Genomic DNA, 144,179 nt, shown 5'->3' with positions numbered 1-144,179 from the left:
TTGTGTAATTAAGTATGCAAATCGGATGATAATGCAATATTATGATAACATGGACTTGATCTGATGATGGAGACAGGAGGTGGCCATGGGAACTTTATCGCAATAAACCCTAACTAATTGTGTTTGGGTATATTAGAATTGTCTCGATGAATCTAATACAATAATAATTAGCTGTGGAAAGAAAAATACATTCAGCGATAAAAGCCGATTATACCAAACATTGATTTTTTTGCCATAACTTATTCCCCATTTCAAAATTTTATACTGATAGAGCAATGTCCATTATAGGGGACCCATTATTGGATCCACGTCCATTACCGGGGGCCCATTACTGGAGCTTTGGTGTCCATGACTGGAGAAAAAAAGCATAGTTTTAATTTGTTAATTATGTGGAAACTCATTGCAGTATCTTTGATACAACACGCCTAAAACATGAAAGGCGGATAGGACTTTCATCTTTTAACACGCTAAGCGGAAGACCATTTACATGTACAAGGGAAATATCATAAATACTCCAAATTTCCTCTTAAATGTCCCATGACTGGTGCTGTTACTATACCCTAAAACATAAATTACAAAATAATATACAATTATATTCTGCGTTGAATTATCTCAACGGTAATTTTTAAGATACGGTCGCCATCAGATATATCGGAGCGGCCATTGGTGTTCACAATATCTGAACGCGCACTCTATCGCCTAGCCTTGACAATAGAGGCTTTTTCAGATATTTGTGAGCGCCTTTGCCTCTCCGATATATCTTATGGCGACTGTACCTACCCGAAAATGCCGCAAGCTTTCGACACACGAGATCTCAAAATCAACACCTAACGAATATTGCGTACCTTAATACCTACTGGCTGTCATGGTCAGTACGGTTACCATCAGTTTGTCACTGACATAAACGCCGTCGAGAACGTAATTTACTTTCTATACATCTCGCTCGCACTCGCATATTAGTGCAAACGGGACGTATAGAAAGTAAATTACGTTCTCGACGGCGTTTATGTCAGTGACAAACTGATGGTAACCGTACAGGTCTCTAGATCTAGGCTATACTTATTGTTTAAAGTTTTACTAGGCTACTATTACAACAGGAACCCTAACTAGTGCCTTGTATTACGTAGTACGTACTTGTAATATGTTTAATTAAATAATGAATGCCTGCGTGCCTGCATGGCGGTTGAAAACTCGCAAGTGGGACGAGGCCGAGGGAAATTCAACGAATCTGCATCACAATCAACTCATTTCCATTGGATATAATTATAGTCCATTGGATAAAAATGTGCACTGTGAATTTTGAAATTCCTAATACGATTTTTCAATGCGTCCAAAAGTACCTACCTAAGATTACATTTTTTTCCCTCCAAAAACTCTTATACCTAATTAAAAAATCGAACAAAGGGGCATATGTATTGTTAATATATGTACATCAAACTGTGTAGGTAATACATAGTACATTACAATACAAGTGCGATAAGTAGAAAATTCACAACGAGTGTCGATAAATTGAAACACGACCGAAGGGAGGGAGTTTTACAGAACATATGGCCCTTAAAATTTTTGACATAGGCACGTATTGACCTTAATCCCGCCCTAGGGAGGTAAAGTACCACCATATGTACTGTAAAACTATTTTTCATAAAATGCCAATATCCAGAGACGAAAATGGAGACTAAGTTTCAATGGAGAAGCGGTCGTGCACGTTCCTCTACTTTCCTTTCCGCTTTATCTAAAAAGAAAACCATATTATCGAACTGGCTCAAGAAATTTCATGAGAATCGGTTGAGACATTCTCCCTACAGAGTACAACCGGACACACATACAAAAATAGTACAATCGGATCAGGACTTAAGCCTTGCCTTTAGCTGAAACTGAGACGTTCGTGAGCCGAAGGCGAAGCCACGAACGCTTTCGGCTTTTCACTCGGTCAATAAGAATTGTATACCTATAATAGTTCGTAACGCTGACGGCCCTACTCAAGTTCTCAGTATAAAAACAACAAAACTAATTTTAACCCTTAATTAAAATTACAGTCAGTTATTTCCACATTGTTTTTGGACAGCTCGTGATTGCCTGTGATTATAACATGATAGAATGATAAAAATCCAGTTTCGCGTGTCGAAAATGACCAACCGTCGCGTCACCGATCACGATCAACGGAAAAAGTGTCCATTTCGAAATTTAAATTCAAAATTCGAACCCTTCCAGGAATAATTACAACAATTCCTATTTATCGTTCAAAATCGGTATTATTAAGTCCGTTGCAACACACCAAATCTACTTGAGCTCTGTTACTTGCGTCTTTAGACTAGTCTCGTTAACTAAGGGAGCTCAAGTTATGTTGGATAGTATTATAGCGTGTAGAGATCGCGCGATAGGGACATATTATAAATTGGCCTGTCTGTCTGTCTGTCTGTCACTCCGCACGCGAGGCAAAAAGTTTGTAAGTGGCGGAAAAACCTGATGCGAGTGGGTTGGGGTAGAAAAAATGTTTCTAGATTTTTTTAGGTCTTGTTGAATAATTAATGATTATTTAAAACATCCGTGGGTGAGCGTAGGTGTTCTAGACTTGGAATAAAACTTGACCTTACCTACCTACTTTATTTCTAAAGTTAAAAATATCTTCTAACGGCTTAAGGCAGCCATACTCTAAGTGTGTTCCGCGACACCCCTGCAGGGGTTTCGTAAGAATGCATTAGTCGCCTCGAAAAATGTTACTATGCAAAAAACACACTTCTATAAACTATTGTTTTATTGTAGGGTTCCATCAAGTATTTCCCTTTTCCAAAAGGGTTCCGTCAAAAAAAAAGATTGAGAACCGCTGGCTTAAGGAATAGAGTTAGACCAAAAAAAGTCTGCAGCGATTTTGATGGCCAGCGGCCCACGCCGTGCAAGTGTTATTTATATTACGTCATATTTTCATAGAAGTTGGATGTTTTTAAAAATAACACTTGTATTGCGTGGGCTATCAAAATCGTTGCAGACTTTTTTTGGTCTAACGCTAGTATACCTTTACATTTTAAGGTAGTCAAAAATAAATTCTTTTTTTCTGTCAAAAGCAGGACATTTAATTTTTTTTCTTTTTTTTTTTTTACTAGCCTATTTGAGTGTCCCACTGCTGGGCAAAGGCCTCTCCCCTAATTTCCACGACTCCCGATTTGGTGCTTCCTCCGGCCAGTTGTTCAGGAAGCTGTCCAGGTCATCCCGCCATCTCCGTTTGGGCCTGCTGCGTCCACGTCCCTCTACCGGCATCCACTTGGTGGCTAAGCTAGCCCACCTCTCCGGATGCATGCGGTAGACGTGACCGGCCCAGTCCCATTTGAGCCTAGCGGTTTTTTCGCCTACGTCAGCAATGCGGGTTTTAGAGCGCAGCGTGGTGTTTCTTATGCGATTCATTTTCTTATTCTTATAAAATGTACCAATTTCCATTGCTCTGGAGTGTTGTTCCATTTTGTTTTTAAGTGCATAATGTGACATACGTAACTAAATAAATAATCGCTCACATGCACACGATGCAAACACGCAATTTCCCCCTTTTATGCCATTTTCCAAAACCACCTGGTTGCCCCTCAACTTGTATATCCGGCAGGAGAAGGGTTAAAAATAACTAAAACGAGTTTTTACGTCAGAAATATTTTAATATGACCGAAATAATGAAACCGAAACTTAGGTCGGACACCACTAAGTAGTAAAGTAGGTAAGGTGTATTCGGGATTCGGGTAATACCGAATGTCGGATAATTCCGAAATTCAGATGAAAATCACCCTTAATTCCATCATAATAAAAATCTCTTTTCGGAATTATCCGACAGTTTTCGACATTCGGAATTACCCGAGTAAACCTTATCCAATTTTTGCCTTCAGTTTCAATTACTTACCCTGTAAACATAATATACCGGGTGTGGCCTGTAACACGAGCAAATAATTAAAACATAGATTGTACTCCTCAAACGGTGCCGGTGACACTTTTGTTCTTTTTTTATATTTCTATTTATTTATTTTTCGTCATAAGTTAGGGTTTTTATAATATGAATATAAAAGTAAAATATAAAAACACTTACAAAACGATAAAAAATACATATAAACACATTATAAAAAACCTAACCTAGGGTGCCGCCAGCAGCGGGGCAAGGCCCAAGCTACCGGTGGTCAGGGCTGCAGAGAGAGGAACCGGCGGACTATCCGCGCCGTGTCCAAGATCACCGCCTTCTGCATCTGACCCTTGATCCAACCACCTAGCGAGAGTCTCTCAAGATGTTGGTCGAGACTCTTCGCTATTAGACCGTTCACTGAAACGACTATCGGGACAATGATCGTCGAATCAACATCCCACATGGCGGTTATCTCGTGAGCCAAGTCTAGGTACTTACTGGACTTGTCCTTCTCGGCCTTCACGAGATTCTCATCATGGGGGATGGTGATGTCAACGAGCACGGCCCGACGTTGCGATCGATCTATTATCACAATGTCAGGCTTATTGGCTACAATAGTCCTGTCTGTGATGATAGATCGATCCCAATAGAGCGTGGCATGACCATTCTCGAGAACAGGCGCAGGTAAGTACTTGTAGTACGGTACTTCGCGGTCCACAAGGCCATATAGAAGAGCAAGTTGCTGGTGAATAATTCTGGCTACGAGATTATGTCTGTGCAAGTACTCGCCGTTAGCAAGATGAGAACAACCGGAAATGATATGCCTGAGTGACTCTCCGGGACGGCGGCATGCCCGACAAATGTCGACCGTACCGTCCTTCAGGATATATTTCCGATAGTTGTTCGTCATCATCACTTCGTCCGCAATTGCACAGGCAAAACCCTCGGTTTCTCCGAAGAGGTCCCCGAATCGTAACCAGTTCACCGACGCGAGCAGGTCCACATCGGGTCCCGTGAGGGCCTTGTAGAACCGCCCGTGTAGCACCTTACTCTCCCATGCCGCCCTGCGATCCGCAGTACTTAGTACCACAGGTTTGCGCCAGTTCTCGTTTGCCAAGGAGAGCGGCGTGAGGTTCCTGTCTACTGCCACCACATCACGATGCATCCCACACTCGTTGTTAAGGAAATAATTCCTGAGATTGTACACCTCGCGGTTGTGGAGATCCTTGGCGTTTAGGAAGCCTCGGCCTCCACACTTCCGTGGGATGTACAATCTCATAACTGACGAGCGTGGGTGTAGCATGCGATGTGTGGTGAGCAGTGATCGGACCCTCCGATCCAGGGCGTCCAGCTCGGTCTGAGTCCACCTGAGTATGCCAAAGGAGTATGTGAGTAGGGGCATTACCCAGGCGTTGAAGGCGCGCACTTTGTTGCCTCCTGACAAAAGACTGTTAAGGACTTTTGTGAGCCGACTGAAAAAGCGCTCCTTCACCGACCGCCTAATACCCTCGTCCTCAATACCCAACGACTGTGACATACCAAGGTATTTATAGGTTTCTGATTCAGAGATAGATCTGAAAGACATTGTCTCAGAAAGTTGTAAATTTGTTGAATTTACAACCCTCCCCCGCTGTACATGCATAACCGCACATTTATCGACACCAAACTCCATGTGGATGGCACTACTGAAGACTTCGGTGGTTTTCAGTAGCTCCAACAAGTCTTGGCTATTTGGTGCAAATAATTTGAGGTCATCCATGTACAGAAGGTGAGAAATGACTTCACCCTCTCTCCGAAGCCGGCAACCTAGTCCCAAATCCTTCAGCAGGGTGCTGAGGGGATTCAAAGCTAGGCAGAACCACAGGGGACTCAGACTGTCGCCCTGAAAGATTCCTCGCTCAATCCTTATAAACTCCTGCGGGCCAGGGTGGTCATCCCGGCCTCCTGGTTGACGAAGGACTGTGGTCCACTGTCTCATACACGCGCTTAGGAAGGCTCTCAAAGCTGCATCAACTTTATACAGCTCTAAGACCCTCCCCAACCATGAATGAGGCACCGAATCATAGGCCTTCTTGTAGTCAATCCAAGCGGCCGAGAGGGCACCCCTGTTCCGCCGGATTTGTTGGCAAATGGTCATGTCTATGAGGAGGAGCTCTTTAGTACCACGGGACCCAACCCTACATCCATTTTGAGCGGAAGCCAGAATGTTGTTTGCGACAATGTGCGCGTTGATTTTTGCTCTCAAAATGGATGTAAGGAGCTTGTAGAGTGTAGGCAAGCATGTGATGGGTCTGTAGTTCTTCGCTTCCGTGGTACTACCGGACTTATAGAGCAGGAAGGTGACACCAGTTGTTAAGGAAGGTGGGAGAGAACCAAGCTCGAGGGCTTGTTGAAATTGTGCTGCCAAGCGCGAGTGCGAGCATCGGAACCACTTTAGCCAGAAGTTGTGCAATCCATCCGGCCCAGGACTTTTCCAGTTCTGAGCCGTGCGGATGGCACAACTGACGTCATCGGTGCTGATGGTGACTGCCCCCATAGGTTCGATGGACTCGCACTCACGCTCGACAACACTCATCCAACTCCCCTCGGTGTGTCCGACAGGCACCGACCAGATGCTACGCCAGAAGTTGGTCATGGCAGTAGCATCCGGCGGCTGCGTGTCGGGCGTACGAAGGTTGGCTTCCTCCCACCTTCGGTACACCTTCCTTTGGTCACTTTGAAAAAGGCGATTCTGCTGAAATCGATCCACACGCTCTCTGTAGCGGCGAATACGGTTTGCCCATGCATAGACTTTCTGCTTTAGAAAGTCGATGCGCTCTGTGACATTGGCCATGTAGTCGCGGGGCCTGATATCCGTCCCCGCGAACGCCTGGTTCACAAAGCGCATTACTCGGGGGCGATTGTTGCCCCCCCTGAAGCAGATCAGCTTTGCGATGAGAGTCCTAAACGAGCTGATACGTCGCTCGATCCGCGCTTGCCATGCAGGGACACCTCCGGCGGTCCTAGGTGCACGTTCAGCGTCCGGAAACTTGACGCGAGCAACACGGCACGCCGCGATGGCTCCGCAGTACATGATCGAGTGCGTATCATCTAAATCTTTACTAGTCCGTAAATATGGCTCTAGTAAAGCGTTTAGGGCTCCCATTAGCGCTAGATTGCGTCTATTCATAGGCAGACGTGGTAATCGTGGCCTAGAGTTGGTTGTGGCGCGATACTGCGTAATCGCCTCTTCCAAAGTCCTCCTCAGTTGCTCATTAGCAGTCGTACTCACATTCTGACTCGCGAAGTCCCCCTCGTCGGTACAAAAATCAACCCGTGGCGCCTCCGGTGCCAGGTCGGGTACGGGCACCGGATCCGGCGACGTGGCGGGTAGACCTCGCACCAAGGTGGAGTCCGCGCGAGCAGAGAGAGCCTCCTGGCGAAGTCGATCAAGTGTCGCGTCATCCAAGCGCTTTAGCCGCTGAATGACGCGCACCTGATCCGATAATCGCTGCTCCGACACGGTGATGGTGGGTTCAAGAGTCTGAAACAGAGGCAGTATTCTCGAACGATAGGCGGACAGCTGTGTTCCCCCCTCTGTAGCCCCATAATAGGCGCGCATGACATTCTCGTTCATGTCTCGAGTCCATCTCATGCGTCGCACTATACCACCGGTAGCGGGAGCCGTGGGCGGGGCAGGGTGTCCCGCAGGCCCCAAGCGTGCCGGCAGCGGTGGCCGCCCTCGTCGCGCAGGTGGTCGTGGCGGCGGCGGCGGCGGCGGCCCGCTCTCGTCACTGGACCCGTCTGTGTCAGGCGCCGTTGCGAACTCGTCGCCTGACGACGATGTGGACGAGGAAGTGGACGAGGCGGGCGGGGGTGGTGGGCGTGCGCTTGTTGTTACCGCTTTAGCTCGACTTCTTGTTATCATTTCTATAATTGCCTAGTTTTGCCGGTGGTGTATGACAGATGTCAACACGGTAGTAACGACTGCAACCCATGGTCGCGGTATTTATACTCAATTATGTCAATTGTCCGCATGATTTACAAATAACTCGGTTCACACATGGGTATATTATCAGTCTTTTAGGGCAAAAACCACATGTAAAAATATATTTTTTGAAAAGAAATGTAAAAGGACGTCTGTCAGTGTCAGCGGTTTCTTTTTTTTTTTTTTTTTTTTTTTTTATATTATTATTATGTATGGGATTACTCATGGCCACAGACTAGCCGAGGCGTAGACGTGGCCTACGATGGAGCGAGCTCGCCCAGAAGGTGCCTGTTCACTCTTGATTTGAAGGTTGCCGGGTTATAAGAACACGGAAATATAGAGGCCGGCAAGGTGTTCAACAACGTTTAAAAATTATGAAGTATTCAGAGTCCCTATTTTTCATACAAAATAAATATTATCTTCAATGGACGCCATCGCCACGTCATACATATATTGTGATTGACGTTGCTTGTCACGCCTTAAACATAACAAAATTCGCAATACATTGCGTCTTAGAATATGTATTAAAAATCAAACCACAACTTATTTTTAAAAGTTGCTGAACAAATGTTGGTCAGTATGAGGAGTACAGCCTACAGTTTAATTTTTTGCTCGTATTACAGGCCACAGACTGTATAAGGTGCAGGGGGACAATTTCGACTGCAGGGGGACAATTTCAACTACTTAATCGAAATGTCTTCCATTCTTTACATTATACATGTTATTTTGGTAATCTTTGTAATTTTATGTTTAATTTAATCTAGATTTATTACAGTAATTTTAATGTCATTTATTGTTATATATGAGTGTGTTGTTTGTTATAATTTTATGTACAGTCAACAACAGAGCTATGAATACAGGCAAAGTGTCAAAAATATGTATACAGTACTTTATTGCCTGTACATTAAGGTCGTTATGATCTTAGATGAACGAAATAATTTGATTTGATTATTAACTAGAGTGCAATATATGTATGTCCAGATAGCGAAAAAGATGTGTTGTGTGTGTTGTGTGTGACTCTAGTTAATAATGTAAGACGTGGAAGGTGTTTCGGTTAGTTGAAATTTTCCCGCAGTCGAACTTGCCCCCCTGCACCTTACCCGTATTATATTTATAGGTACTATTGTAAGATACCGACGTTAGAATAATAAAGCTGTATAGGTACATTAGTACCCTTTTGTTCCTATTCGTGTGTAATGCAAATACCTCGAGGCCAGGGTGAATACTTAACCAACCCCCGTGTATACATATATTGTATGCATACTAATACCTACATCGTAAACATGTAATTCAAAGTGACCTCAGCCTCTGGATGGTCTGAAATACCATGCTAGAACAGTCCGGGTCCGGGCCGAGGTGACCGACACTTCGTTTTGAAAGCATCACTTGGTCCCCGATCACTCGTCATAGAAAACGAAGTGTCGGTCGCCTCGCGGCCCGGACCCAGACCGTTTTAGCGTGAGTCACTGTAAGCGGTTTAACCGTTAACTTAGTGTCAAATTGTACTGGTAGCCATGTTAACTCCAGGTTTAACCGGTTATTCGGGTAACCCCGGGTTAGTGGAACGGTGCAAGTGGCCCCAGCGTTTCTCAGCACAGGGCCTACCGCGAACCACGTTCGAAGTCTTGCCTCTCTGTCGCACTTGTAAATTCGTACGTAAGTGTGACAAGGAGGCAACACGTCTTACGCCTACGTCATCTCAGTTGTCCTATATACTCAATCAGTCTGACACTTGACTAGCAATGATAAATGTTCAGTGGTTGTGGTTTCAGCTACGAGGTTGTGCGTTCGAATCCCAGCTTGTACAGTCGACTTCTAATATATGTTTAAGAGTCTCACGAAAAGAGCATAATACTCCCATCTTAAAGGCCGGCAAAGAACTTGCAACCCCTCTGGTGTTGCGGGTGTCCAAGGGCAACGGTAATTGCTTACCATCAGGCGATTCGTCTGCTCGTTTGCCTCCTACTCGTATATCATAAAAAAAGTCATATTTTCGTACGAATTTGATGTTTAGGTACTGTGCCACTCTGAATGTCGTTTATTAGGTACCAAGCGCATATAGTTAGCTTGGGTTGCCTCTAAGCGCCACTTGCACCATTGCACTAACCCGGGGTTATCCTGTTAAACCTGAAGTTACCATGGTTACCAGTACAATTTGACACTCGGTTAACGGTTTAACCGGTTAACCCCGGGTTAATGGAATGGTGCAAGTGGGCCTAAGAGGGCCAAAAATTTTTTATGAGCGTTAAGTTTATGCGTCTTTCCTGTGGACTTCATAAAATAAAACTTTAAAGCCTAATTTTCGTACTTTATCCTTATAGGCGTAGGTAGGTACACTATAGGTAGGTACCTTCTTCTTAAAATGGTATAATGTGATGAATTTCTTGTGTCTGAGAAAAATGTATTCAGTCCAAAAAGGAGGTTTTCCCAGAATTCTTCACAATGTAACTAGGAAAGCTAAGACAACTTGGCCGTCGAAATGGCGAAAGCGCGAAAACGTTTAAAAAAAACAAAAACAATAACGGCCAGCACGGCGATATGCAAAAATTTAACGCGGAATAAAAAATAAAAACGGGGAATAAATAAAATAATAAAAAAATATAAATCCAGTCTTTTTGTTTCCTCCTCGGATGGGCTCTTGATGTAAAAAAGCGCCCGCTTCTAGACGGCGCGGGTCTCGCGGAGAAGGTCGGATTTGAAATTTTTGAGACATTTTTTTACTTGGCCGTGCCAAAGGTCATCATCATCATCATCTCAGCCATAAGACGTCCACTGCTGAACACAGGACCCCCTTGGACCTCCATTCGTACCGGTTGGAAGCGACCCGCATCCAACGACTTCCGGCGGCCTTAACAAGGTCGTCTGTCCATCTTGTGGGTGGACGTCCTACGCTGCGCTTGCTAGTCCGTGGTCTCCACTCGAGCACTTTTCGACCCCATCGGCCATCTTCTCTGCGTGCAATATGGCCTGCCCATTGCCACTTCAGCTTGCTAATCCGGTGGGCTATGTCGGTGACTTTAGTTCGTCCACGGATCTCCTCATTTCTGATTCGATCACGCAGAGAAACTCCGAGCATAGCCCTCTCCATAGCTCGTTGAGCGACTTTGAGTTTTGAGATGAGGCCGATAGTGAAAGACCACGTTTCGGAGCCGTAAGTCATCACTGGTAACACACATTGATTAAAGACTTTCGTCTTGAGGCACTGAGGTATGTCGGACGAAAAGACATTACGTAGTTTCCCGAACGCTGCCCAACCGAGTTGGATTCGGCGGTTGACCTCTTTCTCGAAGTTGGACCTACCTAATTGGACTACTTGTCCTAGGTAGATGTACGAGTCAACAACTTCGAGTACCGAGTTCCCAACAGAGACTGGGATGGGCTTGACATTGGCATTTCACATAAGTTTCGTCTTGTCCATGATCATTTTCAAGCCCACCCGTTGTGAAACTCGGTTGAGGTCATCGAGCATCATGCTGAGTTCCTCCATCGACTTTGCCATGACTACGATATCGTCGGCAAACCGAAGGTGAGTGATGTATTCGCCGTTGATGTTGATGCCAAGTCCTTGCCATTCCAGGAGCTTGAAGGCGTCTTCCATTACGGCAGTAAACAGTTTCGGAGAGATAACGTCTCCCTGCCTTACGCCTCTTTGCAATGGAATCGCGGAACCGACATGGTGGCGTTACTATACAAACACTTCAACACTTCGATGTACCGATAGTCCATATGGCATCGCTGAAGAGACTCAAGCACCGCCCATGTTTCCACCGAATCGAAGGCTTTCTCATAGTCCACAAACGCTAAGCATAATGGCAAGTTATACTCTTCGGTCTTCTGTATAACTTGCCGCAGCGTATGGATGTGGTCTATGGTACTATAGCCTTTTCGGAAACCGGCTTGTGCGGAAGTCATCAAGTCTGTGTTCGAGACGGTTCGGGATGACCCTTGAAAATAGCTTATAGACATGGCTCAGAAGCGTGATGGGTCTGTAGTTCTTCAATAGGTTGTTATCACCTTTTTTGAAAAACAGCACCACCTCGCCTCTATTCCGTGTTTCAGGCGTTTTGCCCTCGGACAAGACGGAATTAAAGAGCTTCTGGAGGACTTTAAGTACCGGTGTTCCACCCGCTCTCACAGAAGCTCTGAAGTGATTCCGTCTTTGCCCGGCGCCTTGTTGTTCTTAAGCTGCTTCAGGGCCATCCTAATCTCGTACAGACTGATGTCCGGGATATCTTCGGTATAATGTCGGGACAGCTTGGCTCTTGGATCTTCTACCAAGCTGTCAAAGGGCTTTGCGATCGAAGTGTATAACTGTCCATAGAACCTCTCGATCTCGCCTAAAACCTCTGCTTTGCTCGACGCTATGCTGCCATCTTCCCGTTTCAGCTTTGTCAGCTGGCTTTGCAAAATAGACTTGTCCTTTGCGAACACTTTGGAGCCTTGGTTTCGCTCAATAGTCTCTTTAATACGGTTACTATTAAAGAGACGCAGATCATGTCGCAAGGACTTAGATATACGTCTATTGAGCTGCCTATATGACTTCGCGTCATCGGGAGACTGCAGCTGTAGCGAGCGTCGTTCAGCCATGAGGTTTAAGGTTTGCTCGGTCAATTTCTGAGGTCTATCTTTACGGCGGGGTCTATAAAACTTAGACCCTACTGTGTGGACAGTTTCCACTAGCCCGTCGTTGATTTCGTCCACTGAAGCCAAGTTCTCTAGGCAAGCAAAGCGGTTAGAGAGCTCGAGTTGAAAGCTTTCGGGGTTTTGAACATGGGCTCGAGTAGGTCGGAGCGTAGACTTCATCAGGCTGGACCTTTCAAGTTTAATATTGATATTTAGTGAGCCTCTTACGATTCGGTGATCACTACCGGTCTTTACCCTGTTGATCACAGAGATATCACTGAATATCCGTTTCTTGTCGGTCATGATGAAGTCTATCTCGTTTCTCGTGGAACCGTCAGGACTCATTCAGGTCCATTTCCTTTGAGGCGGCTTCTGGAAGAAAGAGTTCATCATGAAGAGTTCCTCTCTCTCCAGAAAGTCGGCCAGTCTCTGACCCCTAGGGTTCCGTTGCCCATACCCAAATTGCCCCACTCTCAACTCATCACCGCTTCTATTGCCCAACTTTGCGTTGAAGTCCCCCATAACAACAGTAAAGTAGGTTTTAGAAGTATGTATGGCCCTACTTACGTCCTCATACATAGCCTCTACTTCATCATCGGAGTGTGACGAGGTCGGTGCGTATACCTGAATGACCTTCAGCGAATATCTTTTGGATATTCTAAGTATTAGGTATACCACCCTGCTCGACACACTGTCGATGGTTATTATGTTGTTTACGAGGGACTTGTGAACGAGAAACCCGACACCACCTTGGGACTGTTGGTCGCCCTCCCGGTGGTAGAGCAAGTTACCAGACTTCAGGGTTGTCGTGTCCTCCCCCTCTCTACGGACTTCGCATAACCCTACAATGTCCCAGTGTAACCTTCTCAGTTCCTCTTCCAGCTCGCAGATCTTTTCGTCAGTCCTCATAGTGCGTATTTAATGTTGTGTGTTACCAAGGCCAGTCGTCGTCGGGGCGGGTAGCCGGATCTTTGCCGGAGATTCTTAGCACCCCTGACCCCGCTAATGCCCTGACCGCTACCATAGTCAGAGCATCGGGGGTCGCCGGAACCTCGGGGCCGTGGTTTTATTGTGCTCTGCATGATGGGGGGTGAATGCCATAATCGCCACGCTTGGCAGGCGGGTTGGCGATCGCAGTCGAGTACACCGAATTTGAGGGACGCTGCTGCCCGTCCACCGGTGGTCTTGGACGTAATTTAAGGACATACCCGGGTCCAAAGGTACATTGATACAATTTCGTGCTTCGAATTAGATAAGTAAACGAAATGGCGCTGTACAGGTCCATATATTTTGCGGTAACTCTGATTGTCAAAAGTTGACGTTTGACAATTCAGTGACCACAAAACATATGGCGCTGTACTACATACTAAATTTACATAATAATAATAATAATAAAGCTCTTTATTTCCAAACATTTAAGTAGGTACAGTTTATTTCCTAGGTAGTTAGTACTATTTACATACAGTATATTTAATTTTTAGTATTTAGTTTTAGTTAGTGTAGAATTTAATTATATTAAGTATTAGAGTAAGGTTAGGTAAATCTATGTTAGGTTTGTTTGGACGCCCAGTTTTGGGCAAAGGCCTCCTCCATATCACGCCATTTGTGTCGGTCTCTAGCTATTCTTTGCCATGTTTTGCCTGCCAGTTTTACTATGTCGTCTTTCCAACGTGTCTTCTGTTTGCCGCTATGTCTTGTACTTTTCTTCCTGTCATCTTTTGGATACCATTGTATGATGCGTTCGCTCCAGCGTCCGTCGTTTGCTCTAGCAATGTGGCCTGCCCATCTCCATTTAAGCTTACATACTGTATGAACTATATCCGTAATTTTCGTTATTTTTCTTATTTCTGAGCTTCTTATGCGATCTATTAATTTTACGCCCATCATCATTGATCTTTCTGCTGCTCGCTGGAAAGTTCTCAGTTTATGTATAGTTTTTGCTGTTAGAGGCCAACATTGACATCCGTACGTTACTGTCGGCAGAATCGTATTATCCATTATTTTTTTCTTAAGATGTATTGGTATTTTACTTTTAAATACATCTTTTTTTGACCAATATCTTTTCCATCCCATGGATATTCTTCTTTCGATTTATTTTTCTGTAGAGTCTTGGAATGTAATAAGCCGGCCAAGATATAAATAAATAAATAAATAAATAAATATTAGGGGACATCTTACACAGATCAAACCTAGCCCCAAACTAAGCAAAGCTTGTACTATGGGTACTAGGCGACGATATACATACTTGTATAGATAAATACATACTTATATACATAGAAAACAACCATGACTCAGGAACAAATATTAGTGTTCATCACACAAATAAATGCCCTTACTGGGATTCGAACCCAGGACCATCGGCTTAGCAGACAGGGTCACTGTCCACTAGACCAGACCGGTCGTCAATATATATATATATATATATTCTTTTGCATAAGATATTTCTTTTCCTTGTATTGTCGTGATATTTTGTTCTCCATTTGTCATTAACTTTGTTTTTTCGACATTCATGGTAAGCCCGGCTCTACGGCTCTCCAAATCCAATGTTTGTAGCATGGCTGTTAGTCCTTCGTGGCTTTCCGACATGAGAACGATGTCGTCCGCGAATCGTAGGTGTGCGAGCTTCTCTCCGTTTATATTTATACCATGATCTGTCCAGTCTAATCGTCTAAATATCGACTCTAGCAAGGCAGTAAATAGTTTGGGCGACAGCGGATCGCCTTGTTTTAAATTTACATACTTACCACCCGTGGGGAATAAAAAAAATGTGAGACTGTGACAAGGACACTACTACTCCAACTGAAACATACATAAGACTATCCCGTTCGGTCATTTCCCCCCGCCCCTCATGCCAGATCCAGTTATATACTAGATTCATGAAGTATTATGATTATAAAATAAGCACATTTTGGCCGAAAGTAAATTAATTTTAACATCACTCCTTCCGTGTCCACTCCTCCACTAATATTCAGCGTAATATTTTTAGACATATGACAAACAAAATATAAATAAATACATAGGATTACGCAAGTTCGGCCTTCTGCGGACGGGGCGCCATATTTCAAAGTGGGCAAAAGTACATTCGCGCTATAGCTAGGTAGGCGCGCGGCGGGACGACGCGGGCTTAAGGCCGGAGCATACCGCAAGCGATATACAGCGCGTATGCCCAAAAGCATTAACTTTAATTTTTTTTTGAAGTGAAAACTTCTTTAGCGGCGCTGTGCACTTTTTGGGGTGGGGAAAAAATGATAAACTGGAGACAGCGTAAGGCGTCTCTCCTCTCTTTCTACCGCACGGCGAAAATGTATGCCTGAGCCTGCTGTTTCATGTAGGCGGCGCAGGGCGCTTGCGTGACCTATGTTATGTGTGACGGACAATGTCATTGTTTTTTGATTTAAATGCCATCTAGTGAGTTTCCCTCAAACTGGTATTAATACTCACAGTGATGTGCTTAGGGGTTTCAAGTAATGCGACGCTACAAGTGCTACAACGCTAGATGGCGTTAACCTCAATTATACATAATGCTGCAGACATTTTGCACTATATGGCCCTGTTATTAATATTTTGAGTTACAATGTCGTTGAGTTTTCACTTCTGCCGGCACTCCCGGAGTGCAACCCGTTGTTTTTTTTATTAGCCTGTTGTAGTGTCCCAGTGCTGGGCAAGGGCCTCTCCCCCTGATTTCCACAACTCCCGTTGTAGTGCCTTCTCCGGCCAGCCACTGATGAAGGCGTCTAAGTCGTCCCGCCATCTCCGTCTGGGCCTGCCACGTCCGCGCTTCTTTTGCGGCATCCACTTGGTGGCTATACTAGCCCACCTATCCGGATGCAAGCGGCAGACGTGACCCGCCCAGTCCCACTTCAGTCTGGCGGTCTTCTCCCCCACGTCAGCTATGCGTGTTTTGGAGCGCAATGTGGTGTTTCGGATGCGATCCGTCCTTGTGACACCTAGAATACTGCGCTCCATTGCTCGCTGGCAAACCTTCAATTTGGACTTCTGACTCTCAGTGAGCGACCATGTTTGGGCACCGTAACTTTCATATCTTTTACTGAAAAAAAATTACTTTTATTTGTCCTTACAGAATAATTCAGCACGCAATTGACGCAATGTATCACTATTTTGTTTTTATTCAAAACTTCGCACTTACTGACGTGACGTCAGAAACGGTTTTGTATTAAAAATACGACGCTGTATAACCGCATGAAGTTACTTGTGATTTTCGTTACATAACGGCATTAACTGTAGTAGGTACTAGGTACCTATCTCAGTCCTTTTTTAGCCTAACTTAGTGTCCCACTGATGCTAGGCGATGGCCTCCCCTCGTTTTCTCCACTCGATCCTGTCGTTGGTATTTTCCTACCATATCGGGTAGAATGCGCCCATGTCGTCCCGTGATCTCCTTCTAACCCTTTCCTTCCTTCTTTCCTTCTTTTCCTTTGTTTTCTCCTTTTTCCCCCTTTTTTTTCCTTTTAGGGTTCCGTACCCAAAAGGTAAAACGGGACCCTATTACTAAGACTTCGCTGTCTGTCCGTCCGTCCGTCCGTCTGTCTGTCACCAGGCTGTATCTCACGAACCGTTATAGACTAGAACTAGTGATGACTGTCTAGCAGTTGAAATTTTCACAGATGATGTATTTCTGTTGCCGCTATAACAACAAATACTAAAAACAGAATAAAATAAAGATTTAAATGGAGCTCCCATACAACAAACGTGATTTTTGACCAAAGTTAAGCAACGTCGGGAGTGGTCAGTACTTGGATGGGTGACCGTTTTTTTTTGCATTTTTTTCCGTTTTTTTTTTCATTATGGTACGGAACCCTTCGTGCGCGAGTCCGACTCGCACTTGCCCGGTTTTTATTTTTTTTGGTTTGCCTGCACCTCCATCTTTGGTATTCCGTGTTTTCCATGGTACCTAAACCTCGGTTTGTCGGTTCGTACCTAGTACATAGTTGAATTTAAAACTTAATATGGTAATAAATGACCATGTCAATGAGTTTTTGAAACCACGAGTGCAATGTCGAGTTTTAAACGTTGAAAGTTTCCAATTTTCATTTGATACGCTATTCAGTCTCGGAACAGATATTACGTAACGTAACGTCTCTGACTATGATTAGAAATACCTACGTACAGTGATATTACAGTATCTTGGACATCTATAAGAGCAATAATGTCATAGCATCTAAATGCTTCAAGCATATATTTTGTAATCCTTTATATTCATAAAATATCCTCCAACTCCCACTGGAACACAATTCTTCCATCGTAGAGGAGCGCAGCCAACCGTCGCGCAAGACAAGGACGGCGAATAAGACGAAGGGTTGCTGCGAGACCAGCCAAGTATCGCATTTATAGCCCGTCCTCTCCCACCGACCGAACTCGCTACTTCATGGGCGCGCGCAACCATAAAGCAGCGCATTTAAAATACACGCCAGAGAGATAAGGAATTTATTTAAGAGGAACTGTTTTTACTATAAAAATTAAACTTTCTAATTATGTTTTAATATCAAAAAATGCGCAATTTTTTTCTCAGTTCATACATGTTTGTTTTATTTCTGTACGTTGAATAGTTTTGGAGTTATTTAGCTTCAAAGTTTTCACTAGAGATAGAATTATTGGTTGCCTCTAATTCCATACTTTATGGGAACTTCGTAACAATAGCAGCAAGGGGGGAGCGGCGCGCGCATCAAGAACTGGAATCAGCTGTACTAGGAGTTGGAGATAATAATTGTGGTACTTTATAGACGCGTTGCCTAGAGAGGATATGCCAAGATAACAGTAACTTTCGTACGGCCCTGTATATGCGTTATACAGTAGGTATTCTTTTTCCGACGGCCCTAGGCATCTAAGACGAATTAAAAAAAAATGTTAAAAAGCATAGAACGCGGCTAATTTCGAAAATGGAACGGTGATGTAAAAGGTAATTCTGGATTCAACTGTAATGTTTACAATGTTTTTCGGTTTTCTTATGTGTTGTATGGCATCCTTTTATTTGGTGGTAAAAGGCCTTGGCTTGTAAGAAAAATAAATGTTGTAAAAGAACGCTGTTTTATAAAATGACATGGTGAAAAAAATACTTCTTTTTTAAATGCTTTAGTCCTGTTGTGTTTTAAGTGTTTTAATCTACCATCCAGCACAACAGCATATGTAGGGTAATTGCGTCAGTTTACCGTCAGGTTTCCGTCCACTTCACGGATTAGCAAATAATACATTTCATTTATAATTTGCTACTTGCTTTTATAATTTTTATATATGTAGATAGATAAATTGTTTAGATATTAAGGATTGCAATTAGTCCAAATTTGTGCAGCAATGAAGGTTTATATTCAAATTTCGTCAAGTGGAAGAAAACTAGAGCCGGACGAAAACTAGCGCAATGACCCCTACAACACAACACTACCTAAGCAGGTGAAGTATTCACAATGTTCTACACACGTATTTTACGTTATCTGGTCAGATAGATAATACATGTATGTACCTAATTTATATAATGAAACCGCTACAAAATTAGCAAACAAGCATAGGAAAGTGGAAATGTTGAATTCTATAAACCCCAAGATCCAAGACATCAAATCTCAACATTTTTAGTGTTAACTTTAACATAACCATTGGATTCCTAAGAACAGTGCCCTGTTTATCAAAAGCTTGTAACTTGTAATACAAGTGGAAGTCCCTTTCTAACAAAAGCTGTCAAAAAGGGACTTCCACTTGTATTACACGTTACAAGCTTCAATAAATAGAGCACAGGTATAAATTGTAGTTACCTACTTTTTACGATCAAAATAAGTTTTTGGCAAAGATTTCAGTTTTGGTACAAGCTTCTATCGCTGATTGTACTTTTCTTTACATAGGCAACTAATACTCATCGAGGCTTTTCTGAAAGTACCTACTCTAGGTTCTAGGTTGCGTTGTTTTATCACAGAGTACCTATAGCCAACTCCTGTCTCCATCATCAGATCAGCTCGATTGTATCATAATATTGCATTGTCACCCGACTTACATATGCATGCAAATTTTCAGCTTCATCGGAAACCGGGAAGTGGGTCAAATTTAACTTGCAAGATTTGACCCGTACAAACATAGTTACATACAGACTCGGTTGACACTTGACAGTCTTGACACCAAGAAATAAGTTTTTGGCAAAAAATTAATTTTTGGTACAAGATTTTATCGCTGACTACTTTTCTTACGACAGACAACTTAATACTCATTGAGACAATTCTAAAAACCCCTAACACAATTAGGTTGCGTTGTTTCATCACAGTGTTCCTATGGCCACCTCCTGTCTCCATCATCAGATCAGCTCGATGGTACCATAATATTGCATTGTCATCCGATTTATACATGTATGCAAAATTTCAGCTCAATCGAAAACCGGGAAGTGGGTCTTTAACTTGCAAGATTTGACCCGTACAAACATAGTTATACACACAGACTCGGTTGACACCTGACAGTCTTGACACCAAGAAAAATACATGCTTTTTGTTAATTTTGGTATGTTAAGTAGGTAGTTTGAGTACCGTAAAATGGGGTGAGTAGGGATTGCGTGGAGAGTTGGGTTATGAATGGGGAGAGAAGGGATGCCAGGGGGTGAGATGGTTTTTAAAGGCTACTGCTACCTAAATAATGTATTCGTATTACAAATGGAGCTATAGTGATATTCATAAGAAAAAAAATCGATCCAACAATGTTCCAAAATCACCTTTGTATGAAATCCCATCTCACCCCAACTACGAGGTACTACGGGGTGAGGAGGGATTTTGTGTTTATCGGTAAAGTTATGAAATGGAACTACCCAAAATCATAAAAAAACTAAAATACAAACGTCCGGAACATTTATTATACAGTTAACCATTCAGTTTACATATGTAAAAATAAAATGTTATCGAGGTTTGAATGTTAGTTTTCTCCCTCCTCACCCCATTTTACGGTACCTAACCTACCTAAAAATGTCAAATAATGCCTTGTAAAAATACTACTACTATGGGACTAAAGTTGTTTTTTTGTGGTGGTCATATTATTTATATATTTTATATTTCTATTTAGTTGAAACGTCTCTTTTACCACCCACATTTCTCGGTAATGCCACATCACTTTTACCTATTTGACGCGAAATTTCACTTGCGTCTCTATTAACGGCATGCGATTCTTAGAAAAAACCTTACGCCCGCGACATTGCGTCATTCAATTTTAAACTTTGTTTCCTTTATACAAGGTGGCTTTTTAGATTTATTAGACAAAATTATTCTTGAACGAAGTATACCTGCGTCGTAACAGTTGCTACCTTCTTCAACTTGATCGATGAATCGAATATAAAATATCACTTATCAGTTTTTTTTTAAATCATTTAGGTACTTAATTTTGTACCTTACTTCTAAAAGCATACAGTGTTATTTTCAAGCACTTAAAGTTTGGACAGTATCTTTTAAAAATAAACCGTATATTTTGGGACTTACGATATAAATTCAAATGAAAATAAATAACTTTTGTCCGAAAAAATATGTTTATGGTGAAGGACATCAATACTACGTAAAATACGCAGTATTTTTTCAATTCGCCGAATTTATTAATAACGTAAACTTTTGAATTCACTCATAAATATTTGACATCGACATCAATGAAGGTTCGAAGGCGTATTTCTCAATGAATCTTTGTATTGTTGTGTAGGTACATAAGTATGTAGTCTGATTGACTGAGATTGTTGTTTGACTAGGTATCTATACTGCCCTTGGACGACGTTGTACACTTTAAAATAGTTTTAGTGACATTAGGTACAAAACATTGTTAAAATTTTTGTGATGTACTTACCCGTTTTTACTTCACTTCACTTAAAGAAGGCGGGTAGAGGAGAAGGACCGATGCTCTCCCTTTCTGACTGTGTCTGAGCGAAGTTCTTGACCTATAGAGTCTGGCCAATGAAAGTTGAACCTGAAAAAACGCGGCAATTTCACAATATCTGTAGCAGTCGTCTCTTTTATTACAAGGATTGCATCATTTTATAAACTGTTTATAATAATAAATAAATATTATAGTGACATTCTAACACCAATTGACTAAGTCCCACGGTAAGCTCAAGTTGTAGGCTTGTGTTGTGGGTACTGAGACAACGATATATGTAATATACAAATACTTAAATACATAGGAAACATCCAAGACTCAGGAACAAATAACTGTGCTCACCACATAAATAAATACCCTTACCGGGATTTGAACCCAGGACCTTCGGCTTCACCACAGCTTCACAGGCAGGGTCACTAGTGTCACTACCCACTAGGCCAGTCCGGTCGTCAAATTTAGTACGCGTGTCGTTTTATGATTTCTAGAATATGAAATTATGCAATCCTCGTAATCAAAGAGCCGACTAAGGGATTACCGCGTTTTTGCAGGTTCAACTTTCATTAAAAAAAAGTCCTTGCTCGGTACGCTATTGCCCAATAGATGACACCCTGCTTAACTTTATTCAATGACTTAAGATTAAGACCTTATTTAAGTATAAATAATACAAGTGGCGTAGCGTAAACCAATCTAGCCATGGGCGACAACCACATCTGCGAGGCCCTTTTCAATGTGTTTTCACAAGTTTAAAAAAAAGGTTGGCTTTACGAGGGCCCCCTAAGTGCGAGGCCGTGGGCGAAGGCCCCACGCCTAGCTACGCCACATAAAATACATGGTACAGGTACTGGGGCAGTGACGAGCAGTCGGACGTACCGTATTCCACCTAATAGTTTAGGTGACAGGTAAGTGCCCTTTACTCTTTCTTCTTCTTTCTTAGCTACGCACGAGTCAGCTCTGACTGCTCTGAGGCCCTACCGGGGCTACCGGGAAACACGGAAATAGAAATTTCGTTATCTGCCTCTCTATCTTTCGAATACCTATGCAAGAGTGATAAAGAGGCAGATAACAAAATTTCGATTTTCGTGTTTCGCGGTACGCCCTCTGACGTCGGTCGTGCGTATAAATAGTTACATTAGTTACACGAAAGCGAAAGTCATCTGAACTTCCAACCTTAAGGGAAACTTAGCCTTGTTCGATCTTAGTCCCTTAGTAGCTGGTTTGTTAGTGCACGACACCTTGCATTTTGTGACTATGCGCTGAAACTTGGCACAGTTGCTCCAAGTGAAGCGCCGCAGCGTCGAACTTCCTCCTCACTAAATGAGTGGTGGCTCTCGACGGCTCCCGGTCTGTGTCTGCTCAAGACCAGCTAACAATCAACTGTGCCAATTTTCAGCGCATAGTTTCTGTCGCCCGTCATCTCATCATTCACTTGTTTTCGTTCCATATATATCATCTCTCACACGGTCCAACCAACTTTTCCTCGGTTTTACTTTCCTATATTAACCAGGCGATGCGATAGTAAGCTTCCATAATATACTAAAATAAGCATATAATTTACATGTCTATCAACCCTATGTGTTGTGTAGTATATGCTGTTAGTGTGTGTATGTATATATAAAGTATATATGTATATGTGTGTCGCGCGTGCGTGGCGCTACGGAGCGTTACTTAATGAAACTATCTTGATACTTGTACTTTAAATTATTAATGTTTTTAGAGGTAGAAGGGTGATGTTGTGATGTGGTAAGACTTAAGCAGGCCACTGACGAGCCTTCCAAATGGATGCCGTTACAATGGATTCATCCAAATGGGCGGCATCCTAATATTAAACATTGTACGCTTTTGACATTCACGGACCGATTTTGGAGTGCAGCCACGCCATTTGGACTGTTGGAAGGCTCGTCAGCGGCCACCTTAAGGCCCAGTTGCACCAACCACATTTAACAGACTGATTAACATCAAACAGTTAGTGAAGTATGAAATTTCCCATACAAATAAATTTTGTGAACGCTTTAACGGTGACAGACGGTTTGGTGCAACCGGCCCTAAGTTCTCTTTGGGGCAATTAGCCAGGGTATGATGAACTTAACCACGTGATGAAATAAACGTCACTTCTTAATATTGAAAGAGATGGATAATATTATTGTCACGGAATAAAATCAATATTATAACTGAAAGGAACAAACAGAAAGTTAAACTGTGTTGTTGTTGAACATGTTTCGGAGAGCCAAGCAAAAATTCGATAACAGGAAGTTTGTACGACTCGTGTGTGCGTCCGTCTATAACAGAAAATTTGCTCTAAAATGATCGAAAATCAGTTCTGGGCCGATTGAGTTGAAATTTGGTACTTACACATATTTTTGAATAGCAAGTATCAAGATGACTATAGTAGGTGCCGGTCAACTCTTCACCATTTTACTAGCCTGCACACGTAGCTATAGCACATAGTATACATACAACGCTATATCAGATGCATTTGCGTACCTACTTACCCATATGAGTGATGCATTGCGCCATAGAGGTGGGAGTTGTGTTTGTTCCCGAATGTCGCAGGCCTCGCAGAATGACTCACGCTAGACCGGTCCGGGTCCACACCAAAAAGCCTACCGCGAACTTTTGAAAATCGAAATGTTCTTATAGTTTGTCAAAGGACTCAATTTCAATTTTAAGGATTTCAATCATAGACAGAGAGAATCATACTATTGTTGTCTTACACTAGTTAGTAGCACCCAAAAGCATTGAATATCTGCCTATGTACCAATTAAACGAAAAATTTCACGACAAGCACCTTTGCTTACCCGGCTATCTCGTGACGAGAGATATTGGAAGTTGGAACCATTCGTTCCTAGTAGTGTCCGACCGAAACTGGATATTTTACGAAACTGAAACCGAAAGTTCGGTTTTGCTCTAGTTTCAGCCGAAACGTGATTTTTATGCCGAAACCTAAACCGAAATTTCGGCTGACACTACTGAAAATACAATTTTTTTGGCCGAAACCATACCTTCGGCTGAAACATGAATTTTATGCCAAAACCTATAGAAACCGACAATCGCATACGATTTGCAATACACTGCGGCTTTTGATCGATCCACTGAATCCATTGCTCCTACCTACTAAGCTGGCAATTGTCTCAAATCGCATGCCATTTGTTGTAAAGTCTGTAGAAGCCTTTAGGCCAATCAAATTAGATCCAAAAAAAGCCTTTTTAGGAATGAATTCCCAGCAAGCTAGAAATCATTTTAATACCTTCCTAAATTCGTATAATCCGAGTTTGCTCCATCCCAGGAGGTGTGGATAAATTTTGGGGGCCTTGGGAGATACATTTTACCTTGGATTGCTAAAACCACTCGATGTAGAAGGGACCCACCATCAATTACAATGTCACTACCAGCAAGGTTGTTGTGGATCAGACACTGGTGAAAAAAAATTTCGAATTTTAGCACGATTATACAAAAAAAAAAGAAATTCAAAGTGGCGGCCATTTTTTACAATCTATGACTACGAACTCATATTAATATTTAAGGTATCTTTCGGATCCTCAATGTCAATTTTTATCATAATTAGAGCAAATTTTCCGTCGGAAGTACCGTTTTTGAACTACCAGCAAAAAACTGAAAAGGGTAAAAAAAATTCCACAACTCCTGGAATGGAGCAAACTCGGATTACGCTAATTTACAACAAATGAAGGTATTAAGACGATTTCCAGCTTGCTAGGAATTAATTCCTGGAAAAAATCTAATTTGATTGGCCTATTTGTGATAACCGTGTAGGATGTATCTGGTTTGTGCGTTTGGAAAAACCATCGAGGCAATTCCAAAGGGCTTGATTACTTTTCCAATTTACTTATAAATGATACTTGCTAACGCAAATGTGGAAATACTGACCGCGAGTATTTGCGCGATTTCTGAGAAGTCTTAATGATAAGTTATTCGCAGTTAAATCTCGATTTCATATTGATTTTGACATTAAGGTGCTTCGCTTTCCATACAAAAAACAATTGCGTTATATCGTTATATCTGTCTTCTTTCAAATGTTTATTTGCGCTAAATTTATAGTAAAACTTTGTTTTATATACAGAAATCACGCAAAAAACGTTATTTTGGTATTGTCTTGATAAAAAAAAATTTTTTTGCGTGATTTCTGTATAAAACAAAGTATAAAACATATCTTTGACATCGACTGTACAAGGTTTTTAGATCTTATTGTGTGGTTTTTGATCTTAGCTAATAGTTCTAATTTGGTCAAGTTGAAAGTTCATAATACGGAAAACACAAAACACTTCTAAGTTAACAAATACAACGCATTTTATAAGGAAAGAACAAAGATAGTGGGGACCAGGGGCCTATTTCTCGTACGTTACAAGTTCACAAGTCTACAAGCTTACATTTAAAATTTCATTGTACAAGTGTGTTTTAATTCTGTTTCTCGTAGGAATGATTACTACAAGTGCTACAAGGCGGCTGTCTAAAGTTAGAAAATAGGTTTGTTTACTATGCAAAAAGGAAATGCAATGGCCATTATAAATGTTATCTTAATGTCAATGTCACTGTTATGCATCATAATCTTAATAAGAGGAAAATAAAATGGCTGACTTGTGTTTTCGGAATATACACGCGTATAATAATACAAGTAGTAATGAAAAGCGTTTCTCAAAATTATCAATTACAAGTGTAAAATCAAACTCAGTTTCGTCAGTCACTCTATGAATGTTTACAAGCTTCAGGGTGGGTCAGTTTTTTTTTATAATACGGGTGAATTCGTTACAAAATTATTATATTATTGGTCATTTACTGGTTCTTTCCCAATTATAATAATTTCATAGGAATGAGTTTACTGTTTTTTTTTGGAGAATAAAAGCTAAATTTAAATAATATTACTGATTTTAAGGAAGTGCATTCAAAACTTACACGTTTGAGATCTTAAAAATGCAATATCTTCATTTATTTATTAATCGATTTTTACCAAAAACGCATATTAGCAGTTTATAGAGACTCCTCATTATTTCGTGATAAGTCACAAGCTACAAGTATAAAGTACAGCTTTCGAGAAACGAAATTACTATTTTAGTATATAATATCTACTAGTGTTTGTCAACTTGTGAATCAACAACACTTGTGAAAACTCTTTTATCCCCGCTCTTGTAACAATTATACATTTACGTGAAACGGAAACTTGTAAAAAATATTGAAATACAAGCGTTACCATAGATACACACTTGTATTACAAGACTTGTAACGTACGAGAAATAGGCCCCTGGGGACTAATACTGTCCAGTCTATGTACCAGGCGCACAGAATCGTAAAGGAGCGCGCACTGCCGGACTCACTGGACTCGATGCCGTAGTATATCGTATAGGTAGTTTCATAGTTTGATAGTAGAGCGTAGTGAGACGACTATACTGCAAAACGTAATTCAAGACCAAAAAAAGTAGGACAATGTTGCCATTGCAATAATTTGTTTGTAAAATAGTAAATTTTTTTTGATAAATAATCACGCTAAGATAATTTATTCATTAGTAATTTTACTCCTACTATTTAAAAAAGTACTTTTATTTACTTATTTGTACGTAAATACAAGACGCGCTAGTAAAAAAGTGGCAACATTTCTTACTTTTTTTGGTCTTGAATTACGTTTTGCAGTATAGGGTGCGGAATGCTTCAGCAAAGTATAGCCTCGTCTCAGGAGTTTTCGTCAGGAGAGTCGTCAATGACAGTTGTTTTGTTTTTGGATTAAGAACTCTTAGTTAGACAATAAAAGTTCAAAATAGATTGTGGAATATGTACCTACACTGTACGCGGGGTCTTAGGAGGATAGTAGAGCTAGAGCTAAGAGTAACATCACGAGCAACATGATAGAAAACGCCAATCGAAACTTAAGTCGTGTATGGTTAATGTCATGTGACTTTTTGGAGCAGCTAATATCATAGATACATATTTTTGTCGTTTGGCGTATTTCGATGTACGATTGCCATATTGGCTACCTAGCAAGCCTTTGTGAACTTGGGCTGATAAAGTGAGAAAAGTTCACCTGATTTTAGGCCTAGTCGGTCACCTCGCTTAACTATACCGTTTTTTTACAGTAGGTACCAAAATTTGGAGGGAGCGACTTCTTTTCTACCAAGGGGAAGCTTTTGGAGCGCTTCAGTACCCTGCTTTACAACAAAATCATTCTGAAGTAACAATTACCTAGTAGGTAAAATATTTATATGATCGCCTATCATGTCCACGCGTCGGTCCATCTACAAATTCTACATCGTCCCGTACGTCACCCCGCCGATAAAATGAACACAATGCATCTCTACTCGCTCCATACAAAATGATACTTAGGTACCTGTCGCTTCTACTCCTCCGTCCATCTACAGATTCTACATCGTCCCTGTACGTCACCCCGCCGATAAAATGAACACAATGCATCTCTACTCGCTCCATACAAAATGATACTTACCTGTCGCTTCTACTCCTCCATCCATCTACAGATTCTACATCGTCCCTGTACGTCACCCCGCCGATAAAATGAACACAATGCATCTACTCGCTCCATACAAAATGATACTTACCTGTCGCTTCTACTCCTCCATCCATCTACAGATTCTACATCGTCCCTGTACGTCACCCCGCCGATAAAATGAACACAATGCATCTCTACTCGCTCCATACAAAATGATACTTAGGTAACTGTCGCTTCTACTCCTCCGTCCATCTACAGATTCTACATCGTCCCTGTACGTCACCCCGCCGATAAAATGAACACAATGCATCTCTACTCGCTCCATACAAAATGATACTTACCTGTCGCTTCTACTCCTCCATCCATCTACAGATTCTACATCGTCCCTGTACGTCACCCCGCCGATAAAATGAACACAATGCATCTACTCGCTCCATACAAAATGATACTTACCTGTCGCTTCTACTCCTCCATCCATCTACAGATTCTACATCGTCCCTGTACGTCACCCCGCCGATAAAATGAACACAATGCATCTCTACTCGCTCCATACAAAATGATACTTACCTGTCGCTTCTACTCCTCCATCCATCTACAGATTCTACATCGTCCCTGTACGTCACCCCGCCGATAAAATGAACACAATGCATCTACTCGCTCCATACAAAATGATACTTACCTGTCGCTTCTACTCCTCCGTCCATCTACAGATTCTACATCGTCCCTGTACGTCACCCCGCCGATAAAATGAACACAATGCATCTACTCGCTCCATACAAAATGATACTTACCTGTCGCTTCTACTCCTCCGTCCATCTACGGATTCTACATCGTCCCTGTACGTCACCCCGGCGATAAAATGAACACAATGCATCTACTCGCTCCATACAAAATGATACTTACCTGTCGCTTCTACTCCTCCGTCCATCTACAGATTCTACATCGTCCCTGTACGTCACCCCGCCGATAAAATGAACACAATGCATCTACTCGCTCCATACAAAATGATACTTACCTGTCGCTTCTACTCCTCCGTCCATCTACAGATTCTACATCGTCCCTGTACGTCACCCCGCCGATAAAATGAACACAATGCATCTCTACTAGCTCCATACAAAATGATACTTACCTGTCGCTTCTACTCCTCCATCCATCTACAGATTCTACATCGTCCCTGTACGTCACCCCGCCGATAAAATTAACACAATGCATCTCGCTCGATATAAAATGATGAAAATGCGCTATGTGGACGGTGACCTAAATTCATGGTAAACTATTTTTTTATCAAGCAAGTACCTGCCTACGTCTGCAAGCGATAGGTACTACACATTTTTGAAATACTTAAAGGAAATATTCACTATACCTACCTACTTATGCGGCCTCCAGGCGTTATTACCGATCAGACCGTCGCCGCATCCGTCCATCAATATGATAACCGGTATCGTCATTTATTTTACTATGGAAATTGACAATATCACCGAGGCGTTTGGGCCGCTGCAGTTCAGTCGGAGCAGTAGTGCAGCTGCGGTCAGAAATGGATTGTTACCTTTAATCAGCTTTAATATGAAAAGCAAGGGAGCAGTGGTGGCCGAGTGGATATGACGTCTGACTTTCAATCCGGAGGTCGCGGGTTCAAATCCTGGCTCGTACCAATGAGTTTTTCGAAACTTATGTACGAAATATCATTTGATATTTACCACTAGCTTTTCGGTGAAGGAAAACATCGTGAGGAAACCTGCATACATCTGGGAAGAAATTCAAAGGTGTATGTGAAGTCCCCAATCCGCATTGGGCTAGCGTGGGGACTATAGCCCAAGCCCTCTCGCGCATGAGAGGAGGCCTGTGCCCAGCAGTGGGACGTATATAGGCTGAAATGATGATGATGATGAATATGAAAAGCTTGACTGGCTACCCTGCTCGGTACCGGTCGCTCGTCCGGTCCGACGCCGGCGCAGCGGAAGCGGAAGCAGGTGCGCGCATGCGCGAACGGTATACCGTCGGCTCTCTTTGTTTTTCTATTTTAAACCTTGACGCAATGATTTAAGGTCGGATATTGGTCATATGCGCGTAAGCTCCAACACGGCTGTACCATCGAATCGGCTCATTTTATTTACCTGTTTCAAATCTTATCCCCTTGATATAAGATCGAGTATTGTCAATCCTGCAGTATCAAATCGATGTACCTTATTCTATACCTTACCGCTTTTAGGTAAGGTTGAATTTCAATTAATAATAATACATCTATGATTTTCAAGACATAGTGTCTTGACACGCTGTCGAAAACTCTATTATCTATCAACTATCAATTCTAGTAGGCGATGATACCTTTATATTAATTTTGATATAGAGTATAGAGTCCACCAATGGGTTACTCATATTGCCTATATGCTTTGAGTTGCTTTGAGTTATGTCGGACCAAAACCAGATTTTGCCGAAACCGAAACTAATTCATTTATTAATGAAAGATTAAAATATTATTTGGTGTAAAACTGTACATTTGTATTGATTCTATATAATTAAGTAGGTACATAGTTGACAAAAACTGTAAAGTACATTAATTTAAGTTTTAAAATTTTATTGGTCGTGGTGCCATCTAGTATCGAGTAGACCAATGAATACAGACAGAGTACTGCATGCTACTGGTACTGCTAGCTTCTCAACGCCATTGCATTTTAATAGTTCCGCTACTGCTCAATAGATGGCGCTTTTAACAAAACTTAGAAAAATGTTCTTTGTACGACTAATTTCAAAATGAATTTGCTAAAGGTAGAAAATTGTAGAAATCAGAAAGCAAAGAATTATAATAATAAATATGGTGAAGACCATACCAAAATCGTGCTGGAAAACAGCTAAAGTAAGTGGCGTTGTAACTTTTGAAGACCAGAGTTACCACATAAATATTGTATGCAACCGTATACCAGGCCGTAGACCAGGAAAAGTCTGCAACGATTTTGGTAGCTCACGCCGTGCAAGTGTTATTTATACATCATCATTTCATAGAAGTTTGCGTGTGCTATCAAAATCGTTGCAGACTTGTCTTGGTCTAACTCTAGCCAGAATTATCTACAGCTGTCAAACTTAAAGTACGAATTTTAAAAAAACATATCTCTTGTAGGTAATACGAGTATATGAATCAAATCGGCCCCTTCGTCTATTGCAGACAATTTATGGTGTAACACGGAGTGACTGCAGTTTTAGTGGCTTAATAGATCGATGCGAGACCGACATGGTCTACTGTAGGCCTGACAAGAGAGGTTTGCGGAAACCGGTACTGAAACGCCTTGTCGTCGTTTTTACCTCCTGTCAGCGAGTGCGGCGAACCGTCTCATCGCAAACCTTGCGACCCTCCACAAGCGCCGATCGATGCAGAATAGAGCAGGCTCTTGTATAAGTATAACAAACAAACATTACATACAAATAGGGTTTGCACTACAGATCTGAAATGTATGGGAAGATCCGCGGATCCGGATCCAGATCCCGATTGCAAACCAAGCCTTTCCTAGAATAAGCCTGTACTTTGCTAGAAGTTATAGTATAGTATGTCCTTAATCATCTTAGAGCTTTCTCAGTTACATACAGAGGAACCTGTAGCGTGGCCGCTTATAGGCACCTAATCTCAAGAATTATCGTAGGCACAGACCAGTGTACGAAAGCGACTGCTATCTCACCTTATTCCTACTACCACATAATAAATAATAGTACTCTACCTATGTCGGAGTTAGTTTTTCCTTAATTGGAAACTATGCCATCAATAAATTACGAGAAACTCGTTGATAGTGTGGGAATTTTTTATGGGACAATGATTACTCGCGTCCGTGTCCGCGGGAAGATTACCTTAGATACCCGGCACGTCAGGCACGTGTCCCCTGCATGGTGCTAAAGAGAAGGTACCTAATAAACTCTGGCTGCTGCACGGCACTATTCGATACGAGAGCCTTGCAGCAAAGTAAATAATAGAAGCGATTTACAATATGTTTGCCATATGATTAAATAAATATAGTGCTTTATCTGTAAATGGCGTATAAACGGGAAGGTAATAGAAAGAAAACAAACAGTACCGTTCCGTATATGAAGATATTATATTTTCAAAGAACATGTATTTAATATTTTTCCCAGCAAATGTTCGGTCAATACAACGTGTGAAACAATACCATTATTTATACCATTATATTCATGTAACAAGTAACTAATATAATTTTATTATTCTGACTCCTCAGAGTCCAAACTACACACTTGATTGATATAAAATATTAGATCGCACAAGCTGCAAAATTGCGTAGAATTTTTAAAATAGAATCTTAAAATAACAATAACATTATCTGTCTTAAAATCAACTTGCCGGAATTGCGACTAGTTTATATTAAGACACATTATTGAGTATTGTCATAAAACTCATAAAACATTTGAAACTTTATTCAACGAAACTTTGCAGCCACTATACATCCCACCTACCATACGATACGCACTACTCAGCGACTGTGTATAAAAAGCCAATATGTTGCAACACTATAGAGCTGTGATTTTAAATTAACAAGATAGTGTATACTTAGGTTTAAGGAAGAATACGACAGCCTAGTCTTGAAACAGTCTTGGACCCAGTAAATTAAAATGGTTACAATCGGAAAAATGCTGCTCTTTTCTGTCATAAGGCATTTTTTTTTATTCGAGCAACTTTATAACAAGTGGGGCGAAACAGTTTATAGTTAGGTTTTAATGGAACTTAATTTTATATGCATGTAAACACTGGGTTCAACAATAATTGTTTTTCAAATATACGTCACGCACCCAATAAACTTTTGCACTCTTAAAACATCATAAATGAGTTAAGTTTCACCCGATACCATACCTATTATAAGTTATTACAATAATTAGGGAAAAATAGCTGCCAATTAAAATTAACTGTAAAAGTTTTAATATTTGGGGCGCAAATATATTTTATCGACCTTTTAAGAGTTTTATTTCTCAATGTAAATGGTGATTTCCAATAAAATTATGAGAAGCAGTTATTAAAGTAACAAGGATATAAACTTCTTTTATTTTATTTCAAGGCGTGATGCGTGTGATGTAAATTGACAGTTAGGTTAAGTGAATTATTTTAGGTTATTTTTAATTTAATGCTTAAAATTTCGATGTTTCATCTTGATTCCGATATTAAAATTTATGAGGTCATAAAAACAATTGCTTAAAACAGCAATAAGCTCAATATAGCAACATTTTAGCTGCAAAGTTATATATGCAGATGGTGCAAAGTAGAACACCATGTGAAAACTTTATTTTTTGACCACCTGCAAAAACAACTTTGCCTCGCGACATCGATTGATATAATAATGAATTAATTAAACATTAATAAAAACAATTCACAAATTTGTTATCGTGTTCTGGTTTTTATATCACAAATACAATAAGTACTGTAAAGATATTATAAAAGCTCATAATAATTAATATTATAGGTAATTTAGGGTCCTTGGTGCGGATTTGACGGGGGGAGCCAGAAAGTGCATTATTCCAAGTACCTACCTAGTTGAAGGTGTGAGAAGCCGACAGCTTGTTCCCTATATTTTTTGCAGGATATTTAATGAGCTGTATTTTTTCTTTAACAACATATGTTCATAGCTACGAATACCGGTAATTGCATATGCGGTCGACGTGTTAGGCCAATTTTTACACGCGTTTTGCATTATTTTGCTGAACAACACGTATTTAAGATGTTTTCTTGATCGGCAGAAACGGCATAGTCTCACAAACTTTGTGGCCGTGGCACAAAGGACCATATTTCACCAAGTTCACTTATAATTAAACTGTATTTGTTTTTAGCTGCCGTAAATATTTCCTGCCATTTTAGCCCGAGAGTGCTCTCAAATCTATGACAATCAAACAATGTGAATGTTATTTTATGTCACGACTGCAATCTTGATTCTTGGCTTTCCAGGAGGTTATATCATGAAATGTTAAATTTAAGGCAGATTCACTGATTCATTTTGTATTAGCTGCCTAGTATTTAACACCTTTGATGAAGCACCCACAAATTATCCATAGGTAGTTATTTTATCATAAAAAAGTAAATACGCTAAGTTCCTCGAGAATTGAACATTGTTGGCAGTTATTAACTTTTTTAGCAGCAACTCTCCTTTTCTAGCAGCGTCGGTGCAATTAATGTGGATGATTGCTTCAAATCACTATCGTGTTTTGTATAGAAGGGGTTTTCGAAACTTACAACCAAATTTCCAAAATGTGTCCACGAAAGTGAAATAATGATCCAAACTTGTATTTTAGGCGATTCATAGGCCAAACTTAGTAAAGTTAAGGACGATAAGCATAAGAATTTCGTATATTGATCGCCTGTTCCTATCTCTCTCGCACGCGCATAATCATATTGATATCCCGCCGATATAATAATACTGGCGGTCAATGCCACTATGCGAACGGGACAGCTATATAATTATGTGCGTGCGATAGAGATAGGAAATGGCGGATCGATGTAGGACATTCTTCGTGTTTAGCGTCCTTACTGTGCGTGAAGTAAAAGAAGGAAGGAACCTGAAATATCCACACCATACTTGCGTCTTGCTCACTCTCCTTGCAAATGAAATTGGCGTGAACAGGGCAGTGTCGTTTATTGCTTAATTCGCTTAACGAAAAACATTTTTATACTTACAATAAGGCAGTGCTTTGATTGACTTATAAGCGTGTGGCGATAGCATGCTAGTTGTCTCTCTCGCATTAGTTACAAACATATGTGGGTGAGAGAGATGGCCAGCTAGCGTGCTACCGTCTCTGGTTTCACAAAAATAGTTTCAACACTCTCCCTAAGAGATTACATAATAATAAGAAGCTACGATCCTTTGCTAACGCAAATGTCAAAGATAATAATGATGGTTGTTAATAAAGTTTTTTTTTATACCACCTCGGTGGCAAATAAGCATACGGTCAGCCAATGATGCCATTAAAACTTTCTTGGTACAGTATGCTAGAGTTAGACCAAGAAAAGTCTGCAGCGATTTTGATAGCCCACGCAGTGCAAGTGTTATTTATACGTCATAATTTGATAGACGTTTGACATATTTAATATAACACTTGCACTGCGTGGGGTATCAAAATAGCTGCAGACTTTTCTTGGTCTAACTCTAGGCATTTACCCATTAAGGCGAGATACCCTCAGGCGGATCACTTGCACGTAGGAAAGTATCTTATGATAGACCACTTAGCAATCCAGTCATCTCTTTCTTACGCTAGCAACATCAGTGTGAAGAAAGAGAATGGAAATATGTTTTCAAGTAGGTTTGCTACTGGCACCGTTGGCTAGACACAGATTTTCGAAAAATTTTGCCGTATTTTTCTTCTAATTCTTTGACATTTCCGAAAACTTTTTGGATAGTCTAATTTTTATATATTTTATGATATGCAGACTGTCAGCATTCCGTCTTCAATTTGTGCATGATATGTTTTTTATTTGTAAACCATATTATTAAACCAAATCGTTGTTTAATTGTATTGCAATATTTGATAACATAACTTCGGCAACGTCGCACTGTTAATAAATACATAATTTCGCTATAATTAAATAAAACCAGTTATTAACTACCCTAAATCTTGAAAGTCTTCGATTCGCCTACTTTATGCATTTAAATAGGTAAATAATTTGAACTATTATATTTGGAAACAATCGTGTCTAATAAACACTATGGAGGCAGTAAAAACGGTAATATATTTTACTAATTAATAGGATAAAAATAGACATCGAGTGTGAAAATTTTACTAGAATAGGTACTGGTAAGATTAAAAATTATTGCTCTAAAGGTATACAATTCGTTAACAAGTGCATTAGGTAATTAATTATATAATTATAAAATGATTTGGTTCGATTTATTAAAAAAATATCGTATATAGATGGTCAAGCAAATCTTGTCAGTAGAAAAAGGCGCGAAATTCAAATTTTCTATGAGACGATATCCCTTCGCGTCTACATTTTTCAAATTTGCCGCCTTTTTCTACTGACAAGATCTGCTTGACCAAGTTTATTTACTTTGAGACCTTGTGAAAGAAACCACGCCAGATAATAAAGAAAAAAAAACAAAAACATTAAAAACTTATTTATTTACACAAAACGAAAACAGTTGGTCAGTTCGAAACTTAAATTTCGGAACGCGTTCGGAGTAAGCGTTTTTGGGGCGTTTTTCGGGCTGAAGTGAAAAGCATGGTAAGGTAGCGGATGAGATGGGTGCGTGTGACTACGTTTGAAAACGTCTTTGAAAACTTAGCTTTGTGGCGTCAGAGCACGGTCGCCGGGATATCCTCCTCCTGAAACACACCGTGTCAATTAATGGGACCAGACAGTTAGTGAACAGACAGTGAGTTAGAGAGGTAGGTACAAGGTTGTTAAATTATCTTATAGAAAAAAGACGTGCCTCCAAGTTTGACAGCCGAACCTGACGGCACGACGGCACTAAAGAGCTGTTTCCCACTGACGTCCAGTTTTTTGCGGGTACGGTTTTTTGCAGAATCCCGTTTTCTGTAGTATGCATGCAGGATCCCGCAAACAGAATCCTCGTGTGAAAGTTACTATATTAGCTAATATACTACTAAAACGGGATCCTGCAAAAACCGTACCCGCAATAAACTGGACGTCAGTGGGAAAAGCGGTCTAAATTGTCAATTGACATTCAGTAATTTTTGTAGGGTTGACCCGGGCTGTAGGGCTGAAATATAAGACTCGGGTAAAAATAAGGCTGAAGTTTTTATCAGTCATAAACTTATTATATTTCATCCCTATTCTATTTAAAAAGAAGTCTACGTCTACACACAAGGCTGGAATAGGAATGAAGAAGAAGAAGTTTTTGTGCGTTAAAAACATAGTCTTATTTTTACCCGAGTCTTATATTTACCCCACCTGACCCTATGCCATATGGATGCTAAACCAAGTTTTAAAATACAACACACTGTCGTAATGACACTACTTAATGTAATGACTAATGAGTAGGTATTACGGTAGATAAAGCGTGTTTAAATACATTTTAAACTTTCTTTGACGTTTAGCATTAATATGATGATGATGAATACCTAACGATGATGACTCCAACTGTGCCGTCGGAAAGTTTACAAAATTACGACAAACTTCTCATATTTTTGTATAAGGATTAATATAGGACATTTCCAAAATAAAAGGTCTTTATCAACTTTTTGAAAACTTTCCTTAACTTGCACATCTGTAACTCCAACACACGCACAAACACACAAACTCATTAGTAAGAAAAAAATCAAGTGACACTGCAACTTGTCGTCTTATCGTAGCACTTACCTTCGTAACGTCATTTATTAGGAAACATTGGACGGACAGACAAAAAGATCTATAAATATTAAATTACTGTCTGACGTTTTCCTAAGCTTTCTGCCTGCCACTCCTAAACAAGTGTGAAAAATTACATAACAACTCTTCTCAAATGGTTTGAATCCTTTCAATATATTGAATGATGGAAGTTTTGATGATTTGAGCCTTACCCGTTCTAAATCAGAATCAATAAAATTGCAATTACTTATATAATAAAATTCTGATTTTGGAAAGTGTCAAAACCTAATAGTAGGTAACTAGATATATTGTTTGACACAAGCTTGTTAAATTAGCAACGGCTAAGTTCACTATAGTGTTGAACATTGAACATGTATCCATATTCCAGGGAGGACGCAGTGGCGACGGGCATAAATCGTGGAATCAATCGTAGGATTGCAAGAATGAATGTCCGTTAGGGCATTGAAGTTATGATCACGGATTCCGTGGTCATTCCCTAAGCGCTGCCCATGTGGCCCTTAATATGGACAGCAGTCTCATACGGGTCGCTAAAAGCCGGTGGATGCCACACTTTTAGGCGATCGATAGAGGAGGATGTTTGTGGGTTAGAAGGAAGGTGTCTTTCTGCAGCAGTAAGGGAGGCTGATAGATAAATATAAGCCCAAACCTTCTCTATGTCGTGGAGCTAGCACCCAAAGTATTATAATGTCCACGGCGATGAGCTCGTAGGCGACGGCTAGGTCATATATCCCAAAAAGATTGGTTGTAAAAGCAAGACCAAGGATAGAAACGCTGTGCAAAGCGACCCTTAATTATCAACGTGGACAGGAGGTGGAAGAAAGGTTTTATGTGTTGCATAGTGGAAGGCTTAAATAAAAGCTGGTCAAACCAAATCGACAAGCCCAAACCGTTCTCTATATCGTGGAGCTAGTACCCAAAGTATTACATTGTCCACTACGATGAGTTTGTCAGCGAGTTCTAGGTCATATATCCCAAAAAGATTGGCTGTTACAGTCGTTCGAGACCAAGGATAGAGAAACGCTGTGTATAGCGACATTAGCGACTCTTATCAATGTGGACAGGTGGAAGGAAGGTCGTCTGTGTACCGTAGTAGAAGTATTAAATAGAAGCTTGCTAGATAGTCAAACCCACTCCCAAACCGTTCTCTATATCGTGGAGCTAGTACCCAAAGTATTACATTGTCCACGGCGATGAGCTCGTCGGCGAGCGCGAGCTCCGGCAGAGCGCTCTCCTCCGCGGCCATGGGCTCCTGGTACAGCGAGCGCTGTACCTCCACTATGTGTTCGTTCTGAAATTTAAAATACGATGTTTTTATGACACCAATATTCGTAATTTTAAGCGATAATGACAAAAGATATAGACAAAATCCTTCGTACGAACACTACTACTACACAAAAAAGTTCAAACATGTATTGCGTTCTATTTTCAGTGCGTAAAACTGAAATTACCTTGTCATTTTGCAACTGACAGCCTGATAAAGGGTTAAGAAGAAAACATTAGGTAAGTAGTTTTTCCATTACATAAACTTCATTACCTCAATCTTCAGCCTTTCTAGCAGCCTGTCTCGCTCGCTCTTGAGTGCGTCGCATCTCTCCGTCTCGACCTCGCTCAGCACCCCTTTCACCTCCAGCTCGGCGATTTGGGAGTCTTTCTCGCTTATTGCTCCTTTCAAGATGTCTTGACTAAAAAAGAAAAACTTTAAGGTCTATGAGGGGAAGACCAGTGCCCTGTATATCAAAAGCTTGTGACTTGTAATACAAGCAAATGTCTAACAAAAGCTGTCAAAAAGGGACTTCCACTTGTATTACAAGTTACAAGCTTTTGATAGTAGGTAGGTAGGTAGGTAGGTAGGTAGGTAGGTAGGTAGGTAGATTGAAGTCCGATAAGTTAAATTATGATTCTACGGTTGAATTTTTGCTTGCTTAACCTTCTGAGGGCCTGGTGACCTCATCGTTTCAGACAAATTTTAACTTTAGCACTGTATGTAGTCCAAGCTACTATATATGACACGGGGCCTCAGGAGGTCAATATCCAATTAGATTTAATTTTACAAATAGTTCACTTACATGATATGCGCTAATTCGCCGACGGCCGCGTCCCGCCTCCTCTCACAGTGTCCCAGGGACTCCTCCAACTGTTTTAACCTCCTCAGGACAGAAAAGCATGTGCCACAGTTCATGACTGACGCGTTCTGGAGGGAGCGGATACGCTGTTCCATCTTTCTCATCTGGAATGATCGAAATTGTAGGTCACTTGAGGAATGGAAGTTTCCGCAAAATTTCCTAGAGTAGGGACTACGGAGCAAAAACATTTTTCGAAATTCGTCTATCTCTTTTTTTTACTTTAAATCATTTATTTACATACAAGTAACTAGCTTTAATCCTATTTTAGATTTTAAGCTAGTTATTAATTTCGTCTATCTCTTTAGAAATTCAAGTTGTGTATTGTGTGCTAGGTTTCATAGCACGACCCCCGTGCCATCAAACATCTGAGTAAAAAAAACCTAAAACTAATAATTAGAGGATCCTCTAGCTCAGATATGTTTGATCCTCCGTGCGTGTGGCTATAAATTTACTGAAAAGATAATCCTAATATTAAAACAATCACAATGATATTACACTATTTAAATCGTGAAAAGACATCCTTACCCATAATGATGGGTATAAAAACTATAATACTAAATAATTATAAAATTACCTTGTGTAAAGTTGCTATTCTCCTTTGTTCTTCCTCGTAGAAAACCTTCTCTCTTTCCGCTGCTATTGTAAAAGATTCCTTCAAAGCGTCTTCTAACTCCAATATTCTCTTATCTTTGTAATCAGCCGCCATTGTGCCAGATTTCTTATTTATAATGTGTTCTAGCTCAGTTATCCTTTCATCTTTGCTTCTCACTACGGCTAGTAGTTGTTCAAATTCAGCTATATTATTATTTTCACGGAGTGCTTCTTCTAGTATAGATATGCAACGTTGCTGTTCAATAATCTTCGAATTCTTTATAGCGATCTCTTTCGACAGGCTGCTGATCTTCCTGGCCAGCTTAGGCATGCTCGGCTTCTCGCTCTTCTCATCGTGAAGTATGTTTAAATCATTAAAACTCCTACTAAATCTGCCCTTGTCTAGCCTATCCACTACCTTACCACTTTTCTGGAGCTCGAAAAAGCTTTTGCTCTTTTTTATTTGTGTTAGCTCCTGGCTATCTGATATTTTGAGTACCTCGGACAGAATAAGCGACGACTCGTTAAGCTCGATTTCTAGGTCGATTATTTTCATTTTGCCCTCTTCTAGCTTAGAGCGCATCTCGTCGGTGTGAGCGAGCGCGTGCGCCAGCTCGCTCATGGCCGCCAACTCGCTCTGCTTCGACCGGCTCAGTTCCTACCGTGTTTGGGGAAACGACAGATGAAAAAAACAAAAAGAAATCAATAAACAGTCCGTTTTTACTTCAACAACAAAATTCAACAATATAAACTCAAAAATAACTCGAGAAAAGTCAACATAGATTTTTTTTATTTAAAGTTATTGATATTCCGCATAACAAGATTGAAAGCTGGGTAACATCGACTAGTGGACAACTTACTCGATCTATCTAAATACATGATTACTTAACAGTTTTACAATTGTTTTTTTATCAATACTTAAAAAATAATTCCCGCTGAACACGATTATTAGATTTTCTTTAAACATCACTTAAAAATTATCGCTAAACTAATAATTATCTTATTATTTGTGTGCTGTTACAAGCCGCGTCGAGGGTACGGACTCGACGTCGACCACGAGAGAGGAATATTATTATCTGAACACTTCTTTATATACTCAATACCGATATCGATAACATTACTTAACACGAAATTGCGAGTGTAAAGCTTACTTGTGTTACTCGTTACCGAAAGACGTGGGTCGCTAACGGAACCGTCGGCGTCAAACAAATGTAAACGAAAGAGCAAATAAATGAATGACAGTCTTGGTGCGAAGGACTAACTTAGAAAAAGCTTTTGAGGAAGCCAGCGGGTCCAGCCTGCATGAAACAAAGTTAGTCGGGTTAGTGGTTAGACTGATTAGCATGTTTGAGGATGAGGATGAGGCGGCATTCAAACTTGCTCTTGATATGATGCACTGCGAGTAATAACTCTCGCTAGCACCAACATATGAGTTCGAATTCCGCTCCTTGCATAGAGCCGTTTCACATTGATACCATAATAATTATTTGCAATATCGCCAGAAATTTTCAGGTTGTATCGAAACTATCGAACAATGCCATACTTTGTGGTATCAGGTAGAATAATGTGAAAGGGCTCTCTTTACAAGAGTTTCTAAAGTTTAACGTTGAAATATAATTGCAATTTTAAATTTGTGTAAATTAGCACTGATGTTATGTACGATTTATTACATTTTTAGTAAGTGTGTGTAATATTCAACATTCATCCTCCTCTAAAATGAGATTTATGAAAAGTAAAAAGTATCTGTGTAAAGTTAATCTGTTGATTTGAAAATTAGTCAAGATTGTATTGAGAAAATTGTACTAGTAACAATTGGAAGTAAGAGTAAAAATTAAACAAAACCTACCTCTTCTCTTTGTGCTTGCGCTTGCTGCTGACTTTTCAGTTTGGCTTGGAGGTTCCTTATAGACCTGGAATTTGATTTCAATTCCCGTCAATAAATTTACAAATTATTTGATCGAAATATTTTCAGCGATATGAAAATTATCGGTAATAGGTAATATTGTATTAGGTATTGAGCGACGAATGCAAAATAAATGTCAAACATTACAAGACTCGTGTAAATCCTATTTAACTTTATCGTCCACCGTCGTTCAATACTTGAATTTTTTGTATTTAAATACAATATAATATGTCTTTTTGTATTCCCATCATCTGCTTCAGTTTCACAAATTATATACTCTAGTTCGACATTGACATGATTTATTATGTGTTCCGTACTCTACGTCAGAGGTCTCCATTGAGAGAGTAACGTCTCCGGTGTCCGATAGATGCCGCTAGCGTCTATGTAGTCGCTCCACCCCACGCCGTGACGTAGTTCCGCTTCCCCTTCCTGCGAACTGTTACTCGCTTTCCGCGACTCGCCGCCATGACACATTGTTTCGTCGACCGTCTTGTCCGATGGTCCGCAAATTTTTTTTGCGTACATTTTTGCAGCATGGTGCTTTAAAATTTCCGAACTAAAGCTTGTTCCATTAAATAGTGAAATATAGCAGAGATCGCTATTATTAGTCTTTTGGCGATCCCGCGATCGAAAGTGCTTTTCGATTCTACCCACTTTTTATTTTTATTTTTCTTGCTAAATTATTTTTTACATACCATGCTGCTAAAATCGTTACCGTTAACAAGCCTGGGAGTACCTCGTGTTGTTAGTTGCGCATCGTAAATGCCTACTTTGACAGGCACGGTTCTCAGGCGGGTCGCGCATTTTCGAGATCGAAGTAGGAAGTGCGTCAGTAGTTTTTTATCAACAAGTGGTAACGTAAGTCGCTCCGCGTTCGGAGAGGGAACGTGCGGTCATCGTGCCTGCGGCGGCGGGCGCGGCGCCCGGGCGGCGCGGAGGCGGACAGCCTGCGCGCGCCGCTGCTGGGGGCCGCGCTTCTATAGGACTGATAAGGAGGTTTGGATTGTCTCGAACCATCCGGTGAGCCAGTTTAATGATATTCTAGTTTTATTTGGCGTTCAGAAGCGACGCGACAGGGAGCCCCCGCCCGTGGCACCGGCGCCCCGCCTCCCGCCTCCGCCGTGACGCGCGCCGCGCCGGCGCCGTCGACTTTCTTCTGCTGTCGTCCGAGATGACTCCGAACGCCGCGACGCTGCGGAGTGGTGTCGCGGTGCGGGCGCTCCCAGTCCGCGGGACTCCGAGACACGTCACACGCCCACTCCTGTTGCTGCGGTCGCGGCGCGAGTGGATCACGGACCTCTCGATCCCGTCCTGGCGTCAAGGTGAAAGCGGACCGCTCCTGCGACTCCCGACTGCTCGATGTGGAAGGAAGGTAAGTTACGTGGAAGCAGTGGAAACATTACGAGTACAGCGGCGGTGCCGTTCGCCCGTCGGCTGCCGTCCGTCATGACGTCGCTGGTGACCTACGCGCCGGTGGAGGCCACCACGATGGAGCCGCCGAGGGCAAAGTGTCGCCGTGATGATGCGTGCAACTACGAGCCAGCCTACAGCGCTACGATGGCGCTGCCCGCCACACGCATCGGCGCCTCCCGTGCAGGTAACGTCCGTCATGTGCACCGGCGCCTGTCGAGCTGGCCGCCACGATGGCGCCTCTCGCCTCACGTATCAGCGCCTCCCGAGCCGGCGGCAGCGGCCGCCACGATGGCGTCGCCCGCCTCACGGCTTTCGAGCTAGCTGCTACTATGGCGCCTCACGCACCAACGCCACCTGAGCCTGGCGGCGGCCGCCTTACGTACCGGTGCCTCCCGAGCTGGCCGCTACGATGGCGCCTCTCGCTTCACGCACCGGCGCCTTCCGAGCCGGTGGTGACGACCACCACTTTGGCGCCGCCCGACACGATGAAGCCGCCTGCCTCACGCACCGGCGCCTCTCGAGCTGGCCGCCACTATGGCGCCTCTCGCCTCACACAACAGCGCCTCCCGAGCCTGGCGGCGGCCGCCTCACGCACTGGTGCCTCCTGAGCTGGCCGCCACGATGGCGCCTCTCGCCTCACGCACCGGCGCCACCCGAGCCGGCGGCGGCGGCCGCCACGATGGTGCCACCCGCCTCACGCGACAGCGCCTCTCGAGCGGGCCGCCACGATGAGTCCTCGCCACACGCACCAGCGCCTCCTGAGCCAGTGGCGGCCGCCATGATAGCGCCGCCCGCCCCACGCACCGGTGCCTCTCGAGCCGGCCACCACGATGGCGCCTCTCACCTTACGCACCGGCACCTCCCGAGCGGCGGCGGTTGCCATGATGGCGCCGACAATCACGCCGATGCTGTCCACCTACAACTACGACGATGTCGTCCCTTGCAATGGCGCCCATGTTCTGTTCGCAAGAATACCACCGCGAACTTACCCGTCCCCGATGCCCTGCCCACCAAGCAGACGCTGGGCGCCACGGTATCAGTTTTGTCCTGTCCACATGGTCCCATTGAGGTACGCAGGCGCATATAGTTATGGTGCCACAGCACGAACAGACCGCTAAACTCTTGGTTTCGGTTAAGGATGGCGACGGCAGGCAAGGTCGTTAGGAGCCTCGTCCTAGCGTGGCTCGACTGCCCGGAGTTGAAAGCGGTAAGATTGTCGATACCCAGAGGAAAATACGTCGCGTCCCTGAGCTTCATAAAGGTGCTGATCGACGAGGAGCCGTGCCGCTTCGAGGGTCCTACAACGTCTCGAGGCCAGCGAGCGATCCAACCGGAGAGCAGCTTTGCGACACGATCCTGTGCGACCGCTCACAACCGAGGTTGAAGGCATCGAAAAGGTCTGCAGACCTCACATAATTATCTCTCTGCTGCCCGCTCTCTCCAGCTTAAGTTCCGTCTTACAAAGACGAACTCGTTCGCCAAGCCCCTAATAAACAAAATGGGACAAATAAACCCGCTGCGCCTGAACAAGCTTGAGTTTCCGGTGCTAAGAAAAAGGGGCCAGGGGGACTCCAGCAGTTTCCATCTGTCTGTCTTCGACTTTATCGAAACAGTTTTGTTACGCAAAGCGCCAAAATCGATTTTAGACTTGATTTCATCAGTTCGATTTCTTTAAAAGCATGCTACCATACCCCTATACTAGCTCAATATAGGCGTTTCTTCGGATAAAGTGAATTAGACCATCACGCTCCTAGACATCACGTGGGACACGCGGCACAGCACCCCGATTGAAAGTTTTCTTTTTCGTGACATACAGGCCTGCCTTGCTGCCGAGTTCCTCGCAGAAATGAGACTCAATGCCTCCTGTTTAGTCTTAAATTCGCAAACTTTAGTTCATGGAGGAAGGTGACACCTTCGCAGTCCCCAGCAACACTTCTGACAGCTGCCGAAAACCTCGTGCCACTTCCCTCCTCATCTTATGCCTGCAGTCCGTTACAATCTCCAATAATGGTAGACAATGTACGAGGTAAGGCCCTTTCAGTGGAGAGTAATCGTTAACGGGCCGCATCTGCAGCGCTGACGACAGAAGTGTCCTACAAACATACAACCGGACCGTTACAGTATACATAAAACGACGGCGACACTACATCCCTTCCGTTACTACGGCTGTCGCAAAAACTGCTGATGCCAGCAGACCGTCTACAGGTCGCGCTGGTTCCTTGCTACTTACCAGGTCGGTACAACTCCCGAGGGCGACGGTTTATCAAGAAGTCACTGCGCGCCCGAGGGGCCGCTGCGCCCAGAAGCCGCCGAGACTATCTTCGCCTGATAGGCGCCCTGTTGGCCGGCCTCCGCTTTCGAGAGCCCTCGCACTGTGCCACGGTATTTCTTAACCGACTCTTTGAACTGCTACCACGACGCGTTTGGCAGCTGCCGGTGATACGACTTGGCATGGATGTCTCCACCTCCCAGCCTAGTCTGTTTACTGTGACGGCGTGATGAGGAGAGCCTTCACGCAGCTGCGGTAAGCTTGCAATTTACTGGCGGTCCTAGTGAACACAACGTCAGACCGCCCTTTCTAACGAGTCAACGACCTTAAGAATCGAGGCGTAGCTCCTGTCAGATAGGACGCTCCAACACCGGGCTAGCGGGATCAGGAGTGACGTCCGCTTGATGTACTTACTGGCGTGACTGGCGCATGCATGCAACATGCCAAGGGCTAACGCTACGTAGCGAACGAGACGCAACTGTCAGTGTCTCACTAATATGGAAGAGTGATAAAGAGACAGAAAGAAACTCAAGTGATCGTCCGGGGGATGCTCCCGGTACTGAGTTTGTATGGCGAGAACCGGGTATTCCCGGTTCTGGTACTGTGTTTGTATAGAAAACCAGTACCGGGAGCACTCCTTAGATCGTCGCCTTCTCTAGGCCGCCTGTACACCCACAATGTAGAAATGGTCTTCATGGTGCATCAAAAATAAGATTGATTGCCAGGTACCTCTAATATCCAGTGAAGTAACGAGCTATCTCAGGCACCTATTTCTACTGTCCATGTTAGCTTTCAGAACGACACTTGTTCATAAGCCTATCGGACACTATGCCTTCTTCCAACGCCATTAATAGCGAGACCAGCGCCTCCCAAACCACCAGCTTGGGACGCGAGAAATCTAATTAAAATTACTTGCCCTAACTTGAATAGCCCTACAACGTACCTATATAGAAGAGCTGCCGCTCTTTTACTGTTAGCATCAGGCCGCAGGGTCAATGACCTTACTCTACTACTCTGTAGCCCGGGCAATTGCATAGATAACTTTCGCGCTATTATTTTGTGTCCGAAATTCGGCTCTAAACCAGATAACGTGTCTTACCGACTGGACTCTTAGAGACTCCGGAATAAAGTATAGACCCAGTAAGTAGGTAGTCTGGGTACGTTAACTTGTGAGAATTACACAAAATGTTAGGGGACACTGCGCCTATTTCTTCCAGCCACAGTCTCATCCAAGCCGGCCTCGCCTACGATTGCTTTCGATCCACGATGTACTTATTCACTAAATTGGCTGGAAAACTATCCAATTAGCTTAAGTTAATTGGAAACATGACTTTTTCAGACGATTCTATCGCCGAAATTCTGCGGATCGGATGCGATTTCGAATGAGAAATCTCTTAAACCAGTTTAACGTCAGATTCGAACCTGGGATTACAATTTAAATTCTCAATTTCCTGTAATGCATCATTATAACGAGTCACTGTGATTTCATGGGTTGCAATAAGGCGTATATATATTTATTCTTTCTCTGAGTTCTATGACAGTAGGTGTAGCCCTAACGCTTGCGCGCCCGCTGACTCGCCACCAGGAGATAATAAACAGGTCTCAATGGAGACCTCTGACGTAGAGTACGGAACACATAATATAAAAATTTTACCTTCCAATAAAATTGTTATTATGTTTCCTTCTACGTCAGAGGTCTGAGTAATGCCTTCCTGGCAGGCTACTAGGCTACTTTTATGCCGACGGTACTTCTCCTCAACAATGTGTCATGGCGGCGAGTCGCGGAAAGCGAGTAACAGTTCGCAGGAAGGGGAAGCGGAACTACGTCACGGCGTGGGGCGGAGCGACTACATAGACGCTAGCGGCATCTATCGGACACCGGAGACGTTACTCTCTCAATGGAGACCTCTGACGTAGAAGGAAACATAATAACAATTTTATTGGAAGGTAAAATTTTTATATTATTGCATTTTCGTCATCTACTAATACATATAATACCTATCCTATTACAACTTTTGATATAACCTACAGTTGCCCAGGTGCCTAATGAAATGAAATGAAAATATTTATTTCAGGCAACTAGTGGCCCATAGATAAATACCTTAAAACTAGCATATAAAATATATTATAAAACTACAAACTACAATACGGTTGCGATGCATTACGCAACCCCGCAGTGTCAGGGAGCCGGCCGCGGAACCGCCGGAACTTGGCGCCCTTTGTTCAAAACTCCTCCTTGTAATGGAAGACCTTTCATTCCACTATACATATTTTGAATAGTTTTTCACATAAACCAAGCTTTATTTTGTCTTGATAGGTGTTTAGTCGTTGCATTTCTGCTATCTACTTTGCATTTACACTTATATTTCTGCATCTACAAGACTTTTTTTTATTTACAGATCAACCTAGCCCCAAACTAAGCAAAGCTTGTACTATGGGTGCTAGGCGACGATGTACATACTTATATACATAGAAAACACTTGCAACTTACTGTTGCATTTCCATCATCTGCTTCTCCTTCTGCGCCTGCTCCTCCTGCGACATCTGCACGAGCTGCAGCAGGCGCTCCGTCTCGGCGGAGAGACGGGCCGCCTCCTCCTTGCTCTGTTCGAGCTGCTGTTTCATCGTCTCCGCTTCCTTCTGCGTGTCTGTCAGCTTGCGATTCAAGTCTGTCACCGCTGCCGTGCTTCCGCCAGCCTGAAATATTGTGTTGTAATGTTACATTTAAAGTCTATAACATATTTTACTGTACCCGTCAGTGACAGACAAAACCATATTAAGTGCGTGAAGTTCGAAAACTTGGCGCAGTTATAAGATGTTAACAATTTTGCACGGCCTTTCCAAGTGACGTGCCTACGCGAAGTAAATAGGTATGTAAGAATGTTAGTAAATGTGTGTGTAATTATTTATAGCAATATAGCTTACCTTCCTCAAAGATGCTTCCATTTGGTCCATTTGCTCTTTCCTCTTCTTCAACTGCCGATCCAGTTCCGCCAGCGACTTTTCTTTCTCTTCCACGTCTTTCCTCTTCGCTTCGACCGCTTTCCTGTGTTCTTCAAACTGTCTTCTCGCGTCTTCCAGCTTCTTGAATTCATCTTGGAGCTGCCTCTTAGCTTGGGCTGTATCTTCCCCAGCTTTGGCGTTCCGTGCGCCAGCCGCCTGTAGCTTCTTGTTGGCTTCGTGGAGATCGAGCTGGAAATCGGAATTTGAGGTGATTTTATGATTAACATTAAGCGCAAACTAAATGAGTGTTTGAACGTTAACAACTTTGATTGCCTAATCATTACATTAGCAGCTGCGTAGGAAATTGTTTATGTAAAAGTTTACTCATTTAGTTTGTCTAATAAAATAATATCAACATTACAACACGAATTGCTTTTACCACTGATACAACACATTTGATACTGCGTAGCAATTTCGTCACTTACAAAAAGCTGTAAGAAATGTTTAAAAATACAATTTTGTAAATTTTAAGCCAGACCTACAAGCAGAACTTTTTACAAATAATTGCAAAATATAAATTGTTCGCAGCAACAAAGTCAATGATAGAAATTAATTTGTAAAAATATCTTTAATTTGCAATGATGAACAATGATCGCATTTACACAAGACAGTAGCGAATGCTGAAAAAGAGAGAGATAACAATTTAGTTGTACACAAAGCTTTTGCAAATTGTTTGCACCCAACATAACAAGATTTTGAAGTATAAACCATGGAACTCAAACTTAATGTTGAACATTTGTTGAGTTGAATGAATATTTACACAAGTTTGTCATGATCTATCATTCTAAATTTCTAATTGTAATGTTGATCCTAAAACGCTCAAATAGATTTAATGAGTGTTTTGAACCATGAGAGTAGTATTGAATGAATTTTCTATTTCATTGCAAAGGTTTGTGCAAAAATACAAGACAAAATGTAAGGTGCAACAATTTGCCAAACATTCACGATGTATCACCAACACTGCATGATATATCTAATAAAACAGAAGTATGAGGAACATATAATGAGGAATGTTGGAGGATCCCAGCGGGCTGGGGCATGCTACTATACATACACATAACCGGCGATGATGATTTTTAAACAAAAATATGAAATCTACTCGAACTCCGGTGCAATGAAGCGACAACGCGACGCGAAAGGGTTCAATCGAGTTTCTACCCATCTAAACTACAGTAAATATACAGTCCATGAAATGCTACAAGATATCCTTCAATTGTACTTAAATTAAACGTCCAAAGTTCAAATATTCGTAGTATTTATGCCTTCTTTAAAAAAGGCATCAATAATTGAATACAGGACAGAATTGACTTTAATGGCTAAGCTGTTGATGTAACATAAAGTGTCCATGTGTTTGTTAATCGTTATCTTTGTTAAACTTTTGAGAAGGTATATTAAGAGAGAACCAGAATGGAAATTAAGAAAACTTACATGAAAGAAATACTCAAATTAGAAAAAAACTTACCTATTTAGTGCTACATCAGCGAAATACTATTTTGTAATGAACAATGTTTTTACCAAGTGGATAACTCTACGATATGTGTATATCTTTCTAAAATCTGACGATTACTCGATTCAAACAGTTCACGGACTATATACTCGTATACCGTCATAACTATCACATTTACAAAGTCAAATAAATTATTCTGACGCCTTCGAAACTCGATTCAACCAGATGCCGTAACAGCCGCTCGTCGCCAGGCGATCCTCCAACTGACCTGTGTCTTCTCGAGCTCTTGGACCAGCATTTCAAGCTGCGCCTGACAGCGCTCGCGCTCCACGGCCACGGCGCGCGCTTCCGCCTGCGACGCCTCCAGCTGCGCGCGCACGTCGCCGCCGCCAGCGCGCTGCAGCTGCGCGAGTTGCTGCTGCTGTGCCTGGAACTGTTTCTCTATCGACTGTAAACGCTGTTGACATTCCGCTAAAGCCTTTTCCGCCGCGATAGCCTTGGTCTTCTCCTGCTCAACGGCAGCTCTCCATTTATCGACTTCTCCAGTCTTCTGAGCTTGCTTTTCGGCCGCTTCGGCTCGCTGTCTGATCGTATCCCTCTCTTTACTGACAGTCTGGACCTGCTGCTGTAGTTTAGCGATCTCACGCTCTCTGCCCTCTAGGACGGATTTGGTACCGCGCTCTTGGTCCTGCGCCATCTTTCTCTGCTCCTCCTTCAGTCTGCGGACTTCTTCGCGCTGCTTTTGTAGCTCCGCTTCCGAAGCGTTCAGCTCGCGTTGGAAGTTCACGAGCATGTCTTGGGACTTTTCTAATTGGGCTACAAGTTGGTCACGCTCGATGGTCAACTGCTTCGTGTCCGCTTCTAACTTGACTATCTGCTTTTCAATAGCATCCGCCTGTTTATCTCTTTGCTCTAATATAGAGGCCATCTTTTCTCTGTCCCGGACAGATTGCGCCAATTCTTGCTGAAGTTTTACTAGGGTTTCTTGCGTTCGGTGATCCAGGGTTCGCTGTTGCTGTTCAACGTTGCGCCTCATGTTCTGGATCTCGGCTCGCAGCGCATCCCTCTCTTGTTCAATCTGCCTCATCTCCAAGATCGTGCGTTCGAGGCGTTCATGCATGCGACCTAACTCATTTGTCATCCTCTCGTATTCAACTCGCGTAGACTCATTCGTTTCCTGATATTTCGCGAGATGTATCTGCGACTTTTCTAGTTCCTTCGCCAAACGACCGGCCTCCATTTCTGTGGAATCTCTTGCCTGGATGGCTTTTTCAAGTTTGTCTCGAAGACGTTCGATCTCCAATCGGTCCTCAGTCCTAGCCTTGTCTCCAGCTACGGCCTGGAGCTTCATCCTTTCAATCTGCTGCAGTTCACCTTTGAGTCGCTCGTTGTCTTTGTCGAGCTGATCCGATCGTAGCTTAAGCTTCTCACATCTATCCCGGAACTTTTCGCACTCAATATGAGCGCGTTCAAGTTCAGCCCTTTGCTTCTCTAACGCCGCACTTAGCTTCGTCACTTCAGTCTTGGATAGCTCTAGTTGTATATTCGACTCGTGCAACTTAGTCTCCGCTTGCTCCTTTTCGGCTTGTAGACGCTGGATTTCAACTTGCGCCGCGTCGAAGCGTTCGCGTTGCTTGTCCAACTCAGCTTGCACTCGCGTTAACTCGTTGGTCCACTTGTCCTGTTCGAATTGGTATTTACCTCGCATGCCTTCGGTGCGTTCGAGCTCCGAGCGTAGCCGGGTGACTTCCTCCTCGGCCTTGCGGGCGCGCTCCAGGTCTAGCGTGGTCTTCTCTAACCGCACGCGAAGCCGCTCCAGCTCCATCTTAGTTCTCTCATGTTCTTCCTTCGTGTCATGGTATTTCCCGTATCGTGCCGCGTACCGCTCAGCCTCTTCTTTCGCACCCGATGCGTCTTGTTTGACTTTGTCTAGTTCAGCCTGTACTCTTCTAAGTTCCGCGGACACTTTGTCGTGCTTGTCGTACATCTTTTCGAGCTCTATTTGCACTCTTGCCATTTCTTCCTGCGTTTTCTCGTTGGAAGCCTGCGCCTTGCCGCACTGAGTCATTGCGCGGTCGTATTCGAATTGCAAACGTTCACTATCACCGACAAGTTTCTCTTTTTCCGCTTGGAGCCTTCGGAGTTCTATCTGCGATTTCTCGTACCGATCCCGTACCATTTCTATATCGACACTTAGCCTGTCCATGTCCTCCTTTGCCTTTTCTTCCTGTTCTTTGGTCCTGCCCAGTTGTAAAGACGCTCGATCGTACATTTCCTGCAATCTTGACAGTTCGTCTTGCAGCTTTCTCTGATCATCCCTCGATTTGGTGGACATGTGTAAGTGTTTCTCCAGTTCGAGTTCCAATCGGTCTTTGTCCGCTTCGAGAATGTCTATCTTATTCTGGAGTCTGTAGATTTCATTCTGTGATCTGAAATAAAATGGATGACATTATAACCTGGTAGTTAATGTGTGTTTTGTTAGCACGGTCACATGACAGACATCGCCACCAACACAAGACGACATTGAACAGATTGTACCTATCATACTTTTCTAGCATTTTCTCGTACTCCTTGTGGGCGGTCTCCTTCTCCTCGATGGTCTTCTGCGTGGAGTAGAGCGCCTTATCGAGCTTCTCCTTAAGGATCTCGGTCTCTGTGAGGGCGTCGTCACGCTCCATCTGGAACCGACCAAGTCAATATTGTAAGCCAATCATAACACAAATGCGTGTACATGTTACATCTAAAGGCCAGGACACATCGATTGCGTGTGCGTTGACGTGCACGTGCGCGTGCGGTAAAATGTTGGAGCCGCGCACGCACACGTCACGCAAGCGGTGTGTCGTCTCTGATAAGGATCTGTACACATGCACACTGCACACGTGCACGTGTTGCGTACACGCACCCGGTGTGCACAGGCATATCCCAATAAAATACAGCATAGCAAACTAAATATGGCGTGAAATCCATCTTCTATCATATACTTTTTTATGTTAGGATAAAACATGAGTTTTTCGGATTGCTGTAGCATTTTTCTTCCAACTATAAACACGACGGGCACTTAGTATTTCTCTGTTTTGCGACGTATAGATATAGACCTCATATTTTCTTCTACCTCTTTATTTGGGTAATTGCGTCAGTTTACCGTCCAGTGCCAGTTTCCGTCCACTTTACGGATTACCAAATAATACATTTCATTTTTGATTTGCAACTTGCGAAATATATTTTTTGTGTAGATATATGTTGTATTAAGGATTGCAATAAACCCAAATTGGTGTAGCCGGACGAAAACTAGCGCAATGACCCTATTTCCTACCTACACTTTTGCACTATGTTAACTATGTCTTGTCCTAGCACCCCATATTAGGTATTCCCGTGTCGTCAAGGTCAAGAACCATTCCTTACCGTAAGTTTTTGGTGCTGCTGATGCGCCTTCTCCCATCTCTCTCTAAGCACATCGAGCTCAGTGGCCGCGCTGTCTCTGTCTCGCGCGGCGCGATTGGCTGCGGCCGCGGCGGCCTCGGCACGCTCTCGGCAGCTCGCTGCTTCTGCTAGCGCGGCGTCTCGCTCTTTCTGGATGCGGGCTACTAGGGCCTGAAAGAGATGAAGGTATGTTGAATATTATGCGGGAAAAACATGTGTAGTATTTAGAGTAGGTCTAAATACCCTAAATTATTGAACCTTAGTATTAGGTATGATATAGTATGATATACCAGTACTCGTACAGTACAACGTAACAGCTGTGGACTGACGCCTTTGATGTTAGCGTAAATGCCGAAACCGCACAAGAATACAGTAGGGTTGTCAGACTTTTATACAACTGCCCAAGACTTACACTTGACTTACTAGAGTTAGAACAAGAAAAGTCTGCAGCGATTTTCCCACGCCCACGCAGTGCAAGTGTTACTTATACGTCATAATTTCATTAGAAGTTTGACGTTTAAAATAACACTTGAACTGCGTGGGCTATCAATATCACTGCAGACTTTTCTTGGTCTAACTCTATAAGACACGCTCACACGCTAGTCCTGTGAGTAGTACCGAATAGCGATGTCTAGACGGCTTAGTCGAATGACTGTATTGTTTTACAGACTGTGGTACAATCCTCGTAAGTCCCAGCGTACTTGTACAAGTAAAAATAAAATTAGAGTTTTGAACTCTTAGCGCCACTTGCACCATCCCACTAAACCGGTGTTAACCGGTAAAACCTGGCGTTACCATGGTTACCAGTACAATTTGACACTGGGTTAACGGTTTAACCGCTTAACTCCGGGTTAATGGGATGGTGCAAGTGGCGCTTATAGAAATAAAAGAAAGTTCAAAAGCGCTAAAATTTACTTGGGTCTTACGAGGTTAAATTAAATTAGAGTTTACAATATGTACGAAGGCTAGCGTTTCGTGGAATTACCGAAAAATCTAATATAAAAGGGTCGTAGGAAATTTAATCAAGGAAAACACCACAGCACGGCGTTTGGCAGTCGGCCACGGTATTTGGGAAAAATCAATGAAATACTCGTATTTACTGTCCAATGTCCAAGTATTTGGTTGCCGGGGCATATTACTGGCCACGTCCACACAGAGCAAGCATAACCGCGCACAAAATGGCCGGTGTAGACGTACCTCGCGCGAGCCGCCTCGGCCGAGGTACGTCTACTGACCGTTTTGTGGGCGAGGAAATTGCCTCGCGCGTATTCTCGCTCTATGTGGACCCCGCTATTGACTTTAAACTCTTAATTAGAACTGGAACTTGTAGCTACAACTTAACTGGGGACCTAGAACTTTAGCTAGAACTTCAAAAGTAGGGCATAGGCTCCTCCTACACACTGTATTTGGCAGAGAACTTGCTTTACATTTACAATCACTGGTACTGATCAAACGCAAAAACGAGAAGTCGTTTATTCGAGGTTCACCTGTCCTTTGCTGTTTTAATTAAGTACCTAACTAATTTTACGGTTTAATGTACAGTCAGCAGCAGAAGTTGCTAAGCGGGCGAGATGCTCAAAATTACCTTGACACGCTCTTATTCTCTTAACAATAAAGTCGCGTCAAGATCATTTTGAACACCTGACCCGCTTAGCAACTGTAACCGCAAGCTGACTGTACATACGATCATAATCATAATCATTTATTCAATGCATCCCAATGACCGGCTGGAGTCGGGCCGCGCCGCGCCGGAGCGCATTCTGGAATCCGACCGGAGCCGTCCGCATCCGCGAGGAGCCGAACAGCTTGCGGCCATACAAATGTGAAATGTGCGCCGACTCCGTCCGTTCGCGTACTATACTCTTTTAGGTCAGGAAATTAATGCTCAAAAAATGTTATATAGGAAAATGCTAGGAACACAATTTTTGACTCCTTAACTTTGTTTGGACTAGTTAGGAGGTGAACATATCAAAAGTCCCCGGCCGTAGCCCCGGTGCTGGGGGGTAGAGAGGGGGTAAGAAGGTTACATTTTTCGGTTTTTCACTTATATCTTGGAAACTTTGCGTCTTAGCGACATGACTTCTTAGACAAACCGAAAGCTGATAAAATTTGTTACAAGTTTTATATAGTAAATTTTTGCGATATCTTGAACAGTTTTTTAGATACCCGCTCTTGAAAGTTTTTTTAGGGCTCTAAATTTTATCTTGATATCTACATCAGTGAAGCTGCTAGGCCGTGTTTGGTATCATTTTCGTATAAATCGGGGGTGCTGAATTCATTTATGGTATCACATTGACACTATTCCGAAGAAAAATCATATAAACTTTAATAATTATAAACCTTTTTTTTTTAACTCCTCATCACGCTTAAACCGCTCAACTGATTTAATTGAAATTTGGTATACAGATATTTTGAGTCCCAAGACAGGACATCAGATAATTTTTATCTCAATAATCATCCTTTAAAGTTGTGAAATGGAGTGTGGGGGGAATTCAACTTCGTCGACAAAACTGAATTCCTGAGGTTAATACTGCTTAAGGTAAGGTTTGAAGTCATATTTGGTATCATTTTCAACTAAATCATAGATGTACATCATCCTAAATTTCATCTAAATCGGTTCAGCGGTTATTGATTCCCCTTATAAACTTCCACCCCACTTTTCACACCCTCAAAAGATGATTTTGGTTATATAACTATCCTATATCCTGTATCGGGACTGAAACTATTTCTATACCAAATTTCAACGAAATCGGTTCAGCGGTTTAAGCGTTAAGAAAAAAAAAAAAATTTAGTTTTTACTTCGGAATAGTGTCAATATGATACCATAAATGAATTCAGCACCCCCCATTTATACGAAAATGATACCAAACACGGCCTAGCAGCTTCACTGATTTAGATATCAAGATAAAATTAAGATCCCTAAATAAACTTTCAAGAGCGGATATCTCAAAAACTATTCAAGATATCGCGAAACGTGACTAAATAAAACTTGTAACAAATTTTATCAGCTCTCGGTTTGTCTAAGAAATCATGTCGCTAAGACGCAAAGTTTCCAAGATATAAGTGAAAAACCGAAAAATGGAACCTTCTTACCCCCCTCTACCCCCTAGCACCGGGGCTACGGCCGGGGACTTTTGATATGTTCACCTCCTAACTAGTCCAAACGAAGTTACGGAGTCAAAAATTGTGTTCCTAGCATTTCCCTCTATACCTTCTTATTGCTTGGCCTACTGGGAATCGTACGTATTACTAAACTCACGCATTTTTAGTCACTCGCTGTCACTGTGTCGCTCTCCGAAATATGTCGCGTGATGAGTGGCTACAAATTTTGTTTTAAATTCGAAGTAAAATAAATTGTAGGTGTGAAGTAGAGCATTATTTCCCGCCGATTAAAAGTCAATTTTGAGATCTGTCAGTTGACTTTTTCGTTTCATTCTTAATAAAGATTATATTCCTTCTCTATTAGTGGTCTATGATTAACATGTAATGCAAATGATATATTCTTTGGTTTTGTCTTACTAGTACTTAGTGAATATATTCTCTTTGTTACTAGAATTGCGTTCGTGTATACATTTTACATGGCAAATTGTCCATGGCTATGCCATACTAAAACATACAAAATTTTTATAGTGACTGGTCATATACTAGAAGTTCACGTAAAATATAAAATACATTTGAAAGTAAGTTGTCACTTGTATATTTTTATAGTTCTAAAAATAGGTTTTATAATATTTTTGTGTACAATTTAGACAAATTGTATTCTCAACGCTCAATTGTATCCTTATGTTTTTCTCTACTAGTTGCTATACAACTGAATTTTATTCTTCTCAGCAAATTAAAGTGTAAAAATGTCACAAAGACCGAAACGGCCTCTGTCAGCGTATATGCTTTGGCTGAACTATGTCAGGCCACAGATAAAAGCCGACAACCCGGGCATCAGAGTCACAGAGATCGCCAAGTTGGCAGGACAAATGTGGCGAGAATTGGACGACAAGAGTGAATGGTACGAGCGAGCTGCAAAAGTTGGTATTTCCTGTATATAACTTGTACCACAGAATAAATAATAGTACTAGGTACAGAAGACTCACTCTCTAACAAAACGTGTTACGATCAGGACAGATATGGCCGCTAGGTGACGACAGCGCCACGCGCGGCTTATGGTTATAGCCACCAAAATTGGTGTGGAACGGATGTACTTGTAGCTACCTGTTGCGACGAAATCGCGGAGTGAGCCACGCCTGCTTGTACTAACCTTTTGCAGTTTAGCATTATTACAAAGTTTATATTATATGAGACAATGAAATTTATTAATATAAATTACTAAAAGACATAAACACGAATATAAAACTAAAACTAACTACAATTAAATTAACTAAAACTAAAAATTAAAAATACCTATCAAAATTTGGTGCCCTCGGGAGGGTGCCCAACACGCAGGCAGCGTTCCCGCGCTGGATTGCGATGGCAATTCTCATTTGCATTTGTATTAAGCTTTTAATCACTGTAGCGTATGCTCTCCGGTTGGGACAGAGGGAGATGGTGAAATTAGACAACAGTTTGTGCCGTATGATCGACCGTCTAACCATCGCGTTTCTCAACGGAGTCACGGAGTGCGGCTGGAGTGTAGATAACGAGTGGCAGATTTGCAGTGTTGGCTGCCCTAGGACCCAGGCTCTGCAGTAACTACTAGCCGTCCCTTTCTCAGCACCCATCTATAGACTGCCGCCTTGCTGCCGCCCCTTATATTTTGCCGCTCTATGCCCAGGCCTACTGGGCCTTAGGGCAAATCCGCCACTGCAGATAACATGGCACCCTTTATTTCGCATAATTACTACAATCACTTTGCCCAATCAAATTAAGTACTTAGATAAGTATCAAACTTTATTGAGTTATTGGCTTTGTCCATGACATGCTACCATGCAGACTTTGGTCGACCGTACTTAACTCAACCACGGATAAGTAGACGGATACCACTCATTTTGTATATTTAGGGTACCGTAAAATCAGGTAACTTTAGTCCACAGCTCAACTCAAGTTCCAGTAAAATAAATGTATAAGTATTTTTCAATTTTTCAAATCATGTTGAGTATATAATATAGAAAGAGCTTTGTGTATTAAGCTCCAAAATAAATGTAACGAGTATAAAGGGCATCCTGATGGCCGTGAAGTTGGAATCTCTCGACACAGTGTGAATTTTAATTCTTTTGTGCTGAGCGCGTTCCGACTGAACATCTAGCGACCTTCACCAAGGGGGAGTTTTGGCCGAAGAGAGTCAAGTTACGGCGCTTCCGCGGCCGGCTCCCTGACACTGCGGGGTTGCGAACTGAGGGCCTACCGCCAACCACGTTCGACGTGTTGCCTCTCTGTTCCACTTTTAAATTCGTACGTAAGCGTGACAGGGAGGCAACACGTCGAACGTGCTTCGCGGTAGGCCCTCTGCATCGCAGCCATACTTAATTGTGTGTTTTTAGTATTAAGACATATTTTTATGCATGAGAGGAGGACTGTGCCCAGCAGTGGGACGTATATAGGCTGAATAAAAAACATAAAAAATGTATGCTAGTTTTAAGGTATTTATCTATGGGCCAATAGTTGCCTGAAAATAAATGTTTTCATTTCATTTCATAAATCATAAAGGCTCGTTAAAAATCAAAGTTAAAAACTGGACCATAGTTGCACTTAAGGACTATAGTTAGTATAGTTACTTACCTAATTTTACGATGTTTCCTTTTTTAGGCTAAGGAGAAATACTTGAGAGATTTAGAGGAATACAACGCCAAGTGCGGCTGTGGTGAGGGGCGACGTCGAGTGAAACGTTCGCGATGCCGTTCTGTATCCTCCTCTGACGACGCCACCGATACCGATTGAGCAAGTAAGCCACTTGCACCATTCACTAACCCAGGGTTAACCGGTTAAACCTGGAGTTACCATTACTAGTACAATTAGACACTGGACTAACGGTTTAACCGCATAACCCCGGGTTGTGGGATGGTGCAAGTGGCCCTAAGGAGTTTTATACGTTAGTCGCAAAATTGTCCGTTTATTTAATAGTTATTTTTAAAATATAATTAGATTTTTTTGAGTTATGTTTAATTGTTTGGCAAAGGGAACTGCGGGATATCTTAGGTGTTGTCAGCATAATGAATACCTAATATAGAAAGGATATGAGAATGATAAGAGAGATATTTTAGGTCAACAAGGGATATTTTAGGTCCCACAGCGAAAATGTTTATTTATTTATTTTATTTTAATTTATTTATTTTCTTTGTTCATTTATGATCTTATTAATTTATTTTATTTTTATACTCATTTCTAATTTTTTTCATCATAGTCTTACTACTAAGGCTTGGTAGAGATAAAAGCTAAAACGGATCTCATTCGCATCAATAATCTAGCAGAAAGAAGGTTTCTGAACCAGAAACGTAAGATGTTGTGCATAGGTAATTGTTTTCCATCGTATTTTCTCGAAGACATTCGTATTTGTCATGCTACTTCAGTCAACGTCAGTACTTTTTGTACCGAGGCTGACTGAAATAGCAAGACACGTTCGTACGTTTCCGTGAAAATGCGATCGAAAATAATTATGCACTACATCTCTATCTGGCTACAAATCAAAAATAGCCGGAGCTATTCGGGCTCGTTCAATATTTACGTAGATCAATGACCTAGATCGGTCTAACTTCAGTCTAGACCGCGCTACTGAATTTTACACCATCGTATTTGTAGTTACGAAATTATTCTTTTATCTTTAGAAATACGAAATTCTAAAATTAACTATACTCTGTATCATTAAGTATTTAAATAAAAGTAAACAAAATCTACCCTCAAATGGCTTTACACGATTAAATAATGTAGGTTAAAGTCTGGTCGTTCAGTGACAGATCCAGGCGGTTTTGTATTTGGTTCGTTAACCAATAAATGTTATAACTACCCGAAAATGAACAAATTGTTTTTTTTACTTTTATTTAAATAGGTACTAAAGATACAAACTATAGGCATAAGAGCAAAAAATTAGACCCATCCATCTCATACATGTCTAGCCTAGGTCTGTCTAGTCACAATTGCCAGCAGACAGCCAGGCGCCGCCCTGTCTCAACACTAAACGGCCATTGTACTTTACAACTGTTATTACATACGGCCTTTTGGCTTCGGTGGCTATATTTATGTCGTCCTAAATACACCGAAATAGGTCTCGACTTTGGCAGAAGCAAGGACGTTGTTAATGTGCAAAAAGAAAATTTATTATGGAGTAAAGAGATACGCTTAGGATGAGAAATTTCGTAGGTACATTGGACCGCTTGTTCCTATCACTATGGCTACCTTCCGACTGCATCATCAGATCAGCTCCATATGATATTATTGCATTGTCATCGGAAATACGGAAGTATGCCAAATTTCAGCTCAATTAGACACCGGCATATGGTTCAAAAAGTTACAAAATTTGTAGCACATATACAAATAAATGTAGAATAGAATAGAATCTATTCGTAAGCATAAACAAACGAGACAATACATTATATAAAAGAAAACACAAAATAAGATTAAAGTGCCACGAAATGGCCCTGATGGCTTCCAGCGCTGATCTTCCGATGAGACCATCAAGTGAGAAGAATCACGGAAGGTAACAGACAAGAAGGAAAATACAAAAATAACATACAGTAAACTAATATTTAAATAAGAAAAAAAAGTTACACAGCAAGAAGATACAACATAACGACTATATTAAAATTAAGATTATTTATACATATAAAACAGGCATCGCAACCAATATACGCGGTGAAGCTAAATACCACGGAATCTTCAACTAGCTTCAAACTTAACAGATTTCTTAGTCGTAACTCGTGTAAGTGTGACACATTGCCGGTCGAGTGGTCCATTCTAGCTTTTATTCCGTTATAAAGGACGCCTTTATGCTTTTAGTGCTTTTAGCGACGTGGTTATGAGTGTGACACCGATTCGCGTGAAATTAATTTAAAGTGGAGCGCAGGTTTAAAATGTTACCTAACTAGGTTCTGCTTTAGTTGAAATGGAGTACCTAAAAGTTCAAAACATGTAGAGTAGGGAGATGGGAAAAGTTCGTAAATACAATTACCTACAGTCAGCAGCAGAAGTTGCTAAGCGGGCGAGGTGTTCAAAACGATCTTGACGCGACTTTATTGTTAAGAAAATAAGAGCGTGTCAAGGTAATTTTGAACACCTCGCTCGCTTTGCAACTTCTGCTGCTGTACAGTCATTGTTCAGTCAACGGTAAAAATATGGGTTTAGACAACTTACTCAAAAATATGTCCCATAGTTCTTAATTCACTGACATAAGAGTTATGGGACATATTTTTGAGATGATTTGTACACCCATATTTTTACCGTTGACTGTTCCTAACAGGAAAGCGTTGACAGATGACAATATTCTACTCACGAAACTAAAAAAAAAACCCCGCGTCCCGCGTCTTGCACTTCGCGTTCTAAAACTGTTAGAAATTGAAATCGGAAATCTGCCGTGTCTGAGCTGGAAGACAGAGACAGAACTACTTGTGCCTTGTCGTTCTTGTCCCTGTAGCGGTCGCAGTCTAGTTGTGCGGTGTCTCTTTCCTTCTGCAGCCGCGCGGCTTACCCCAGAGCAGTGGCGGATTAGCAGTGTTTGCCGCCCTAGGCCCCAGTGCCTGTAGTAACTTACTAGCCGCCCCTTTATCAGCACCCATCTATAGGCTGCCGCCATGCTGGCGCCCCTAATATCTTGCCGCTCTAAGCCCGGGCCTACTGGGCCTATGGGCAAATCCACCACTGCCCCAGAGCCTTGTCAAGCTGGGATTGTAGGGATTCGAAGTCGGATGATTGCTTCTCTCTCTACTTAACGCTGTAACATAGAGACAGAACACTTACTTGTGCCTTGTCGTTCTTGTCCCTGTAGCGATCGCAGTCTAGTTGTGCGGTGTCTCTTTCCTTCTGCAGCCGCGCGGCCTGGCCCAGCGCCTTGTCGAGCTGGGATTGTAGGAATTCGAAGTCGTACGATTGCTTCTCTCTCTACTTAAGGCTGTAAGATAGAGACAGAACACTTACTTGTGCCTTGTCGTTCTTGTCCCTGTAGCGATCGCAGTCTAGTTGTGCGGTGTCTCTTTCCTTCTGCAGCCGCGCGGCCTGGCCCAGCGCCTTGTCGAGCTGGGATTGTAGGGATTCGAAGTCGTACGATTGCTTCTCTCTGTCCACTTGTAGCTGCAAGAGAAGGATGGATTTAGATTTTGGTGGATAAAGTCACTGTCTGTGACATAAGAGTCGTAAACGTCAAATGAGTCCAAGTATTTCAAAGGACTTTCTTTGTGCTATTCAATTCAATGAGATTTATTTTTAATCTCTGTCGCAAAAAGAGGGATGTACCTAAATATGTTTGACGCCAATGTCTGTCTGTCTGTCTGTCTGTCTGTCTGTGGCATCGTAGAATTCGTAGATCTCCATCGGATGGACCACTGTCGATGAGGTTTTTTGACGAGAAAGCGAGCTTCCTTGCGGTGATTCTTAGCTATGTTTGATAAAAATCAATGCAGCAGTTTGAAGAGTATCAAATCTTTTCCAAAAGGATGTAAGTCATTTTTGGCATAAAATAGTTTTTTTTGGCTTTTTAATTTAATACAGCTGGTAGTGCATAATTGTTTTCCTTCGTATTTTCTTGGAAACGTTCGTATTTGTCATGCTACTTCAATCAACCTCAGTACTTTTTGTACCGAGACTGACTGAAATAGCAAGACACGTTCTTACGTTTGCGTGAAAATAATTAGGCACTACATCTGTAGTTATATACCTTTCTGACTTCGGTAGCAGCCTTGTCCAGCTTTTCCTGCAGCTTGTCGATCTCCGAGTGCGCGTTGTCCAGCGAGGCCTGCAGTTTGTCTTGCTGCAGCTGGGCCTTCCCGAGGGTCGCCTGCGTCCGCTCCAGCTCTTCCCGGGCTTTGTCCAGCTCTGCGGTGGCCTTGTCTCGCTCGGAGTGGAGGCGGCTGATGCTGGATTGGACGCTGGGTGAAACAGGACGGGTTAGGAGACGAGTTGGTACATTTTTAACTTAAATTAGAATTATATATTGACATTTTTTTAATGAGTATTTTAAGTCACTCCTGGCGATGGTTTTTTTTGTGACAGTTCAAGTTAACAGCGGGTGTTTTTGTAGGTTTACAGCGACAATCTTAACTTAACTATCAGTTGTCAGTTCTGACGATTACCAAGAGTGATTTAAATGATGTGCTTAGTAGAACCGATGTGTTGTAAATGAAATATTAACTACTTATAAAAAGGAAATGGTTTTATAGTCTATTTCGTTACATATTTACATACTGGTCAGCTAAACGTGGTAGAAAGGCTGAGAGCCCGTTGATTCTACAGTCGTTAACAAACATTTCAAAATTAAGTCGAAGCGCAGCCATTTGAAATAATATCCTTCACAACTCATTTACTGAGCTATGAAATCTTTTTTTTATTTTTCGCGCTACGATGTTCGTTTTCGCTACGATACTTATTCGTTTTTTAAGATAATATTTTAGATGACATACTTCCAGTTAAAAATTAACTCTATATATTATCGTTAATTACTACCATCTTAATGTTGATAATTTTAGCTAACCAGACTATAATATCATTATATACTGAATACCTACAGATGGTTTTACACTATTTTCGCATGACGTGTTAAAGCTGACGCTACACAATGTAGTGTATGAGAAGTGTTTATTTATCTACCTACAGTGTTGAAAGCAATAGGTAACTACCTAAATCAATTTCTCATAAGATTGGATAAAAGAAACGCTACCAAATATGAATTGTTTGTGTTACGAACTATCTATTACGATACGATGATGAGTTGTCTTCGCGTCAGTCGTTTTCTCAATAAATGTGATTAAGTAGAGCTCCGCACAAAACTCTTCGCGGAGCTCTTATGGGATCACTTCGGTCTTGCAAATCGGTTAATTTATATATGTAGTAATTTTCGCTCAATACAAGCTCAAGCAAGCCTTCTTTCTTTTCAACTTTTGGCGTTCTTGCAAGCCATCGAGAACGCTTAAAGTTGTCGCGAATAGGTAGTTGTGCCCAATAGGCCACGAACGATTATGTTATCAATTTAACCTTTGTTTTCATGTACGTAAGGTTTATGTTGGCGTTATCTATCTTGACTTTTATAACGGCCCAATTCTAACTTTAAGATACGTCAGTTAATAGATCTAGAAACGAAATGGATTAGATATGTTTCATCAAACAAAAACGTCACTTTTGACACTGACACATCTAATCCATATCGTTTCTAGATCTATTAATTAACGTATCTGAAAGTTCGAATCGGGCAGTAAGTCACGTGTGTGGTGTTCAAAGAAATAAAATCTACTTACTCGCACCTGATAATATATATAATATTATATATTTGCTGAACGCGTAGACATACTCGTAGTATTAATACTCCCGAATATTCATGTAAATAATAACAGTTTCCGCTTTTGTATTCAAAGTTTAAAAAATCATTAATGAGCTACATACTTAGTTATAATTTTGCTAAGGAAACGGGTATATACATACTCATAATATATTACACTTTGGTTACATAAACGGAACATGAAGTAGGATTCGGACTTTTATAAGAGAATAGCGAAATGTGGAGTCTCCATTATAATGGAAATGCAAATCATAACCATAATTATAGTTTTAGCATACTCTGTTTTTTGGTTCTAAATGTTGACGTCACACTTCACTAACGTCAAAATAGGCTCTTCCTGATTTGGCAGTAAATAATCTATATGACATCTAAGCTGCTACTGATTGACGCAGGCGGACGCGCACCTCCGCGCCAATCGGCACCTTTTTCACCGCGAACCACGCTCGACGTGGTGGCTCTCTGTCGCACTTGTAAATTCGTACGTAAGTGTGACAGGGAGGCAACGCGTAGAACGTGCTTCTCGGTAGGCCCTCAGGACCTTACCGTGCTATGAAAAATCCGAACCCATGCATAAGCATAAAATAAATAAGGCTTTGGCGGAGACAAATGCCTTACTAGTATTCGCTGTCGAGTGCTGGCTTAAACGATGTGGTTCCACTACGATCAAATGCCTTGTTAGAACATTGGGCCTAACCCTCTAAAGAGGAATTTATGAACTAGAACCTGGGTGCTACGTATGTAGTTAACCCCTTGAACGCCAAGAATCCTAATGCGCCAAGAACGCTTATGAATATTATGGCCAACATTTTCAAGATATTGTTCATCATGCTTTGTATGATGGCGTGTAAGTGTGCGTGATTTTTTTGGGTAGGGTGCATGGCGATCAAAGGGTTTATAATATATTATAGTTGAATTAGCGAATATGTGTGTTTTCACATGTAGTTGTAGGTATGTTGCAAACATATCTATAAATGTGGAAATCGCTAATTTAACTACAACTTTGTAATTGTCTTTTTGATTAGTAATGTGGTCAACTAACTTTCCCTTAATAACTAATAACGTATTAAACCTATGAAATATGTATGTACGCTAGCATACGCAGAAATTGCGAAAAAAGCAGTTAATATTTTGTATCGAAAAATTAGGTCAAGCTTTTGTAGCTATTTTATTCACTACCTGCTACTCAGTATCGTTAACTACTAATTGTACTCCGAAAACCACTTGACCGTCCGACGATAGCATAGTATCCGAAACCAATATGCTCTACGTCGTGAGTAGTCGCGCCTAAGAAGATAAGGCCAATAACGCTTTATTTGTGTTATAGACTAGAGTGAGTAGGTATGAACTTACCTCACTATTGGATTAACAAATAGCAGCCAATAGGCTAAAAATCTTTCACTTACGTATATTTTAAACGTTAATAGGATTAATAGGCACAATGGATTAACGCATTCACTGCCAGGGGGCGTGGCCTAGGAACAAACTTATATGACGGTGAACGCACATGTGCGTTGGGGGCAGTGAATGTGTTAAGTAGCAACCAAATTCCTATTCTGCATATATTGCTGATACATTACCTGAGCAATTCTCAAAAAGTTTGTACATTTCGATCACATCTTAGATTTCTATAAAAATTGGTATGCAGGTAAAGTACATGAAGCTGAACAACTTCCACCATATTTCCCAAAATGTCCCAGAAAGTTTCTGTGAAACATTCCTTTTTTGTTACCAGATTTCCTTACACATTTGGTTAGATACTTTAACCCAATTAGATAAAGAAAATATATTTATGAAAGTCTACATTTAGGAAAAAATCACACATTCGTGAGCGAACTATCGACGCGGTTTTAAAAACAAACGTCAACCCGAAATAAAACAAAAGTTTCCAATAAAGCTAAAAGCTTGACGGGGCGCAGTTTGCACTCCATTACTCGTGGTGTAGGCGACATGAATGCCGGTTCTCCCACGAGGGAAAACCGGCTGTTAGTCACGAAAGCCCACCCCTATACAACGCTACTATTTGACGATTTACTTATTTGAAAATAGTCAGGTTGCGTTTAGGTAAACAACGTTTTCAACACAGCAAACGCGATGTTGATTCTCGCATAAAGTTTGAAAGTTCCATTATATCCATAGACTACTGTGTTTTAAAAAGTGAATAGTGGTGAAAGTAGTACCTAAGTTTTTTCGGAAACAAAATTAAAAATAAACAAGATTACATATGCCCGAACTTCTAATGTTTAAACTTATGTCTTATCTTAAACTTCCATTATATCGTAATTACAGCCCATCTATCTTAACAATAGTACCTAATGTCTTATATTTAGAAAATGTACACATTTGCCGAAATGAGCTCCCGCAAAAACGCCCATTTTCTCTACATACATGAGCTAAATATTTATGCCGATCTACACATAAAATAAGATGTGAAACGTTTAACATAATAGCCTATTACAAAACGGCACGCAAAATTAAAACACACATAGAACTTACCGGTCGTATTCTTCTTTCAGGCTGTCCTGTTCCGTTTGTGCATTTTCCAGCTTGGCTTTAAGGCGGTACACCTCACCCTGACTCTTCTCGAGCTTGTCTTGAAGCCCAGAGGCCTCAGAATGCGCTCTCTCAGCGTCCGCTTGTGTCACCCTCAGCTCTGCAAGAGTACGCCTCAACTCTGTGGCGTTTTTATCCGCTTTCTCTTGCACTCTGTCCAGCTCCTGGGACGTTGTTAATGTGCTTCTGCCGAATGTGGTCTGCGAGCGTTCGAGTTCGTGTTTAAGTCGTTCGTTTTCAAGCTCAAGTCTAGCGAGACGTTGTTTTGCCGCTTCCCAGTCAGCCCCGGACCTTCCCACCTCACTGGCCGCTTTGTCAAGCTCCGCTTTAGACTTTCCTAGTTCCGACTGAGAGCTTTCTAATTTAGCTTCGAGTCTGTCCTTCTCGGCTTGGGCTCTCTCGAGTCTTGCTCCTAACTTTTCGACCTCACTCTCAAGAGCGTGGAGTTTCATCTTGTAATCTGCTATCTCTCTTTCGTGGAGCTCTCGCTCCTCGTTCTTCTCGTGTTCCGCCCTGTCTCGTTGTTCGCGGAGTTGTTGGATTTGTTTCTCTTTGTCTCCTATGACTTCTTCGAGGGACGAGAGAGCGCCTTCAGAGGAGCAGTGATGCGCTTGCATGGCGTTGAGCCTAGCTCTAGCCATGTCTACTTGATTATCTTTTTCTTTCAGCAGGTCTTCAAGGTTTTCGATCTGAAAACACGTGTTTTATGAAATTGGTGTCAACGTTTGATGTTCAACGTAAACAGCCACTGAGTATAAGCACTTGTTCGGCCTTTGATGTGCCTCTTATAGAAAATGTCTTAATCCTAAATGAATAACGATGTATTGATTTCATTGGAAAACAAAAATACACAGAAAACAGAAATAAAATAAAATAACATACCTTTAAATAAAAAACAAGGACAGGACTTCACAGGATACAAAACTAAAAATCCAGCGTAAAAAGGAACTCTAGCATAAAATAAAAATAAAAATTTGCTTAGAAATGGAAATATTTTTAGAAAGATAAGCCTTATGAGAAGACTAAAAAGTACTTTCGTAATTAGTTGGATTACAATTGGCAAAAGACTTTTCGGGATTGGTATTGTCTTATCGAAATAAATAATCTCTATCTATATATTGATCATAAGGCAAAGTTTTTTGAATCTATAAAATAACTTAAGTATAAGATCGAACGACGATGTTAAAATCACTATTCGTTATAAATATTTGCACAATATAGCTTTGAATTTTTACGATAAGCGTGCTTTGGATTCTGTAAAAGGTTATTTCACAAATATTATTTTTCTTTAGGCATCTTAGTCCAAAAAATGTGTTATTATAATGTGTTGATTGCTCCTAAATTACTAAGCATTTACACATATTTTTCGTCTTCGACTTCTATTAATGTCTTTTACATACAGGTAGGTATAGTGTAAATACGCTTGGAGTAAATTCGACAATACCTACTAAGTATTTGGAATTGAAATTTGACTTTAGACATGTTGTGTATTTGTATTGCTATTTGCTAATGAGTCGTGAGAGTATTATATCGTGCGGGTAAACACCGTGAAAGTTGGCGTGTAAGTCTCCAGGGCTCGTGATGTATCGATAACGCATTGCGGCACTGAGACGCTATATCATAGGGCTCTGCGTGCCTATAATATTGTGTCTGTGTTTATCGGTTGTCGCTGTGGATAAGATACTCGCGCATTTTCAAAATTGTTATAATGTAATGTTAGATGCAGCGTAAACCAGGCTATTTTTGTAGTTAACGTGTAAATGTCTATGTGATATTCTTTAATTAAAATGGATAGTGAGAATTACCTAATAAAGAAAAAAAAAACAACATGATGTGAGTAGCTACTTCAATCTCGGATAAATCCATCTGTCAGATTATGCGATTTTGGTATTAAGAAAAGGTAAGGTAGATATTTGCTGAGTGGGTCGAATGGATTTACCCGAGTTTGAAGTTAAGCGACACATGTTTATTTGACCATTTTCTAAAAAGTTTCGTTAAAAACTATCTAACCCTTTTTATTATACTGATCTTATACGGTATGGGTTATTAAAATGTCTATTAAAGGATTTCAATTGAAATACTACTTCGTTTATGAGCGCTCTCATCCCGTGACCCCTTAGAGGGAAACTGGCCTAATGAAACATATTAATCAAGGTCCGCTGACTGCGGTCGTACATTGCATAAGCATAATGCATATCGTTACTGCAACATCGTTTGATGTCACCCACCCGACACGGAGCATATGCATATGGCGTCAGACAGGCGGCGACCAGCGATTAGTGATAAGTGTGTTTTTATCGCTGGCGAGATTTTTTAATGCTTGCAAAGGGTCAAGTGATCAACAATTTTATCTATTTTATTCACATGGGGTCTAGATCGACACGTAAGTTTTTTTGGAATATTTATGGTGTCTAGAATGTATCCATATGTTCTATTAATTCAATTAGTAGTTTATCTGTGAATTAAAGTTCTATTTTAACTTTGGTTTTATCGTCGTGGTTTATACCGAAATATGTAACAGTAATATACAAAATAGGTGCATAAAATAATGTTTATTCAATGTGTGTTTACTTAATGAAAAAAAAATGTTATTAAAACTTAAATATAGGGTAAAAAATTACAAATAATTGTAAGTGAGGTGAGGGTACCAATATACAAAAATACTTATGACATCTTTATTTCATTCCTGATATTCAATCCAACTAACACAAACCAAACACCACAGCCACAATCGCATCCTTCCAAACACCAATCACTTCAGTTACAGTCATTGCTGGCTAGCTTTTTATATTATGTATATTTAAATCTAGATGCGAATCCAAAATAAATACTTATGAGCTGCATGCAAAACGACAGGCTGGCTCACACTGCATGAAAAAATCTAGGACATGATTGGCAATAAAATCCCCTAGAACTTTGTGTGCAAGACATATTGCACGATATAAATTAGCTCAATATTATCAAAGTTCTTTTACCTATATTCACAAGTCTCAAAACATCCGCATTCCACAATCAGATTTCACATTGATCACAATAACTTTTCTTAATTTACTACTTTGAGATCCTTCATCACATTAATTCACCACATCATCATCTTTTCCATTTGCACCCTTATTACCACAGCACCAAAGTACCTTTCGCTGCAGCACATTGATCTTCCTATCCTTGATCTCGGAGTGGTCTCGTAATTCTGCCAACTCGTGCGCAGCGGACAAAGCTGCTGCGGTCTTCTTTTCTACCAGGCGGCTCTTCTCGTCTAGGCGCGCCTTTAGCTCCTCTACCTGAGAACACATTAATGGTTAGATGAACATTAGAGAAAGAATCAGGAAGATCTCATACTAGCGTCTCCCTGACTAGACGCCGGTCAAAAGACGCTAGTGTGGGGTCTCTCTTAAAGATCCTCATGCCAAAGGTAAGGAAAACTACTAAATATGAACGCATTGAATCTATCCTTTCAATAAAGGTCTTCGTGGTAAAATTATCTTATCGTGGTAAAATAACTTTCGTGAGATATATTTTAAAATAATTAGAACACATCGGTTGCGGTTGTTAATTCACCTGTGCGACCGTTGTGTTCTAAATATTTTAAAATGTGTCTCACGAAAGTTTAATTAAGATTGTCGTATTCGTGGTACTTCATTTGAAATTAGCAGTTTGGAAGGATGTTTGTTTTTTGCCATACTTTCGGCCTAGGGTGTATATTGAGGCCAGGAGGGAACGCGTGGTAATCTGACACTGAGAACCCTTAATGTCTCTATGTAAGGGTTCCCGTAGCTTCCATAGCGCTAGATAATAAATATGGAGATTCATTTTGATTGATCAAAATCCATACCCATCAAGGAACATCGACGTTCCTTATTTTATTATTATTTTTTATCAAAAAATCTCTAGGCAAAGCAAATGACATCAGAACATGATAATTCTTCTAATCATGTTAGAAAATTTGATCTTTTTTGTCGATCGCTCACCCATGTGCGTAAAACTTGTGGCAGATAAGTGCACAAGCGGATGGACGGATTGCACAAGGTAATATTTTCAAGGCTATGTGACCGATATCACACGACTCATATAAATTAGTTCATTTTGTTTATTTGAACTACAAAGTCCGTCCAACATTATGTTAATACAGCAAACATCAAGCCTTGGCTAAATTACATTTCTCAAAATTTTCAACACCTCTACTATTCTGCAAGGCGTGACCTAACCTAACTTGACCTAATCATTATAAAACTAAATTCTTGTAGGGACTTCATTATGTACTTAATCTACATAACTAATACTATTTGAGCGAAATACTTCATTCATGCAAATATATGACCCCTCCTTTAGGACAGATTACTTTAAAGTCTCAAAATATATCTTCTTATATTGACACTGCAACACATCAGTTGCTTAGGAACAATTTGCGGTGCGGGTCAACTTTTGCCTTCTACCACATTAAAACTCGGAAGAAGCTTTTGAGGAAAAAGCTTGGGAAAAGAGGTTCGAGCCCGTTTGAATTAAAGTTTCTCGCTCATGTCTTACGACTTGGCCATGACACATTTGGTACACACTTGCAGTGTTTATTAACTAGATAGGAGAAAAACTGACTGTAAACTCGTTTCGACAGGTAACATTTTCGCTTCATATTGCTTAAAACAGAAATGCTATAATAAAGTATAGTAATAATTGTTTCGAGGCGTAGATTTATGACGCCAGTTGTGCTAGCCCTTCTAAATTTGAATAGCTGTTGTTTCGTGTCTTCAATCCAAAAGTAAAGTGTAGGCCTCGCCGTAAGCTAAAGTTCAACATTCTCACGTCAGTCTGCAACATGCTGTAGTGCTCCTCCTTGGCGCACAGCGACTCCTTGAGCACGGCGATGTGGCGCTGGTAGTCCTGGTGCTGCTCCTCCAGCGCCTTCATCTTCGCCGCCATCGCCAGGATCTCCTGGTCTCGCCGCTGGATCTCCAGCCGGAACTCATCCAACTAGTTGATCATCCACCCCAAATTCGTCATAGAATCCGTCAACAACATTAGTACAAACGACAAAGAATAAAGAGTTCTATCTACTGAGGCAAAAGTGATGGCAGAAATGATACTGATGTTTAATCTACTAATACTGATTCAGAAACGGTTAGTGATGTTAGATCGATGGTAAGCGGCGCAAGCTTCACGCGCGCGTGGAAGACTCGGATTAATATTAAGTACCTCATACGCTCGTATCGACATGCATTACACTTTAACTCTAAGACTGTAAATTTAAAATCGCACCGGTCACTCGATTAGGAAGTGGGACGGCTGGAAAACTTTCTATTCTAAAGTACAAATGGAATCGCATGACGGTAGAAAGCTTTCCAGGTCCGCAGGCTCAGGCCTGGAGGTAGATGCTCGGGCGCCTACGTTGTGATACATTTATCTACCGTGAGACACGATGACATGATCTAGATGAGATGTCGGGTCGTGAGAGGTTCTATGCGGGTGGCTGGGACCAAGCGACGATGAGGCTCCAACACCGAAAGCACAACATGATCAAATGATAATCTCAGGGATCGCACAGAACATTTACTCGAAGGTCTCATTCGATGCATTCGACCACAACAGTCTTTATTATTAATAACAGTCTTTCACTAAATTGCCAAATTTGGTGTTAACGTAATCGATCTTACATTTCGCCTAACCATACATTACGTACATCTATAATATCAATATCGCATCTAAGGCCCTAGTCTTAACAAAAATAATTTTAATCGATTAGATTTTATTCAAGAATATAATTCGTCTTATTTTAATAAAAATAGCTTTAACAACGAACAAGTCTTTACATAAAAATATAACGGTTCAACACAGTCGTCGGCGGCGACTCAGCTAAGTTCGTTAAAGCGAGAAATTGACACGTTTCGATCGCAGTCACAGCGTAGTGGCGCTATAGTAGGGCGAACGGCGCGCGAACGCCGACGCTGAGGAGATGACGCCGCCGAGGCGCGCGCCCAGGCCGCCCAGCGCCGGCGTCGGCGCCAGGCGCAGGCGCGACGCCGGCACGGGCGCGGGCGGCGCGCTAGTGCGCCCGTCCTTCATCACGCGCACGTCGTTCAGCAGAAAACTTACTTGGCGCTTGAACGGAGGCTCGACTTTATCGTACAGCGAGGCGTGCGAGGGCGCGAGCGAGGGCGGCGGCGGCGAGCCGAGCGCGGCCAGCTCGCTCTCGAGCAGCGCGACCTGCCGCTCGAGGGTGGCGATGCGCGCCTCTTTGGTCTCGAGCACGGCGGTGAGCGTGGCGCCGGCGCTGCCGCCGGGCAGCCCGGCCGCCGCCAGCGCGCGCTCCAGCTGCACCTGCAGCGCCCGCAGCGTGTCCGCCGTCGCCTTGAGCTCCTGCCGGCAGCCGTAGACGGTCAGCCGCCGCCGCCGCGCTGCAAGGCTCCGCGGCCCGGTGGGGCTGCGCCGACCCGCCCGCGCGATCCTCGACGCAGCCCCAACGGTAGGCGGCTCGGACACATTTTATCGCTTCTAATAATGATTGCTCAAACTGAATGCCCAATCAAAATGACACGAGACGGTCTTCTAAGGTTCATGTGGCGGGAACAATGAGCTGCTAAACATGCAATGTCGTGGTTCAGTTGTGTTCGTGTCGCTTTCTTTTGTGTTATGGCCGAATTCATAGGTAATTTTTCTGATTTTGAAAACTGTTTTTGTATCGTCGAGGTGTCTGGACGGGGTCGTGTGCACAGGGACAAGCTGGACAGTGTCACAGAAAGGCTTTGAAACGTGGAGAGTGAAGAGAAAGCAAAGATTGAATGAAGCCACGGAGTGGACGAACTGAAAGGCGTCGCGACACATTGGCGAGTCAAAATGAATGAAATGAAACTATCAAGAGCAATTCTAACAGAAACTGTGACGTTGATAAAGGTATCACAAAATAAAACGCCCATGTGATTCAAAATACTAACGTACACAAATAAGAAAGCAGAGTGACGTGCATTATATACTTGGTAACTGATATACGGTACAGATTCTTAAAGTTAAAGAGCAAGCTTCCCAAGGTACTGAATAATATGGATGAGGAACGAACTAAGGAACTGTATTCACTGCATCCATCCAATCTGTGATTTAGAATTGTGATTTATTTATTACTTATCACTAATTTGTTTTCTTTTTCGACCTTTGGACCACGTATCCCTACCGCTCGGCCAGGACTTAAAGCGAGAAGGCGGCAGCAACAGCGGTTACGTCTTAATTTCTCATCGAAGCTGTTATTAAAGCGTCACGCAATGTAGAATATAGTGACGCTATACTTAGCGCACAATGTCAGCGGTATTTTGTCATATGTGGATACGACTATATTTACTGATCACCCCAGCGTCCCTCGTTAAAGCGTCGTCACTGACGCCATCTTGCGAAGTCCATGCCGAGCGGTAATCCTAACATGAGATTTCCCGGACATTGGCATTGGAAAGCTTACGAAGGCATGCTACATTCAGAAGGCTCGGATAATTACCTGCTTCTGTGCCATGGCCTGCATCTGTTGGAACATCTGCCGCTCTTCTTCTTTACCTGAAAGTTGGAAGCGGGTTATATGCAGCTCTGGAAAGCAGACTAGGGCGGAAAGCAAGAAACGCAATAGATAATTGCGTTCTTTTAAGTCATTTGCCTACCTACTTACTTAGTACTTACAAAATGTAAGTAAGTGAAAGCAAAATAAGTACATTATGCTTGTTCTTAGCAAATAGTTACAGTATTTACTACAGTATTGAAGGATATTAAAATGTAAAACATCTACTAGAGCTTTGTTTGCGATTCTGGATGTAATACTTGCATACCATAATATTCACCTCCGCCTTCTTAGCGTATTTGGAACAAGTCCAAAGATTTTGTAACCTTCCATGCCAACAATTATATTATATTACTTATTTTCTTGGGGCTGTTCATTCGGGGAGTCTTTCATCCTGACTTTTGTTCGGGTCTGTATATAAAATGACTACATACTAGTGTATGTAAATGCTACAACAAGCAAGTGTGTGTTCTGTGTATTATGTGCGTTGACGAATCCAGTGACATATCAAATAAAAACTGCTGGGGAACCAGCTCGTCAAACAATGAGTTAGGGACAACTCAGACTGTGGTCGTTTCTCTACAGGTGTACGAAGGTACGCGTACAATGTCAGGTTGGCCGTGTCGAAGATTTAAATTTAGGCAATGCATGTGATATTTTAGAATTGAAAGTGCATGTGAATTAAATTAGCTTACACTTTAAGGAAGAAATGTAACAATATCGTGTATATAGTTTGGGTTAAGTACTAGGATTTTATTTAAATAAAATTTTTAGAGACCATTGCTACTATACGACTGTTTTGCGTCTTAAATTTAAGATACATTTGTGTATAAACACCAATAACTAAGTATAGCATCTACACATAAATATCTAGGGCCCATAAATGTTTACAAATACTAGTTCAGGACTTCGTGCGTTTTTGTAAGGGTTTAATTCTAAAGTCCAGATTTTCATGGAAATTCTAAAATAACAATATTATGCGTTGCCATTTAGGCACGTGCAACACTCAAGCACAGACCGACAGAATAACAACTTCATACAACAGTCAGGGATTCCCCTGCTAAATGCGCATGGCATTTGCATGGCGACCCTGCTACATATTAGGGTCATTTTATTTAAAGTTGTACACGACCCGTTTTGCACAAATTTGGGAATATTTTGATTTTATTTCTTCTCAGAATCACGAGTTCTTTCAATCCTAAATAATACGAGAAAAATAATGTGCCAAAGTTTTCATACATTTTTCGGTCCATCAATTCCGTTACCGACATACAGTCTATCAAAGATGGCAACAGAATGGAAATAAAAATCTTGACACAAAGTTTTTTCTCCCATAAGGATCGAAAGAGTACTTGATTCTGAGTAGAAAGAACATAATAATTCGCAAATCTGAAAAAAGTAAAGTGTACAACTATAATAAGATGTCCCGTCTACAGGATATGGGTTAACATCATACGTAGAGTTAGATCAAGAAAAGGCTGCAGCGATATTAATAGACCACGCAGTGCAAGTGTTATTTATACGTCATAATTTCATAGAAGTTTGACGTTTAAAAAAACACTTGCAGTGCGTGGGCTATCAGACTTTTCTTGGTCTAACTCTAAACGTAGTAGTGAAATCAGGGAAGTTTTATGAAGCTGTTCTTCTCTATTCAGTCCCCGTGACACAAGGCTCTACAGCCCGTGCTATGTGCTACTCATTCTTTAGTAAACAAGGTCGTGTACCGTGTAAGAACGTACCCATCCCCTTGTTCTGCAGCATTTCTAGAAGCTTCTTGATACTTTCGTCTCGCGCTTGCAACGTCTGCTTCTGTGTCTCGATCCTTAGCTCGAGTTCCTGTTGAAGAATATATTTCAAATTATTATCAATTTTCTTTTGCCTCTGTTTGAAAAAAAAGGGAAATAAAGCCCACAGATTACCAGTTCGTCGGACGATATCTGCCTGTCAGTGTCAGTTGTTCGGAGCTGTCAAATTTTGCATTTAAATGACAGGCTGATATCGTCCGGCGAACTGTGGGCCCCTTAAGAATTGGAACAGGTGAAGTTCAGATTATTCATAAACCCTTTGAACGCCTCGCCAGCATGCGCCGGGCGTCATCCTGGACCTTGCCGGAATGCACGAAGGTTGATATTGGGTACCCGCGTGCGTCATATGACGTCTTTGGTGGTTAAACGGTTAAGTTATTTTTAAGTGAAATTTACTGATGGAAGTTCACAACTTTCACAAGCCAAAGCGAATCGAAGAGCCTTCGGACGACTTTCAAGCTTATGGAATATTTGTCGCAGATAATATCCGAGACATATAATCCAAAGCAAAATACTATTCGTCTCGCTTGGTGTCGCTCAACTTAATGGTGTCCTTCGATATGGCTATCTCCCTCTGCAGGTATTCGTTCTCAGCAAACAGGATTTCCAGCTGTTGTTGTAGTTCAGGCGCGGGCTGACGCATGCGTAGTCGAAGCTATAAACCACTAGTCGTCTCGCTCACCTTAATAGTATCCCTCAATATCGCTATCTCCCTCTGCAGATGCTCGTTCTCAGCGAACAGCGCTTCCAGCTGTTGTTGTAGTTCAGGCGCTGGCTGACGCATACGTAGTCGAAGTTCCTCTTCTAGTTGGCGGACTAGCATGGCTTGTTTCTGAAAAAAAAAATACTGAGTTCAAAATATGGAACGACAAGAACAATAGGCGTTATTGTACATGTATATACAGTCAGCATCATAAAAGTGGATCAGACTGCGCGTCAAAAGTATTCGCTAATAGCTTAACATAAAGAGATGTGTCTCTGTATGTACAATAATTAGACTGTGGCAAATAGTTTAGAACGCGAACTGCAGAGATATAGGTAGGTATCTCTACTCGGAGAAGATTCCAGGGTTTCCAAAACATCCGTGAGACACAGACATATTAAATATATTAAGAACGGGTCACTCACGTATTTTAACCGTCAACGCAAGCTCCTGATGACATTTCTCGGTACGGAGTGAAACATGTCGAGGGTTTTTCGACTTAAAATACGTGAGTGACCTGTTTTTAATATACTTTAAGATTCCAGGGTGGAAGATACTTATGGTGCGTTGTTTCATTCGCAAAATTTGATGCTGCGACTGTAACTTATAGCTCGTTGCTGTCAATCTTGAAACCTGTAATTTCAATTTTGTGTCAAAATAACAATTTACCAGGGTTCAAAATCGATTGCTAAGCGGCGCGGCGGCAAAAGCATATCGAATTATTGGTGGCCAAAACTAGATCTGGTGACGCTATTCAGGTTTGCAAATTGAATAGGTATATTAAAATACAGACATTGACCGCTGAAACTATTTTGGTACAGTTTTTTAGTATTGTCTAAAATTTTCATAAATCCTAGCAATTTAAATTTTACATGTAGGTAATGCAAGTAAACAAAACACTAAGATCAGAAAACAGTATTCCATACATTTAATTTATGTAGTATGTACCTACGTAAAACTTTTATGACTTCTTATGACGTATAAAATAACACTTGCACTGCGTGTGCTATCAAAATCGATGCAGATTTGTCTTCGTCTCGATTTCGTCGCTTTGCTACAGGTAGCTAAAAGTACATCCGTTCCACACCAATTTTCGGGTTTGCCATAAGCTGCGCGTGGCGCTGTCGCCACCTAGCGGCCATATCTGTGCTGATCGTAACAGACGCGTTTTGTTAGAGAGTGAGTCTTCTGTACCTAGTACTATTATTTATTCTGTGGTCTAACTCTAAAAAACTTAAAGCCTCAAGTCAAATGACATCCAATTCTGCATAAACTATAACACCAATATGACTTTCTCTTTAAGAAACCTAATATTCTGAGACAACATCGATAGGGCAAAGATTGATGTCCACCATTAGCCAGAAGCGGCATTCGAACTTTCTAAAACCGGAACTTGATTTGATACTGATTTTCATATTACACGTCTCACTCGAACTTATGGAACTGAGAGTAATATCACACTCGATAATTGTGGAACTGCGAACAGAATTTTCACTGTTTACCAGAATTGATGTTAGACAAAGAAAGGATACGAATCATGTTGTCCACGTTCACTGTTCGTGCCCCGTATATGGGTCGCGGCAAGCCTCTATTACAAAGCCGTAATGGTTAGCAATTCAGATTGGGACAGTGAACGTGTTAAAACATGGCACAGGTGACGCGTTTTCTATTTCTTGCTTACTATCTACTCTTAGGCCCACTTGCACGATCCCACTAACCCGGGGTTAAGCGGTTATACCGCTTAACCTAGTGTCAAATTGCACTGGTAACCGCGGTAACTCCAGGTTTAACCGGATAAGCCCGGCGGGTTAGTAGAATGACGCAAGTGACGCACTAGACTATGCCTTTAATGACTGCTCGGAGCAGTGATGAGCCGGGCGTGTAAACAATTGATATACGACTAATAATATCACATCAAGTTGCATTTTTTAAAGTTCTAATGCCCCTGGAGGGATAGTGCCATTTGTATCGCATTAGGCCTGGAGCCGGAACAATACACCTATTGGCAGAACAAATCGGTACACGGCGGGAAGGAGTTGATAACTCGAGATATTTTGTTGAAGTATTTTGAACTTAAAATAAATACACATAAGGTTCAAATTTTTTCCCGAAAGTTATCAACTTCATCCCGCCGTGTACGGAAATATACTTTTAAAAGCCCTTAATGTTTAGATTTTTAGGGTTCCGTACGCAAAGGGTAAAAACGGGACCCTATTACTAAGACTCTACTGTCCGTCTGTCTGTCTGTCTGTCACCAGGCTGTATCTCATGAACCGTGTTGAACCTAGACAGTTGAAATTTTCACAGATGATGTATTTCTGTTGCCGCTATAACAACAAATACTAAAAAGTACGGAACCCTCGGTGGGCGAGTTCGACTCGCACTTGTCCGGTTTTTTGTAAGTCTGTGGTTACAATTACCCTGGTTAGGTTACCTTACGGTAACCTACAGTACTGTGACCACTATGCAAACTATAGGGCCTTATCGAAGAAAGAGAGCCTTTTCGAAGACCCGTGAGGTAAGAAGGCTACTTTAGGAATTTCGTACCTACTTAGGATATTTCATAGTCTAATAAAACATGGTCTTCCATTCCCAGAGTGACACGGGCCTACGTCACAACAACATGGCCGCTATATATAGCGCTATCGCATATTATCATATAGCGCTGTCGCATGATGACGCAGGCCCGTGTCAGTTAGGTGACCTAGAAAAGACGGGAATGGAGTACCAGGCGGAGTATATTATTATACCATGGGATATTTGATTTTAGAAATTATGCTACATAACCAATAAAAGTGGGCCGCTCATTGCATGTGACAGATGGTTAGATCGATTTTAAAAATAGAATGTACTCACAATGTACTCGATTCCTAGTCTGAACGAGCTTTCAGCGTTGTGAGATAGCAATCTAAGATGTGACGTTTCTTATCTTTTAGATTGAAAACATAACTAGAGTTAGACCAAGAAAAGTCTGCAGAGATTTTAAACGTCAAACTTCTATGAAATTATGACGTATTTGCTGCGGCTGCGTGGGCTACCAAAATCGCTGCAGACTTTTCTTTGCCTAACTTTACATTATTTGTTAGACTAACCCAGACGTAATACTTTGTCAAAGTCCGCCTACGCTAACTTTCAAGTGAGTTGGCAGAGACAATGTATGGGAGCGCCATACTTTGAGCCCCTTGGCTTAAAAACTTCTATATATAGTGTGCTGAATGAATAGGTAATATGTCGTTTCACAAGATAATAATATTTATGTTTTAAGATATTAAAAGTTAGGTATGTAGACTTAAAATGTATTCGCCTTAACAAATATGTTTTTTCACGATCTAATTTATAAAAGAAAACAATATTCATTATTTGCTCGTATTTTTTCTCTGAAACCATCCAAACAACATTAAAAGATAATCGACTAATCCGAAACGTCTATTGTTCCATAAGCCCAAAGCCCATTGCTCTCACCTTTTGTTTTAAGAATGCTCCAAAAACACAAAAAAGAGGGCAAATACAAAAGATTGCTCACTCCCATATTCCTATACCCCATTATAAGGCAGAGGGAATTTTCCCACAATGATATTGAACTCTATTTTGAAGTGATAGAGTTCAATTTTGCGTAATTGTGATATGTTTAAGGGGTACCTTAATTTAAAAAATCCACCGTAAGTTGAACCCTGGCAGACGTATTAACTATTGGTGATCAGAGTTCAGGCTTAGAATGGAAGTTTAGTGTTTGGTAGACGGAATAAGGGTACGGAACTTTGAAAGGTGGAGGTGACTTGAGTATTTGTACATTTTGTAGTTGGCGAGTTGGCGTTGACTGTTGAAAAGGAAAGTTTATGAAAGATGGTTTAGATTTGATTGGCGGTTTTCTAGTACCTAAAGATTACTATTTTAGTGGAGGATAGAATAATGTAAAAAAAATTAATCTTTTGTAAGATTTATACGTACGTACCGTAGACCGGGGTGACTTTGGAAAATTTGGGGTTACTAATACCATTATTCATTATTTACTGAAAATGTTCCTGTAACTAGTTTGATTACTATATATTCGTATTCCTACTGTAAAAAATCTCGATTAAAAATAGGTATATTATGGCTATAAAACTAGAATTTTAAAGTCGCCCCTGCATTTGAAAGTTACCCCGTTCTATCGTACTTACCTAAAGTAAATAAATTTGTCAAAGTACATAAGTATGTATAACGAGTAATCCATTAAAACAGTGTTTTTCATACTGTGGGTCGCGGTTCCCTGGGGGGTCGCAAAGCCTCTTCCAGCCTTAAAACAAGACCTAAGCGAAACATTTTGTTCGTACTAGAAGGGGATCGCGGCATGAAAAAGTTTGAAACAGTGTTTTTCAAACTTTTTCATGCCGCGATCCCGAATATACATTTGTAACCGTTGAACTAAGCTCTTACCTTTGTTTTGATGAAAAACAACCACACACCAAGAATTCGTACCTAATTGAAATCTTTTTTCCCTGGTTTAATTACCTATCATAAAATGATTGTGGATTTGATCTTTTTCACTAATCAAAGTAATTTTATAATCTATTCCTAAATACGTAATGACTGTGCATATAATCACTATGTAGTAACATTAACTAGTAACCACTGTCATCTCCTGACTATAACAACTTCAAGAAGTCGACTGACCCGTCAACAAAATATTGCTCGTACCTAATACATTGTTTCAGTTAGACGAAAGTAATGCGATCTCTCAGACAGGCGTTAAATGAAACCTTGGAACTAAAAGAAAATAAATAGCTTGCATTCTGACATCACCGGGATCGTACAGACGAGCGAAAAAGTGTTCAATACAGACTTTTATCGGGTTTGGGTCAAACACAAAAAAAATACACTTGTGTTTGGGTTAGCGTTCTGTTTGGGTTAGCGTTGTTCATAACTATTCCACAAATCGATAACTTCAGTAGTTCTCCAGATATTTAGCGATGTGACAGACGGGCGGACAGACGGACAGAGTCGCACCATAAGGGTTCCTTTTGTACCTTTTTGGTACGGAACGCTAACTAGGCTTTGATTACATTGTAGGTAATCATTTGATCATGCCTACTTATCCTAATATTTAAAAGGAGTACATTTTCATGTGGATAATGGTTAAACAAGAAAACTAATTTTTATAGCCCTTTACTTATATGTATGTCTACAGGAAAGACATGAACACAGTTTTGCGTTTGACCCGTTTGCGCTGTTTCCAGTGTTTCACAAAAAAAAAGATGGTCGAAAAAAGTTTTGGGTAAGTGTTGGCATTTTCGCACAAAATGTACTAATATTATATGTCTCAAAATAGTCTAAAAGTGTCATGCAGCAATAAATATAGTGGTATGACTAGACGTATTCATTCGTTTCACACACTCTCTTCTCATCTCTCTCTCTTCGTTTCTTATCTTTTTTTCGTATTTTATTTTTGTAATTTTAGTTGACTTTAGTTCGCAACTGTACAGCCACGCACGGCCACAATCTGCAGATGAGGTCATGCAAATAAACATCTCAATGCTGAGCTGACTGAATGACCTTTCGTGAATCTTATTGCAAGTGTATTAAGATCTATAATAGTTTAAATGTGTTGTAGTTGGTACAAGTATGATATATCAATTACGTTATCGGTTACAAGTGGTTGTTTAATACCGATCCGGTTTCATTCTTAAAGCGAAGTGGGCTGAGGCAAATTTTATTTATTAGGTATCTATGTAAAGTGTACGTCGTATACGATTAATTTCTCTCATTTTAGAGCATTCCACGAAGTTCTAAAGTGTTTGAACAAATTAAATTATTTCAGAAAAATATTTTAATTTGTTTTTATCAAGTAGAAACACTACTATATAAATTATAAACTGAAATAAATGTCATATACTAAGAAAAAGTGACCAAGGCCTCTAGTGCCCCAGGCTGGAATCGAACCAGCGTCCTCTGCTATCGCGGCATAATTTAGTATATGACATTTATTTCAGTTTATAATTCAACGAAGTTGTCTACTTTTGTCTCAATAAAAACGCGAATTTTATAAATATCTGCAGGTACATATATCAGTTTTCTTTCTGACGCAAAATATATGTACAGTCAAGTGTAAAAATATTATGGGTCTATATAACTGACTCACCCGAGCTGCATACATCGCCATTGTTAGTAGCTCGGTACTATTTACAGGGCTAACGTGTCTTATAGCAAAGATAATTAAGTAGACAATTAAGTAACTTTATTGTCTTTGGTTATAGTAAGTCAAGTGCAAGTCTTGGACAGTTGTGTAAAAGTCTGTGACAACCCTACTGTGTTCTTGTGCGGTGTCCGCATTTACGCAAACATTATCAAAGGCGTCGGTCCACTGTTACTTTTTACATTGTGCCTATTACTTACTCGTATTATTCAATTGTTTTCTGTTAATGTCTTTCCCTCTACAATATTACACTAAGATTTATAGTCTGTCTGTAAACAAACAATTTGTACATTTTCTGGTAGTTATAACATATTTATTGGTTAACCGACCAATTACAAAACCGCCTGGATCAGTCACTGAACGACCTGACTTTAACCTACGTATTTGATCGTGTAATGTTTTCATCTATCCTCAACTGGCTTAACGAGCCATTTGAGGGTACATTTTGTTTACTTTTATTTAAATACCTAAAGTTACAGAGTATAGAATTACTTCTTCTGAACACCCCTTTAATTATATCTAACAATATGTTAAATAGTAAACCGCCAACAATCCGCAGCCCTATTGTTGGTTAATGCTATAATCCGTCATGTCGCTCGCTTTGTTTATCGGGTACCCCCTTTGAATGCTTTCGGTTTAACGCGTCAGATAAATCCCACTCATATTAAAGCTATGTACCTACATATTATTAACTCAGTAATTTAGACTGACATTCGAATGACATCAGAATGATAATTGTATCATGTTATTTATTCGAGCAACACCGGGAAGGGAGACGGCATTCGTACTATTTCTCCTCTGCCGAAGCATAAGTACAACTGCACCTATGGCGCTGCGTGTAGTGACTCGTCTGTACACAAAAAAGAGATCGAGGTTTGCAAGATTTGACTTTGACGTGTGTCATTTTTACACGCTAACTGCAGGGGCCCATTTCTCGAACGATATTAGACTAATATTATTAGTCCACGAACTGTCAAATCGTATGGGTTGCCATGGTAACACACTAATAATATTAGACTAATATCTTTCGAGAAATAGGCCCCAGTTAGCGTCTATCGGTCGTCAAGATATTCGTAATTCCGAAAATCTATAACAGAGATCAATGACCGGGTGGACGAAAACCGACATCTATAGGTATTTGGCGACGGTTAATTGAATGTGTAGTTTTAGTTTTTTTTACTGTGAGTACCCATAATATCCAGTCACCAGCCGCCGCTGGTGCACGTTCGAATCGGCCTGTGGATCGTCGCTAGGTCGTAATAGTTCAAAGCGAGTTATTAGCCCTTATGAATCGACTACACGTATGATGCTTGTAACCTAAATATAGTGCCTACTAAGGGGTCATCCATTAATTACATCACACGTTTAGGGGGAGGGAGGGGTCAAGATAATGTGACATTTTGTGACAAGGGGGAGGGGGAAGTCACAAACTTTGTGACGTCACTTTAACTTCATCAGTAACCGAAATTTATTTAGATTACTTTATCCGCTATACAGTGAAATAACAAGTTTTTGGAACGATAATCGTTTTTATTCATATAATTTTCTTACCTTATCAGTTTTCCGTTATGAAATTACTAATATTTAGTTTGTCAAAAATATTTTTATAAAATATTAATGGTAACACTTAATTCGATTTGCCGATTTCGTTGTGAAAATGTGACGTCACACCAGGGGGGAGGGGTTTGCCAATTGTGACCAAGTGTGACAAGGAGGGGGGGGAGGGGTCCAAAAACTTAGAAATTCGTGTGACGTAATTAATGGATGACCCCTAATTATCTATGTACTATATACCTATAGCACATCCTTTGCTCCGTGAACCAGAAAGGTCTAGGACGCGAATTCCCGGCGTGTAAACAGGCCGGAGGAATGCCTACAATGCGGAGCTCTCGCTTTATTACGCGGGAAAGAATGAGACACACGTACTATTTCATGAGTTACTATGTTGGTAAGTATGACACTAATATATCGCGTAATAGGGTTCATCCACATATTCGTCACAGCAACAGGGGGAAGGGAGGTCATGCTAAACGTGACAGTACGAGTATTCCTATGAAAAAGTGTGAAGAGGGGGGGGGTCTAATAAATCGAAATATTGTGTGATGTAAATAATAGACGTCTCCATATCACTAAGTTGCAGGTACACCAGGAGAGTTGAGAATGATTAATTGATTACAAACACAATACAACGGTACATAATTATAAATTCTTTGACACTATTCCTTAAATTATGGTAAGGTTATTATAAACCAGTAAATTGCTTCCTCGTAGCAGGTGCTACGGCATGCCTACGGCGTAGCCGCGTAGCACGTTATCGAACGTCGAGCCAAAACATGCACACTAAACTAATCATTAGCGCTACGGTATTTGCTATCTTTCTTTTTAGCTATGTTAAAAAGAGACAGCATGCAAATTGGTACTACCTTGATTAGATAATAATATACCATAGACTTGACTTAAGGCCGAACGGGATAGTCTTATGCATTCTTAGTAGGAGTGACAGTGAGATATTATCTTTTGTGTTTTTCATAGTTCTAACTATTTTCTTCTCCCGAAAGAGAACCCGCGCGAAATCGCCTTTTCATACAGATGTATTCCTTATAATATTTTCCTCTCTGGATATTAACATTATTGAAAATATTTTGACACTTTTTGTTGTATATCAACTACAGCCTCCCCCTACGTTTACCTCCGGATAAGTGCGAGTCGGACTAGCCCACCAAGGGTTCCGTACTTTTTAGTATTTGTTGTTATATTATAACGGCAACAGAAATACATCATCTGTGAAAATGTCAACTGCCTAGCTATCACGGTTCATGAGATACCGCCTGGTGACAGCCAGACGGACAGACGGACGGTGAAGTCTTAGTAATAGGGTCCCGTTTTACCCTTTGGGTACGGAACCCTAAAGATCACAGTCCAATTTTCTTTTACATCGAGTCGCTCATGCCACATGCAATTAAATAATCGATGCGAGCGCGATCAAGCCGCGCGTTTACGGAATTTAATATTCATTACAAATTAGTCTGTGTAAGGGGTCATCCATTAATTACGTCACACGTTTAGGGGGAGGGAGGGGGTCAAGAAAATGTGACATATTGTGACATGGGGGAGGGGGGAGACACAAACTTTCTGACGTCACTTTAACTTCATCAGTAACCGAATTTTTTTTTTAATTATTTTATTCGCTGTACATTTAAATAACAAGTTTTTAAAACGATAATCGTTTTTATTCTTTTAATTTTCTTTCCTAAGCAGTTTTGGGTTATAAAATTACTAATATTTATATCGTCAAAAATATTTTGATAAATATTAATAATACTTAGGTACTTACTTAATTCGATTTGGCGATTTCGTAGAAAAAATGTGACGTCACACTAGGGGGGAGGGGTTTGCCAAATGTGACCAAATGTGACAAAGGGGGGGGGGGGGGGCAAAAAACCTAGAAATTCGTGTGACGTAATTAATGGATGACCCCTAATGACTTGAGCAGTTGAGTGGTAACGGAAATGGTATAATTAGATCGCTTAACCTTATGCAGGTTTAATTCAGACAGACCTCATACACTATTAAGGACAGTATTCACTGTACTTTAAACATACGCTGAAAAAAGCTTCGAACAAACTTTCTAAAGTATTTCGATACTTTCGAATGGATTTTTAAATTCATTCACAGTTCAGAACTTTAAGCAATATTGAATGAAAAAGTTGAGGAAGTTTTCAGTGTTTTTTCACGTTCGATTTTGTAGTACCGTAAAATGGAGTGATTTCAAGAAAAAACGGTTTTATTAGTTTCCACAAAATTAGCATTCTTCGACCTGTTCCTATAACTAGTTACTAGTTTAATATGATTTACTATCATACCTACTACCAATTTTACCTATCTACAACCAAAAATGTGGCATAAATAAATATTATGGCTTAAAACGGAAATTTCAAAGTCGCCTCTGCATTTCAAAGCCTAAGCCTAGGGTTATTGGTGGTTATTCGGTACCTATGTATATGTATACTTACTTATAGATCTTATAATATTAGAAGTATTGTCGTAAGTTTTGTATTAAAATTGTTTACTTCATTTATAATATCTGGGAGCCGAGCTTTGCTCGCAAAACATAAAAAAAAACTCAATAATGCGCGTTTTCTCAGAGATAATATAGATGGTCAAGCAAATCTTGTCAGTAGAAAAAGGCGTGAAATTCAAATTTTGTATCAGACGATATCCCTTCGCGCCTACATTTTTCAAATTTTGTTCTATATATAGATGGTCAAGCAAATCTTGTCAGTAGAAAAAGGCGTGAAATTCAAATTTTGTATCAGACGATATCCCTTCGCACCTACATTTTTCAAATTTGCCGCCTTTTTCTACTGACAAGATCTGCTTGACCAACTATACCTAGTTAGATCGATTTATCGCCCCCGAAAACCTCCATATAGCAAATTTCATCTAAATCCTTAGAGCCGTTTCCGAGATCATCGAAATATATATAAATAAATAAACAAGAATTGCTCGTTTAAAGTTATTAGACAGATAGGTAGATAGATACGTACTTACTTATTTATAGGTATAAAGAGCTGAGCTCAGCCGAGGTCCGAATTATAAATGCAGGCTATTTCAGTCTGTTCCGGCCCACCCGAGACTCCCGGGCGGTTTAAGTTACCCACTAAAACGCTCAGCCATACAAAATTTAAATTCAGAACGTTATACGGCAAGTACACACAGCAACACTCTTAACTATCCATCGGTGGATCTTATGCCTATAGTAATAAGGTTCACGAATGGACAGTTACCAGTGTGGGCGATTGTACACAGATAATTTTGCAAACTGAGGGCCTATCGCGTTCGCGAACCCAGGGCTCGGAACCGGTATTGAAATACCTGTTAATATCGGTCCAAAACCGTTATATAGTTTTGTACATTAAAAAACCGGTTAATTGAACCGGATGGAACGCGAACTAAAAATGTACGTTCTCTCTCCTAACCGGTAAGAAGATGGAATGGAACTTTATGGTTCGTAGGGAACGATATAATACCGGTTACTCTTGGCTTTCGGAGACTCTCGGTTAAACTCGTTGTCATACGTGAAAGAGATAGCAATACTTACTCGTTCTATCTCGCTTCAATATTTTCAATTTAACCGGTTAATTTCGTTCCACAAAAACGGAAGGCGAACGAATTAGGCATAATTCAGTATCTCAATAGAACAGTTCTTTAACCGGTAACCGCAAACGGAAACAAAATCCTTTTCGTTCCCGGGTGAATGAACGAAACCGGTTTGAAACATAAAACGGTTTCCGAGCCCTGCGCGAACCACGTTCGACGTGTTGCCTCTCTGTCGCACTTGTGAATTTGTATGTAAATGTGACAGGGAGGCAACACATAGAACGTGGTTCGTGGTAGGCCCTCTGAGCGGACGCACGAGCGGGGCGTGTAGAAAACGATTACACGCATATCACTACCACTACACCTTATAAAACAAAGTCCCCCGCCGCGTCTGTCTGTCTGTGTGTTTGTATGTTTGTTCACGATAAACTCTAAAACTACTGAACGGATTTTCATGGGGTTTTTATCTATCAACAGAGTGATTCTTGAGGAAGGATTAAGTGTATAATTTGTTAACCCGTGCGAAGCCGGGGTGGGTCGCTAGTAATGATAATGACATACTTACCTTCGCAAATTAACACATACGCGAAATGCCACATAACGCGACACCGATATGTCACATTCGCGCAATTTTCTACATAGGGTGACTACTATGGTTATTGACCACTCCATAGTAAGTGGCCACTCTTATTAACAGTAATTAAGACTTCTATTGTCTTGTTTCTCTCTGATTTGCTAAGAGTGGCCAATTACTACGGAAGGGCTAATAATAGCAGTCACCCTATGCAGAATTTCACCTATGTAGAAACCAACATTCCGCCGGACTACCAAAAATACAGTTTCGGCACGGCCGAAAGGTTCGGCAGTTTATTTGGCCGAAACCGAACCTTTGTCCGAAACATATTATGTTATATATGATACTTACCGAAACCTGCCGGGAAAAAGCCGAAATTTCGATCGGACACTATTGATATAAGCCAAACCTACATAAAATCCACCCCCTAATTTCAACCACTACCTGAGATAAAACCAAAAAAAATACATTTATTCAGATGAAATAAACCCTATTATACAGATTTTTTTTTTCTTCTGCCAAACTGCAGGGCCGTTTGTTGGCAGAGGGAACGCCCTTAAAACATAGAATGGCTAAACTTAGCTAATTGCCTAATTAATTGTTAACTTAATATATTGTTAATACATCTTATTGCTTATGCTGGTAACTTTATCTTAATTTTGTTTAATAGAAACATTTTCATTTTAAATTTAAACATCCTAACTGATTTACATTTGATTTTATTTATTTAAATGTACCTTAGAGCATTTAGTAACTGAAGACGTCTATCATTTTCTGTACAAAACAGTTTGCCGATTTTTGCGGGGGAAGGACACGAAAAATGTTTGGTTATTTATTTGTACGTTACGAACAAATAATCATGTCAGATACACGTCAGCACATACAAAAGTATGCACAATAGTGCTAGGTTTTCGGCAGAGGGGCTCTTAAAGGCTTAAGCCGACCACTGACTAACAGTCCGCCGGACGATATCGGCCGGTCAGTTGTTCGGAACTGTCAAATTTTTGTTCTAACCAAAGACATATGTAACTTCGTATAAGATGAATAAAGTCTAAGGAAAAAACGTGCCTCGAAAATCAACCACAAGTCATTATCGGATAGATGGCGCACACACCTTTGGCCTATGGTCGGCTAGATGGCGTGACGACACCGTTTCATATTTAACAATTTTAACACATAGATATCAGTGAATGAACAAAGGTCAAAATGATATAAAAATAATAAAATCATTTATCCATATAAATACATTTTTTTTTTTTGATAATTTTATATGTTTTCATTTTGAGTTTTATTCGTGTGTCGATAGATGGCAGTAAATTTACTGTGACTACAAAATTTACTATGACAGGACCCCTCTATACTATATATTCTCTTTGGTTCTAACTGACAGGCCGATATCGTCCGGCGGCCTGTTAGTCAGTGGTCGGCTTTAAAATTAAATGCTCTAACTAATTGTAAGACATGTACTGTACAAGTGTACACTGTAATTCCTAAATGCAAACACTAAAATATCGTAGCCTTATCCGACGTGACGTAATTGTAAGCACTAAAGTGACAGCTGATTACTACCACCCCCCTCCCCTCTAGTAGCCGAGATAGTATCGATTTTACTAGCTCTCGTACAACACAACCGACAAACGAGAAACAACCCTACCACCCAAAAAACAGAGTCTAAAATCAAAGTTCCCGTTACTCCGAGATAAACTTGTTACACTGAGTAATGGAATTGATACCGTTGGTAAGTGTATTAAGGTCGATATTTGATTGGGGGTGGCTTAGGGTTTAAATTTAGTGGTCAGGTTAACTGATCTGTGATATTTTATTTTCACGGCGGCATAAATAAGGGAAATTGAGTTTAGTACTTGGGTTAGGTTTAAGCGCGGATTCTAGGTTTATTTTCATCCGACTGACGATAAAGAAGCCTAATTGTTTTTAGACTTAAGGGTCCTACAAAACAAGTGACAATGACGATTTTCTTAGATGGATTATTTTATTTAAGTAGGTACAAGTTCAGATTTAGGATTATTGAAGTGAAAACTTCTTTAGCGGCGCTGGGCACTTTTTGAGGTGGGGAAAAAGTGATAAAATCGAGACAGCGTAACGCGTAACGCGATCACGTGACCGTAACGTTTAGATGGCCACTCATTTAGTTGGCATTTAAATCAATAAAGAAAAACTCAATGACATTACATGACAAAGGTTCTAATCTTGTACGGGTTGAAATACGAGGATCTCACAGTTACATTCTAACTTTATATCACTCAAATATAATTAAATAAAGCTACATCTTGATGAAATCGCTAATAAAAGTGAACTCTAGTACTGGTGAATAAAACTCAAAATATCATGACCAGATATATGATATTTAGATGCGAGGTCTGCAAGGTAACTTTACAATTTCTATTCGAATTTTAAACAATTAACGCTACAAATTTGAATTTCGAATTTTAAACAAGCTCACTGACCAGCAATTTCGGAACTAAAGTTTTTCAATAGAAAGGAGGATGGGTCAATTAAACATAGTGCTGCAGACATTAAAATTTCGGAGTAGTCATTGAGTTTTCACTTCTGTCGGCACTCCCGGAGTGCAACCCGTTGTTTTTTTTATGTTATTTCCACTCAGGATCACGAGCTCATTAGAGAAAAAAGGTCCCGAAATTTCCATAAATTTTTCGTTCGGTACTTCCATTTTTTTACCGCCATAAAAAGTCTATGAAAAATGGTAATGGTAACGGAATGTACCTAAATAAACATTTTGGGATACTTTTTTTCTCCCATTAGGATCGAAAGATCTCATGATTTCGAGAAGAAATAACATAAAAATTCCCAATTAAAAAAAACTGTAGTGTAAGAACTTTAAATTAAATGGCCCAAATATGTATATCTTTTCACAGATAGAAGTGCAAGTTGATGTAAGTACCTAAACATGAATGATTTAATAAACATCCATCATCGCGTGAGTGTCGTTCTATCATCAACCTGTAATATTTTGACGTACACACAGAAATATATTTTATCACTCGATTCATTCATGCCAATTTCGGCGAACAGACGTGTGCTTTACCCGCGAATAACTTTATTCGTTTATTCATCTAATCGCTCGCCAGCAGGAACGATAGAGAGGCAAATAGACGATGTTCGATTTTCGCGTCCCCTCTATGCAATCACAACGCATTACGTCGCTCAGTTAGGACAAGGACTAACCTCAATGTTTGACCCATTTTGTCGAGACATCGTTTTTTTTTTAAGTTTGACTTCGAGCAATTTGGCCGGGTGCCGGGGCTCAGTTCATTCTCGATGAACTGAGATTGTACAATTGAACTAACTAAAGTCTGTTGTTCTAGAGTGTAAATACAATTAAGTTTTTCTGTTGACCTACTTCGTTGTTTGTTGCTAGATTAGTGGTTTAATCTAACCGGGTACCTATTCTATCTTCTCAAGGAAAAACGAACTATGTACTATATTTTCTTTTATTAACTTTATAACATGTATCTTGATAATTGAAACATTTAGGAAACTTCTCATATTATTGTATGGGGACCGACATTTCCTGTTTCCAAAATGAAAAATTTCTTAATTTCCGAATTTTCCGTGAACTTTTCCAACTTTTTGAAAGTTTCCGCAAATTGCACATCTGTAATTGACAGTCAATAACTAATAGTACCTATTATCATAACTTAAGTACCTAATACGTCGAACCAAAAATCATCCCAGCATTTTAAGAAATATCAAAGTAGCGATCATCGTAAGCAGGTGGTGAATTTCTCCGATATACTCGTAGATTCCACCCTCGGCCATTTTTCTTTTCTACATAGTACCCACGTTCCAGACACGAAGAACGAACGGCATACATCGCAACCCGCGAAAGATCGGCAGACCGATGCGATCCATCCTAAACTAAAAAGCCGTATCAAACTATACCTTACTACCTAGATACAGCCTTTTAATGTTGGATAGTATATTTCGACATTCCTACGCGAGTTATCTAATAAAATAGAGCGCGATTTCCGAGAATTTGTTTTACACGCCCTTACAGATATGTATGTGTAATGCTTGCTTTTTTAGGGTTCCGTACCCAAAGGGTAAAAACGGGACCCTATTACTAAGACTCCGCTGTCCGCTGTCTGTCACTAGGCTAGACAATTGAAATTTTCACAGATGATGTATTTCTGTTGCCGCTATAACAACAAATACCGTAGAACGGGGTGACTTTGGAAAATTTGGGGGTACTTTGATAGATTTAAAACGGCCATAGAATTACCATTATTCATTATTTACTGAAAATGTTCCTGTAACTAGTTAGATTACTATATATTCATATTCACCTACTGTAAAAATCTCGCATAAAAATATATTATGGCTTAAAAACTAGAATTTTAAAGTCACCCCGTTCTACCGTACTAAAAAGTACGGAACCCTCGGTGGGCGAGTCCGACGCGCACTTGTCCGGTTTTTTTGGTAGTTGAGGTAGTTCATAACTTTCATAAGTTCACGCACGCACTTAAACATAACCCCCTTATTCATAAAACTTTACGGAGCTGATTTAGTTAAATTATGTTTTATCCCTTTCTTACAAATACATAACTTACATAAGTCAAAAGGACAGATAAGGACAAACGATTATTAGCTAATTGAGGTTTGTAGCGCGTTTATGAATAAGGGGATTATTGTTTTTGGCGTTTTCGGATTATAGTTGTGTAAAGTAATGTTTTACGAACGAATTTTGACCCGCAGAATGTAGGAACTACTTACGAATTGTTATTAATTGAGCTGCCTAGTACCTACTGGGTTACTGGGGGCATAGCCACTGACTATTGTTGGCAGAAAACGCCAATCGAAAGTGAAATAATGTATGGAAACGATCACGTGACTTTTCATTAATTGCACGTGTTATCTCACTTTTCTTTTCTATCGGCATTTGTCAATTGTAATCTTGGCTAGGTTTCCTGATAAGTAATATAAATATATTTTTTTCTTTGTTAAGAGCGCTCTTACAAGAAAAGTCGAAATAATGCAAAATTGATGATACTAGTCGACGAAATTCAGGACTTTGCGCTCATTATTAGAAACAATGAGTACTTGTTCCAGTAAAAGCGTCTTCTTATCTTTATAAATATCGTTGTAAATATTAGAAAAAGGACTTATTAAATTAGTAATGATTTTTTTTCTGATGGTCGTTTCCGAAAAACCCCGTGAAGCACTGAATGGCGAGCTCTTATTTGGAAATGTTGAGAATTTTACTCTGCTAAACCTGGCTATTTTGTGTTACTAATACCCTGTACTTTAGGCATATCAAACTATATTTTTCCTACATACCTTTGAGAAAGAGAAAATCAAAGTAAAACGAACTCAATTTTCTCTCCGAAACAAGTGTCAATTCCTACGAAAATCTACTTAATATCGAAGTCATTTTCATACTCAAGCAATCTGCAACGTTTGCTTATACTGTTGGTATACATTAGTGTTTATGAAATTCTACTATAATTTTTTGGCAATTTTTTGAAAACTACTCTATATTACCGATGACGCGCGCTGCGCCAGCTCAGTGCCGCGGCAGAGCTTGTAGAGGCAGGACCTGTGTCGGTCGGCTCCGCACATTTTCAACGGCGACGACGAGGTTTTTTATCATTGTGTGCGGCGGGCGCCGTGTAAAACGCTATACTGTGTGCGTGTAAACCGCAACGAGAGACTTTGATCCTAGCACTGTTTTTATAGTATTATAATTTATAATGGTACAGTTTAATAAACTACCGGACAGGATTAAAAATATTTGAAACGACCTGACATTCTATATGTATTTATTTGACTCAAGATAGTACTCAGGGTCTGATGATGGAGCCGGAAGGTGGTCACCGGTACCAATCAACCATGCAACTAAACCACTTCGTGTTTAGGCTCGTTTTATTCATCTCAACAAGATCTTTGACACAAGATAGTACTCAGGGTCTGATGATGGAGCCGGAAGGTGGTCACCGGTACCAATCATCCATGCAACTAAACCACTTCGTGTTTGGGCTCGTTTGATTCGGCTCAACAAGATCTTTGACTTAAGATAGTACTCAGGGTCTGATGATGGAGCCGGAAGGTGGTCACCGGTACCAATCAACCATGCAACTAAACCATTTCGTGTTTAGGCTCGTTTTATTCATCTCAACAAGATCTTTGACACAAGATAGTACTCAGGGTCTGATGATGGAGCCGGAAGGTGGTCACCGGTACCAATCAACCATGCAACTAAACCACTTCGTGTTTGGGCTCGTTTGATTCGGCTCAACAAGATCTTTGACTTAAGATAGTACTCAGGGTCTGATGATGGAGCCGGAAGGTGGTCACCAGTACCAATCAACAATGCAACTAAACCACTTCGTGTTTAGGCTCGTTTTATTCGTCTCAACAAGATCTTTGACTTAAGATAGTACTCAGGGTCTGATGATGGAGCCGGAAGGTGGTCACCGGTACCAATCAACCATGCAACTAAACCACTTCGTGTTTGGGCTCGTTTGATTCGTCTCAACAAGATCTTTGGCACAAGATAATACTCTGGGTCTGATGATGGAGCCGGAAGGTGGTCACCGGTACCAATCAACCATGCAACTAAACCACTTCGTGTTTAGGCTCGTTTGATTCGTCTCAACAAGATCTTTGACACAAGATAGTACTCAGGGTCTGATGATGGAGCCGGCAGGTGGTCACCGGTACCAATCAACCATGCCACTAAACCACTTCGTGTTTAGGCTCGTTTTATTCGTTTCTATAAGATATTTGACACAAGATAGTACTCAGGGTCTGATGTTGGAGCCGGAAGGTGGTCACCGGTACCAATCAACCATGCAACTAAACCACTTCGTGTTTAGGCTCGTTTGATTCGTCTCAACAAGACCTTGGACACAAGATAGTACTCAGGATCTGATGATGGAGCTGGAAGGTGGCCACGGGTACCAGTCTACCATGTAACTGAACCACTTCGTGTTTGGGCTCGTTTGATTTGTCGCAACAAGATCTTTGACACAAGGTAGTACTGAAAGTCTGATGATGGATCCGGAAGGTGGTGACCGGTACCAATCAACCATGCAACTAAACCACTTCGTGTTTGGCTTCGTTCGATTCGTCGCAACAAGATCTTTGACACAAGTTAGTACTCAGGGTCTGATGATGGAGCTGGACTGTGGCCACGGGTACCAGTCTACCATGTAACTGAACCACTTCGTGTTTGGGCTCGTTTGATTTGTCGCAACAAGATCTTTGACACAAGGTAGTACTGAGGGTATGATGATGGATCCGGAAGGTGGTCACCGGTACCAATCAACCATGCAACTACACCACTTCGTGTTTGGCTTCGTTCGATTCGTCGCAACAAGATCTTTGACACAAGTTAGTACTCAGGGTCTGATGATGGAGCTGGACTGTGGCCACGGGTACCAGTCTACCATGTAACTGAACCACTTCGTGTTTGGGCTCGTTTGATTCGTCGCAATAAGATGTTTGACACAAGATACTACTCAGGGTCTGATGATGGAGCTGATGATGATAGACAGGTACCCGTCGCCACCTTCGCGCTCCATCATCAGACCCTGAGTACTACCTTGTGTCAAAGATCTTGTTGAGATGAATAAAACGTGCCTAAACACGAAGTGGTTTAGTTGCATGGTTGATTGGTACCGGTGACCACCTTCCGGCTCCAACATCAGACCCTGAGTACTATTTTGTGTCAAAGATCTTATAGAAACGAATAAAACGAGCCTAAACACGAAGTGGTTTAGTGGCATGGTTGATTGGTACCGGTGACCACCTGCCGGCTCCATCATCAAACCCTGAGTACTATCTTGTGTCAAAGATCTTGTTGAGACGAATCAAACGAGCCTAAACACGAAGTGGTTTAGTTGCATGGTTGATTGGTACCGGTGACCACCTTCCGGCTCCATCATCAGACCCCGAGTATTATCTTGTGCCAAAGATCTTGTTGAGACGAATCAAACGAGCCCAAACACGAAGTTGTTTAGTTACATGATAGACTGGTACCCGTGGCCACCTTCCAGCTCCATCATCAGACCCTGTGTATCTTCAGTGTCAAATATCTTGTTGAGACGAATCAAACGAGCCTAATCATGTTACTACATGGTTGATTGGTATCCGTGACCACCTTAATCATCATCAGATCCTCAGTACCAGTTCGTTTTTAAACCCTCGTTGATACAAACTTTACAACCTATAGGTACCAAATGCAATGACGAAACATGTAAATAAGCGAGTAGGTACCTATAATTTCTTTCGAGTACCTTCATAAGTACGAGTATGGGGCTATTCATAAATTACGTCGTTTCAAATGGGAGGAGTGGGGGGGGGGGGGGTCTGGACATCGGATGATGGTAACATGACGTAGGAGGAAACAGATTCATCCGAAGCTTGATTTTTGGATGATTTGAGGGGTGGGGGGGGTCAAAATCGTCAAAAATAGATGACGTAATTTATGAACAGCCCCTATGTACATTTGCACTGCATTTAGTATTTTCGTACTTACCAAATAACAGTTTTAGAACTTTAAAAGTTAAGTACAGTTAGTGTTGTTATGGTTGATTTCAATATGCTTCGCGAAGGATCAAGAATGTTTAATCCATCATTGTAGTGCGAGTGTGGTAGAAGGGATCGGCATACTGAGCTCGCACGGCCTGCCGCAGCGCGTAAAATACCTAAACTCGCTCAACGCCGAAATGTAATAGCGCTCTTAACACTTGTCACTACTATTTACTTGGTTATTAGTGTTAATACAGGAAAACAACAGCGAAGCGCTGGTGGCCTAGCGGTAAAGAGCGTGCGACTTGCAATCTGGAGGTCGCGGGTTCAAACCCCGGCTCGTACCAATGAGTTTTTCGGAACTTAAGTACGAAATATCATCTGATATTTACCAGTCGCTTTTCGGTGAAGGAAAACATCGTGAGGAAACCGGACTAATCCCAATAAGGCCTAGTTTCCCCTCTGGGTTGGAAGGTGAGATGGCAGTCGCTTTCGTAAAAACTAGTGCCTACGTCAAATCATGGGATTAGTTGTCAAGCGGACCCCAGGCTCTCATGAGCCGTGGCGAAATGCCGGGATAACGCGAGGAAGGACAGGAAAACAATAAAATTGTCTAAGAAATCATAACCATTCAAATTCAAATCGTGTTATCCTCAAGTTCAAATACGAGTAAGTGCTCTATATAAAACTTTTTATCTCGAGGAACAGCGGCTATTAAGAGCGCTCTTACAAGAAAAGTCGAAATAATGCAAAATTGATGATACTAGTCGACGAAATTCAGGACTTTGCGCTCATTATTAGAAACAATGAGTACTTGTTCCAGTAAAAGCGTCTTCTTATCTTTATAAATGTCGTTGTAAATATTAGAAAAAGGACTTATTAAATTAGTAATGATTTTTTTTCTGATGGTCGTTTCCGAAAAACCCCGTGAAGCACTGAATGGCGAGCTCTTATTTGGAAATGTTGAGAATTTTACTCTGCTAAACCTGGCTATTTTGTATTACTAATACCCTGTACTTTAGGCATATCAAACTATATTTTTCCTACATACCTTTGAGAAAGAGAAAATCAAAGTAAAACGAACTCGATTTTCTCTCCGAAACAAGTGTCAATTCCTACGAAAATCTACTTAATATCGAAGTCATTTTCATACTCAAGCAATCTGCAACGTTTGCTTATACTGTTGGTATACATTAGTGTTTATGAAATTCTACTATAATTTTTTGGCAATTTTTTGAAAACTACTCTATATTACCGATGACGCGCGCTGCGCCAGCTCAGTGCCGCGGCAGAGCTTGTAGAGGCAGGACGTGTGTCGGTCGGCTCCGCACATTTTCAACGGCGACGACGAGGTTTTTTATCATTGTGTGCGGCGGGCGCCGTGTAAAACGCTATACTGTGTGCGTGTAAACCGCAACGAGAGACTTTGATCCTAGCACCGTTTTTATAGTATTATAATTTATAATGGTACAGTTTAATAAACTACCGGACAGGATTAAAAATATTTGAAACGACCTGACATTCTATATGTATTTATTTGACTCAAGATAGTACTCAGGGTCTGATGATGGAGCCGGAAGGTGGGCACCGGTACCAATCAACCATGCAACTAAACCACTTCGTGTTTAGGCTCGTTTGATTCGCCTCAACAAAATCTTTGACACAAGATAGTACTCAGGGTCTGATGATGGAGCCGGCAGGTGGTCACCGGTACCAATCAACCATGCCACTAAACCACTTCGTGTTTAGGCTCGTTTTATTCGTTTCTATAAGATCTTTGACACAAGATAGTACTCAGGGTCTGATGTTGGAGCCGGAAGGTGGTCACCGGTACCAATCAACCATGCAACTAAACCACTTCGTGTTTAGGCTCGTTTGATTCGTCTCAACAAGACCTTGGACACAAGATAGTACTCAGGATCTGATGATGGAGCTGGAAGGTGGCCACGGGTACCAGTCTACCATGTAACTGAACCACTTCGTGTTTGGGCTCGTTTGATTTGTCGCAACAAGATCTTTGACACAAGTTAGTACTCAGGGTCTGATGATGGAGCTGGACTGTGGCCACGGGTACCAGTCTACCATGTAACTGAACCACTTCGTGTTTGGGCTCGTTTGATTTGTCGCAACAAGATCTTTGACACAAGGTAGTACTGAGGGTCTGATGATGGATCCGGAAGGTGGTCACCGGTACCAATCAACCATGCAACTAAACCACTTCGTGTTTGGCTTCGTTCGATTCGTCGCAACAAGATCTTTGACACAAGTTAGTACTCAGGGTCTGATGATGGAGCTGGACTGTGGCCACGGGTACCAGTCTACCATGTAACTGAACCACTTCGTGTTTGGGCTCATTTGATTCGTCACAATAAGATGTTTGACACAAGATACTACTCAGGGTCTGATGATGGAGCTGATGATGATAGACAGGTACCCGTCGCCACCTTCGCGCTCCATCATCAGACCCTGAGTACTACCTTGTGTCAAAGATCTTGTTGAGATGAATAAAACGTGCCTAAACACGAAATGGTTTAGTTGCATGGTTGATTGGTACCGGTGACCACCTTCCGGCTCCAACATCAGACCCTGAGTACTATCTTGTGTCAAAGATCTTGTTGAAACGAATAAAACGAGCCTAAACACGAAGTGGTTTAGTTGCATGGTTGATTGGTACCGGTGACCACCTTCCAGCTCCATCATCAGACTCTGAGTATCACCTAGTGTCAAAGATCTTGTTGAGACGAATCAAACGATCCTAAACACGATGTGGTTTAGTTGCATGGTTGATTGGTAATGGTACCTTCCAGCTCCATCATCAGACCCTGAGTACTGTCTTGTGTCAAAGATCTTGTTGAGACGAATCAAACGAGCCCAAACACGAAGTTGTTTAGTTACATGATAGACTGGTACCCGTGGCCACCTTCCAGCTCCATCATCAGACCCTGTGTATCTTCAGTGTCAAAGATCTTGTTGAGACGAATCAAACGAGCCTAATCATGTTACTACATGGTTGATTGGTATCCGTGACCACCTTAATCATCATCAGATCCTCAGTACCAGTTCGTTTTTAAACCCTCGTTGATACAAACTTTACAACCTATAGGTACCAAATGCAATGACGAAACATGTAAATAAGCGAGTAGGTACCTATAATTTCTTTCGAGTAATATACCTTCATAAGTACAAGTATGGGGCTATTCATAAATTACGTCGTTTCAAATGGGAGGAGTGGGGGGGGGGGGTCTGGACATCGGATGATGGTAACATGACGTAGGAGGAAACAGATTCATCCGAAGCTTGATTTTTGGATGATTTGAGGGGTGGGGGGGGTCAAAAATCGTCAAAAATAGATGACGTAATTTATGAACAGCCCCTATGTACATTTGCACTGCATTTAGTATTTTCGTACTTACCAAATAACAGTTTTAGAACTTTAAAAGTTAAGTACAGTTAGTGTTGTTATGGTTGATTTCAATATGCTTCGCGAAGGATCAAGAATGTTTAATCCATCATTGTAGTGCGAGTGTGGTAGAAGGGATCGGCGTACTGAGCTCGCACGGCCTGCCGCAGCGCGTAAAATACCTAAACTCGCTCAACGCCGAAATGTAATAGCGCTCTTAAACTGGGCCCGCCATTTTGGATCTTTGACAGTTTGATCCTGTTTGAGTATTCGGGGCACATTAAAACTTTGAGAACGACTGCTCCGTTTGCAAAAGGATGATTATTAGAATTTTTATTCTATAGCACTTGAGCGAAATAGACAGACACACTTGTACCAAAGAAAAAAGAGTAGAAATTAAAAAGTGACAACACTGTAGTGTCGTCCCGTTTTCTTATATAAATTGGTTTGAAAGGGACGACACTACGGTGTTACCACTTTTTAATTTCTACTCTTTTTTGCCAAGCTGTAAGTATTAGCACAAGGAATTTTGTACATTGAACCGCCTGTTCTTATCTGTATCGCTCGCGCGTAATTAATGTAATCATATACATATATTGCAGTCCCGCCTATGAGGACGGTAGTCAATGACATTGTGCAAGCGGGATAGCAATGCAATTATGAGCGTGCGATAGAGATAGGAATAGATGGGTCAATGTACGAAATTCCCCGTTCTAAGCGTCCTTTCTATACACTCGTTTAAACGAGTGTACGAATAGCACAATAATTTGCGCTGTTTAAAATACCACCACCAAAACTATCCCTTCTCTTTGATTAGTTTGGTCATATTTTTTATTGTTATAGTCTGTCAAAGAAGAGTACAAATTAAAAAGTGGCAACACTGTAGTGTCGACCCGTTCTCTTATAAAATGATTTAAAAGGGACACAGTAGGTATTGCCACTATTTAATTTCTACTCCTTTTTTGTCAGACTGTAAATTCTACTAGTCCTTTAAGAATAGGCGTAAAGCCAGGAAATTAGAAGCATGCCAGTGAGATTGCTTTTATTTCATTTTGATTTTGTTATTTTCTTTTTTTTGATAGTTTTTTTTTCTGATTTTGGCGCTACTAGTTAGGGCGAGCGAAGCGAGCCCTATCACTATTCGACAATCTATGCATTCTTGTGGTACACTTTACGGAAAAACTACTGCACTGTTAGGTTTGAGATTTAACATAGTAATTCAAATTCATGTCTAGATGTGTTATCAAACATAAAAATATCATTTTATAAACTTAAAAAAATAAAATAAAAGAATAACACTTTGTATTACTACTAACGCCATCTGTTGGAGAACAGATGAAATTAACATTCGTGCTAAAGTTAAGTAATTATTTGTTTTTCTGACAGATGGCGTTTACGCCATTATCAACGATGAATACAAAAGTGGATTAATAATTTGGATTCAGACCCACTTCGCTTCGCTTGGTTTGATTCCCAATTTAGCAATTAAGTTTCTGTGAATACCTACTAGAACAATCTAATTTGGTGTATATTCACTGCGGACTTGCGGAGGTCAATAAAATTTACTCGTATGTTTTGTGACGCTGATGAACTAATCAGTCATGTTGTGTTAGCAAACTTAAATCGGGTATTTTCAGTTCGAGAAACAGTTTTAGTGTTACTATTGCTTGGAACTAGTTGGAACTGCTAAAATTATAAATAAAGATAAGCATATTAATACAAACTTAGTGATTTAGGGCTTAGGGCCGATACAGATGGACTATAACCCGAATGCAACTTGTATAGGAATTGCACGCCGACTGCACGCCAATTGCAACGTCGGCGTGAAGTTCAACAAAATGACCCAGAACCCTGGCAGTACCTAGTGGAACTCAGGTTTGGTGCAACAAAGGCACATTACGTTTTGGTCGTCCGACTCATCGTGATGAGCACTTAGGAGAGTAGTACCCAAGATAGAGCTGATGCTGAACCCTGGTAGTACATAGTGGAGCTCGGGTTTGGTGCAACATATATAGACAGACACACGCTGTTTTGGATATCCCACTCGTCATGATGATCACTGGGTAGACCAGTACCCAAGATAGCTGATCCTGAACCCTGACAGTACCTAGTGGAGCTCGGGTTTTAACAACAAAGGCGCACGCTGTTTTGGTCATCCGACTCGTCTTGATGAGCACATAGGAGAGTAGTACCCAAGATAAAGCTGATGCTGAACCCTGGCTGTACCTATTGGAACTCAGGTCTGGTGCAACATAGACATACGCTGTTTTGGTCATGCAACTCATCTTGACGAGTACTTAGGAAAGTAGTACCCAAGATAGAGCTGATGCTGAACCCTGGCTGTACCTAGTGGAACTCAGGTTTGGTGCAACACAGGCACACGCTGTTTTAGTCACTCGACACGTCTTGATGAGCACTTGGAAGAGCAGGACCCAAGATAGAGCTGATGCTGAACCTTGGCTGTACCTAGTGGAACTCAGGTTTGATGCAACATAGACACACGCTGTTTTGGACATCCGACTCGTCATGATGAGCACTTGGGAGAGCAGTACCCATAATAGAGCTGATGCTGAACTCTGGCAGTACCTAGTGGAACTCAGGTTTGTCGCAACATAGGCACACGCTGTTTTGGTCATCCGACTCGTCTTGATGAGCACTTAGGAGTAGTACCCAAGATAAAGCTGATGCCGAACCCTGGCTGTACCTATTGGAACTCAGGTTTGGTGCAACATAGGCACACGCTGTTTTGGTCATCCGACTCGTCTTGATGAGCACTTAGGAGATTAGTACCCAAGATAGACCTGATGCTGAACGCTAGCTGTACCTAGTGGAACTCAGGTTTAGTGCAACATAGGCACACGCTGTTTTGGTCATCTGACACGTCTTAATGAGCACTTAGAAGAGTAGTACATAAGATAGAGCTGATGCTGAACCCTGGCTGTACCTAGTGAGTCCTAGTGGAACTGTGTGTGTATGTGTGTGTGTTTATGTGCGGAGCAGCGTGATTACCGCCAGTAGGTGTCCAGACGAGATAGTTTTTCGCTCAATTGTGTGGTGTGGACGCAAAAATAAATTCAAGGACATTGGACATTCTGTAGGAAAGCCAGTTGGCTTCCTTACAAAAAGTACTGGGCGACCATGTAGGATGTAATAAGCGCTTATGAAAATGTATACGTGTGAATGGATGATATTGGCAATTTGATTTTGTCGTCTGGACACGCTTTTAATAGACAAAGTAAAAGCTGTAACAGACAGGCGTACCGGACAGCAACCGGTTAGTATATTTCTTTCTTGCTATCACTTATTTGCTATTACGACGTATTATTTGAATATAGCTTGAATATTTCAGGAATTTGTAAGCATAAGTTGACATTTTTAAGATGAAACTAATAATAATCTTGACGATTGACACCAAAAATTGACACTTGACAGCCAACTGACAGCAGCGCCGGCGCTTTTTTAACGCTTGTGAGAACAGATACACGGAGTTCCGTATGCTCTATTCAATTTGACGCCAACGCTCAACGCCGAAAATCGAACAGTGCTCGATAAAAAAGCGCCGCGCTTAAAAACCGCCTTCGTGTGAATACATACATGGTTATCCATTGGTGTCATTCAAACGCTTTTTTAACGCGCATTGAAAAAGCTGCCGTGCGAACGGGGCCTAACGGAATTATTACGTACTCACTCGATCGAACATGAAACAAGCCTCGGATTGGATCAAAGTCGCGGTCCGGTACGTTTCGGTAGAAAAACTCCGCGAGCCCTTACAAAGCTCTGCTTTTTGCTAGTTGATAAATTCGGTTAATTAGGGGTGAGTTACAAGGGTGTTATCTCATAATGTGGTTCAAGCGAAGGCACGGAGACCTAAATAAACAATTTGCTCCCAAGCGGAGAGCCGGTCGAAGTCATAAAATTTCAAACATTACAATTCCGCGTGAAGTTTCTTCGGGTTAGAGTTTTATATTATCATATGTACAAAAAAACTATTAGTTACTTTTCAAAAGGTTCAACTAGTACTTGATTTTTTTAATCCGATCACAACCGAATGCTCGAATTTGTCGCTGAATCAGGACAAGGGTTGTTTGGTTCAGCCACCCGCCGCCGGATGGCGTTAGGGGTCCCTCATTGATCCGCTCCACCGAAAATAACGCGAGCGTAATAACCGGTTACGCAACGAATCGATGTTTTTAACTTGACTGTTTCGTGGACTGTTTTGGTTTTATGATAACAGAGTTCACTACAATTATAAAAAGGGGTTAATTGATTGCCAATGGGTCGTTTTATGTAGTATTAACATTAAATCTGTGGATATAAGTGAAAAGGGGAGACTGAAAACATGAAAAAGGACTATAGAGCCATTTCACGAGAATGTCTCTTACGAAATTCATTTGCCTTGTATGGTATCATCCTCAATCAAATCAAAAAGTTATAGGGGGCTCGATAGAAAAAAAACAACGGGTTGCACTTCGGGAGTGCCGACAGAAGTGACAACTCAATGACTAGTCCAAAATGTCTGCAGCACTATATATAATTGACCCATCCTCCTTTCTATTGAAAAACTTTAGTTCCGAAATTGCTGAAAAAATTCGAAATTCAAATTTGTAGCGTTAATTGTTTAAAATTAAAATAGAAAATGTAAAGTTACCTTGCAGACCTCGCATCTAAATATATTATATTTGGTCATGATATTTTGAGTTTTATTCACCAGTACTAGAGTTCACTTTTATTAGCGATTTCATCAAGATGTAGCTTTCTTGAATTATATTTGAGTGATATAAACTTAGAATGTATATAACTGTGAGATCCTCGTATTTCAACCCGTACAAGATTAGAACATTTTTCATGTAATGTCATTGAGTTTTTCTTTATTGATTTAAATGCCATCTAAATGAGTGGCCATCTAAACGTTACGGTCACGTGATCGCGTTACGCGTTTCGCTGTCTCGAGTTTATCATTTTTTCCCCACCTCAAAAAGTGCCCATTGCCGCTAAAGAAGTTTTCACTTCAAAAATCACAAAAATCATAGGTACCTTACTAGTATAATTTTAACAATCGAGATACCAAAATTGGATACTGGTTAATAATATGTATGAAAACAATACCGGTATTTCACGACGCTTGTCGTCTGACATTCATAATTCACCGTACATTGCTGGTCCAACAAGTAACAGAAACCGGACAAGTGCGAGTCGGACTAGCCCACCGAGGGTTCCGTACTTTTTAGTATTTGTTGTTGTAGCGGCAACGGAAATACATAGACTGAAAATTTCAACTGTCTAGTCTATCTCGGTTCATGAGATACATCCTGGTGACAGACAGACGGACAGTGGAGTCTTAGTAATAAGGTCCCGTTTTTACCCTTTGGGTACTGAAACGTAAAAATTGACGCTATGTATTGTCGAGCAGTCATCAGAAATCAGTAGTATTCTGAATGCTAGTATTAAATATGGGTTGTAAAAAAATGCTAAACATAATATTGTGTGAGGACGCAAACGTGTTCTATTAAATAAACTAACATCATTCTTAACTTACCAATTTAGGTCTTATATCGTTGCAATAAAGTTCACGAATGCTCAGGTATTTATGGAACAAACTCGTCGCATAACCGGGGCGTTAAATAAAATGGTTTTGTGGTATCGATCGGGAGTAAAAAGTAATTGTTATCGTTTCGTAATCAATTTAACTGCTTTCGTGTCGGTTTGAATACCTTCATAGTTTCCTTTAATTGTTTAATTGGTAACCTAATTAATATATACGGCGCGGACTTAGACAAACGCAGTTGCAATTTGTCATAAATTCATAATTTAATAATAAAATTGCCGATTAAAAAATAAAACTTCTATGCCACTATTGGCGCCAATGTCTTTATATTTTTAAAGCATAGATAGACCAAGAAAAGTCTGCAGCTATTTTGATAGCCCACGCAGTGCAAGTGTTATTTTAAACGTCAAACTTCTATGAAATTATGACGCATAAATAACACTAATACTGCGTGGGCTATCAAAATCGCTGCAGACTTTTCTTGGTCTAACTCTATGTTATATGCCAATGTTTAAAATATTCATAAGTTCTCGCTATAGCAATTCGCTCGCTTTTAGACCCCTTCCCCCCCTTAAATTGAATGAGTGTTCCATGGACTATCGTTTTATAGTGGTCAACTGGTCATACACATTTTATAGTACATATGCTTACTACTACTGTTTCGCATCTTTCCTGTTTTTAGTTTTACCCTGCACCCTGCTGCTGCAGGTGGGATACATTTTCTCAGTACTTGAGACTCAAGTAAGATAAACGGGATATATAATACCTATGTGTATACGAGTCGTTAACTTTTATTGTATTGTTCGAAGCGACCTTTTTCCAAAATGTGTATGACCCATACCTATCGGGTTCATTGATCACATTGATTGTCCCAAGTTCACTTTGCTCATTATTCTCATTAAGTATATTATTCATATGCGTTCCGGTTGTTGCCCCGACATTCGTATCAATTGATTCAATGCGTCACTTCTCGCTGCGGTAGCTGATCTTGAGTTACCTTACTTACTCAGACGGAACGTGGTATAGGTACTGTATAGTATCTAGGTAGGTACGTATACACGTATTTGAAGTTGAGGTGAATGGTGAGGTGGAGAAAACAGTATATAAATATTTAGTTCTGAAAACTTTTGCTGTTGATCCCTGAAAATAAAAAATATATCAGGATGGCAACACGTGACTTTTCTGCCCATTTTCGTTTGAATAATTCCGGAAACATCTAACACTTTTGTATGGGTTTAGACATTTTCCATTCCCCAGATAGAAACTTTCCAAATTTCTTGAGAAATTTCCTTAAATGCGAGAACTTTCCAATTTCATGGGAATTTTTCGAAACATGTACAGTCACCTGCAATAATATGTTACTCTTATATAGAAGGCCGCAAAAGTATGTGACACGCTCTCATTGCTCTACAAATAAGATCGTGTCAGATATTTTTGCGGCCTTCGTTGTATAACATATTATTGCAGGTGACTGTACTATTAGATATTTGTAAACGAACACACAACAGCTAAATAAATATATACCAGTATTAGTTTAATCTACCTACTAGGTGTCTAACTGTAGGTACTTAGATTAAATTTCATTAGACATAATTTTACACATAATAACGCTAATCGCCGATCACTGATTTTTCAGAAGCATCAAAAATATTTAAGTATACCTACCTATTTGTGTTCTTAAGTATTATATATTTCCGTCGTTTTATTATGACGCCTGCCGCTTAAGATAAATGCGGGCCATTTCTGGAAGCCGAAATTAATTTGAGCACGTCGCTTCGCGGGTGAAATATTTGAAATAGCTCGAATTTCTAAAACATCGCGATATTTTATCCGTTCAAATCACGACACGGTATTTATATACAGATGTAGTGCATAATTGTTTTCCATCGTATTTTCTCGGAAACGTTCGTATTTGTCATGCTACTTCAGTCAACCTCAGTTTTTGTACCGAGACATGACTGAAATAGCAAGACACGTTCGTACGTCTCCGTGAAAATACGATGGAAAATAATTATGCACTACATCTGTCACTATTTGGAGCTAATTTACTGTTAACATCTGAATTTCTAACAGTCCGAGATTTATTTACTGAGTTTTATAGTCCAATAAAATGACGTCAAGTATCAAGAATGTGTCCTGAAGACGAAGGATTTTTTTAAATTTATAAACTGTTATCATCATCATCATCATTGGCCTTTGCGTCTATTGCAGAAGGTTTATGGTGTAACACCGGAGAGACACCGCTTTTGGTGGCAGAATAGACCGAGACAGGCATAGTCTACCACAGGCCTGACAAGAGAGATTATTAAAAGACTAACTAAACTACACTAAAATTTATTAATAATAATAATTCAGCCTATATATGTCCCACTGCTGGGCACAGACCCCCTCTCATGCACGAGAGGGCTTGGGCTATATCCGACGCTAGCCAACTAAACTAAACTAAACTGTATTATCAAAGATAAATAGATTTGATAAATATATCCTTGCTAAACCTGAACATTGACCACCATGCCAAACTTTGCCTGCCTTAAAAAGACAAGAGTTTTTGTTTCGATGCAAATTAAAATCACTGGGGTCTGGACAAAAAGCTAACAGAATTTGATTAATGACAGGGTGGAAAAAAAGTGAGATTTATCATTAATTTGGTAATTTTCCAATAGAGAGTATTACTGCAATATTCTGCCGCCAGAGTGCAGCACTAATTTGTTTAGTAAACCATAGAGTAACTTATACATACTAAGCCTTAAACAGTTTTTTGCTTCGAGCAACACCGGCTTCCGACACATCGGAAGGGAGGGGCCCAAGCGATATCTCACCGTACAAATCTTTCTGCCATTTTTCGCGGGGGGAAAGCCACACAGTCGCACTTCTCACACACTTACATACAAAATCCAATCTGTAATGACGACACAAATACATAGAAAATGACACACGTCAAAGACAAATCTTGCAAACCTCGATCTCTTTTTGTGTACGGACGAGTGACAAGTGTCACAACACGCACACTAACACATTTTCGTTGAAGTATGTTATTGTATTCTGAGAGATGAGAAGTCGGATTTGTCGCTCGACCGATCCGCAATTTGTACTGAGCGAGCAAAATCGATAAATCCAACAATTACATGAGACTAAAATATAATAATTGTGTTTGAATGTAATTAAACGTATGATACGTAACGTATGATATATATGTAAAAAAAAATATTACATGTGAAATGTAACACAGTGGAAACTGGATAAGTGGAACCTGGGTTAGTGGAAAACCTCTTTAAGTGGACCCAAGTTCTCGGTTCCAGTCCCTTGGCAACGAATTACCTCTATAAGTGGAATTTTGGGACCTCTATAAGCGGAATCCATTTTTTCGAAAATTTCTTATTTTTACCTCTGTAACTGGAAGCAGCCGTCTCCGAAACCTCTATGAGTGGAATAGCTCGGCGTTATAAAATTTGTATTTTTAATAAACCGTCACAAGGAGGGTAGTTTGTTTCGTTCATTATGGTTCGTGTTTTAACTACGTATTTTGTATGAGATCACGCATCGTTCAGTTTTTTTTGCATTAAAGTACAATCGGTACATTGATTTATTTAACCATACTGGTTTCTCGTGCATAAATAAATATTAGGAGTGATTTAGTTTTTGTTATTTTGAAAATTGTATACGAGTAGGTACTGTGGATTATTTACAGTATTGCTTTTTTTAAAGTCAGGATTACATACCTATTTTTGTTAATACATACATATCTACATACATATTTAATAAAAGATGATTATTTAAGTCTTGATCATACCATACGTGACCTCTATAAGCGACATTACTAGCATCCACAACCTCTGTTAGCGAGAGCCTCTGTAAGTGAGAAAATGTTTTATTTGAACCTGGTTTAGTGGAAAACTGGATAAATGGAAAACCTGGATAAGCGGGACTAAACAGCCGGTCCCTTGCGATTCCACTTATCCAGTTTCCACTGCACTTTCTTTTTGTAAATTTGATGTCCCCGACCTCTTTTTATAACAAAAAACCGAGCAAACAGGCATTTTTGTGCAGCAGTGTTCACGCGCGCGACTGGACTCGGTCTAGTGAAAAATCCAAGTGCAACTAGTTTTATTACCCGCGCTAGATTAGATTGACGCGCTAATCTTGTACCTCGGCAGAGGGGAAATAGTGCGAATGCCGCCTCCCTTCCGTGTTGCTCGAAGGTTTTTTGACAAGTTTTCACTATGACATTGATGCACCAAGGCGGTTTGTTTACAGGTGGCTGCAAAACGCGAACATCGTAATTTCTTGATCTGCCTCTCTATCGATCGAATAAGCAAGAGTGATAGAGAGGCAGAAACCGAACTTTCGATTGCCGTGTTTCACGGTAGGCCATGTGATCGACCTAGTGACGCATGATGTGTCATTGATGATGTCAATGAGGTTTGTTTACTGTATGTGCTAGTGGTGCCACCTACGCAGAGCCCCTATTTTGATTGTTACTTATAGCAACCTCGCATTATTTGTCAATTATTTTCATTTGACAAAACGCGTTTTTATTATACACGGTGTGGCCTGTAACACGAGCAAATAATTAAAACATAGATTGTACTCCTCAAACGGTGACACTTTTGTTCTACAACTTTTAAAAATTATGAAGTATTTAGACTCCCTATTTTTCATACAAAATAAATATTATTTTCAATGGACGCCATCGCCAAGCCATATCATTGTGATTGACGTTGCTTGTCACGCCTTAAACATAACAAAATTCGCAATACATTGCGTCTTAGAATAAACTTTAAAGTGTATTAAAAATCAAACCCCAAGTCGCTGAACAAATGTTGGTCAGTATGAGGACTTCAGTTTAATTTTTTGCTCATGTTACAGGCCACACCCGGTATAGGAGGGTCACAAATCTAATCTAAAGGGGCCCACTGATTACCAGTCTGCCGAACGATATCGGCCTGTCAGTTAGAAGCAAAATTTGACAGCTCCGAACAACTGACAGGCTGATATCGTCCGGCGAACTGGTGCCCCCCTTTAGGTACATACTTACTGGTTTCTACGGGGTGTGTTTTTCAAGTGTCATTTAATTTCGGTGAAATGAAAATTTGGCCAACGAAACATCAATTTTTTTTCAAGGTTGGGATAGGATACAAATGTTTCATGTGCGTCTTTTGATTGCACAGTTTATAAATATTAATAAATAAATTATTTATTCTGACTATACAGTCCACATTTATTAATCAGCTACTTTATAATCTAACTTAATTGTACTTACAGAGACTAAAATTATACAGGTATTTTTAACCCTTTTTTCGCACACACTAGGCCTTATGTCCTAGTGTATGCGAAATTCCTTAACTTCGTTACACAACATTGTAAGATACCAGTAAAATTCATTGCACCCGTGAACCGGTCCGTAAAATTTTGATAGTCCGTATGATAATAAAACTTTGACGGGATGAATTAGGTATATTATACAGATATACTTACTGCTTTAAAGCGCACTTGGTCAAACATTTGAATTAGGAGTTGTAGAAAAAAATATACTTTGGTATAAATGCACCATATACTCAAATTCGAACTGCGAAGCTCGTGTTCTGATAAAAAGTAAGTTTCGTAAAACTAAATACTAGAATTAGAACCCACAAAGCCGCATAATGTTTTCTGACTTAGTTATGGGAGTATTAGGTAATTAGGTACCCTAAAGTGTAATGAAAATAGGTCACTCGAAAAAATCATACGAAATGACCGGTTTGGCTACGTTTTTTAAATAGCAGATAAAACAAAAGCTTGTAAACGCTTAACAATTCATAAATAGCTCCGCAGCTGAAACGACCATCATAACCCGCTTCCCATACCACTATATCTGTCACCGCTCTTTGTAGTTCTGCCGTGCGCGTATACTCGTATATGCGTCCAGGTTTCATCACAACAGGTGGCCGCATCCGTACTATAAACTACTATTACTACCAGTTATAAATTTACGGCACGTATTTTTGCTTCCTTATTATTTTCCAACATTCAATAAGGCGTTGTTTCACCCCGTTCAAAGGGATTAGTTAGCCTACCTAGCCTACCGCAGGTACCCTGCCCGCAAGATAGGCGGCTCTTAGGTAGGGTCGCTAAGAAGAAACTGTAAAATTAAACACGCCGATTTCCTCGTGTCTACGAGGGACACGCACACATTCACATCTCGAAGTGAGCGTTAAATGACTCTTACCCGATAAATTTGTAGGTATGTGTACGTGCAAAATCGGTTAGTAACAATTTTGTATAAAGCGACCTACCTCTGTCTATCTGTAAACTCTGTGGTTTAAATCATCTTTATCATTAAAATTTCGCCAAATCGCTCCGAGCGCGAAGTCCAGCAGTGCCCGCTGCGAATCGCAACTTCAATTAAGCGAAGTGACAGTCGGAGTGGACACTCCAACGCGAACATTTTAATTGTGACTTTTATTTTACAAGCCGACTGCCAGACGAGTCTGTGTTACTCTATAAAGGGGCCCACAGATTACCAGTTCGCCGGACGATATCAGCCTGAGCTGAGGTGACAGTTCCGAACAATGACAGGCTGATATCGTCCGGCGAACTGGTAATCTGTGGACCCCTTTAGTTCCAAAATGCCGCACGTGTTTAATATATCATTTTCGTCGGACATGATGCGCGGTTACGTCATTTCATTACATACATATTAATCACATAACTGACATCACAGAAATAGTCTACGAGCCGGGCAAATCTCATTTCTAGATTCCATTGGCATTTTGATCAAGCTTTAGGCGATTCACTCATTGACTACGCGATCTGCCGCAGTAGGAGACCGAGTTGAGTTGTGACAGATGAGAGTTGTGACATCGTCGATTTTTTGGAATCTATTAACTAGAAACTATGTCGCAATAGCGCGCGTTTGTTAGTTCAAGTTACGAGCTAACAAACGCACACTGTTGCGACCTAGTTTCTAATTAATAGATTCCAAAAAATCGACCATGTCACAACTCTCCTCTGTCACAACTCACCTCGGTCTCCCTAAGCGACAAGTTTAGCGATTTAGTACCTATAGTAATAATTCATTCAAATCATACATTATATCAGTTTGTTAATAACTGTTAGTATGTAGGTACTTATAGGTACATTTTTTTTAGTACGTTATAGCGGATGAGAACTAAGGTGACTCACAGACTGAGGGCCCGATTCGGATTTTGAAATAGACATCTATTAGACATTTTTTAGACATCACCAAGATACGATAATGATATGTTTAAGATCTAACCTGTCAAATTTGACATTTGCGCGATTCTGGAGATACTGTTGAACGATTTTCACAGGATATGACCTAGAGATCCAATTCACATCTAATAGATATCTTACTCTATCTAACGTAAAAGTGACATTGGTTGCCCGAATTGCGCTGCAAAAGAGAACTAGTTGATATCTAAACTATAACGTATCTATAGAATGGATCTAGTAAGTGTCGTCTCTTGTGAATATCTTGAAGTTCGAATACGGCAGTGAGAAGGTGGAAAGGTGATTCCGCAATATTATAACGTACTAAAAAAACATTCTTAAGTCATATTTTTCAGGCATTCTTACTTTTGAAGTTAACAAAATATGCAAATTACCTTTTCTCAAAAATGGACGGCATAGTCGACTTTGCCGTTTAAAAAATAGGTTGCGAAGCGCGTAGTTTATGGCCAGTCAAAAATTAAAAAGTTAAAAACATTGCAGTCTCGATTTTGGGGCTGCAATGTTGCATACAAATTCCATTATTTGTCGAGTTCCAAACTTTTTAAAAGTTGAAATGGCCATATCAAATGAAGGCACAGGCCCATTAAACAGCCAAACAGATGATTAGTACCGCGACTATTTAGCTGTCTCAAATAGGTTGGCGTATTTTCGGCAGAAAAATACACTTTTATTTTTTTATTAAAAAAATAAAAAGGCGGCAAAGCTAATTTTTTCAATTGTTTCTACTTTTTTCTGTGAAAATATATACGTAAGAAAGTTGCTTTTGTAAAATATTTCTATGATATTTATATTTCTTGCACCATTTTTGAGAAAAGCACTATATATGACTCGGCTGGAAGGCTACTTGCTGGCTTCGGATTCAATTAAACGGACTCCCAAGGTCGTCCGTTTAAAACGAATCCTCAGCCTGCAAGTAGCTACTTCCGAGCCTCGACAATAATGTACTATTACTCATACCACATTAAATACTTCTCCATAAATCGGACGGACTGTACCCCAAATTTAACATTGCAAAACAATGTATGTAACATTCATAGTCTACCGTAAAATAAATTTGAGTGAACTGAAAAAGCTTTTTCATCACACTTGCTCGGAAAAGATGTATTTACACGTAGGGCTTGCGGGCGGGAAATTGAATTTTTCGCCCTAGGGCGGAAAAAATCTTTTCCGAGCAAGTGTGATGAAAAACACTTATTTACACGTAGGGCTTGCGGGCGGGAAATTGAAATTTTCGCCCTAGGGCGGAAAAGTGTTTTATACAGAAGTTTGTTTTTATTAATTCTCCTTTTTTTCCTTACAAGTGTGATGAAAAACATTGTGTGTGCCACGGGCGGTAAAGAAATTCCGAACTCGTGAACATTTTAAGCCCTCGCTTCGCGTCGGGCTTAAAATTGACACTCGTTCGTAATTTCTTATTTCCCGCCCTTAATACACAATGTACTATTCGTAATATCTTATCTCCTAGTACCTATCCACTCCCGCTAATATTAGATCTCTATGAATATCTCGAACGTGCTGGTATAAAATGGGATTTGGCCCCGTTTAGAAATTTATTTCCCGTATGCGGCTTTTGGAACAGAAGCGCTTGTTCCAAAATTATCTGCATATTGCATTGTCCAATTAAAAATAGATATAAGGTAAACATTCTAAGAGTACGATATGAATGTTGATTAAGGCACTATATTTAACTACTAGCTGTTGCCCGCGACTTTGTTCGCGTGGACTCTTATCTTGAACATTTTATATCTTGAGTACCTATAATTTTCATCGATGCAAACTTTATAATACAAATTTTTAATATAATGTTAATGCCCTTTTACCAAGTTTGAAGTTGCTAGCTTGAAAGCTTGAAAAAAATATTTGGTATTTATACAAACTTTCAACTCCTTTTTGCACCACGTTAGGGAATAAATTTTCAAAAACGCTGAAATTAGTTTTCTTGTAATTTAATTTAATACCTTTTTGCGAAGTTTCAAGTTTCTAGCTTAAAATAAATTTTGCACCCCAAGACGAACTTTCATCCCTCTTTTAACACCCTTAGGGGCAGAATTTCCAAAAACGTTGCAATTACTTTTTTTTTGTAATCAACTATTACGCCTTTCTAAGAAGTTTCAAAGCATTTGTAATGGATTCAAACTTTCAACCACTTTTTAACCCTGTTAGGGGATGAATTTTACAAAACGCTGAAATCATTATTCCTATCTTTTAATAATATCCCCAAATACAAAGATTCAAGTCCCGCGTTCGAATAAAAATTTGATATCCATACAAACTTTCAACCCCTTTTTCACCACCTCAGAGGATGAATTTTCAAAAACGCTGAAATTATTTTTCTTGCATTTTAATTTAATACCTTTTTGCAAAGTTTCAAGTTCCTAGCTTAACATTAAATTTGCACCCCAAGACGAACTTTCATCCCCTTTTTAACTCCCTTAGGGGTTGAATTTCCAAAAACGTTGCAATCGTGTTTTTTTCTTAATCAGCTATTATGCCTTTCTAAGAAGTTTCAAAGCATTTGTAATGGATTCAAACTTTCAACCGCTTTTTAACCCTGTTAGGGGATGAATTTTACAGAACGCTGAAATAATTTTTCCTGTCTTTTAATAATATCCCCAAATACAAGTATTCAAGTCCCGCGACTCAAGCGTTCGAATTTTTTTTGATATCCATACAAACTTTCAACCCCTTTTTCACCACATTCCGGATGAATTTTCTAAAACGCTGAAATTAGTTTTCTTGTATTTTAATAATACCTATATCTTTTTACGAAGTTATAAATTCCTGGCTTAAAATAAAACTTGAACCCCATACAAACTTTCATCCGCTTTTTAACCCCCTTAGGGGTTGAATTTCTCAAAATCGCTTCTTATCTCTACACCCATTACACACTCACACACACTTTATAAATGTAATCTAGTGTGCAAATTTCAACTTTCTCTCTTTTGTAGTTTCGGCTCTGCGTTGATAAATCAGTCAGTCAGGACACTTGCATTTATATATCTTCGTAATTAGCATTCCCCACCAGGGGCCATAGTTCACGTCAGCTACGTTATATTTTAATTTTGATCCCATTTTTGTAAATAGCGTCCCACAAAACCATGGAATTGATACCCATATTGATATTTTGAAGTTTCAACCCCATTGCACCCCCACCAGGGGGATGATTATTCACTTCGGCTACGTTAATTTTAATTTTGATGCCATTTTTGTTATTAGCGTCTCAAAATACTATGAAAACGATACCCATATTGATATTTTGAGATATCAACACTATTGGGGACTTTTCCCCCTCTTAGGGGTTCAATTTTCAAAAAACCTGAAACACGTGTTTACTCATTTATCTTTAGGAATACTCCTGTGAAATTTGGAATAAAATAGTCTAACTAATCTTGTTTCCCCATACAAACTTTGGACCCCCATTTCACTCCTTTAGGGGATGAATTTTGAAACATCCTTTCTTAGTGGACCCCTAGACCTTATAAGGAATCTAGTTGCCAAATTTGGACTTTCTAGTCCCAGCGGTTTGGGCTGTGCGTTGATTTAAGTCAGTCAGTCAGTCAGTCAGGTCTTTCACGTTTATATATTTAGATTTTCTGACAAGTTTGCCTAAAAATCGACCACTGTGTTACAATTTTACTGCAATGTACATGTCGCTTAGTACTCACACTCAAAAGTACTCAATACCTATACATTTATCTAAAATTTGCTAAAATCATGTAGGGTATACGGCCTCGATGTTGAGCGTGGAGAGTAGCGCTCAGCGGGATGTGCAGAGTAGCGCTCAGCTGGGCGTGCAGAGAAGCGCTCAGTGCGGCGTGCAGAGTAGCGTCAACCGTCCGAGGGATTTAGCAACGTGCACTGAAGCCGCTCGAAACATACATTTGTTTAAGATGGATGCCGCGCCTCGCTCCGCTGCACGCTCCGCTCGACCGTCCTTTCGGTTTGCCTTCTTGCCCATCTTATTTCTTCTCAAAGCAACTATAATTTAAGTGCAACACAAACACTAGAATGCCAACTAATCTGCCACCCGGATAAAAACTGGTCACGTTTGCTTTAATCTTGTGTTTCCCCGTAATTGCCTGTAGTGTCACCGGTTTCAATTTCACTATGGAGCCCATTTTATTGAATTACACGTACATTTTGTTGGGCGGGTCCGCCCGGGGGATCCCGACCTTTTCTAACGTCACATTTTTTCCGCAATGTTGGCAGTTATCCTTAGGTGTTAGTCCAGCCAATTACAGAGTTGAATGCTTGAAAAAACCAGCATAACAAGTTTAGTTTAGGAAAGTTAAGGCTATAAATAGTATAAACTATGGCTAATTAGTTTGGAATTTTCTTGAAATAGGTACAAAATAAGCTTTGTTAGAAAGGACATATTGAGGTCTCGTTCTTTCGCTACTTCACTAAAACTGCAAGTATAGAGGTCCGGCCAGCGAACGAAAAGTCAGCGAAAGAAATCGATTTTCACTCATGTCGTCTCGGATATGGGTGAATATGGTATCGATGCATTCAGTGTAATGCCCTGAACACAAATATATGATATGACAAGCGCGAAAGTGGAGATAGTTACTGTGACGTCATAAAGTCGGTCGCCATTGTCATCATTAATCTTAAATTTCTATGATAATATGATGTTTACAATGACGCTGCCTCACTTTGTTCTGTTCATATCGATGCAAACTTAGCTTAGACGGACTGAAAATGCTGTAAGTACTTTCTGTTCTCGGTAAGCGAAGAGAATATGTCTGGACGCTAATACAATTTCTTGTAAGTATTGTAAACTTCGCTCCGGAACGTAGACAAGGGAACAAATGGACACGCATTTCTGAATTTGGTTCATGGACATGACTTGTTTTAGCAGTGTAACTGAAATTGAATTTATATTTAAAATTAAGATAGTTACCTTAACACACTGATTACGAGCTTTGAAACTTGAAATAGGTAAATGTTTTTATAATAAGTCCTCGCCCTGGTGGTCGAAAGATTAGATGGCAGTCCCTTTCGTAAAAACACTGCCTACGTCAATTCTTGGGATTTGTTGTCAAACGGACCCCAGGCTCCTATGAGCCGTGGCAAAATGCCGGGATAACGTGAGGAAGAAGAAGAAGTGGTCCTCGTCCGTTAGCATGGTGGTAATAAAGAATCTTAATGGCGCACTTTTCTTCGACTATTTAAACTCCAGTTTCAGTAAACACCGAAAATGAAAGTTTTAAGCTTTTTAAAAAGTTTTTTCATTCAGTTGAAAACTGAGCGAAAGTTCACTGAATACTTTTGTGAGACTACTGCATGAGCAATGTAAACGAGTCCCATTGGTCTTGATTAAAATACCGCGTACTGGCTTAAGAGCAATCGAACTGAGAGCAAACTAAACGAGATCATTTAACTCACCCGATTCTCATCAATATCAATGAATTAGATCTCAAGTATTACTAACAGCAACACATTTAACTGCCCATTGATATATCTTATCCCGTTGGAATAAGTTTTACGAAATGATAATTGGTGTCGACGATAGCACACTATTACGTCCATTACATTAGTGTACATATATCTGCTCGTAAACACAATGTCGACGATTGATATAAATAGGAAGATGATGATCATGCGTACATTCCAGCACACAGATTACCTATTAGATAGAGCATGGAGCACATACAATAATACAAGCGTTGATGCTCTCTCCTATGATATTTTGAGACCGCGGTGGCTCACTATAGTCGCGTACCAAGTTTATGACTTTTACGCATGTAAATTACAAACATTGCGTTAGTAAGATCATATCCATAACCGTTTCATAACAAGAAATAACTATCTGAATATGCCCCATGGAGTGTTTATGTTTCTGTGTCTGTGTATGTAGTATTAAATGGTAAGTATATAATATATTAATAATGCAACCTCGATGCAACTGATTGTTGCGGCTAGTTCTAGTTATAATAGTGGTGATGGATGGCAGTGAGTATTCTTGAACGTTTCATCAAATGGAGTAGTATGACCTGTATAAGACATGTTTTTTAGTTTCATTACACAGTGGTAGTAACTCAGAAATTCACAACAGTTTAGAAAATAATATAGAATAGTCATAATAGTCGGGGAGCCGACGATGCTAAATGTGTGTTTAGTCGAGCGTCGTACAGACCTATTGGAATCGAAATATTAGATGATAATAAGACAAAAAAGTTATATAAAAAAAAAATTACCAGCGAGCCGGAAAGCGTCTACAATTTTTTTTAAATTTCGGGAGGTTGGTGGAGGGTTAAAAAATCGTTAAGCAGTTTGTGGGTTTGGTCGTTTTTGTCCACGTTAATGCTATATTTTTTCTATAACTTAATATAACACGTATTTGTAGGAATTTTCTTAATCTGACGAACACAAGTTTGACGCCTATTTTTTACATTGTAACCGTCAGATTAAGGAAATGCGTGCAAATAATTATCAGACTTAGTAATAGCGCAATTATAGCGTTAATTTCGAGTAATATGACCAAATCCACAATTTGCTTAACAATTTGTTGAACCCCCCACCAACCCCCCACCAAGCAAGGGCTCAACATAGATGGCTAAAAGGGGTAAAGGTAGGCTACACGGGGTAGCAAGATATCACTCATATCTTAATCTGACGCGCTCGAGTAAACACAAAAATCCCCTCTTGGGCTCCCCTACCATAATAAAATTGTAGTTTAGTACCTATTTATAGTATTGTGTGACTGCTACATACTGAAAGGCATTAAAATACGAGTGTTGGTTTATGAATTATGAAACAAACGAAGTGAGAATCACAGTAATCACATGAGTGTTTTGCCTACTTATGTACAGTTACATACACTGTTTTACCTACACACATATTATAAGCTCTCTGTGATATGTTCGCGGTAATAGCATTAAAAACATTTCCGCAACATCAGTTTACTCTACCTAATTCTGGACACTATGATTCCAGAAGTTTAAAAATAGCGTAGAATAAGTGGACGCATAATTAGGACGGGCAGAGACAAGACGGTAAATTAGAGTCGCGATGGCGTAATGTTTACAAATTTTACAATTTGGACAGATGGGACACGACGACGGACGTTTGGAGAAAAACTACAAAGTGATCTCTATGAATATCTAGGATTTATTGTGGGGATTTCCGTTGAAATTCAATATGAAGAAGTCTTGTCGGGAATATTCTTTTTTTGTTGTTGCTTGTAACATTGATAGCTAATTATTCAGTGAAGTAACGTGGAAGTGTGCAGCTAATGAACAATTAGTATTTAAACGCGTTTAATTATTCTTTGGTCAACACCCGGCAATCCATCGTGGCTATTTGTAAAGTCCAGCTTCTTATCACTTTACTAAAAGCAACTACCTACTGAACAACGTCAACGCCATAGTCTAATAAAACATGGTCTTCTCTTCCCAGAGTGACACAAGCCTACGTCAGCATAACATTGCCACTTTATATAGCGCTATCGCATATTTATCATATAGCGCTGTCGCATGATGACGTAGGCTTGTGTCACGTGACCACGAAAAGACGGGAAGAGAGTACCAGGCGGAGTATATTATTATACCATGGTCAACGCCTTTTGTAGACAATTTTTTGACGTTGGTTTAATCATCATAATTTTGAAGGAAGCCATTTTTTTTTAAAGAAGAAGAAGTATGCAGGCCAAAAATAAGAGTATTTTCCTAACAAATATCTTCGGGATATGACATTGTGTCCAATTTTTTTTACTGTACGGAACCTTATAAACGTGAGAATGACTCTCACCTGCTCTAATTGAGCGGGAGTTGGCACGGGGAGCCCCGCCGGAACCATTACGGGCCGGCGCTCAATTGTGCTCAATTAAAACCAAGATGTTGGCCCGGGCCTTATATAAAATACTATAGTGTTGCACTATGTCAAGTTTGCCCCAGCATTATTTAAAATATGATAGTTTCACTAGGATTTTGGAGCATTGCATTGGGAATTTAATGTTTCTGAAAATATTCCATCTTGACTAGTGTCAAAAAATATTGGCCCCTTAAGAGTGCCTTGCTAGGCACTCTATTTAGAAAAATCAAATGTAGCTGAGCATCTAAGCATTTGCCCGTGCGTGTTGCTCGCGCCAATAAACGTACGAACAAAGTACGAGCAAAATGCAAGCGCGAATGATAACAAAATGTACATTTTGATACTAAATAAATGTACGTTCAAATTAGCCTCCTGATTGGAAGCTCGTAAAGGGGCCCACAGAGTACCAGTTCACAGGACGATAGCCTCTATCAGTTGTTCGGAGCTGTTAAATTTTACCTTTATACTGACAGGCTGATATCGTCCGGCAAACTGGTAATCAGTGGGCCCCTTAAAAGGAAACTGATTCGAACTTACATTGTTGTCAAATTTTGACATCGCTTGCGAGCGAGGTGTGCTGCGAATAATAAGATATCTATAACTACATTGTAAGTATACTTAGTTTAAATGCCACCCCGATCGCTGTTTTATTTCACCTGTCAAAACCTGAGGCCAAGTGCCAACTCCACGGCGCCCTGCCATAGAGTAATCACCTTACGGTGGCGTTAGATTGGCAGCCGCGGCCGCGGCTGTCAGATTTGGCGCCAAGCCAGTGACATGAACCTGTTGATAGCTGCACTTTGGTATGCTATGCTTTTGCATGCATTGATTAGAGGCTTTTAACCTGTGAGTGCTAAGTCAAGGTTTTGTGTGGCCTTGAAGTTTAATTTGAATAATGTTATTTGCGAGTTCAGGGTGGTAGGTACCTAATCTATTCAAGACCGAGGAATAAGTACTTGAGAGTACGGAGAGGCCTGCCTGCCGTAAATTTTTCGTCGTGATTACGAATAATCTGCCGAGAGTCGCCTGATTGGGAACCAGGAATAGGCAAATAAACACAAAGCTATCCCACACAGATATGCCAGAAGCAAAAGTTATGCAGGAAATCAGGGCTATAACCGCGAAAATCGAAGTTCGCAATTTGCGGGCATCTTTCTCTGTCACTTACGGTATGTACTGTCATTGGAGTAAAAGAGAAAGATCCCCGCAATTTGCCAATTCCGGTTTTCGCGGTAGACCCTCGGAAATCATTACGCGCAAAACACTTGAAAACCGCTCCACACTTCTCAAGAATCAGCCGGCCTAGCCAAGGTTACAATCGCTATCGCTTCGACAACGAAAAGCATTATGTCTCTCTATCACTCTTCCATATTAGCGTGACAGTGACAGTTGCGTTCCGATCGCTACGGAGCGTAAGCGATTGGCATCTTGGCTACGCGGCCAGTACAGTTGGCCCGATCTCCCAAGTGGCAATCGACAGATTACCGAGGGAAAATGCTCTAAGCGTTATTTTTTATCACGTCATCCATGCGACCTAGTTCATATTATCTTCATGCGTGCACGTAATAAACATTCATGAGGTTTGAAAGCCAAGGAATGCTTTACTTACTTGCACGACTTTTATGTCCCACTTCAGATCCCGTGCCAACGTTGTTTGGCGGCGATTAAGCTATGATTAATGTTAAATATCTGGGAGACCGAGCTTTGCTCGGAAAACATATATACAAAAACTCGCATTTCCCCAGAGATAAGACCTAGCTAGATCGATTTATCGCCCCCGAAAACCCCCTATAGCAGAATTCATCGAAATCGTTAGAGCCGTTTCCGAGATCCCCGAAATATACATATATATAAATAAACAAGAATTGCTGAATATATAGATAGATAGATTGCTCGTTTAAAGGAATTATGTAGATTAATTTAAGTTTGTCTACGCCAATCCATGGGATTACGTTGCCAAAGCGGACCTATAGGACTAAGTAGGGTTGCAACTGGGAAATCTATAATATTTATTTAAACTTATTTATTATTGGCTATTGTTTAAATGATCAGCACAAAATTAATAATACATCTGCTCCTATGTTCAGACGATCGATGTTCGAAATGACATTGATATATGTCACAGTTTTCAATTGTTTGGTTGAGTTGAATGTAATGCCCGTGTTATAAGTTACAACAACGCTATATGCAACATTTAATTACTTAAAAAAAATCAACAAACATTATTTTTAAATTAACATTTAGTTTCTTTAAACGTAGGTATCCATACACCGAAATTAACGTAAATAAAAAAAAACACGGTGTTTAACCTCCTAAGTCCTGAGTTCCTTTAAAAAGAAACAAATTATAATCGAATTTTGAACTATAATGGAATAAAAGAAGGTTCCAAGTGCTGCAAAAATGATTCTGGGTCTTAGGAGGTGCATTACAGCACTATTAGTTCTAGTTAGTCTAAGTTAACTATCCTGCCGCTGCTCCTAATAAATCCTAAAGTAATAAATATTCAGTTATATTGTGTACCTAATCATTAAAACGACCGTAACTTTTTAACATTTCAAAGCTTTCTAACAGTCACGCATGGTCGGATCAATAAATTGCTCATTTGTTTTGTTGAGCCATTTCTAAAGGAACTATACACACACAACAACAACACACATACGAATGCGAAATTATCATCTATTTCCTATGCACTAGTGACGTTTTTCGCCTGCGTGGGTAAAACGATCGGGCCACACACAAACGCCCTTTGACCCAGTTTGAACAATTATTGGCTCCTTAAACAACGTCTATGTTTGGGAAAGGGGAACGTGGTATAAGTAACTAGTATATAGTAGTGATTGAAATAAATGATACCTTTGTGGATACCTACTGTCAGATCAGCCTAGCCAACATGCCGATTGTTTGCGCTCCGAGAACGAAACGCTTTCTGTCTCTATATCACTCTTATATTAGTGCGATAGAGTCAGATAGCGTTTTGTATCGCTTTTCTGCGAATGATTGTCATCTTGGGTAAGCGCCCAGAGGACCTTATAGCTCTAAGCAATCTAGAGAAATAATCCAAAATTAATATACTTGCGCAGAACGCGGTTAATCTCGTTGTACTTAAGGTAACCTTAGTAACCTTACTGTTTACCCAATAAAATAATAATCAATTTATAATTGGTTTATTCAATGTCTTTACCTTGTGCTGCCCAATGTTCTCAATAAAATACACTTTAATTTTCCATTTCATAAAATTCGAACGTGTCTTAAAATTCACCTTTATTATGATTACTTACCTACTTGTTTAACTTTTAAACAAAAATGGTAAAAAGTAATCTGAATAAATTGGGCGTAGGAAATATGTTACTTGTTAAGACAAACTTTTCCTAAATCTCGGTAGCCTTCATTTGAATATTATATGTAAACAGCATTCATGAACCATTTTATATAAAGTATAAGAAACACGCGGCTTCTGAACAAATAAAAAGGAAGCGAAATTAAGTTGTATTCAGTCCCGACTGAATACAACTTAATTTCGCTCTATAGGTAATCTATTTTCAATTGCGATTTCAATCTCTAGCAATAAATAACTCGTACCTACACGTAGGTACTACGTCCCGTATATCGCGTCCCATATTTTTACCAGTCCCGTTTTTGTCCCGTATATTAATACTACCGCGCCGCAAAATCATCTCTGATGAATGATGATGATTATGGCAACCCTACTTATAATAGGTACGTGTTTTTCAGTCCCATTAAACAACTTACTATTAAACTATTTAGTACAACCTAAAATAAATGACTGTAATGTACCTATTAAAATTATTGTACACATATATTATATGTACAATAATATAGTAGTATCTTCAGACCTAGAGACTACCTACTTCTTATAATAAAGCCTGAAAATGACGCATTCTGCAATGTGCGAGTGACGTATGACAAATGGGATTAGGCTGGTTCGATAATGTATCCCTGTTTTTTCCATACCGACTGTCAAAGTTCTGAGACTTAGTTACCTAATTATCCAGTTGTACATATCACTTCAAAAAGGGGGCTGTGTTTAATCTTTAGTATGGTTGAATGTTTTTTAACATTTTAGTGCTCCGTAGCCAATATGACCTAAACCCTTACTAGTTCCGTTATGTCCGTCTGTATAGTTGAATCATCGAGAGCGTGGAATTGCATATGTAGTAGTATTGTTTGTTTACAGGCATTCTATATTTGAATTTTCTATTTTCTTGTACTATCAGCATACAACCACTACAAATGCAATTCCATCTTCTCGATAATTCAACTATACCTATGTATATTGGTGTGTTTACAAAAGAAGCTTAATATTTGGTTCTATTTGGTTGCTTCTGAACCATAAACAATTGTTTCACTCACAGAAAAATGTTTTCTTTCTATAGTCTATCTTTAGGTATTTAAATAAAGGTAAACAAAATCTACCCTCAAATGGCTCCTGAAGCCAGTAGAGGGTAGATGAAAACATTACATGAACAAATAATGTAGATTAAAGTCAGGTCGTTCAGTGACAGATCCAGGCGGTTTTGTATTTGGTTGGTTAACCAGTAAATGATATAACTACCCGATAATGTACTAATTATTTGTTTACTTTTATTTAAATACCTAAAGATACAGAGTATATATAAAAAAATTAAGGAAAATTTTGTCTAACACGCACCGAATTTAAGATATTGTGTGTTATCGCGACATATTTGCCAAGTTTCATCTGATTCCCCATGCTCTTTGAAACAAAACTTGTCTATGACTCTAGTATTTTCCAAAATTCGCGAGTAGCAAAAGGAACCTCAGTTCCATTCTGCTAAAGCTTAATTTCCCAAAGCATAATACGTGGTAAAGTTACAGTGATGTTTCATTTGGGAATTTCGGTCCCTCCGAGAGACGTTGACAAACTTTAGTAGGTATTAAATCTGGTTAGAAGGGAGGTGCGACCCTTCAAACCTCTATTTCTGTAGAAAGTCGTACTTTTGCAGGTGAAACGAAGAGTTACGTCTTTTTGTGTACGAAGTATGTACGTGCCTCGTTTTAATGGACTAAGTATCCCAATGGTAAATGAACCTTACTGTTAAGATCAATCGGGCAGTTTTTAGGTGCTACTTCCAGATTAAGGATGTATTAAAATTAACCCTTTTCCTATCTTCGAAGACGTAACTGACTGTGATAAGGTGGCATATACTCTTATAACCAGTTTTTTTGGTGACATTCATTCATTCATTCATAGGAATGGTTTTTCGGTTATGGTGGTTCAGAAGTATTTTTTTGTAAGGTGCTTAAATAACTTAATTTCAAATGCAACATTTCTACCTAATTAATAATTAATCAGTTACTTAAACCAACACTCTTCGTTGAGTGATACACAATGTTTCCTAGATTTAAGAGCTTCTTTATTCGCGATAGGTAATTTATATTTTCTATCATTTTTTAAGTAAGTAATAAATTATTCATTGTTCGAACTAGGTATAATAAAATAACTATCCAATAAAAATCTGTTTTACCGGCAAATAATCCAAAGCGTAGGTTTATATAATTCTGTTTGTTTAGGATAAGAAAAATGACGTAGCAAACTTTGATGAAATGATGGATAGGATTATCCTATCCATCATTTCATCAAAGTTTGCACAACGTGGAGTATCCTATTAGGATACTCCACGTTTAAGTGCTAGAAAAAAAGTATTCAGCATTTTGCTAACTCATACTCGAGCAATTCTCAAAAAGTTTGTACATTTCGATCACATATTAGATTTCTATAAAAATTGGTATGCTGGTAAAGTACATGAAGCTGAAGATGTTCAGCTTCGTTTACTCTACCACCATACCAATTTTTATAAAAATCTAAGATGTGATCGAAAAGTATAATCTTTTTGAGAATTGCTCACTTCGGAGTGAAATTATTTTATTATATCGCGTACAAAATGAACAGTAGATATGTACCTATTTCCGCGTGTATTCAAAAGAGTTAGGTACTTACTTAACATACTTTTACGTTATAAAAACGCGATAACGGACGTGAATTTATTTTCCTTCCATTTCTGTTAGACAGGAAGCGTGAAAGAGGTCCCATGTAGGGGTTAAGGGGTTGGAGGGTGCTCGTCTCGTCTCGGAGGGTTGCAAAGATGGAGAAATGGATAGTGTTACTATCAACGTGCCCAGTTACAATGTTATGAAAGCTTAAATGTGTGTAAGGAAGAAAAACAACGAAATCGGATTGTCGTTTTGTGGATATTCAGGGATCTCTTTATTCTCTTTATGTGTGTGGTGGTCAAAAGTGTCAAAATTCGTGCGTTCCATCCTCGGTTATATATATAATAATAATAATAACTTAGCCTATATACATCCCACTGCTGGGCACAGGCCTCCTCTCATGCGCGAGAGGGCTTGGGGGTCCCCACGCTAGCCAAATGCGGATTGGGGACTTCACATACACCTTTGAATTTCTTCGCAGATGTATGCAGGTTTCCTCACGATGTTTTCCTTCAAAAAAAGCAAACAAAGAAAAGCTAGTGGTAAATATCAAATGATATTTCGTACATAAGTTCCGAAAAACTCATTGGTACGAGCAAGGATTTGAACCCGCGACCTCCGAATTGAAAGTCGGGCGTCATATCCACTCGGCCACCAGCGCTTGTTATATATAATAAAGCAAAAAATCGTTCTGAAAAACGCAAAAAGTTGACTACAAATTCAGTCAGGATAGGTTAAATTAGGAATTAGGGCCACGCCCTTAAGCAATGAAACGGCTTAGTTTATTCGAAACTTTCCATACAAAGTGATCCGAATTCATCGATATACCTACCTACAATACCACCATTTACTACATGGTACCACTATGCCATCTTTCTGTTCTCTCAAATTACCTCCTTGTAGAGTCATCTCAGTACATAAGTACATGAGCATTATATGTATGTAGGTATACTTAATATTGTTTGTCAGAAAATAGGACATCATAAAGGGCTTTATACAAAAATTCCCGAAGGATTCCCCCTGAATCGATGTCAAGCGTAGCATGCAAATGAGACGCTTACTGGGGCGTTCCACAAGGATGGATGCTCGGTCGCTTACTTTTCCTTCGCCGTTCCAAGTCCTTGGAATTCATCCTTTAGTGTTTCTTATTATTATGTGGAATACTTATTTTTCAATGAATGACTTCATTTAGTACGTGCTTTATTTAGTGGAAGAAGATTTTGCAAGAGTTTTGATGATATATAGGTGTTGCCAATGGTGCTTGTATGTATTTGTAGATCTTCAATATGTATGTAAAGGTTATTCAACAAAGGCAAAATAGAGGAGTTGGAATATCGGTGGTGAAAGTGGTAAAAAAATGTGCTGATATAACCTGCAACCTTCGAGCAACACGGAAGGGAGGCGGCATTCGCACTATTTCCCCTCTGCCGAGGTACAAGATTAGCGCGTCTATCTAATCTAGCGCGGGTAACAAAACTAGTTGCACTTGGATTTTTCACTAGACCGAGTCCAGACGCGCGCGTGAACACTGTCGCACAAAAATGCCTGTTTGCTCGGTTTTTTGTTATAAAAAGAGGTCGGGGACATCAAATTTACAAAAAAGAAGTGTTACATTTCACATGTAATAATTTTTTTTACATATCATACGTTTAATTACATTCAAACACAATTATTATATTTTAGTCTCATGTAATTGTTGGATTTATCGATTTTGCTCGCTCAGTACAAATTGCGGATCGGTCGAGCGACAAATCCGACTTCTCATCTCTCAGAATACAATAACATACTTCAACGAAAATGTGTTAGTGTACGTGTTGTGACACTTGTCACTCGTCCGTACACAAAAAGAGATCGAGGTTTGCAAGATTTGTCTTTGACGTGTGTGATTTTCTATGCTTTTGTGTCGTCATTACAGATTGGATTTTGTATGTAAGTGTGTGAGAAGTGCGACTGTGTGCACCTTTCCCCCCGCGAAAAATGGCAGAAAGATTTGTACGGTGAGATATCGCTTGGGCCCCTCCCTTCCGACGTGTCGGAAGCCGGTGTTGCTCGATGCCTGCAACCCTTTAACATGAGAAATCTAAGAAGAAAAGAAAATCATTAAATCCTATAAATAATTTCACTGTACTTCGTAGATTGATTAGGTACCAAGGCTGAAGAACTGGTTATGATTAACCATAAAATGTATTATTTATTTTTATTAAGTTTCTAATAAATTTGTCGATAAAGAAGCTTTTAGATGATGAATTAACAATATTTTGATAGATGAAGCGTCTCAAAGATGTCATAATTAACGATGAAAAAGTGATCAAGTTGTCTATTTAGTAGGCACCAAGAAGAATTACTTAACGTCATGAACGTAATAAATTAAGCGATCTCGACACCAGCGCTTAATTAATAGACGCTGACACACCGAGCAGGGTGTAAGTAAGACACGTCATTGCGTGTACTCTGCGTCAAGTTCCGGTCTATGCGGTCTACCTACTCTACCTATAGGTACCTACTCTGTATCTTTAGGTATTTAAATAAAAGTAAACAAAATCTACCCTCAAATGGCTTAAGCCAGTTGAGGGTGGATGAAAACATTACATGATCAAATAATGCAGGTAGGTTAAAGTCAGGTCGTTCAGTGACCGATCCAGGCGGCTTTGTACTCGTATTTGGATGATTAACCAATAAATGTTATAACTGCCCGAAAATGTACAAATTGTTTGTTTACTTTTTTTTAATACCTAAAAAGATACAGACTATAGCAGAACATTCTCAAAAATTTCCAATATTTCTGGAAACTTTCATGAGATATGCTCATGCAATTTTCCACTTAGAAAGTTCCCGTTCAGATTAGGGACTCAATGTTCTTAACTGTTGACGACTGTCTCAGGGTGTTGGTAGGAACTCGAGTCATTGGAGTCTGAATTTGAAGAAATCAACTCGTTTTAACGAGACTCTGCGCTTAAAAAACTTTCGAGATTTTTAAGTCCCGAGTCGAGTCCTTTGTTGAGTCTTTTTTATGAGCAACTCAAAAGGACTCGAGACTTCAAATAAAGACTCCGTCAACAATTAAATAGATTTTTCCTAAATAAAACAGTAAATAAATGTAACAATCATTTATTTACATACAATATATATACAGTGGTACTACTAAACGAAATTAATAACTAGCTTAAATCTAGCCCCTGAGGCATTGTACCAAGGATGCTGGCGGCATTTCCTCGCTGTATCGCAATGCTGATACGTTGTGCGAGGTAGCCGCCAGCTCTTCGGTCACCAGTTACGTCAAATAAATTAGGCGTTATTGTATGTTGTTATGAAATTGTTTGTAAAAAAATCAAGAGTTCTCTGAAAAGGACTCAAGTCTCTACAAAAGACTCGAGTCTCTAACAAGTTGAAAAGAACGAGTTTAGACTTAGTTATAAGAGTCTGAAAAACTGAGTCGAGTCATGATGCAGAGGACTCAAAGGACTTGAGGTCTAACCAACACTACTGTCTCATTTAACATTTAGGTCACTCATTGGCGTCTATTTCAAGTGTCATAGAAATCTAAACTAACTGTAAGGTTTGTTAGGTTTGTCAATAAAAGTGCAGGAACTATGCAATTTTATAAAATTCTCTTTGGCACATTGATAGGTCTACCGTTTTTAACTGAGGCGGTTGGTAAGACTTATTGTGGTCAGCTAATACGGACTAGTTGAAAGATTAAGCTTAAAACTACCAGAACTAATATATATATATTAGTTCTGGTAGTTTTAAGCTATCTATATAGGTATTAGGTATATGTTACGTAAATGTGAATGCCTAGTTTTATGTATTGTAGAGAACGTAACTTCTAATGTATGGGAGCGGCTTTTTCGTGTGTCTCAGAATAAGTAAATCTAATCTATTTATATCGCAAACGATGAATGACTTTGGACCACTGACGAAATTTTGTGTTATAAATGACCCTTCTACCCTTTACCTGATCCTAGCCAAAAATGCTCCTACTACTTTTATTTATCTTTCAGTGTCTCGGAGTAAATATCTATGGAGCGGCCATTAACAGGCGTTCCCCTCTGCAAAAAGATCGCGGCCGCCGGTCAAGGAGGTTATATAAAACTAGTTGCCACACGTCATACGCCATTCAGCAAACGTCAGTCTAAGCGGAATGATAGGAGCCGAAAATGCCGAATTGCAGCGTTTTCTCGTGCAAAATGAGATCGGAAACGTCTAGTCTACAAAAAGAACACGTTTCTTATCATATGTAAGTACTATTACATCTAAATATTATCAAATAGTGCATTAACTTTGCAAATAACTAAAAAACATTGTCAATCTGACAGTGATACCAGTGATATGATATTAGATCTATTTTAGGGTAATTCTAAAGAAGACTTTCTAAATATTAATTAGGTACGAGTAGAATTTCTAATAGGAACTCTGCGTAGGGGGCGCGACTACCACAACCCATCACAATCTGGGGGTCCGCCGCGGAACAAGAAAATTTAAATTTCGTTATCTAACCTCTCTATCACTATTGCATATTTGAGCGATAAAGAGAAAAGAGAAAATTTACTAGCTAGCTTAGTGCTACATCACTCTGGCGGCAGAACATTGCAGTAATATGCCCTATTTGCGTTGCTTTTTGTTATATGTGACGTTCCATGGAAAAAGGTACCTTATGGCGGCCGGCGCTTACGTCGCATGGCGCCGCAATAATATTGGAGCGGTGTTAATAATAGCGTAAGCGCCAACCCCCATAAGGTACCTTTATCCGTGGGACGTCACATATAATTTATGTAACACATTATTTTTATATAACACCTTAGTTTCATATCAACCTAATCTATTTAATCAAATAAATAGATCTATAACAATAAAGAAAAGGGGGACGGGGTATCAAAAAGTAGTCGAAAACATCTCGCGTGATTTGTGCACAACCCCTAAATAACGTAAAATTACCGATAGACTCTTTTTTTTTAATTAATTTTTCCTTTAGTTTCTACATATAGCTGGTCAAGCAGATCTTGTCAGTAGAAAAAGGCGGCAAATTTGAAAAATGTAGGCGGGAAGGGATATCGTCCCATAGAAAATTTGAATTTCGCGCCTTTTTTACTGACAAGATTTGCTTGACCAGCTATATATTTTTATTTAACATGTCAAATATTTTATTAATTTAAGGTATTTACGGCTGTCACTTTCCATAAATAGGCACTTTTAATTTATTACTCTGGTATCACCGTACCAATATTAGTGATGGGACACCATAAAAACCAATATCGGTAAAATCGATATAAACATAATGAATAATATACAGATGGTCATGATGCCTAGCGAACACCAGCCATATCGTACAAACCTCAAGGAGTGATATTCCTAGGCAGATGATGATCTGCCTAGTGACCACCAGCCATATCGTGCTAACTTCAAGGTGTGATATTCCTAAGCAGATCGTGAAACGCCGGCATGTCATGATCTGACTAGTGACCACCAGCCATACCGTTCAAACCTCAACATTTAGGCATATCGAATAAGTAGGTTGTCCTAATTTTAGCAAATGATAACCATTGAAATGGCTTGACAGCCTACTTATAGTACGTGTTTGGGTAGCGTATGATTTTAGTACCTACCTAGTACCTACGCATTCTGCTCCAAATGCCACATAGAATGCAGCACTAGCCGTGGCAAAAAATGCAAAAGGCAGATTATTAAATGGCGGCGTTTCATGATATGCCTAGGAATATCTCGATATGCCCGATTTTACGATCTACCGCCGATATATATACTAATTATCCCCTACTCAATATCCCTTAAATGACATCCTATGGCCGCGTTCCATCTCTGTCATCAGATCTGCATGCTCGATAGTATATTGCATTGCTTTCAGAAGTAAACCAACATGTAAAATATTAACTAATGAACTGATAATAAAAAATCATTCTATATCAGCTTGCAACATTCGCCCTAAACAAATTAACAAACTATTAGAAATAACATCTAAATCATCATAAGTTAGTAAAATGCTGGTACAAAGACTTGATATTGTATTATTATTATAATTGATAAAATCAGAAATTAAAATTCATTGTCAATTGTATCGACAATATTATCGGCGCGTCCCTCGCACTATCTAGGTTTACTTAGAACTGACGTCATCTCGTTCACGGACAGGGTTGTCTGTGTTTGTTCTTGTACTTGTGTGAATATAGTTTTTGCTAGTGTTTGATAATTTTGTCGTGTGCGTGTGTAGCGACGCATGCTAAAAATGCATTAGTGTTAACATTATTTGTGTGCGTTACCTCGTCCCCCGCGCCAAAAACGACAGAATTTTTCAGATAGAAATTAGTGCGCGTCTCTACTCCATAGATATTTACTCCGAGTTCAGTGTACGTTACGCATAATAATTCCTGCCGAGTGGAGAGAAGTGACAATAATAAAATGCGAGTAAAAGTATCTCGTGTGTAATGGTTATATTTATGGCTACCTAAGTAACCAGATTTAGGGAATAGACAGTAAAAGTTTATAAGCGAATTTATACGATCCTTATCCCTGACGATGTATGTAACGTAACTAATGAAATTTAGTTTCTGATAATTAAAACATTTGTCGCCGGTTTCATTTGTCAAAAAGACCATCAGCAGTAGTGTAAGTACCTATAAAAACGCTAAGTAAAGGATGAAACACGCTAGACCGGGCCAGGGCCGGGCCGGAGCTTCCGACGCTTCGTTTTCTATGGAAAGCACCAGCACGTGATCACCGATCAGCCGTCATAGAAAATGAGGAGTGAGTCATCCTTAAAGTGTTAAATGCCACGGGCCCCTGGCCCGAGAAGAGTTCTAATTTGATCGAGAGGCCGTGAACACAGACCCCTAATGCATCCATGCAATGGAATTTGCCACTGGACACATTGTTAATAGTTAGGTACGTCACTAATCATCAAAAGTTAGGCTTCTAGATTGACGATGCACAGAGTAACCCAGAACGAGTCAGTTGCAAGAAGCGAATGCGGATTCCAGACAGCTTCAGATCTTGACCACATGACTGCTCAAATACTGCATGGCCACCTTGGATTGTAAAACTACATAGCGGTGCTAGCGGCTTTTCTTGTCTCCAAGATTAGTAGAATAAGGTGCTGACTAGTCCCGACATAGGAATGCCGATGGAAGGCTATGGCCTTTATGGAAATGGGACATGCCGCCACTGACACATACTCGTACCTAACCGTGTTATTTAATGGAACCTGGAAACCTGGTTTTTCTCTATCCTTACGTTCAATAGCTTTTTTATTCGTAATGAAAATGTCTGCTTCGGTGAGAAACTACATTACACCTTACTAGTTAATTCGCTTATAATTTACAATTTTCGACTTACTTTAAGCGAAATGTGGGTATAGTTCTAGTTTTGGCCACCACGTTACTTAAAATATCTCTATACTTGAAAGACGTGACTCACATACCGAGGTTTGAGGTTTCTGAGGAACCTAATATGTACAAGAAAGGCAACACTGCCATTGCGTTAGGATATTTCTTTACTACATATATACCTACATTATCTGCTGCCTTTAATCCCGAGAAAGCAGTTGACTATAGAGTTATTTCATTATATAAGGAACTGAAACCATGTACTGCCTCCGAGAGGTACTAGGATTACAGAAGTTTGAAAGGGACTGACCTGGTTTTCTTGATTGAGCAGTTTCAGTTGGTCGTTGATAAGGCTGTACTTCGCGCTCTCCTCCTTGCGCAGCGCCCGCTCCTTCTTCAGCTCGGGACTCCAGAAGGTCTTTATGCTGTGCATGCTGGACCCGAGCTTCTGATTGGTCAATTCCAGTTCCTTCTTGAGGTTCCCCAGCTCCCGTTGGAGATCGGAATTCTGAGATTGCAGCTCTCCAAGGAAGAGGGGGGGAGGTTCGCGCCGGTAGTAGTCATCCTCGGGGGGCGGCGGCGGCGCGTAGGAGCGGTCGTAGTCGCGCTCCAGGGACTGGTAGCGGAGCGGGCGCGGGCGCGCGCGGTGGTGGGCGCCGGCGGAGGCGGAGCGCCCGCGCTCGTCCGGCGCTGGCGAGGGCTCATCGTCCCTGGCGAGGTAGGGGCTGCGCCGCGAGGGAGAGCGGTCTACTTGCGGCAGGCGGCCGCGCGCGCCGCCGGTCCACTCCGACCGGCGCCACTCCTCCCGGCACGGCGGCCGCTCGTCCTCGGCGTATTCCCGAAGATACAGCTTGCCTTTTCACTGGGTCATCTGGACAGCGCGGCGGCGGCGCGGCCACTGACGCCCGGCCGCTGCGCCGGCCCATCGATCGGCGCAGCGCGCGTGCGCGGTGCTCCCACAACTCAGCGACTAGCGATTGATTCACAAGCGGTCTTATCTCGGGTAGGAAGCGGTACGTTAATTACTTATGATACAATACGCGGGCCGTGCGTAATAGCGGTTGCGGTTACGAGGTGTAAGAAAAGTGTCGTGCATACTGGCGACCTTGTGTGAATCGACTTCGAATTCTTTCATAACCTTTGTTACCTACCCGCAATTATTGACTTGACCTGTTTAAAATTATGCTTAAGTAAATGGGTCATGCTCAGAATGTAAATTAAAGGGCAGATCCCCAAAGGAAAGAATACCGATGTCTAATTTTTAGATGAGGATCCAGTTCCAACATTTGTTCAGTGTCTATCAAGATTGAGGCCATCAGATAGAGATATAGGTACTAAGTTACAATTAAGGGCCTGTTTACACATTGATTAGTGCGAGTTAAAGCACAAAAAATGTATGAACAGCCGCTAAATTATCAGCTAATAAAAATTGTCAATAATTATATTCCAAGATTATTAACGATTTGCGACCCGCCCCGGCTTCGCACGGATTACACAAAATCTTAACAAATTATACACCTGAACATTCCTCAAGAATCACCTATTGAGAGGTGCCGCATGAAAATCCGTTCAGTATGTTTTGAGTTTATCGCAAACATACATACATACTTACAAACACACAGACGCGGCGGGTGAAATTGTTTTATAAGGATTAGTGATTTCGATATTCCTTATTTTAACTTCGCATAAACCTTATGTTACTTAATTTTGGTATGCGGTAAGAAGGTAGGTACCTATAATTAGTTACTGGAAGTATAATATACAATTAACTTGAATTACGAGTACATAGAGATACTCGCATAACCAATAATTAGTTCTTCAATAGCGACTTTTCTATTTTAAGCACGCTATTATTGGCTAAAATCAATGCGACGCCGACTTATAAAAATGGTTTCAGCATCCGAGACTATTATGATTTAAAAATACCTAAGTTATTTTTAGGCATATTGGTCTCGAATGACTCTATCTATGTGCATCACAATAATTATGTACAGGTTGTACACTCAATTTCCGTTTTTAAAGAGATAAATTTAATTAAAACTTTTCAAAAAACCAATAAAGTAGCGTTTTCTTTTGTTTAATTGCTTTTTCAAACAAACGAAATTAATCCTAATTTACATACAAGGTTCGAATTAATAATACGGAAATGTTGTATGGTGGGTCTTACGATGTTATAGACATCATTTTTACCATCCAAAAAACGTCCACCTCAGGACAAAGGCAATCTCCTTCTAAGGGCTGATGCGATTTTAGTTACATTTGCGGTCTGTTGGTTACGTGCAATTCAACCGACCAATCAAAAGCCGCAATGTAATGAAACTCGCATGCGAGTTCTCGCATCGTCTAAATGAGCCTTGGAAGTAAGGATATCCACAGCGACTATTGAGAATATTGTCCGCATTCACGGTCCACCTTTTGGGGGCCTTCCTGTGGAAGGACCACAAAAAGGTGTCTCTGGACTCTTCCCATGAGTTGTGATCGCCACAAGAACCTTTCCGCCAGCAGCTATTTGACAGAATAGACACTATGGACAGACATATACAGGGTGGCCAAAAAATAAGTGCATTCCCGTTGCCAGGGAGGTTTTGGGATTATATTGAGCAACTTTTACTATTGGACCAATCCCCGAAAACGCGAAAAAAAAATTAATCCCAAAACCTCCCTGGCAACGGGAATGCACTTATTTTTTGGCCACCGTGTATAGTCGAACCAATAACTCTGCATTGACTTTGCAATGTGACCATTTCAATTTCATCATTAACGTCGAATTAATATAACAATATGAAGTAGGTGTATTATAATATTTATAATGAGTTTAATGACACTCCTTCACTTTGTTCTGTTCACATCAAATCGGTGCAAAGTTGGGTTAGACGGACTTGGGGAAAGGTAGGTAAATGGATTAGTACAGTAGAGGTCTAAAATCTGTACCTACCGATACGGATAAAAGACCAAAAATATTTGTACAGGGTGCCTACCCAAGATGCCATCGCTTGGGCTACGACAACGAAACGCTATATGACTCTCTATCGCACTAATATGTAAGAGTCATAGGGACAGAAAGCGTTTCGTTGTCGTAGCTCAAACGATTGGCATCATGGCTAGGCCCCCAGTACATACTTTAATGTCTAGGCAATAAAGTTGCGATGTGTCAATATTTTAATAAATACAAGTAAGGTTAATAATTCTTTTTAGGCACATGCTGGTTAAGTAGGTAATGTTTATCAAAAAACCAAGTCGGACTCGCTCACCGAGGGTTCCGTACTTTTTAGTAGGTATTTGTTGTTATAACGGCAACAGAAATACATCATCTGTGAAAATTTCAGCTATCACGGTTCGTACAGCCTGGTGACAGACAGACGGACAGTGGAGTCTTAGTAATAGGGTCCAGTTTTTACCCTTTGGGTATGGAACCCTAAAAGTGATATATTTCTTCAACCACAAACGTCCTTGTTGATACATTCTCTTTGCTGTGATACCTAATATCCATAACTCATGCGGATCAAATTCATAACCTGTTATTACTATTAGAATAAGCCTCCGCAAACCTTACTTCTATTATTAGCCATGCCCATTTAATATTAACGTCTTTTCCCGATAACAATTCAATGCAGTTCAATTTCCCGTAAAGCCTTCTGAAATCCTTTTTCAGGATCTCATAGTCCCGCACTCATTCACCTAGATCTATTTATAGCCTTTATTGTAACACTTTCAGCGCTTCAGCGCTTTTCGGCAGCCTAAGACGGTAGACCCGTGACCCAATTTGGATTCCGTCCTTGTCTGACGGCATAGGTTAGGGTATGTGCCTCCCTGTCTGTAGTAAGGTCGACGTATGTCGGTCAGCTTGTAGCGATTGGGAAGTTTTAGTGATGTGGTTGTGTGTGTCGATAAGATTTGGGAAGAATGTTGATATGGATTATGATGGAAGGAAAAGTTTTTATTAAATCATGGACATCATTTTGACTTTTTAAACATGACTAGTAGCGTTAAATTATTCGCTAACGTGCTAGAGCGTCAATTAGAAAGCCAGAAAGGGATAAAACATAAGAAACTAATTATTTGAGGCTTGTAAAATTTTATGAATAGTTACCTAAGGGGGGTAAATGTAGAGTGCTAGGTTGCTTGTGCTTGTTGGTTGTTCTATAAAAGAGATTGACCGATTTTGTTGCGGATATCGGTACAAGATTTGCATTACCATTTAGTAGATTTATTTTTTTAGGTAAACTAAGTAGGTGTTAAGTATGATTTCAACCCACCAGAGGACTCTGCTATAGGTCTGCTATAGGACTTGTGTCGTAGGTTTTTACTTTATCATTGCGGTTGACGTTTCATATTTGGTCACTTTTGCTTACACAATCCATTTTAGGGTGTATATTAATGACTGTAACGTCTGTAACAACGTTATCCGTTCGTTCGAAACATGATAATATTTCTCGAATAGGTATTGGTTTTCCATCACAAGCTGTATTACCTAATTAAGTATAAGCAAAAACCAGAAGAACATTTGAACAACCTGCTGAATTGCAGAATATTCCATTAAAATTGTAGCCAATATCTATGTCTGAGGAAAATTTAAACGTCACTAAACCTGCGCGATGTATCGATGAGATGACTACGTCTATCCATAGAATATGTCCCATTCAATGCTGCACTTAACAATTCACAATGCCGCGCCACCAAATCTGCGCTGTTCATCGACAAGCATCTCGCGTTTATCGATAATTTGTGTCCCATCCCTATACATCCTGCGGGTCCAATGAATGAAAGCACTGCCCACGACACTACACCGCGGGCGCCACTGCCGCGCGTAACAATTGACAATGAAACGTCACAAAACTGTGCGATCGATCCATGGTCGAGAGATGTAGAGTTTATTTATCGATAATACTCATGGGCGATCGAGCAAGCTCGGGACGGGACCGATGTAAATATAGTTATTTTCAGGTCATACAAAGATTTAAAAGGGTCGGCAACGGGCATGTACCTCTTTAGTCTTCACATGTAACATTTCTGGAGTTGCTGACGTCCATAGGCTACGGAGACTGCTTACCATCAGGCGGGCCGTACGTATGTTTATTAACTCACATTTATAGACGGGTCTAACGCACGTAACGTACGTATGCTTGTTTGCCACCGATGTACTATTATGTAATAGGTGCCTGAAAGCTTAGAATACCTATTAAAGTACCGCCCAAACCTATAGGGTGAACAGTTTTACGCGATATGTATACCAACATTACCAACTTAGTAAGGTCCAGAATTAGGAAATAAGCTCCAATATCCTTGAGGATAGGGGACGTCGATTCTCCATACAAACGTAGTCCTCATTTTCTTTCCTGGATATTGACATTATAGTAAATAATTTTACACAATTTGATGTATTTTAATCATAGCTATCTATACCGTTAAATTTTTTTGATTTTTATTTTATTTTATACGAGTTCGGGGCTTCTAAAAAAATGTACGAAACCTGTTTTTCGCTCCTAACTCTATAATACTGATGTAAACTTTCACGATTATTAAACATTATCAAACCCGAAATCCCGGATCGAATCGGATTAAGTCCCGAGTACAGTTTGATAACTCTATAATTCTCCTTAAGTATACGATACAAAAAAGCAATCAGCAACGCAAAAATATAGCCTGTCAAACAACTTTGTCAGTAGAAAAAGGCGCGAAATTCAAATTTTGTATGGGACGACAACACTTCGTGCTTACATTTTTTTTTAATGCCGCTTTTTTCTAAATTTCTTCTGACGGAAATGCCTTGACAGACTATTATAAGCCGTTTATCGTTTAAATCGCCGTCGTAAAACCTTTTTTTTATTAATTGACCAGTTTTAAACATATCCAGAATAGCGTATTAGGTTACACATTATGTCAATTACGTGATTTGGGCAGATAATCGTTAAAACTGTTTCTCATATATGTGCCCTAATGCCAATGTATAAAATGTATATTTCAATGACAATTTTGCTGTTAGGTTTATTATCAAATTCGTATCTACTGGAACATACCTATCCGTCTGCTCGCTGTCATTGTCAAATATCTATAAAATTTGAGGTTATAAATTGCTTTTAGTGAAAATAATATTTGAATATTATATTCATTGTATTTGTATAGAAAATGCCGCTGCCACCAGCCAGTGGAACTGGTCGGTACTTTGCCAAAGCAGCCAAATCCATACGTTTGGTCCGACATGGCTGTACTAACAGACCATTCTTTCATATTTCCGTAACTCATGTAAGTTATGATTTACGTATATTGAAAAGGATCCCTATTACTACCCTATTCTTTTAAGTTATTTTTACGAAGAAACCCTAAAATAACTATAAATTTAATCTACTAAGTACTACTACTACTACTTATAGTAATAAAATTGTTTTGTTTCAGCGTAAAAGAACGACTACACAACCAGTGATTGAACAATTAGGATCCTTTGACCCAATGCCAAATGTGTCCAATGAGAAATTAGTAGCATTGAATCTGGAAAGACTGAAGTATTGGCTTGGTAAGGGGGCTCATGTTACACCACCAGTAGCCGAGTTATTAGGTGAGTTCTGTTTTATAAACTGTGATTGTAATTATTATTTTATTTTGATAATCCAAAATTATTATAATTGTTTCAATTCTTAGCCATTTCATTCTTAAATAAGGTAAATCAGATTTATTTTACCCTCCAAATCAGACCATCTATTACCAGAATCAGGTGTCAATTTTAAGTATATCTAGTTCCATTTAGAAAACTTGCCTCTGCCCTCATGTCTGTCTTTAGGACAATAAACAATCTCTTAACCAAATTTTGTGTAAATTGGTTTAGATGTTTAAGTGTGAAGTTTCACATTACACTTACATTCAGCTTACATGCAAAATAGGCGCAATAATATGACGTCGAGTTGCAGAAACCAGGCCCGCGAAAACCTACTTTCACATTTATAATTTTGTAAGGTTTTTAACATGTATAAACTAAATAGTGATGTCCTACCTCATTGGCAAAGCCTAAGACTTACACTAAATTACAGGTTTGTCCGGCTTCTTCCCAATCCACCCGCGCTCATACATGACTGCATGGCGGAACCGGCAGGCAGAGGAGCTGGCTCAACAACAGGAGGCTGAAAAGGCAGCCAGCGCTCCTGCTACCTCTTAAATTACTTTATTTAGATTGTTAGATTAATAAATAGTGTAAATATATATGTTTTTGATTTTATACTTACTTGCCTAATTTAATTTGAGTTTTCACTCGCAACTTGTAAAACTCAAGTGCAATAAGCAATACAGCTAGGGCTGCCATCTGTCTGGGTTTCCCTGGATTTGTCCTAGTTTGGAGGCCATCCGGGGGAGGGGGGTTTTCAAAGAGTCCGGGGAAAACCTGGCCACTTTTATTGTGAGGAAACGCCTTTTTTATTATTATTTTTATTATTTATAGCCTTATTTCAGAATAGGTACATTTTTTTTTATACTATATCTACAGTTTTCCTTAATCTACATTCTACAGTAACTGCTTCTGTGTGCCTTTGGGCAAAGGCCTAAGGAAACACCTAATTGAATTTAATTATTTCCCGGCATTATTAAAAACCGTATAAATACACGTCCGGGGAAAAAAATAATATAAAAATGGCCCAATCTCAGTATAAACTGAAGGATTATTAATCATCATCTTCCTCGCGTTATCCCGGCATTTTTTTGCCACGGTTCATGGGAGCCTGGGGTCCACTTGGCAACTAATCCCGAGAATTGGCGTAGGCACTAGTTTTTACGAAAGCGACTGCCATCTGACCTTCCAACCCAGAGGGTAAACTAGGCCATTGGGATTAGTCCGGTTTCCTCACGATGTTTTCCTTCACCGAAAAGCGACTAGTAAATATCAGATGATATTTCGTACATAAGTTCCGAAAAACTCATTGGTACGAGCCGGGGTTCGAACCCGCAACCTCCGGATTAAAAGTCGGACGCTCTTACCGCTAGGCCACCAGCGCTTCTCCTGAAGGATTATTAATATATTCAATAAAATAAAAGTGCAAAATTCTCCAATCAAGGTGCAAAAAAAATATTATTTCGCCACTAAACATTTATTACGTCCAAAAAATATTATTACACGATATAAAGCAGATATCTATTTGTTATCATCTAAATAAAATGCTAAATATAGATGGTCAAGCAAATCTTGTCAGTAACAAAAGGCGCGAAATTCAAATTTTCTATGAGACGATATCCCTTCGCGCCTACATTTTTCAAATTTGCCGCCTTTTTCTACTGACAAGATCTGCTTGACCAAGTATAATACGATGTTTCACCAACAAACTTTTTTAATTATTTGGCTGAACGGAACTATCATTGCCATCTTGGCTGTCGTAACTAGAAAAAATTAAAAAGTAAAACCGGCGCTCGGTGATTTTCACTCAAAATTTATAGCCTAAACAAATTAGAAAAATCTGCGGAAATAATTCGTGTAGTTGTGAAAATTGGTACAGGTATACCTCGTGGTGTCCAGATAAACATACTAAACCATACTATTCCTTGAGGGTAGGGGGTGTGCTGGGGGTGTAGAGGGGGGTTGAAGGTACCTTTTTTCATATTTTTGCTCATATCTCGAATATCTGTACGAATAACATTATAATTACTTAGGACAAAAGTTTTAACATAAAATTTACTACAAATTTGGTTATTTTTATTTTTACTCTGCGATCAATACTTTAGGAGCAACAGGCTGTTAAAGTTAAATAAGTGATAAAAAATAGACGGTTTAAGAAAACGTAGTTATTTTGTAATTGTTCATCATAAATAAAAAAATTAGCTTAGAGTAAGCAAGCTAAGCGACCTGCTGATAAAATAAAAAAAAATAGGCCATGAGCATGTCGGGCCATGCTCAGTGTAGGGTTCCGTAGTTACCCGTCTGTCAAAATAGACTATTCGCCAAAACTCAAAAACAGCTATACCGATTAGGTTCGCTATATTTTTCCTTGAAAGTCTTTACTAAGCTTTGTTTTCACGATTTTTTTCATATTTTTTGGACCCATGGTTCAAAAATTAGGCGAACTAAAGGGTAAAACACAACTTTTTTTCTTTCAGATCGACTATTTCCGAAAATATTAAGTTGATCTAAAACTGGTTCTTGGAGACCCTTATTCGTTTTAAAATACCTATTCAACGACACCCCACACTATAGGGTGGAAGCGAAAAAAATTTCATCCCCACTTTAATGTAGGGCAGCCACCATAAAAAATCTTTTTTCTAGTTTTCATGTTTAAATTTGACACGAATATATAAATCAGTTACGCTGACAAAGTCGTAAAATATAAATTAGAAAAAATATTTTTAGGGTGG

The 144,179-nt window shown here is 40.3% G+C and overlaps 2 protein-coding genes across 2 annotated transcripts; one reads left to right on the top strand and one right to left on the bottom strand.

Annotated features, from left to right (window-relative positions):
• Positions 1 to 35,819: 35,819 nt before the first annotated feature.
• Positions 35,820 to 135,430, bottom strand: LOC134802801 (trichohyalin-like). The gene is made up of 21 exons (XM_063775522.1): positions 135,166 to 135,430; positions 77,184 to 77,333; positions 76,436 to 76,532; positions 74,643 to 74,698; positions 73,256 to 73,519; positions 71,969 to 72,136; positions 70,306 to 70,452; positions 67,115 to 67,860; positions 63,008 to 63,218; positions 62,272 to 62,424; positions 53,200 to 53,388; positions 52,336 to 52,475; positions 50,066 to 52,226; positions 48,273 to 48,539; positions 47,839 to 48,044; positions 41,609 to 41,672; positions 39,746 to 40,420; positions 39,115 to 39,275; positions 38,583 to 38,730; positions 38,226 to 38,336; positions 35,820 to 36,042 (listed from the first exon to the last, which is right to left on the bottom strand). Exons 1-21 carry the CDS (start codon positions 135,286 to 135,288, stop codon positions 36,013 to 36,015), a joined length of 6,267 nt encoding a protein of 2,088 aa, XP_063631592.1. The 5' UTR covers positions 135,289 to 135,430; the 3' UTR covers positions 35,820 to 36,012.
• A 5,459-nt stretch (positions 135,431 to 140,889) lies between these two features.
• Positions 140,890 to 142,046, top strand: LOC134799047 (small ribosomal subunit protein bS16m). The gene is made up of 3 exons (XM_063771453.1): positions 140,890 to 141,098; positions 141,249 to 141,408; positions 141,878 to 142,046. Exons 1-3 carry the CDS (start codon positions 140,982 to 140,984, stop codon positions 142,000 to 142,002), a joined length of 402 nt encoding a protein of 133 aa, XP_063627523.1. The 5' UTR covers positions 140,890 to 140,981; the 3' UTR covers positions 142,003 to 142,046.
• Positions 142,047 to 144,179: the final 2,133 nt, after the last annotated feature.

Source organism: Cydia splendana, chromosome 2, assembly GCF_910591565.1.
Source record: "Cydia splendana chromosome 2, ilCydSple1.2, whole genome shotgun sequence".
NCBI lineage: Eukaryota > Metazoa > Arthropoda > Insecta > Lepidoptera > Tortricidae > Cydia > Cydia splendana.
This window is presented reverse-complemented; position numbering and strand designations above follow the sequence as displayed.

Coding starts and splice junctions, on each gene's coding strand:
- LOC134802801 (XM_063775522.1), bottom strand. CDS start 135,288: ATGCACAGCATAAAGACCTTCTGGAGTCCCGAGCTGAAGAAGGAGCGG. Junction 77,334..135,165: donor TGCTCAATCAAGAAAACCAG/GTCAGTCCCTTT, acceptor TTTTTTTTTCAG/AAACAAGCCATGCTAGTCCG. Junction 70,453..71,968: donor ACAGCATGTTGCAGACTGAC/GTGAGAATGTTG, acceptor ATGTGTTCTCAG/GTAGAGGAGCTAAAGGCGCG.
- LOC134799047 (XM_063771453.1), top strand. CDS start 140,982: ATGCCGCTGCCACCAGCCAGTGGAACTGGTCGGTACTTTGCCAAAGCA. Junction 141,099..141,248: donor TTCATATTTCCGTAACTCAT/GTAAGTTATGAT, acceptor GTTTTGTTTCAG/CGTAAAAGAACGACTACACA. Junction 141,409..141,877: donor ACCAGTAGCCGAGTTATTAG/GTGAGTTCTGTT, acceptor ACTAAATTACAG/GTTTGTCCGGCTTCTTCCCA.